Source organism: Gorilla gorilla, chromosome 20 (assembly GCF_029281585.2).
Source record: "Gorilla gorilla gorilla isolate KB3781 chromosome 20, NHGRI_mGorGor1-v2.1_pri, whole genome shotgun sequence".
NCBI lineage: Eukaryota > Metazoa > Chordata > Mammalia > Primates > Hominidae > Gorilla > Gorilla gorilla.
The window spans coordinates 49,230,736-49,374,396 of record NC_073244.2 but is presented as its reverse complement, the minus strand read 5'-3'; the positions used below and the strand labels follow the sequence as shown (position 1 = coordinate 49,374,396).

Here is a 143,661-nt window from a genome sequence, read left to right as displayed (position 1 = left end):
GCGTTATGGGTGTGTGTGTGTGTCTGCGTGAGTGTGTGTGGATCTGTGTGTGTGTGTGTGTGTTTGTGTCTGTGTGTGTGCTTGCGCGCGTGTGTGTCTGTGTGCCCACTTGTGTCTCTCTCTTACATCTCTCTCTCTCTCTCTCCCTTCCCCCTCTTTCCGTCGCCCTCTCGTTCTGTCTCTGTCCGTGTGTGTGTGTGCGTGTGCCTTGGGACACATGTGCCCTGTGCGCCGGAGGGTGGCTTTCTTGCACGTCGGCCTTTCTTCTGGTCAGCCTCTCCCCGCGTCTCTGCCTGGGTCGTGTGGCCGGTTGGCAGTCGTTTTCCCGGCGGTTCCAGTTTGGGGGTCTGTGAAGGCCTGGGCAACGTGGGCATCGGCGTCGGACCCGCAGGGGTTTTCATCCCCTCCCCATCCGGAGCAGCCTCTTTGCTAGGCTAGATCCAGACGACCGCTCCCCAACCAAGGACAACGGCCTCCCAGGCGCTCATTGTCCACCCGCAGGAGGGTGCCCGCAGACCTTCAAGAAGATGGTTCTCACGCCTCTCGCCCTCTGCCCTCATGGAGAGATGTAGCCGCAGCTCCACGCAGGGACGGAGAAGGAAGCCGGCAAGGGGATGGGGCAGGCATCTCTGTCACTCAAAGGCTGGCCTTCCTGGCCGAGTCACCCGTTTGACACTCCTCCCCGGATGCCCGTGGTGGTGGCATGGCCCCGTATCCTGCCTGGGCTCCGGCCTCTGCTCTGACCTCCCTCTTGCTGTGTCTGCCCCGTCTCTGACAAGCCTGGCGGCTTCTTAGTCTGGCTCAATGTCTTCAACAAAGAAGACTTCCCAGTCCATCAGGGAGAAACCTCGTGGGGGTCCGTGTCGTGATTGTTTCCCTCTCCACAGCCCTTTCTGCATGATTGGGCAGGTGTGGCGATCCTGGAGCTCTGGGCTTCCGTAGCTGTGTGGGATAGGGAAGCTCTCTTGGTCTCCATGGCCCAAGTGATGGCTGCACGCTGGGTCCAGGAAGAGGGGGAGGGAAGCCCACCGGTCCTGACCTTGGCCTTCTAGGAAAGGCGGCGTTGCGTCCCACCTGCACTTCCTGTCTGATTGTTGAGTGCCAACCGATTCCTCCGCTCCCGGGGAAAGTGCCTTGTAGCCCTGAATCTTTTGGCTGCCACGGATGTGAGGGAGCCAAGGGGACTGTGTTTTGGCTGGGTGCAGGGCAGGTTGCGTCGGGGGTACCGAGCCGGTGGCGGGCTGGGGGTGGGGTTTACTTTGTCCAAACCTCTCGGCTCCTCTGGCGGGCCTCCCTGAATGCGGCCTGGACTCGCGCACAGGCCCTGTCTGGCAGGTTTTCAGGTGCGCTTGGCTTTTCCTCCGCCTTGTGGGTCAGGTCTCCAGTGGCTCCCCGGGCGCACGCCCGGACATCACTGTCCGTCTCGTCGTCGCCGCCTACGGCCTCAAGGACAGACGCTCACTGCATGTGCTCTTGGGGGACGTGAGTGCCACGGGTGGTCACACTGGCTGCAGCTCGGACTCGCCTCTGTCTCTCTTTGCCCGTGTCACCGGAAGCCGCGTCGGGATGCCGGAGCCCCCCCCCCCGGGCCTTGGAGATGAAGGCAGGACCCTGCTCCACCCAGGAAGGAGGGAGGCAGTGGGCTCACGGGTCAGTGCCTTTGCAGCCGACAGCACGCCTTGCGGCCCTGGGGATCTTTCTGTGCCCCGGCGAGACCCTTTCCGCCTCACTGCATTGTAACCCCATTCCCGATCACCCGGTGGGATCCATCATCGGACCCCAAGACTAGTCCGCGCAGCCCAGCTGGCACCCCGAAGCTCCTCCTTCACCGGGAACCGAAGCAGAAGAGCGATCAAGGAGGTCCTGACGACAGGACTCCTATGGGTCCGACCCTGGGTCTCCCGCAGGCCCCTCTGGTAGTCCTCTTCCCACCCGCCTCCTCGCGCCGCCGCAACCTCCAGCACCGGCGCCCCAGGCCCCGCAGCCGCCGCGTCGCCGCCATGTTTTAAAGGGTCCGCAGCCTGACTCTTCCCAGTAAGGGGGGTGGGGCGGGAGAGTCGGCGTCGCCAGTGCGCATGCGCGAGGCCCGAGCGGCCGCTTTGGTCACAGTGACCGCCACCGTTGCCCGGGGATGGGTCCCTGAGGCTTGGGGAAGTAGGAGCCCTGTGTGATCGTGCGTCAGAGTCGGGGCTGAGACCAGTCCTAGCCAGGGCAGTTACCAGGACGGTCTCCGGAGGCCGGGATTCGCCGAGGGTCCACCAGCAGGAAGAAACCCCAGGAGGAAGAAACCTCAGACAGATCGCCGGGGAGGCAGCGCGGGATCCCAGCCTCAGGCGTGCGCGGACGGTGCGCGGGTGAGTCTCCCCAAAAGTGGCGCCCTTGTGCTGTCGAGGACAGGTCTGCCTGTGTGCCCGTGGGCTGCTCTCTCACCGGTGGCTCGTAGGCGCGGAGAGCGGAACCCGGCAGCTGCAGGGGCTGCCTGGGGGTGGGTGTTACCCGCTGTATGTCTGTGTGCGTTATGGGTGTGTGTGTGTGTCTGCGTGAGTGTGTGTGGATCTGTGTGTGTGTGTGTGTATTTGTGTCTGTGTGTGTGCTTGCGCGCGTGTGTGTCTGTGTGCCCACTTGTGTCTCTCTCTTACATCTCTCTCTCTCTCTCTCCCTTCTCCCTCTTTCCGTCGCCCTCTCGTTCTGTCTCTGTCCGTGTGTGTGTGTGCGTGTGCCTTGGGACACATGTGCCCTGTGCGCCGGAGGGTGGCTTTCTTGCACGTCGGCCTTTCTTCTGGTCAGCCTCTCCCCGCGTCTCTGCCTGGGTCGTGTGGCCGGTTGGCAGTCGTTTTCCCGGCGGTTCCAGTTTGGGGGTCTGTGAAGGCCTGGGCAACGTGGGCATCGGCGTCGGACCCGCAGGGGTTTTCATCCCCTCCCCATCCGGAGCAGCCTCTTTGCTAGGCTAGATCCAGACGACCGCTCCCCAACCAAGGACAACGGCCTCCCAGGCGCTCATTGTCCACCCGCAGGAGGGTGCCCGCAGACCTTCAAGAAGATGGTTCTCACGCCTCTCGCCCTCTGCCCTCATGGAGAGATGTAGCCGCAGCTCCACGCAGGGACGGAGAAGGAAGCCGGCAAGGGGATGGGGCAGGCATCTCTGTCACTCAAAGGCTGGCCTTCCTGGCCGAGTCACCCGTTTGACACTCCTCCCCGGATGCCCGTGGTGGTGGCATGGCCCCGTATCCTGCCTGGGCTCCGGCCTCTGCTCTGACCTCCCTCTTGCTGTGTCTGCCCCGTCTCTGACAAGCCTGGCGGCTTCTTAGTCTGGCTCAATGTCTTCAACAAAGAAGACTTCCCAGTCCATCAGGGAGAAACCTCGTGGGGGTCCGTGTCGTGATTGTTTCCCTCTCCACAGCCCTTTCTGCATGATTGGGCAGGTGTGGCGATCCTGGAGCTCTGGGCTTCCGTAGCTGTGAGGGATAGGGAAGCTCTCTTGGTCTCCATGGCCCAAGTGATGGCTGCACGCTCGGTCCAGGAAGAGGGGGAGGGAAGCCCACCGGTCCTGACCTTGGCCTTCTAGGAAAGGCGGCGTTGCATCCCACCTGCACTTCCTGTCTGATTGTTGAGTGCCAACCGATTCCTCCGCTCCCGGGGAAAGTGCCTTGTAGCCCTGAATCTTTTGGCTGCCACGGATGTGAGGGAGCCAAGGGGACTGGGTTTTGGCTGGGTGCAGGGCAGGTTGCGTCGGGGGTACCGAGCCGGTGGCGGGCTGGGGGTGGGGTTTACTTTGTCCAAACCTGTCGGCTCCTCTGCCGGGCCTCCCTGAATGAGGCCTGGACTCGCGCACAGGCCCTGTCTGGCAGGTTTTCAGGTGCGCTTGGCTTTTCCTCCGCCTTGTGGGTCAGGTCTCCAGTGGCTCCCCGGGCGCACGCCCGGACATCACTGTCCGTCTCGTCGTCGCCGCCTATGGCCTCAAGGACAGACGCTCACTGCATGTGCTCTTGGGGGACGTGAGTGCCACGGGTGGTCACACTGGCTGCAGCTCGGACTCGCCTCTGTCTCTCTTTGCCCGTGTCACCGGAAGCCGCGTCGGGATGCCGGAGCCCCCACCCCCGGGCCTTGGAGATGAAGGCAGGACCCTGCTCCACCCAGGAAGGAGGGAGGCAGTGGGCTCACGGGTCAGTGCCTTTGCAGCCGACAGCACGCCTTGCGGCCCTGGGGATCTTTCTGTGCCCCGGCGAGACCCTTTCCGCCTCACTGCATTGTAACCCCATTCCCGATCACCCGGTGGGATCCATCATCGGACCCCAAGACTAGTCCGCGCAGCCCAGCTGGCACCCCGAAGCTCCTCCTTCACCGGGAACCGAAGCAGAAGAGCGATCAAGGAGGTCCTGACGACAGGACTCCTATGGGTCCGACCCTGGGTCTCCCGCAGGCCCCTCTGGTAGTCCTCTTCCCACCCGCCTCCTCGCGCCGCCGCAACCTCCAGCACCGGCGCCCCAGGCCCCGCAGCCGCCGCGTCGCCGCCATGTTTTAAAGGGTCCGCAGCCTGACTCTTCCCAGTAAGGGGGGTGGGGCGGGAGAGTCGGCGTCGCCAGTGCGCATGCGCGAGGCCCGAGCGGCCGCTTTGGTCACAGTGACCGCCACCGTTGCCCGGGGATGGGTCCCTGAGGCTTGGGGAAGTAGGAGCCCTGTGTGATCGTGCGTCAGAGTCGGGGCTGAGACCAGTCCTAGCCAGGGCAGTTACCAGGACGGTCTCCGGAGGCCGGGATTCGCCGAGGGTCCACCAGCAGGAAGAAACCCCAGGAGGAAGAAACCTCAGACAGATCGCCGGGGAGGCAGCGCGGGATCCCAGCCTCAGGCGTGCGCGGACGGTGCGCGGGTGAGTCTCCCCAAAAGTGGCGCCCTTGTGCTGTCGAGGACAGGTCTGCCTGTGTGCCCGTGGGCTGCTCTCTCACCGGTGGCTCGTAGGCGCGGAGAGCGGAACCCGGCAGCTGCAGGGGCTGCCTGGGGGTGGGTGTTACCCGCTGTATGTCTGTGTGCGTTATGGGTGTGTGTGTGTGTCTGCGTGAGTGTGTGTGGATCTGTGTGTGTGTGTGTGTGTGTGTGTCTGTGTGTGTGCTTGCGCGCGTGTGTGTCTGTGTGCCCACTTGTGTCTCTCTCTTACATCTCTCTCTCTCTCTCTCCCTTCTCCCTCTTTCCGTCGCCCTCTCGTTCTGTCTCTGTCCGTGTGTGTGTGTGCGTGTGCCTTGGGACACATGTGCCCTGTGCGCCGGAGGGTGGCTTTCTTGCACGTCGGCCTTTCTTCTGGTCAGCCTCTCCCCGCGTCTCTGCCTGGGTCGTGTGGCCGGTTGGCAGTCGTTTTCCCGGCGGTTCCAGTTTGGGGGTCTGTGAAGGCCTGGGCAACGTGGGCATCGGCGTCGGACCCGCAGGGGTTTTCATCCCCTCCCCATCCGGAGCAGCCTCTTTGCTAGGCTAGATCCAGACGACCGCTCCCCAACCAAGGACAACGGCCTCCCAGGCGCTCATTGTCCACCCGCAGGAGGGTGCCCGCAGACCTTCAAGAAGATGGTTCTCACGCCTCTCGCCCTCTGCCCTCATGGAGAGATGTAGCCGCAGCTCCACGCAGGGACGGAGAAGGAAGCCGGCAAGGGGATGGGGCAGGCATCTCTGTCACTCAAAGGCTGGCCTTCCTGGCCGAGTCACCCGTTTGACACTCCTCCCCGGATGCCCGTGGTGGTGGCATGGCCCCGTATCCTGCCTGGGCTCCGGCCTCTGATCTGACCTCCCTCTTGCTGTGTCTGCCCCGTCTCTGACAAGCCTGGCGGCTTCTTAGTCTGGCTCAATGTCTTCAACAAAGAAGACTTCCCAGTCCATCAGGGAGAAACCTCGTGGGGGTCCGTGTCGTGATTGTTTCCCTCTCCACAGCCCTTTCTGCATGATTGGGCAGGTGTGGCGATCCTGGAGCTCTGGGCTTCCGTAGCTGTGTGCGATAGGGAAGCTCTCTTGGTCTCCATGGCCCAAGTGATGGCTGCACGCTGGGTCCAGGAAGAGGGGGAGGGAAGCCCACCGGTCCTGACCTTGGCCTTCTAGGAAAGGCGGCGTTGCATCCCACCTGCACTTCCTGTCTGATTGTTGAGTGCCAACCGATTGCTCCGCTCCCGGGGAAAGTGCCTTGTAGCCCTGAATCTTTTGGCTGCCACGGATGTGAGGGAGCCAAGGGGACTGGGTTTTGGCTGGGTGCAGGGCAGGTTGCGTCGGGGGTACCGAGCCGGTGGCGGGCTGGGGGTGGGGTTTACTTTGTCCAAACCTCTCGGCTCCTCTGGCGGGCCTCCCTGAATGCGGCCTGGACTCGCGCACAGGCCCTGTCTGGCAGGTTTTCAGGTGCGCTTGGCTTTTCCTCCGCCTTGTGGGTCAGGTCTCCAGTGGCTCCCCGGGCGCACGCCCGGACATCACTGTCCGTCTCGTCGTCGCCGCCTACGGCCTCAAGGACAGACGCTCACTGCATGTGCTCTTGGGGGACGTGAGTGCCACGGGTGGTCACACTGGCTGCAGCTCGGACTCGCCTCTGTCTCTCTTTGCCCGTGTCACCGGAAGCCGCGTCGGGATGCCGGAGCCCCCCCCCCCCAACCGGGCCTTGGAGATGAAGGCAGGACCCTGCTCCACCCAGGAAGGAGGGAGGCAGTGGACTCACGGGTCAGTGCCTTTGCAGCCGACAGCACGCCTTGCGGCCCTGGGGATCTTTCTGTGCCCCGGCGAGACCCTTTCCGCCTCACTGCATTGTAACCCCATTCCCGATCACCCGGTGGGATCCATCATCGGACCCCAAGAGGAGTCCGCGCATCCCAGCCGGCACCCCAAAGCTCCTCCTTCACCGGGAACCGAAGCAGAAGTGCGATCTAGGAGGTCCTGACGACAGGACTCCTATGGGTCCGACCCTGTGTCTCCCGCAGGCCCCTCTGGTAGTCCTCTTCCCACCCGCCTCCTCGCGCCGCGGCAACCTCCAGCACCGGCGCCCCAGGCCCTGCAGCCGCCGCGTCGCCGCCATGTTTTAAAGGGTCCGCAGCCTGACTCTTCCCAGTAAGGGGGGTGGGGCGGGAGAGTCGGCGTCGCCAGTGCGCATGCGCGAGGCCCGAGCGGCCGCTTTGGTCACAGTGACCGCCACCGTTGCCCGGGGATGGGTCCCTGAGGCTTGGGGAAGTAGGAGCCCTGTGTGATCGTGCGTCAGAGTCGGGGCTGAGACCAGTCCTAGCCAGGGCAGTTACCAGGACGGTCTCCGGAGGCCGGGATTCGCCGAGGGTCCACCAGCAGGAAGAAACCCCAGGAGGAAGAAACCTCAGACAGATCGCCGGGGAGGCAGCGCGGGATCCCAGCCTCAGGCGTGCGCGGACGGTGCGCGGGTGAGTCTCCCCAAAAGTGGCGCCCTTGTGCTGTCGAGGACAGGTCTGCCTGTGTGCCCGTGGGCTGCTCTCTCACCGGTGGCTCGTAGGCGCGGAGAGCGGAACCCGGCAGCTGCAGGGGCTGCCTGGGGGTGGGTGTTACCCGCTGTATGTCTGTGTGCGTTATGGGTGTGTGTGTGTGTCTGCGTGAGTGTGTGTGGATCTGTGTGTGTGTGTGTGTTTGTGTCTGTGTGTGTGCTTGCGCGCGTGTGTGTCTGTGTGCCCACTTGGGTCTCTCTCTTACATCTCTCTCTCTCTCTCTCCCTTCTCCCTCTTTCCGTCGCCCTCTCGTTCTGTCTCTGTCCGTGTGTGTGTGTGCGTGTGCCTTGGGACACATGTGCCCTGTGCGCCGGAGGGTGGCTTTCTTGCACGTCGGCCTTTCTTCTGGTCAGCCTCTCCCCGCGTCTCTGCCTGGGTCGTGTGGCCGGTTGGCAGTCGTTTTCCCAGCGGTTCCAGTTTGGGGGTCTGTGAAGGCCTGGGCAACGTGGGCATCGGCGTCGGACCCGCAGGGGTTTTCATCCCCTCCCCATCCGGAGCAGCCTCTTTGCTAGGCTAGATCCAGACGACCGCTCCCCAACCAAGGACAACGGCCTCCCAGGCGCTCATTGTCCACCCGCAGGAGGGTGCCCGCAGACCTTCAAGAAGATGGTTCTCACGCCTCTCGCCCTCTGCCCTCATGGAGAGATGTAGCCGCAGCTCCACGCAGGGACGGAGAAGGAAGCCGGCAAGGGGATGGGTCAGGCATCTCTGTCACTCAAAGGCTGGCCTTCCTGGCCGAGTCACCCGTTTGACACTCCTCCCCGGATGCCCGTGGTGGTGGCATGGCCCCGTATCCTGCCTGGGCTCCGGCCTCTGCTCTGACCTCCCTCTTGCTGTGTCTGCCCCGTCTCTGACAAGCCTGGCGGCTTCTTAGTCTGGCTCAATGTCTTCAACAAAGAAGACTTCCCAGTCCATCAGGGAGAAACCTCGTGGGGGTCCGTGTCGTGATTGTTTCCCTCTCCACAGCCCTTTCTGCATGATTGGGCAGGTGTGGCGATCCTGGAGCTCTGGGCTTCCGTAGCTGTGTGGGATAGGGAAGCTCTCTTGGTCTCCATGGCCCAAGTGATGGCTGCACGCTGGGTCCAGGAAGAGGGGGAGGGAAGCCCACCGGTCCTGACCTTGGCCTTCTAGGAAAGGCGGCGTTGCATCCCACCTGCACTTCCTGTCTGATTGTTGAGTGCCAACCGATTGCTCCGCTCCCGGGGAAAGTGCCTTGTAGCCCTGAATCTTTTGGCTGCCACGGATGTGAGGGAGCCAAGGGGACTGGGTTTTGGCTGGGTGCAGGGCAGGTTGCGTCGGGGGTACCGAGCCGGTGGCGGGCTGGGGGTGGGGTTTACTTTGTCCAAACCTCTCGGCTCCTCTGGCGGGCCTCCCTGAATGCGGCCTGGACTCGCGCACAGGCCCTGTCTGGCAGGTTTTCAGGTGCGCTTGGCTTTTCCTCCGCCTTGTGGGTCAGGTCTCCAGTGGCTCCCCGGGCGCACGCCCGGACATCACTGTCCGTCTCGTCGTCGCCGCCTACGGCCTCAAGGACAGACGCTCACTGCATGTGCTCTTGGGGGACGTGAGTGCCACGGGTGGTCACACTGGCTGCAGCTCGGACTCGCCTCTGTCTCTCTTTGCCCGTGTCACCGGAAGCCGCGTCGGGATGCCGGAGACCCCCCCCCCCCGGGCCTTGGAGATGAAGGCAGGACCCTGCTCCACCCAGGAAGGAGGGAGGCAGTGGGCTCACGGGTCAGTGCCTTTGCAGCCGACAGCACGCCTTGCGGCCCTGGGGATCTTTCTGTGCCCCGGCGAGACCCTTTCCGCCTCACTGCATTGTAACCCCATTCCCGATCACCCGGTGGGATCCATCATCGGACCCGAAGAGGAGTCCGCGCAGCGCAGCCGGCACCCCGAAGCTCCTCCTTCACCCGGAACCGAAGCAGAAGAGCGATCAAGGAGGTCCTGACGACAGGACTCCTATGGGTCCGACCCTGTGTCTCCCGCAGGCCCCTCTGGTAGTCCTCTTCCCACCCGCCTCCTCGCGCCGCCGCAACCTCCAGCACCGGCGCCCCAGGCCCCGCAGCCGCCGCGTCGCCGCCATGTTTTAAAGGGTCCGCAGCCTGACTCTTCCCAGTAAGGGGGGTGGGGCGGGAGAGTCGGCGTCGCCAGTGCGCATGCGCGAGGCCCGAGCGGCCGCTTTGGTCACAGTGACCGCCACCGTTGCCCGGGGATGGGTCCCTGAGGCTTGGGGAAGTAGGAGCCCTGTGTGATCGTGCGTCAGAGTCGGGGCTGAGACCAGTCCTAGCCAGGGCAGTTACCAGGACGGTCTCCGGAGGCCGGGATTCGCCGAGGGTCCACCAGCAGGAAGAAACCCCAGGAGGAAGAAACCTCAGACAGATCGCCGGGGAGGCAGCGCGGGATCCCAGCCTCAGGCGTGCGCGGACGGTGCGCGGGTGAGTCTCCCCAAAAGTGGCGCCCTTGTGCTGTCGAGGACAGGTCTGCCTGTGTGCCCGTGGGCTGCTCTCTCACCGGTGGCTCGTAGGCGCGGAGAGCGGAACCCGGCAGCTGCAGGGGCTGCCTGGGGGTGGGTGTTACCCGCTGTATGTCTGTGTGCGTTATGGGTGTGTGTGTGTGTCTGCGTGAGTGTGTGTGGATCTGTGTGTGTGTGTGTGTGTTTGTGTCTGTGTGTGTGCTTGCGCGCGTGTGTGTCTGTGTGCCCACTTGTGTCTCTCTCTTACATCTCTCTCTCTCTCTCTCTCCCTTCCCCCTCTTTCCGTCGCCCTCTCGTTCTGTCTCTGTCCGTGTGTGTGTGTGCGTGTGCCTTGGGACACATGTGCCCTGTGCGCCGGAGGGTGGCTTTCTTGCACGTCGGCCTTTCTTCTGGTCAGCCTCTCCCCGCGTCTCTGCCTGGGTCGTGTGGCCGGTTGGCAGTCGTTTTCCCGGCGGTTCCAGTTTGGGGGTCTGTGAAGGCCTGGGCAACGTGGGCATCGGCGTCGGACCCGCAGGGGTTTTCATCCCCTCCCCATCCGGAGCAGCCTCTTTGCTAGGCTAGATCCAGACGACCGCTCCCCAACCAAGGACAACGGCCTCCCAGGCGCTCATTGTCCACCCGCAGGAGGGTGCCCGCAGACCTTCAAGAAGATGGTTCTCACGCCTCTCGCCCTCTGCCCTCATGGAGAGATGTAGCCGCAGCTCCACGCAGGGACGGAGAAGGAAGCCGGCAAGGGGATGGGGCAGGCATCTCTGTCACTCAAAGGCTGGCCTTCCTGGCCGAGTCACCCGTTTGACACTCCTCCCCGGATGCCCGTGGTGGTGGCATGGCCCCGTATCCTGCCTGGGCTCCGGCCTCTGATCTGACCTCCCTCTTGCTGTGTCTGCCCCGTCTCTGACAAGCCTGGCGGCTTCTTAGTCTGGCTCAATGTCTTCAACAAAGAAGACTTCCCAGTCCATCAGGGAGAAACCTCGTGGGGGTCCGTGTCGTGATTGTTTCCCTCTCCACAGCCCTTTCTGCATGATTGGGCAGGTGTGGCGATCCTGGAGCTCTGGGCTTCCGTAGCTGTGTGCGATAGGGAAGCTCTCTTGGTCTCCATGGCCCAAGTGATGGCTGCACGCTGGGTCCAGGAAGAGGGGGAGGGAAGCCCACCGGTCCTGACCTTGGCCTTCTAGGAAAGGCGGCGTTGCATCCCACCTGCACTTCCTGTCTGATTGTTGAGTGCCAACCGATTGCTCCGCTCCCGGGGAAAGTGCCTTGTAGCCCTGAATCTTTTGGCTGCCACGGATGTGAGGGAGCCAAGGGGACTGGGTTTTGGCTGGGTGCAGGGCAGGTTGCGTCGGGGGTACCGAGCCGGTGGCGGGCTGGGGGTGGGGTTTACTTTGTCCAAACCTCTCGGCTCCTCTGGCGGGCCTCCCTGAATGCGGCCTGGACTCGCGCACAGGCCCTGTCTGGCAGGTTTTCAGGTGCGCTTGGCTTTTCCTCCGCCTTGTGGGTCAGGTCTCCAGTGGCTCCCCAGGCGCACGCCCGGACATCACTGTCCGTCTCGTCGTCGCCGCCTACGGCCTCAAGGACAGACGCTCACTGCATGTGCTCTTGGGGGACGTGAGTGCCACGGGTGGTCACACTGGCTGCAGCTCGGACTCGCCTCTGTCTCTCTTTGCCCGTGTCACCGGAAGCCGCGTCGGGATGCCGGAGCCCCCCCCCCCCAACCGGGCCTTGGAGATGAAGGCAGGACCCTGCTCCACCCAGGAAGGAGGGAGGCAGTGGACTCACGGGTCAGTGCCTTTGCAGCCGACAGCACGCCTTGCGGCCCTGGGGATCTTTCTGTGCCCCGGCGAGACCCTTTCCGCCTCACTGCATTGTAACCCCATTCCCGATCACCCGGTGGGATCCATCATCGGACCCCAAGAGGAGTCCGCGCATCCCAGCCGGCACCCCGAAGCTCCTCCTTCACCGGGAACCGAAGCAGAAGTGCGATCTAGGAGGTCCTGACGACAGGACTCCTATGGGTCCGACCCTGTGTCTCCCGCAGGCCCCTCTGGTAGTCCTCTTCCCACCCGCCTCCTCGCGCCGCGGCAACCTCCAGCACCGGCGCCCCAGGCCCTGCAGCCGCCGCGTCGCCGCCATGTTTTAAAGGGTCCGCAGCCTGACTTCCCAGTAAGGGGGGTGGGGCGGGAGAGTCGGCGTCGCCAGTGCGCATGCGCGAGGCCCGAGCGGCCGCTTTGGTCACAGTGACCGCCACCGTTGCCCGGGGATGGGTCCCTGAGGCTTGGGGAAGTAGGAGCCCTGTGTGATCGTGCGTCAGAGTCGGGGCTGAGACCAGTCCTAGCCAGGGCAGTTACCAGGACGGTCTCCGGAGGCCGGGATTCGCCGAGGGTCCACCAGCAGGAAGAAACCCCAGGAGGAAGAAACCTCAGACAGATCGCCGGGGAGGCAGCGCGGGATCCCAGCCTCAGGCGTGCGCGGACGGTGCGCGGGTGAGTCTCCCCAAAAGTGGCGCCCTTGTGCTGTCGAGGACAGGTCTGCCTGTGTGCCCGTGGGCTGCTCTCTCACCGGTGGCTCGTAGGCGCGGAGAGCGGAACCCGGCAGCTGCAGGGGCTGCCTGGGGGTGGGTGTTACCCGCTGTATGTCTGTGTGCGTTATGGGTGTGTGTGTGTGTCTGCGTGAGTGTGTGTGGATCTGTGTGTGTGTGTGTTTGTGTCTGTGTGTGTGCTTGCGCGCGTGTGTGTCTGTGTGCCCACTTGTGTCTCTCTCTTACATCTCTCTCTCTCTCTCTCCCTTCTCCCTCTTTCCGTCGCCCTCTCGTTCTGTCTCTGTCCGTGTGTGTGTGTGCGTGTGCCTTGGGACACATGTGCCCTGTGCGCCGGAGGGTGGCTTTCTTGCACGTCGGCCTTTCTTCTGGTCAGCCTCTCCCCGCGTCTCTGCCTGGGTCGTGTGGCCGGTTGGCAGTCGTTTTCCCAGCGGTTCCAGTTTGGGGGTCTGTGAAGGCCTGGGCAACGTGGGCATCGGCGTCGGACCCGCAGGGGTTTTCATCCCCTCCCCATCCGGAGCAGCCTCTTTGCTAGGCTAGATCCAGACGACCGCTCCCCAACCAAGGACAACGGCCTCCCAGGCGCTCATTGTCCACCCGCAGGAGGGTGCCCGCAGACCTTCAAGAAGATGGTTCTCACGCCTCTCGCCCTCTGCCCTCATGGAGAGATGTAGCCGCAGCTCCACGCAGGGACGGAGAAGGAAGCCGGCAAGGGGATGGGTCAGGCATCTCTGTCACTCAAAGGCTGGCCTTCCTGGCCGAGTCACCCGTTTGACACTCCTCCCCGGATGCCCGTGGTGGTGGCATGGCCCCGTATCCTGCCTGGGCTCCGGCCTCTGCTCTGACCTCCCTCTTGCTGTGTCTGCCCCGTCTCTGACAAGCCTGGCGGCTTCTTAGTCTGGCTCAATGTCTTCAACAAAGAAGACTTCCCAGTCCATCAGGGAGAAACCTCGTGGGGGTCCGTGTCGTGATTGTTTCCCTCTCCACAGCCCTTTCTGCATGATTGGGCAGGTGTGGCGATCCTGGAGCTCTGGGCTTCCGTAGCTGTGTGGGATAGGGAAGCTCTCTTGGTCTCCATGGCCCAAGTGATGGCTGCACGCTGGGTCCAGGAAGAGGGGGAGGGAAGCCCACCGGTCCTGACCTTGGCCTTCTAGGAAAGGCGGCGTTGCATCCCACCTGCACTTCCTGTCTGATTGTTGAGTGCCAACCGATTGCTCCGCTCCCGGGGAAAGTGCCTTGTAGCCCTGAATCTTTTGGCTGCCACGGATGTGAGGGAGCCAAGGGGACTGGGTTTTGGCTGGGTGCAGGGCAGGTTGCGTCGGGGGTACCGAGCCGGTGGCGGGCTGGGGGTGGGGTTTACTTTGTCCAAACCTCTCGGCTCCTCTGGCGGGCCTCCCTGAATGCGGCCTGGACTCGCGCACAGGCCCTGTCTGGCAGGTTTTCAGGTGCGCTTGGCTTTTCCTCCGCCTTGTGGGTCAGGTCTCCAGTGGCTCCCCGGGCGCACGCCCGGACATCACTGTCCGTCTCCTCGTCGCCGCCTACGGCCTCAAGGACAGACGCTCACTGCATGTGCTCTTGGGGGACGTGAGTGCCACGGGTGGTCACACTGGCTGCAGCTCGGACTCGCCTCTGTCTCTCTTTGCCCGTGTCACCGGAAGCCGCGTCGGGATGCCGGAGCCCCCCCCCCCACCGGGCCTTGGAGATGAAGGCAGGACCCTGCTCCACCCAGGAAGGAGGGAGGCAGTGGGCTCACGGGTCAGTGCCTTTGCAGCCGACAGCACGCCTTGCGGCCCTGGGGATCTTTCTGTGCCCCGGCGAGACCCTTTCCGCCTCACTGCATTGTAACCCCATTCCCGATCACCCGGTGGGATCCATCATCGGACCCCAAGAGGAGTCCGCGCAGCCCAGCCGGCACCCCGAAGCTCCTCCTTCACCGGGAACCGAAGCAGAAGAGCGATCAAGGAGGTCCTGACGACAGGACTCCTATGGGTCCGACCCTGTGTCTCCCGCAGGCCCCTCTGGTAGTCCTCTTCCCACCCGCCTCCTCGCGCCGCCGCAACCTCCAGCACCGGCGCCCCAGGCCCCGCAGCCGCCGCGTCGCCGCCATGTTTTAAAGGGTCCGCAGCCTGACTCTTCCCAGTAAGGGGGGTGGGGCGGGAGAGTCGGCGTCGCCAGTGCGCATGCGCGAGGCCCGAGCGGCCGCTTTGGTCACAGTGACCGCCACCGTTGCCCGGGGATGGGTCCCTGAGGCTTGGGGAAGTAGGAGCCCTGTGTGATCGTGCGTCAGAGTCGGGGCTGAGACCAGTCCTAGCCAGGGCAGTTACCAGGACGGTCTCCGGAGGCCGGGATTCGCCGAGGGTCCACCAGCAGGAAGAAACCCCAGGAGGAAGAAACCTCAGACAGATCGCCGGGGAGGCAGCGCGGGATCCCAGCCTCAGGCGTGCGCGGACGGTGCGCGGGTGAGTCTCCCCAAAAGTGGCGCCCTTGTGCTGTCGAGGACAGGTCTGCCTGTGTGCCCGTGGGCTGCTCTCTCACCGGTGGCTCGTAGGCGCGGAGAGCGGAACCCGGCAGCTGCAGGGGCTGCCTGGGGGTGGGTGTTACCCGCTGTATGTCTGTGTGCGTTATGGGTGTGTGTGTGTGTCTGCGTGAGTGTGTGTGGATCTGTGTGTGTGTGTGTGTGTTTGTGTCTGTGTGTGTGCTTGCGCGCGTGTGTGTCTGTGTGCCCACTTGTGTCTCTCTCTTACATCTCTCTCTCTCTCTCTCCCTTCTCCCTCTTTCCGTCGCCCTCTCGTTCTGTCTCTGTCCGTGTGTGTGTGTGCGTGTGCCTTGGGACACATGTGCCCTGTGCGCCGGAGGGTGGCTTTCTTGCACGTCGGCCTTTCTTCTGGTCAGCCTCTCCCCGCGTCTCTGCCTGGGTCGTGTGGCCGGTTGGCAGTCGTTTTCCCGGCGGTTCCAGTTTGGGGGTCTGTGAAGGCCTGGGCAACGTGGGCATCGGCGTCGGACCCGCAGGGGTTTTCATCCCCTCCCCATCCGGAGCAGCCTCTTTGCTAGGCTAGATCCAGACGACCGCTCCCCAACCAAGGACAACGGCCTCCCAGGCGCTCATTGTCCACCCGCAGGAGGGTGCCCGCAGACCTTCAAGAAGATGGTTCTCACGCCTCTCGCCCTCTGCCCTCATGGAGAGATGTAGCCGCAGCTCCACGCAGGGACGGAGAAGGAAGCCGGCAAGGGGATGGGGCAGGCATCTCTGTCACTCAAAGGCTGGCCTTCCTGGCCGAGTCACCCGTTTGACACTCCTCCCCGGATGCCCGTGGTGGTGGCATGGCCCCGTATCCTGCCTGGGCTCCGGCCTCTGCTCTGACCTCCCTCTTGCTGTGTCTGCCCCGTCTCTGACAAGCCTGGCGGCTTCTTAGTCTGGCTCAATGTCTTCAACAAAGAAGACTTCCCAGTCCATCAGGGAGAAACCTCGTGGGGGTCCGTGTCGTGATTGTTTCCCTCTCCACAGCCCTTTCTGCATGATTGGGCAGGTGTGGCGATCCTGGAGCTCTGGGCTTCCGTAGCTGTGTGGGATAGGGAAGCTCTCTTGGTCTCCATGGCCCAAGTGATGGCTGCACGCTGGGTCCAGGAAGAGGGGGAGGGAAGCCCACCGGTCCTGACCTTGGCCTTCTAGGAAAGGCGGCGTTGCATCCCACCTGCACTTCCTGTCTGATTGTTGAGTGCCAACCGATTGCTCCGCTCCCGGGGAAAGTGCCTTGTAGCCCTGAATCTTTTGGCTGCCACGGATGTGAGGGAGCCAAGGGGACTGTGTTTTGGCTGGGTGCAGGGCAGGTTGCGTCGGGGGTACCGAGCCGGTGGCGGGCTGGGGGTGGGGTTTACTTTGTCCAAACCTCTCGGCTCCTCTGGCGGGCCTCCCTGAATGCGGCCTGGACTCGCGCACAGGCCCTGTCTGGCAGGTTTTCAGGTGCGCTTGGCTTTTCCTCCGCCTTATGGGTCAGGTCTCCAGTGGCTCCCCGGGCGCACGCCCGGACATCACTGTCCGTCTCGTCGTCGCCGCCTACGGCCTCAAGGACAGACGCTCACTGCATGTGCTCTTGGGGGACGTGAGTGCCACGGGTGGTCACACTGGCTGCAGCTCGGACTCGCCTCTGTCTCTCTTTGCCCGTGTCACCGGAAGCCGCGTCGGGATGCCGGAACCCCCCCCCCCCACCGGGCCTTGGAGATGAAGGCAGGACCCTGCTCCACCCAGGAAGGAGGGAGGCAGTGGGCTCACGGGTCAGTGCCTTTGCAGCCGACAGCACGCCTTGCGGCCCTGGGGATCTTTCTGTGCCCCGGCGAGACCCTTTCCGCCTCACTGCATTGTAACCCCATTCCCGATCACCCGGTGGGATCCATCATCGGACCCCAAGAGGAGTCCGCGCAGCCCAGCCGGCACCCCGAAGCTCCTCCTTCACCGGGAACCGAAGCAGAAGAGCGATCAAGGAGGTCCTGACGACAGGACTCCTATGGGTCCGACCCTGGGTCTCCCGCAGGCCCCTCTGGTAGTCCTCTTCCCACCCGCCTCCTCGCGCCGCCGCAACCTCCAGCACCGGCGCCCCAGGCCCCGCAGCCGCCGCGTCGCCGCCATGTTTTAAAGGGTCCGCAGCCTGACTCTTCCCAGTAAGGGGGGTGGGGCGGGAGAGTCGGCGTCGCCAGTGCGCATGCGCGAGGCCCGAGCGGCCGCTTTGGTCACAGTGACCGCCACCGTTGCCCGGGGATGGGTCCCTGAGGCTTGGGGAAGTAGGAGCCCTGTGTGATCGTGCGTCAGAGTCGGGGCTGAGACCAGTCCTAGCCAGGGCAGTTACCAGGACGGTCTCCGGAGGCCGGGATTCGCCGAGGGTCCACCAGCAGGAAGAAACCCCAGGAGGAAGAAACCTCAGACAGATCGCCGGGGAGGCAGCGCGGGATCCCAGCCTCAGGCGTGCGCGGACGGTGCGCGGGTGAGTCTCCCCAAAAGTGGCGCCCTTGTGCTGTCGAGGACAGGTCTGCCTGTGTGCCCGTGGGCTGCTCTCTCACCGGTGGCTCGTAGGCGCGGAGAGCGGAACCCGGCAGCTGCAGGGGCTGCCTGGGGGTGGGTGTTACCCGCTGTATGTCTGTGTGCGTTATGGGTGTGTGTGTGTGTCTGCGTGAGTGTGTGTGGATCTGTGTGTGTGTGTGTGTGTTTGTGTCTGTGTGTGTGCTTGCGCGCGTGTGTGTCTGTGTGCCCACTTGTGTCTCTCTCTTACATCTCTCTCTCTCTCTCTCCCTTCTCCCTCTTTCCGTCGCCCTCTCGTTCTGTCTCTGTCCGTGTGTGTGTGTGCGTGTGCCTTGGGACACATGTGCCCTGTGCGCCGGAGGGTGGCTTTCTTGCACGTCGGCCTTTCTTCTGGTCAGCCTCTCCCCGCGTCTCTGCCTGGGTCGTGTGGCCGGTTGGCAGTCGTTTTCCCGGCGGTTCCAGTTTGGGGGTCTGTGAAGGCCTGGGCAACGTGGGCATCGGCGTCGGACCCGCAGGGGTTTTCATCCCCTCCCCATCCGGAGCAGCCTCTTTGCTAGGCTAGATCCAGACGACCGCTCCCCAACCAAGGACAACGGCCTCCCAGGCGCTCATTGTCCACCCGCAGGAGGGTGCCCGCAGACCTTCAAGAAGATGGTTCTCACGCCTCTCGCCCTCTGCCCTCATGGAGAGATGTAGCCGCAGCTCCACGCAGGGACGGAGAAGGAAGCCGGCAAGGGGATGGGGCAGGCATCTCTGTCACTCAAAGGCTGGCCTTCCTGGCCGAGTCACCCGTTTGACACTCCTCCCCGGATGCCCGTGGTGGTGGCATGGCCCCGTATCCTGCCTGGGCTCCGGCCTCTGCTCTGACCTCCCTCTTGCTGTGTCTGCCCCGTCTCTGACAAGCCTGGCGGCTTCTTAGTCTGGCTCAATGTCTTCAACAAAGAAGACTTCCCAGTCCATCAGGGAGAAACCTCGTGGGGGTCCGTGTCGTGATTGTTTCCCTCTCCACAGCCCTTTCTGCATGATTGGGCAGGTGTGGCGATCCTGGAGCTCTGGGCTTCCGTAGCTGTGTGGGATAGGGAAGCTCTCTTGGTCTCCATGGCCCAAGTGATGGCTGCACGCTGGGTCCAGGAAGAGGGGGAGGGAAGCCCACCGGTCCTGACCTTGGCCTTCTAGGAAAGGCGGCGTTGCATCCCACCTGCACTTCCTGTCTGATTGTTGAGTGCCAACCGATTGCTCCGCTCCCGGGGAAAGTGCCTTGTAGCCCTGAATCTTTTGGCTGCCACGGATGTGAGGGAGCCAAGGGGACTGGGTTTTGGCTGGGTGCAGGGCAGGTTGCGTCGGGGGTACCGAGCCGGTGGCGGGCTGGGGGTGGGGTTTACTTTGTCCAAACCTCTCGGCTCCTCTGGCGGGCCTCCCTGAATGCGGCCTGGACTCGCGCACAGGCCCTGTCTGGCAGGTTTTCAGGTGCGCTTGGCTTTTCCTCCGCCTTGTGGGTCAGGTCTCCAGTGGCTCCCCGGGCGCACGCCCGGACATCACTGTCCGTCTCGTCGTCGCCGCCTACGGCCTCAAGGACAGACGCTCACTGCATGTGCTCTTGGGGGACGTGAGTGCCACGGGTGGTCACACTGGCTGCAGCTCGGACTCGCCTCTGTCTCTCTTTGCCCGTGTCACCGGAAGCCGCGTCGGGATGCCGGAGCCCCCCCCCCACCCCCCGGGCCTTGGAGATGAAGGCAGGACCCTGCTCCACCCAGGAAGGAGGGAGGCAGTGGGCTCACGGGTCAGTGCCTTTGCAGCCGACAGCACGCCTTGCGGCCCTGGGGATCTTTCTGTGCCCCGGCGAGACCCTTTCCGCCTCACTGCATTGTACCCCATTCCCGATCACCCGGTGGGATCCATCATCGGACCCCAAGAGGAGTCCGCGCAGCCCAGCCGGCACCCCGAAGCTCCTCCTTCACCGGGAACCGAAGCAGAAGAGCGATCAAGGAGGTCCTGACGACAGGACTCCTATGGGTCCGACCCTGGGTCTCCCGCAGGCCCGTCTGGTAGTCCTCTTCCCACCCGCCTCCTCGCGCCGCCGCAACCTCCAGCACCGGCGCCCCAGGCCCCGCAGCCGCCGCGTCGCCGCCATGTTTTAAAGGGTCCGCAGCCTGACTCTGCCCAGTAAGGGGCGTGGGGAGGGAGAGTCGGCCTCGCCAGTGCGCATGCGCGAGGTCCGAGCGGCCGCTTTGGTCACAGTGACCGCCACCGTTGCCCGGGGATGGGTCCCTGAGGCTTGGGGAAGTAGGAGCCCTGTGTGATCGTGCGTCAGAGTCGGGGCTGAGACCAGTCCTAGCCAGGGCAGTTACCACGACGGTCTCCGGAGGCCGGGATTCGCCGAGGGTCCACCAGCAGGAAGAAACCCCAGGAGGAAGAAACCTCAGACAGATCGCCGGGGAGGCAGCGCGGGATCCCAGCCTCAGGCGTGCGCGCACGGTGCGCGGGTGAGTCTCCCCAAAAGTGGCGCCCTTGTGCTGTCGAGGACAGGTCTGCCTGTGTGCCCGTGGGCTGCTCTCTCACCGGTGGCTCGTAGGCGCGGAGAGCGGAACCCGGCAGCTGCAGGGGCTGCCTGGCGGTGGGTGTTACCCGCTGTATGTCTGTGTGTGCTATGGGTGTGTGTGTGTGTCTGCGTGAGTGTGTGTGGATCTGTGTGTGTGTGTTTGTGTCTGTGTGTGTGCTTGCGCGCGTGTGTGTCTGTGTGCCCACTTGTGTCTCTCTCTTACATCTCTCTCTCTCTCCCTTCTCCCTCTTTCCGTCGCCCTCTCGTTCTGTGTCTGTCCGTGTGTGTGTGCGTGTGCCTTGGGACACATGTGCCCTGTGCGCCGGAGGGTGGCTTTCTTGCACGTCGGCCTTTCTTCTGGTCAGCCTCTCCCCGCGTCTCTGCCTGGGTCGTGTGGCCGGTGGGCAGTGGTTTTCCCGGCGGTTCCAGTTTGGGGGTCTGTGAAGGCCTGGGCAACGTGGGCATCGGCGTCGGACCCGCAGGGGTTTTCATCCCCTCCCCATCCGGAGCAGCCTCTTTGCTAGGCTAGATCCAGACGACCGCTCCCCAACCAAGGACAACGGCCTCCCAGGCGCTCATTGTCCACCCGCAGGAGGGTGCCCGCAGACCTTCAAGAAGATGGTTCTCACGCCTCTCGCCCTCTGCCCTCATGGAGAGATGTAGCCACTGCTCCACGCAGGGACGGAGAAGGAAGCCGGCAAGGGGATGGGGCAGGCATCTCTGTCACTCAAAGGCTGGCCTTCCTGGCCGAGTCACCCGTTTGACACTCCTCCCCGGATGCCCGTGGTGGTGGCATGGCCCCGTATCCTGCCTGGGCTCCGGCCTCTGCTCTGACCTCCCTCTTGCTGTGTCTGCCCCGTCTCTGACAAGCCTGGCGGCTTCTTAGTCTGGCTCAATGTCTTCAACAAAGAAGACTTCCCAGTCCATCAGGGAGAAACCTCGTGGGGGTCCGTGTCGTGATTGTTTCCCTCTCCACAGCCCTTTCAGCATGATTGGGCAGGTGTGGCGATCCTGGAGCTCTGGGCTTCCGTAGCTGTGTGGGATAGGGAAGCTCTCTTGGTCTCCATGGCCCAAGTGATGGCTGCACGCTGGGTCCAGGAAGAGGGGGAGGGAAGCCCACCGGTCCTGACCTTGGCCTTCTAGGAAAGGCGGCGTTGCATCCCACCTGCACTTCCTGTCTGATTGTTGAGTGCCAACCGATTGCTCCGCTCCCGGGGAAAGTGCCTTGTAGCCCTGCATCTTTTGGCTGCCACGGATGTCAGGGAGCCAAGGGGACTGTGTTTTGGCTGGGTGCAGGGCAGGTTGCGTCGGGGGTACCGAGCCGGTGGAGGGCTGTGGGTGGGGTTTACTTTGTCCAAACCTCTCGGCTCCTCTGGCGGGCCTCCCTGAATGCGGCCTGGACTCGCGCACAGGCCCTGTCTGGCAGGTTTTCAGGTGCGCTTGGCTTTTCCTCCGCCTTGTGGGGCAGGTCTCCAGTGGTTCCCCGGGCGCACGCCCGGACATCACTGTCCGTCTCGTCGTCGCCGCCTACGGCCTCAAGGACAGACGCTCACTGCATGTGCTCTTGGGGGACGTGAGTGCCACGGGTGGTCACACTGGCTGCAGCTCGGACTCGCCTCTGTCTCTCTTTGCCCGTGTCACCGGAAGCCGCGTCGGGATGCCGGAGCCCCCGGGCCTTGGAGATGAAGGCAGGACCCTGCTCCACCCAGGAAGGAGGGAGGCAGTGGGCTCACGGGTCAGTGCCTTTGCAGCCGACAGCACGCCTTGCGGCCCTGGGGATCTTTCTGTGCCCCGGCGAGACCCTTTCCGCCTCACTGCATTGTACCCCATTCCCGATCACCCGGTGGGATCCATCATCGGACCCCAAGAGGAGTCCGCGCAGCCCAGCCGGCACCCCGAAGCTCCTCCTTCACCGGGAACCGAAGCAGAAGAGCGATCAAGGAGGTCCTGACGACAGGACTCCTATGGGTCCGACCCTGGGTCTCCCGCAGGCCCGTCTGGTAGTCCTCTTCCCACCCGCCTCCTCGCGCCGCCGCAACCTCCAGCACCGGCGCCCCAGGCCCCGCAGCCGCCGCGTCGCCGCCATGTTTTAAAGGGTCCGCATCCTGACTCTGCCCAGTAAGGGGCGTGGGGCGGGAGAGTCGGCCTCGCCAGTGCGCATGCGCGAGGTCCGAGCGGCCGCTTTGGTCACAGTGACCGCCACCGTTGCCCGGGGATGGGTCCCTGAGGCTTGGGGAAGTAGGAGCCCTGTGTGATCGTGCGTCAGAGTCGGGGCTGAGACCAGTCCTAGCCAGGGCAGTTACCAGGACGGTCTCCGGAGGCCGGGATTCGCCGAGGGTCCACCAGCAGGAAGAAACCCCAGGAGGAAGAAACCTCAGACAGATCGCCGGGGAGGCAGCGCGGGATCCCAGCCTCAGGCGTGCGCGCACGGTGCGCGGGTGAGTCTCCCCAAAAGTGGCGCCCTTGTGCTGTCGAGGACAGGTCTGCCTGTGTGCCCGTGGGCTGCTCTCTCACCGGTGGCTCGTAGGCGCGGAGAGCGGAACCCGGCAGCTGCAGGGGCTGCCTGGCGGTGGGTGTTACCCGCTGTATGTCTGTGTGTGCTATGGGTGTGTGTGTGTGTCTGCGTGAGTGTGTGTGGATCTGTGTGTGTGTGTTTGTGTCTGTGTGTGTGCTTGCGCGCGTGTGTGTCTGTGTGCCCACTTGTGTCTCTCTCTTACATCTCTCTCTCTCTCTCTCTCCCTTCTCCCTCTTTCCGTCGCCCTCCCGTTCTGTCTCTGTCCGTGTGTGTGTGCGTGTGCCTTGGGACAGATGTGCCCTGTGCGCCGGAGGGTGGCTTTCTTGCACGTCGGCCTTTCTTCTGGTCAGCCTCTCCCCGCGTCTCTGCCTGGGTCGTGTGGCCGGTGGGCAGTGGTTTTCCCGGCGGTTCCAGTTTGGGGGTCTGTGAAGGCCTGGGCAACGTGGGCATCGGCGTCGGACCCGCAGGGGTTTTCATCCCCTCCCCATCCGGAGCAGCCTCTTTGCTAGGCTAGATCCAGACGACCGCTCCCCAACCAAGGACAACGGCCTCCCAGGCGCTCATTGTCCACCCGCAGGAGGGTGCCCGCAGACCTTCAAGAAGATGGTTCTCACGCCTCTCGCCCTCTGCCCTCATGGAGAGATGTAGCCACAGCTCCACGCAGGGACGGAGAAGGAAGCCGGCAAGGGGATGGGGCAGGCATCTCTGTCACTCAAAGGCTGGCCTTCCTGGCCGAGTCACCCGTTTGACACTCCTCCCCGGATGCCCGTGGTGGTGGCATGGCCCCGTATCCTGCCTGGGCTCCGGCCTCTGCTCTGACCTCCCTCTTGCTGTGTCTGCCCCGTCTCTGAGAAGCCTGGCGGCTTCTTAGTCTGGCTCAATGTCTTCAACAAAGAAGACTTCCCAGTCCATCAGGGAGAAACCTCGTGGGGGTCCGTGTCGTGATTGTTTCCCTCTCCACAGCCCTTTCAGCATGATTGGGCAGGTGTGGCGATCCTGGAGCTCTGGGCTTCCGTAGCTGTGTGGGATAGGGAAGCTCTCTTGGTCTCCATGGCCCAAGTGATGGCTGCACGCTCGGTCCAGGAAGAGGGGGAGGGAAGCCCACCGGTCCTGACCTTGGCCTTCTAGGAAAGGCGGCGTTGCATCCCACCTGCACTTCCTGTCTGATTGTTGAGTGCCAACCGATTGCTCCGCTCCCGGGGAAAGTGCCTTGTAGCCCTGCATCTTTTGGCTGCCACGGATGTCAGGGAGCCAAGGGGACTGTGTTTTGGCTGGGTGCAGGGCAGGTTGCGTCGGGGGTACCGAGCCGGTGGAGGGCTGTGGGTGGGGTTTACTTTGTCCAAACCTCTCGGCTCCTCTGGCGGGCCTCCCTGAATGCGGCCTGGACTCGCGCACAGGCCCTGTCTGGCAGGTTTTCAGGTGCGCTTGGCTTTTCCTCCGCCTTGTGGGGCAGGTCTCCAGTGGTTCCCCGGGCGCACGCCCGGACATCACTGTCCGTCTCGTCGTCGCCGCCTACGGCCTCAAGGACAGACGCTCACTGCATGTGCTCTTGGGGGACGTGAGTGCCACGGGTGGTCACACTGGCTGCAGCTCGGACTCGCCTCTGTCTCTCTTTGCCCGTGTCACCGGAAGCCGCGTCGGGATGCCGGAGCCCCCGGGCCTTGGAGATGAAGGCAGGACCCTGCTCCACCCAGGAAGGAGGGAGGCAGTGGGCTCACGGGTCAGTGCCTTTGCAGCCGACAGCACGCCTTGCGGCCCTGGGGATCTTTCTGTGCCCCGGCGAGACCCTTTCCGCCTCACTGCATTGTACCCCATTCCCGATCACCCGGTGGGATCCATCATCGGACCCCAAGAGGAGTCCGCGCAGCCCAGCCGGCACCCCGAAGCTCCTCCTTCACCGGGAACCGAAGCAGAAGAGCGATCAAGGAGGTCCTGACGACAGGACTCCTATGGGTCCGACCCTGGGTCTCCCGCAGGCCCGTCTGGTAGTCCTCTTCCCACCCGCCTCCTCGCGCCGCCGCAACCTCCAGCACCGGCGCCCCAGGCCCCGCAGCCGCCGCGTCGCCGCCATGTTTTAAAGGGTCCGCATCCTGACTCTGCCCAGTAAGGGGCGTGGGGCGGGAGAGTCGGCCTCGCCAGTGCGCATGCGCGAGGTCCGAGCGGCCGCTTTGGTCACAGTGACCGCCACCGTTGCCCGGGGATGGGTCCCTGAGGCTTGGGGAAGTAGGAGCCCTGTGTGATCGTGCGTCAGAGTCGGGGCTGAGACCAGTCCTAGCCAGGGCAGTTACCAGGACGGTCTCCGGAGGCCGGGATTCGCCGAGGGTCCACCAGCAGGAAGAAACCCCAGGAGGAAGAAACCTCAGACAGATCGCCGGGGAGGCAGCGCGGGATCCCAGCCTCAGGCGTGCGCGCACGGTGCGCGGGTGAGTCTCCCCAAAAGTGGCGCCCTTGTGCTGTCGAGGACAGGTCTGCCTGTGTGCCCGTGGGCTGCTCTCTCATCGGTGGCTCGTAGGCGCGGAGAGCGCACCCCGGCAGCTGCAGGGGCTGCCTGGCGGTGGGTGTTACCCGCTGTATGTCTGTGTGCGTTATGGGTGTGTGTGTGTGTCTGCGTGAGTGTGTGTGGATCTGTGTGTGTGTGTGTTTGTGTCTGTGTGTGTGCTTGCGCGCGTGTGTGTCTGTGTGCCCACTTGTGTCTCTCTCTTACATCTCTCTCTCTCTCTCTCTCCCTTCTCCCTCTTTCCGTCGCCCTCCCGTTCTGTCTCTGTCCGTGTGTGTGTGCGTGTGCCTTGGGACACATGTGCCCTGTGCGCCGGAGGGTGGCTTTCTTGCACGTCGGCCTTTCTTCTGGTCAGCCTCTCCCCGCGTCTCTGCCTGGGTCGTGTGGCCGGTGGGCAGTGGTTTTCCCGGCGGTTCCAGTTTGGGGGTCTGTGAAGGCCTGGGCAACGTGGGCATCGGCGTCGGACCCGCAGGGGTTTTCATCCCCTCCCCATCCGGAGCAGCCTCTTTGCTAGGCTAGATCCAGACGACCGCTCCCCAACCAAGGACAACGGCCTCCCAGGCGCTCATTGTCCACCCGCAGGAGGGTGCCCGCAGACCTTCAAGAAGATGGTTCTCACGCCTCTCGCCCTCTGCCCTCATGGAGAGATGTAGCCACAGCTCCACGCAGGGACGGAGAAGGAAGCCGGCAAGGGGATGGGGCAGGCATCTCTGTCACTCAAAGGCTGGCCTTCCTGGCCGAGTCACCCGTTTGACACTCCTCCCCGGATGCCCGTGGTGGTGGCATGGCCCCGTATCCTGCCTGGGCTCCGGCCTCTGCTCTGACCTCCCTCTTGCTGTGTCTGCCCCGTCTCTGAGAAGCCTGGCGGCTTCTTAGTCTGGCTCAATGTCTTCAACAAAGAAGACTTCCCAGTCCATCAGGGAGATACCTCGTGGGGGTCCGTGTCATGATTGTTTCCCTCTCCACAGCCCTTTCTGCATGATTGGGCAGGTGTGGCGATCCTGGAGCTCTGGGCTTCCGTAGCTGTGTGGGATAGGGAAGCTCTCTTGGTCTCCATGGCCCAAGTGATGGCTGCACGCTCGGTCCAGGAAGAGGGGGAGGGAAGCCCACCGGTCCTGACCTTGGCCTTCTAGGAAAGGCGGCGTTGCATCCCACCTGCACTTCCTGTCTGATTGTTGAGTGCCAACCGATTGCTCCGCTCCCGGGGAAAGTGCCTTGTAGCCCTGAATCTTTTGGCTGCCACGGATGTCAGGGAGCCAAGGGGACTGTGTTTTGGCTGGGTGCAGGGCAGGTTGCGTCGGGGGTACCGAGCCGGTGGAGGGCTGTGGGTGGGGTTTACTTTGTCCAAACCTCTCGGCTCCTCTGGCGGACCTCCCTGAATGCGGCCTGGACTCGCGCACAGGCCCTGTCTGGCAGGTTTTCAGGTGCGCTTGGCTTTTCCTCCGCCTTGTGGGGCAGGTCTCCAGTGGCTCCCCGGGCGCACGCCCGGACATCACTGTCCGTCTCGTCGTCGCCGCCTACGGCCTCAAGAACACACGCTCACTGCATGTGCTCTTGGGGGACGTGAGTGCCACGGGTGGTCACACTGGCTGCAGCTCGGACTCGCCTCTGTCTCTCTTTGCCCCTGTCACCGGAAGCCGCGTCGGAATGCCGGAGCCCGCGGGCCTTGGAGATGAAGGCAGGACCCTGCTCCACCCAGGAAGGAGGGAGGCAGTGGGCTCACGGGTCAGTGCCTTTGCAGCCGACAGCACGCCTTGCGGCCCTGGAGATCTTTCTGTGCCCCGGCGAGACCCTTTCCGCCTCACTGCATTGTAACCCCATTCCCGATCACCCGGTGGGATCCATCATCGGACCCCAAGAGGAGTCCGCGCAGCCCAGCCGGCACCCCGAAGCTCCTCCTTCACCGGGAACCGAAGCAGAAGAGCGATCAAGGAGGTCCTGACGACAGGACTCCTATGGGTCCGACCCTGGGTCTCCCGCAGGCCCCTCTGGTAGTCCTCTTCCCACCCGCCTCCTCGCGCCGCCGCAACCTCCAGCACCGGCGCCCCAGGCCCCGCAGCCGCCGCGTCGCCGCCATGTTTTAAAGGGTCCGCAGCCTGACTCTGCCCAGTAAGGGGCGTGGGGAGGGAGAGTCGGCCTCGCCAGTGCGCATGTGCGAGGTCCCAGCGGCAGCTTTGGTCACAGTGACCGCAACCGTTGCCCGGGGATGGGTCCCTGAGGCTTGGGGAAGTAGGAGCCCTGTGTGATCTTTCGTCAGAGTCGGGCCTGAGACCAGTCCTAGCCAGGGCAGTTACCACGACGGTCTCCGGAGGCCAGGATTCGCCGAGGGTCCACCAGCAGGAAGAAACCCCAGGAGGAAGAAACCTCAGACAGATCGCCGGGGAGGCAGCGCGGGATCCCAGCCTCAGGCGTGCGCGCACGGTGCGCGGGTGAGTCTCCCCAAAAGTGGCGCCCTTGTGCTGTCGAGGACAGGTCTGCCTGTGTGCCCGTGGGCTGCTCTCTCACTGGTGGCTCGTAGGCGCGGAGAGCAGAACCCGGCCTCTTCAGGGGCTTATAGTGTATCTTCCCCTGACTGATGTCAACTAAAAATGCTTAACAAAATGCTAAAATCAAGTAGCCAAAGTCAGTGAGTAAGACTAAACAAAACAGGGCGTTGTGGAGTTAGAACTTTAAAAAAAAGTGCCAGGTGCGGTGGCTCATGCCTGCATTCCCTGTGCTTTCGGAAGCCAAGGTTGGTGGATCACCTGAGGGCAGGAGTTTGAGACAGGCCTGGCCAACATGGCGAAACCGCGTCTCTACTAAAAACACAAAAATGAGCCGGTTGTGGTGGCAGGCACCTGTAATCCCCGCTGCTCGGGAGGCTGAGGTAGGACAATCGCTTAAACCCGGGAGGCAGAAGTTGCAGTGAGCTGAGAGCAGGCTATTTCACTACAGCCTGGGCGACAGAGCAATACTCCACCTCAAAAAACAAAACAGACTTTCAAAAAGTGACCCGCATTGGTCTGAGTCTCCTGCTATTTTGTGTATCACTTGTGGCCTTGTTGCAAGGGTGGGCGCCAATCACAGTGTAGCAAGGATGGGCAATGGAAATCCCAAAATATTTTATGCTACAGAAATTAAGGGAAGGATCACTACTAAATTGGAAAGTGAGGAGGAGTCATGGAGGAGAAATGTGCCATAGATTTCGTAATTTTAGGTACGAACTAGTAGAAGTCTTAGCCTAATGCTAAATCACACATGCATAAGGACACAAGCCAGTGTAGCAAAGCCTTAGAGAAGAAAACAGAGAGTTAAACACTGCACACAAACAGCATTACACTCTCAATTTTATTGCTTTGATTACTTGCTGAAATAAAAAATACCAACATATGACAGATCAACATAGGAAATGATTTGGAAAAGAATAAAACTAAAAAAATTTAAAAGTATAGGCAAAAAAAAAACCAGATCAACATTCTCCAGAGAAATGAACAGAACTCAAAATTGACACAACATAGTACTCATAATGTGCAAGACACATTTCAAAATTATTCAGCATAGAAAGTACAAAAAACTGTGACTCATTCTGTTTTTGTTTTTTTTTTTTTGAGATGGTCTTGCTCTGTCACCCAGACTGGAATGCAGTGGCACCATCACGGCTCACTGCAACCTCTGCCTCCCCGGTTCAAGTGATTCTCATGCCTCAGCCTTCTGAGCAGCTGGGATTATAGGCGTGCGCCACCAAACCTGGCTAATTTTTGTATTTTTAGTAGAGATGGGGTTTCACCACGTTGGCCAGGCTGGTCTCGAACTCCTGGCCTCAAGTGATTCGTCCACCTTGGCCTCCCAAAGTGGTGGGATTACAGGTGTGGGCCACCACACCCGACCAAGTGTGGCTTACTCTTGAGGGAAAAGACAGACTATAGATGGTAACTCCAAGATTACTGAGACATTGAAATTGTTAGATATCAACTTAAAAGCTGTTTTAACTATAGTCTATGAAATTAAAATCTAAATATCCCATAGGAAATATAATCGGAGAAAAAGAAACCACATAAAGAACAAAATGACAGTTGTAAAAGTGAAGAATACAATTTCTTAAATTGCTGGCTGAGCTTATAGCAGAATGAAAATGACAGAGGACAGAGTCAGTTAACTTGAGAAATCTACATATATTATTTAAGCTGAAATTGACACATAATAGAGGTTAAAAAATTTAATGAAAGACAGCTTCAGGGACCCTGTGTGAAATAAATTAAAATATATGACTGGAATCTGAAAAGAAAATGAGAAACGGAAGCAGAAAAACACCTAAGGAAATAATGCTGAAAACACCCCAAATTTGGTGAAAGACACAATCTGGTATATTTTAAAGAAGCCCCGTGAATGTCAAATAAGATAGATGAAAGGAAAACCATGCCTAGAAACATAATCAAGTTACTGAAAAATAAACATGCAACACTCTTGATAGCAGAGAAAAATGAAACATGACCAGATGCGGTGGCTCATTCCTATAATCCCAAGATTTTAGGAGGCCGAGGTGGGCAGATTGCTTGAGGCCAGGAGCTTAAGACCAGCTGGGGCAACATGGAGAAATCCTGTCTCTACAAAAAATTAGCCAGGCGTGGTGGTGTGTGCCTGTAGTCCCAGATACTCAAGAGGCTGAGACAGAAGGATTGCTTGAGCCCTGGAGGTGGAGCTGTAGTGAGCCATGCTCACACCCCTGCACTCCAGCCTGGTGACGCAGTGAGAGCCTGTCTCAAAAAAAAAGAAAGAAAAAGAAAAATGACATATTATATTCAGAAGAACAGTGATTCAAATGATTACATATTGCTCAGCAGAAACTGTGGAGGCCAGAATAAAGTGAACAAGACATTTAGTGGGCTAAAAAGTAAAAAAAAGACAGTCAAACTTGAATTTCATCTTCACTGAAAATGTCATTTGGGAATGAAGGTGAAATAAAGACATTTTCAGATAAAGGAAAATTAAGATGATTTGTTATCAGTGAAACTGTTCAGAAATAAATACTTAAGGAAGTTATTCTCTTCAAGAATAAAAAACATCAGAAAAGGTAAATGTCTACCTGAAAAGTAAGAACATTTTTCCCCTCTTAAATTCAGTTCCTTGAGGTACAAAGTTGTTGATCTGAAATCTATTTTCCTTTATAATGTAAGCATTTATAGCTATAAACTTCCCTCAGCATTCCTTTTGCTGCACCCCATTAAGTCTTGGTTTGTAACAAGTGTTAAAATTAGAATATTTAAGTATTACTTTCCTGAAGATTTTTAAAAAGCTATTCTGTATCTCATATTTCCATATGGATTTCATGATGAGGACATCAATTTTTGTAAACAAGCCAGTGAGATTCTGCGTGGTACTGCCATTGTAACAATATCCATTTTTCTGATATATGTATCTGTGATCTTTCAATTTATTAAGATCTGCTTTAATTTCATAATTTCATTATCAAAATACATGAAAAAATTTCATCATTTTTTTTGAGACAGGGTCTGGGTCTGTTGCCCAGGCTGGAGTACAGTAGTGCAATCAGAGCTCACTGCAGTCTCAACCTACTGGGCTCAAGTGATCCTCCCACCTCAGCATCCCAAGCAGCTGGGACTACAGGTGCTCGCTATGCTCGGCAAATTATTGTTTAAAAAATTTGTTTTTGTAGAGACAGGGTCTTCCTATGTTGCCTAGGCTGTTCTCAAACTCCAGGGCTCAAGAGTTCCTCCCTCCTCTGCCTCCCAAAGTGCTGGGATTACAGGTGTAAGCCACCATGTCTGACCTCTTTTATGATGCCTTTCAGTGTGTAAGCCTTGCCTTTCTTGTTTCTTTTTTTTGAGACAGGACCTCACCCTGTCTCCCAGGCTAGAATGCAGTGACATGATCATAGCTCACTATAACCCTGAATTCCTGGGCTCAAGTGATCCTCCCACCTCAGCCTCCCGAGCAGCTTGGACCACAAGTGGGTGTCACCCCGCCCAGTTGATTTGTGTATTTTTTTGTAGAGAAGGGGTTTCACCATGTTGCCCAGGCTAGTCTTGAACTCCTGTGCTGAAGCAATCCACCTGCCTTGGTCTCCCAAAGTGCTAGGATTACAGACATGACCCACCACGCCTGGCCCTTGTATTTTCTTATTAAATGTATTCCTAGGCCAGATGCGTTTGCTCATGTCTGTAATTCCAACACTTTGGGAGGCAGAGGTGGGTGGATCATTTGAGGTCAGGAGTTTGAGACCAGCCTGGCCAACATGGTGAAACCCCATTTCTACTAAAAATACAAAAATTTGCTGGGCGTGGTGGCAGGCGCCTGTAATCCCAGCAATTTGGGAGGCTGAGGCAGGAGAATCACTTGAACCCAGGAGGCAGAGGTTGCAGTAAGCTGAAATTGCACCACTGCACTCCAGCCTGGGTGACAGAGAGAGAGACTTGGTCTCCAAATAAATAAATAAATAAATAAAGTTATTCCTATTCTTTTTGATGTTACTGTAAATAGAATTTTCTTAATTTTTTTCATATTTTTCACTGCAAATACATATAGAACCAATTTTTGTATATTGATCTGATACCCTGCCACCTGATAAAGTTGTTTATTAGCTCTGATTTTTTGTATGTGGATTTCTTAGTTTCTCCTATATGCAAAATTATGTCATCTGCAACAGAAATGGTTGACTTCCTCCTTGTAATTCAGTTCCTTGAGGCACAAAGTTAAGTTGTTGATTTGAGATCTATCTTCCTTTATAATGTAAGCATTTATAGCTACAAACTTCAGGCCAGGGCCTGTAGCAAGATGTTGAATAGAAGTGGTGAGAGTGGACATCCTTGTCTTATTCCTGATCTTAGCTGAAAAGCTTTCAGTCTTTCGGCATTAATGATGATATTAACTATGTTTCTTTCAAAGATATCCTTTGCCAGGTTGAGGAAGTTCCTTCTTTTCCCTGTTTGTTGTTGAGTGTTATCATGAGGAGTTGTTGGATTTAATAAAATGCTTTTTCTGTATCTATTGAGAAGATCATGTGATTTGTGTCCTCTGTTCTAGCCTTAAGATGTGTTACATTAATTGATTTTCATATGTTGAACCGATCTTGCATTCCTGTGATAAATCCCACTTGGTTATGGTATATATTCTACTTTATATGTTGCTGCATTTGATCTGCTAATATTTTGTTGAGGATTTTTGCATATATACTCATGAGAAATATTGGCCTGTAGTTTTCATTCATTGTGATGTTTTTGTTTGGTTTTGGTATCAGAATATGGGCCTCACAGATTGAGTTGGGAAGTGATCCTTTCTCATATTTGTGGAAGAGTTTGTAAAGAACTGATGTTCTTTTAACATTTGGTAGAATTTACCAGTGAAGCCATTTGGACTTTGGTTTTTCTTTATAATTTTTTTTTACCACTAATACAATCTCTTACTTTTTTAAAGATCTATTCAGATTTTCTATTTCTTCTTGATCCACAGTGGGTAGTTCATGTCTTCCTAGGAATTTCCTTATCTCATCTAGGCAAATTTGTTGGCATTTAATTCACAATATTCCTTAATTATCCTCATTTCTGTAAGGTCAATAATAATGACTCTCTCATTCTTTTAATTTTTTTATAGTTTTTTTTTGTTGTTGTTGTTGTTGTTTGTTTGTTTGTTTTTGAGACAGGGTCTCACTCTGTTACCCAGGCTAGAATGCAGTGGGGCAATCATAGTTCACTGTAATCTCAAACTCCTTGGCTCAAGTGATCCTTCTGCCTCAGCCTCCCAGGTAGCTGGGACTATAGGCATGCAACATCATGCCCAGCTAACTTTTTAAATTTGCTTTTTGAGACAGGGTCTTGTCACCCAGGCTGGAGTGCAGCAGTAGCATAATCCTAGCTCACAGCAGCCTAATCTCTTAGGCTCAAGCCATCCTCCCACCTCAACCTCCTGAGTAGCTGGGACTACAGGCGCAGGTCATCATGCCCAGCCAATTTTTAAATTTGTATTTTTAGTAGAGACAAGGTCTTGCTATGTTTCCCAGGCTGATCTTGACCTCCTGAGCCCAAGTGATCCTCCTGCCTCAGCCTCCTAAAGCATTGGGATTAAAGGAATGAATCACTGCCCCCAGCCTTATGTCATTTTTTAATTTTAGATTCAGGGGGACATGTGCATGTTTGTTACATGAGTATATTGTGTAATGATGAGGTCTGGGCTTCTAACGATCCTGTTGCCCAAACAGTGAAGATAGTATCCGATTGGTAGTTTTTAACCCCTTGCTGCACTGCCTTCCTCCCTGCTTTTGGAATCCCCAGTGTCTGTTCTTCCCTTCTTGTGTCCTGAGTATCTAATGTTTAGCTCCCACTTATAAGTGAGAACATGCAGTGTTTGGTTTTCTTTTTCTGTGTTAATCTGCCTAGGATAATGGTCTTCAGCTGCATCCATGTTGCTGTAAAAGGACGTGATTTCATTCTTTTTTACGGCTGTGTTGTTTTTCTTTAGAGATAGGTCTCACTATGCCGCACAGGCTGGCCCCAAACTCCTGGGCTCAAGCGATCCTCCTGCTTCAGCCTCCTGAGTCCCAAGTAGCCGGTATTTCAGGCATGCACCACCACATCTGGTTTGTTTGCACTCTGAATGTTAGTAACTTGAGTGTTCTCTCTTTTTTCTTGGCCAGTCTAGCAAAAAGTTTAATTTTGTTGATTTTTTTTTTTAAAGCAACTGTTGGTTTTCTCCATTTACTCTATTGTTCTTCCATCATCTGTTTATTTCTGTACTAATCTTTATTATTTCTTTCCTCATGCATGGTTTGAGTTGTTTGCTCTTCTTTTTCTTGCTTCTTAATGTGGAATGTTAGGTTACTGATTTGAGGTCTTTCTTCATTTTTAATATATATTTGCATCTGTAAATTTCCCTCTTAGCACAGCTTCAGCTGCATCCCATAAATTTTGGTATGCTGTGTTCTCATTCTCATTCCTCTGAATGTATTTGCTTTTTCTTTTTCTTTTCTTTCTTTTTTTTTTTTTTTTTTTGAGACAAGTCTCGCTCTGTCGCTCTGTCGCCCAGGCTGGAGTGCAGTGGCGCAATCTCAGGTCACTGCAACCGCCGCCTCCGGGATTCAAGGGATTCTCCTGTCTCAGCCTCCCGAGTAGCTGGGATTACAGGCACACCACCACCATGCCCAGCTAAGTTTTGCATTTTTAGGAGGGACGGGGTTTCACCATATTGGTCAGGCTGGTCTCAAACTCCTGACCTCAGGTGATCCACTCGCCTTGGCCTCCCAAAGTGCTGGGATTACAGGCATGAGCCACCATGCCCAGCCTCCTCTGAATGTATTTTCTAATTTCTCTTTGGATTTGTGTTTTGACCAACTGATATTTAGAAGTATGTTGTTTATCAAATATTTATGAATTCCCCTTTCTCATTTCATTCCATTGTGGCTGGAAAGTATACTTTGTATGATTTCAATCCTTTTACATTCATTAAGACTTGTTTTATGGCCTAACATATGATCTATCCTGGGGAATATCACCTGTGCAAGTGAGATAAGTGTATATTCTGCTACTGCAGAGTGGAATACTCCATAGGTCTACACTTGAGAGTGTTAGTCATAATGTCTATTTTCTTTTTCATTTTTTGCATAGTAGCTTTATCCATATGAAGAAGGTTAAGTTACTGTTCAATTGTCTATCTCTTCAACTGTCAGGTTTTGCTTCATATATCTGGGTCTCTACTAACAGATGATATAGATATATATAGATATATATAGATATATTTTGTTGTTTTGTTGTTGTTTTGAGACGGAGTGTTGCTCCGTCACCCAGGCTGGAGTGCAGTGGTGCAATCTTGGCTCACTGAAACCTCCGCCTCCTGATTCAAGCAATTCTCCTGCCTCAGCCTCCAGAGTAGCTGGGACTACACAGGTGTGCACTACCACGCCCAGCTAAGTTTTGTATTTTTAGTAGAGACAGGGTTTCACCGTGTTGGCCAGGATGGTCTCCACCTCTTGACCTCGTGATCCGCCCGCCTCAGCCTCCCAAAGTGCTGGGATTACAGGCGTGATGATATATGTTCTTAATTGTTATATCTTCTTAATGGATAGATCATTTATTTTTTTTCATTTTATTTTTTGAGACAGAGTCTCACTCTGGTGCCCAGGCTGGAGTGCAGTGGCCCGATCTGGGCTCTCTCTAACCTCTGCCTCCTGGGTTCAAGCAATTCTTCTGCCTCAGCCTTCCAAGTAGCTGGGACTACAGGCATGTGCCACTATGCCCAGCTAATTTTTGTTGTATTTTAGTAGACTCAGGGTTTTGCCATGTTGCCCAGGATAGTCTCGAACTCTTGAGCTCAGGCAATCCACCCACCTCAGACTCCCAAAGTGCTAGGATTATAGGAGTGAGGCACCGCACCCAGCTTTTTTTTTTTTTTTAATTAATTTATTTTAGAGATAGGGTTTGCTCTGTCACCCAGGCTGAAATACAATGGCACGATCATAGTTCATTATAACTTCGAATTCCTAGGCTCCTGCCTCAGACTCCCAAATAGCTGGCACTACAAGAATGCATCACCACACCTGGCTGACTGTAAAAATTTTTTGTATAGATAGGGTCTCACTATGTTGCCAGGCTGGTCTCAAACTCTTGGCCTCAAGTGATCTTCCTGCCTCAGCCTCCCAAAATGGTGAGATTACAGGCATGAGCCATTGGGCCCATCCTAATCATTTATTGTTATAAAATGTACTTCTTTTCTCTAATAACAGCTTTTGTCTGGAAGTTACTTTTTTATTTCTTTTTTTGAGACAAGGTCTCACTCTGTCTCTCAGGCTGGAGCACAGTGGTGCAATCACAGCTCACTAAAGCCTCGACCTCTCAGGCCCAAGCAATTCTACTCAGCCTCTCAAGTAGTTGGGATCACAGGTATGTTCCACCATGCCCGGCTAAATTTTTGTATACTTTTGTAGAGATGGGGTTTTGTCACATTGCCCAAGCTGGTCTCAAACTCCTGGACTCAAGTGATCCAACTGCGTTGGCCTCCCAAAGTGTTGGGATTACAGGTGTAAGCCACTGTGCCTGGCCTGGAAGTTACTATAAAAATAAGATTTACATCTCACCTTTTTTTTTCTTTTTCTTTTTTTGGAGACAGAGTCTCCTCTATCGCCCAGGCTGGAATGCAGTGTCATGATCTTGGATCACTGCAACCTCCCCCTCCAAGGTTCAAGGGATTCTTGTGCCCCAGCCTCCCAAGTAGCTGGGATTACAGGTGTGCGCCACCATGCCTGGCTAATTTTTGTATTTTTAGTAGAGACAGGGTTTCATCATGTTGGCCGGGCTGGTCTCGAACTCCTGACCTCAAGTGATCCGTCCACCTTGGCCTCCCAAAGTGCTGAGATTACAGGTGTGAGCCACCACGCCCAGCCACTTTTTGTTTTATAGACAGAGTCTCACTATGTTTCCCAGGCTGGTCTCAAACTCCTAGGATCAAGTGATCCTCCAGCCTTGGCCTCCCAGAGTGCTGATATTGTAGGTATGAGCTACCACACCTGGCCTCTGACATTTTTCTGTTCATTTTTCTATATGTCCTTTTTTCACCTCTATGCTTCCATTCTTGCTTTTATTTGCATTTAAATACATATTTCCTAGTGTACCCAATTTAATTTCTTTTTTTTTTTTTTTTTTTTTTTTTTTTTGAGATGGAGTCTCGCTCTGTCACCTAGGCTGGAGTGCAATGGCGCGATCTTGGCTCACTGCACCTTCTGCCTCCTGGGTACAAGTGATTCTCCTGGCTCCGCCTCCCAAGTAGCTGGGACTACAGGCATGCGCCACCATACCCAGCTAATTTTTTTGTATTTTTATTAGAGACGGGGTTTCACCATCTTGGCCAGGCTGGTCTCCAACTCCTGACCTCAAATGATCTGCCCACCTCAGCCTCCGAAAGTGCTGGGATTACAGGCATAAGCCACTGTGCCCAGTCCCCAATTTAATTTCCTTGTTTTTTTAACTATATACTTCTTGAGTTACTTTCCTAATGGTTTTCCTGAGGATTAAATTTAACACCTAAATTTGTACCAATCTAGATTAGATTAATACCACCTTAATAGTCATATAGCCAATGAAAACAAACAAATCTTCCATTACCAAAACAGGAAAACTATATACTATTTAAAATCAAAAGATTTAAAAAAATACTATAAGAAATGAAAGAACAACATACATCAGAATTAGAAAAACTCAAAAAGGAAGTGACAGAACTCAGAAATATGGGAGAGGTAAAAGAAGTAATTTCAGAATATTAACCTAAAAAAACAAGAAAACAAATCCAACACACTCATATTGGACAAAAAATGTTTTAAATGAAAATGAATAAATATATGACAAGTATCTGGGAGAAAATAAATAACTCACCAAACCTATGTTTGTTATTATTTAGAGTTTTATGTAAGTCTTATAATTGGCTGGGTGCAATGGCTCAAGCCTGTAATCTCAGCACTTTGGGAGGCTGACCAGCTTGGGCAAAATGGGGAGACCATGTCTCTACAAAAATAAAAAAATTATCCAGGTATGGTGGCACAAACCTGTGGCCCTAGCTACTTGGGAGACTGAAGCAAGAGAATTGCTTGGGTCTAGGAGCTGTGATCGCACCACTGCACGCCCTCCTGGATGACGGAGTGAGACCCTGCCTCAAAAAGTCTTATAATTAATCAAAAGTTTTAACTTTCACAAAATTAAAAACAGACAAAGTTAAATCAGATCACGGATCCTAATTAATCTTAGAATACAATTGTAGTTCTTAATGAATGGCACCTTATGTGATCAGATTCCTCATAACATACTGACTGCATATCTTGTGACCTACCTGCTGCTCTTGAAACACACAACACTCACAACCCCTTCAGGGCCTTTGCATATGCTGTTTATTCTTCTTGCTATGCTCTTCCTCATACAAGTTGACCCTCAAACAATACAGGTTAGGGGTGCCAACGCCCTGTGCAGTCAAAAATCCATTTTTAGCCTTTTTTTTTTTTTTTTTTTTTTTTTGAGACAGAGTGTTGCTTTGTTACGTAGGCTGGAGTGCAGTGGCACGATCTCGGCTCACTGCAACCTCCACCTCCCAGGTTCAAGCCATTCTTGTGCCTCAGCCTCCCGAGTAGCTGGGATTACAAGCGTGCACCAGCACGCCCAGCTAATTTTTGTTTTTTTTCAGTAGAGATGAGGTTTTGCCAAGTTGGCCAGGCTGGTCTTGAAATCCTGGCCTCAAGTGATCTGTCTGCCTCAGCCTCCCAAAGTGTTGGAATAACAGGCACAAGCCACTGTACTCAGCCTCATTTATAGCTTTTAAGTTCCATAAAACCTAACTACTAATAGGCTACTGCTGACCAGAAGCCTTACTGATGATATAAGCAGTCGATTAACACATATTTTATATGTTACATGTAATTTACACTCTACTTTTACAATAAAGTAAGGGAGAGAAAACGTTAGAACGTTAGTAAGGAAACTGTCAGAGGCTGTGCACAGTGGTTCATGCCTGTAATCCCAGCACTTTGGAAGTCCGAGGTGGGAGGATCACTTGAGCTCAGAGTTTGATCTCGGAGTTTGAGATTAGTCTGGGCAACATAGTGAGACCGTACTTCTACTAAAAAGAGAAAAAAAAATCAGAGAAAATATATTTATTATTCATTAAGTGGAAGTAGTTCATCACAAAGGTCTTCATCCTGACATCTTCATGTTGAGTAGGCTGAGAAAGAGGAGGAAGGTGAGAGGTTGGTTTTGCTGTCTCGGGGTGGCAGAGGCAAAAGAAAATCCACAAATAAGTGAACCCACACAGTTCAAATCTGTGTTGTTCAAGGGTCAACTGTATACTCAAATGGCCTAAGCCCTTACAATTCACCTCTCTGATCAAATGCCTCCTCAGAAAAACAGTTCTTGACTTTACACCTAAATTTGCCCTGTTATTGGTTAGTTTCCTTCACAGTATATTTGACTACGTGATATTATTTATCTATTTGTTTACATGTTTATTTTATATCTTATCTAGTATACTATTAACTTCCATTTTATTTGCTGGATACAGGAATGAGTATATTTTAAGGCAGTGGAGCCACATATATAAATACAAGTGAACAAGAAGATCTGGAAATCAGTAGGGTCCAAAATACAGGTAAAATGATCCACCAGGAGGGATCATTCCCATCACTGAAATTGGGAGGAAATATGAGAAGAATAAAAAGTGAATGGTTAACAAAGAGATACTATCTCACACCAGTTAGAATGGTGATCATTAAAAAGTCAGGAAACAACAGGTCCTGGAGAGGATGTGGAAAAATAGGAATGCTTTTACACTGTTGGTGGGACTGTAAACTAGTTCAACCATTGTGGAAGACTGTGGCAATTCCTCAAGGATCTAGAACAAGAAATACCATTTCACCCAGCCATCCCATTACTGGGCATATACCCAAAAGATTATAAATCATGCTGCTATAAAGACACACGCCCACGTATGTTTACTGCAGCACTATTCACAATAGCAAGGACTTGGAACCAACCCAAATGTCCAACAATGATAGACTGGATTAAGAAAATGTGGCACATATATACCATGGAATACTATGCAGTCATAAAAAAGGATGAGTTCATGTCCTTTGTAGGGACATGGATGAAGCTAGAAACCATCATTCTGAGCAAACTATTGCAATGACAGAAAACCAAACACTGCATGTTCTCACTCACAGGTGGGAACTGAACAATGAGAACACTTGGACACAGAGTGGGGAACATCACACAGCAGGGCCTGTCATGGAGTGGGGGTAGGGGAAGGGGTAGCATTAGGAGATATATCTAATGTAAATGACAAGTTAACAGGTGCGGCACACCAACATGGCACATGTATACATATGTAACAAACCTACACGTTGTGCACACGTACCCTAGAACTTAAAGGATAATTTAAAAAAAAAAGTGAGTGGTTAACTAAGGTGAAGGTGAAGGTGAAGCTCACTGGGTAGCTTATGCAGAGTATTTATCTTCCTTATAAATCACACGCCTTTTCTCTGCTGTGAATGGAGATTTCCAACTAACATCCCAAGTGTATGTCTCTTCCCTGACCACACAGGTTGTTATTTACACAGATGGCTTCCCACAGTCAGACTTATTTTTACCTGTACACCATCTTCCTTTTTCTTCCCTTAAAATCATCCAGGGCTCTTTTCCTTGCTCCAATGATGTAATTACATCTGGCTTAGAAAAGTCATGTCCTGCTTACAAAGAAAAAAAGGCCACTTGATATAGAAACATACTTTGCTGTCAAAATTACAATTGTAATAAATCAAGGATCAAAATGAAACTGAATAGGTTTTTGAGAGGATGAGAAAATTAAAGAACAAGAAATCAGTTAGGTTGGGTAAGGTTTTTAAATATAACCTACACATCCATATCTTTTTTTTTTTTTTTCCTGAGAGTACACATAATACCATGGTTGAAAATACAGACTCTAGAGCCTGGTATCAATTCCTGCCTTTACCACTTCCCAGCTGTGCATGACCTTCAGCAAGTCATTTAAATCCACTGGGCTTTAATATTCTCAACTGGAAAATGAGGATATAATAAGATTGTTGAATTTAATAAGGATTAAATTGGTTGAGACATATATGTGAAATGCTTAGAACACTACCTTTAATAGACACAGTGTTCACTACTAAGGTTATTATTGATATTGTTGTTTTGTTAAGAGTATACAAGAAAAGATATTTATAGGATATTCATTCCATTTAAAATGTAATGTTTATAGATGACAACTTTAAACCACAACTTTCAACCATGAATAAGTTAAAATTTGCTTAGGAAATAGAATGTGTTTGCTTCAGTTTTAAATGAATTCAATTTATCTAATCCAAAGCTATATACATTATAAAGGTTCTTTTGATAATTAGAGCAATTCAGGATCCTATGTCAAGGTAATCTGCAAGTGGATCAGATGCTATAATGGAGTATCCACAGTAATTCGGAGCATAAATAAATAGGAAACCTGGATCCTTTTACAGTGGTTATATAATATAGGCTGCTGAATCCTAATCTAGCCCTTCCTTATAAAAGAAGAAAGACAACTGTAACTGTGACCAGAGAAAAGTTTGAACATCACTGAGGGACAGGGAAGATGAGTATGTCTAGTGAAGCTGTCACTTCCTACCCAACAAAGCCCAAACCACTTCTTTGGGGAAAAGGGAAAAGAAATTTAACTAGTCTCTTGAAAGACAGCCCTAAAAATCACAATGAAAAATCATCCTAGAGAGCAGATTCAAAGTTATCCTAAATTGTCTGAGGCAGAAAACATACCAAGTTACTACAGTTCTCCATCATCACATCCCAATACAAGGTCTTCTGAACACGGTCGAGACATTCCCACTCCTGCTGCGAGAAGTCTATGGCCACATCCCTGAATGTCATTGATGCCCGAAACGGCAAACCCATACTGTTACTGGAGAAATTAAAGGAATACTTTCAAGATGGATGGAGGGGAAATAAGGACTGTATTGCAGGAAGAGAGCAATGTAACAAGCATGTTGTCTACAAATTTACAGTATGAGGGGGACTGAAGTGGAATGTATACATATTTTTGAAAAAGACTGCTGGCATATAGAAAACTATGTGGCATACTCTAAAATACTTGCACCATTTGGGAATAAATAAAATAATAATGTTTGCCTATGAAAGTAAACAGTGAATATAAGCATAATGTCTGATTGGTATCTGCCATATAAATTTTTAAATACATATGAGTTGCTGGGGAAAATTTTTGCTTTTAAGAGGAGCAAAAAATTTAATCAGATATTTTCCCCAAATGAAGTATAAAGTCTCATTTGATTATTATTATTTTTAATAGAGACAGGGTCTTGCTGTGTTGGCCAGGCTGGTCTTGAACTCCTGGTCTCAAGCAATCCTCCCATATCAGCCTTCCTAAGTGGTGAGATTACAGGTGTGAACACCTGGGATTACAGGGATTACAGCACCTGGCCTTGATTTTAGAAAACAGGGTTTACATAAAATTAAGAATTCTCTCAAGCATTAAATACTTCATTACATCGGATCTCACCATAAGCATTTTTCTCTTGTTTTGACAAATCCATGTATTTTGGGGGCACATGAGAACTATATCTTAGGGCAATATCAGACTTAGTTGTTTACAATGCAGTTAGGATACACAACATTTTTAAGATCTTCCCCAGTTCTAGGATTCTGTGTTCACTTGCTACTTATAATGACATTCTCTTTTGTGGCTCTCTACCATCTCTCACTGAGCACCTGGCTTGCTATATAGGTTACCAAATATCCCCATCCCCTAGTATTACGTGCTTGTGTAATCTCCTTCCCTTGCACGTGGGCTGAACCAAGTGACTTGCTCTTAATAAGCAGAATAGCTACAGTGCTGAAATGTTACTTCAGCACTTTTTCTGTATTTCTCTCCCTCTCTTGATGTCTCATTTGCTCACTGATTAAAACACAGCTACCATGTTTTAAGCTATTCTATGGACAGACCCACATGACAATAAACCAAGAGCAGCTTCCAGGCAACAGCGAATGAGGAACTAAGACTGTCAGTCTGAAGCCTGTGAGAAACTGGATCCGGTTAACAACTAGTTGAGTGAGCTTAGAAAAAGATCCACCCCAAGTTAAGCCTTAAGATGACTGTAGTCCTGACCAAAACCTGGATCTCCTTGTAGGAGATCGAGAGCCAGAGAGGCAAGCTAAGCCATGTCTGGATTTCTGATCCAAAGAAACTGTGAGATAAATGTTTGCTGTCTTAAGCCATTAAGTTTTGGTCTAATTTGTTATGTAATAATAGATAAATGCATTGAGTTAAAGAATACTAAGGAAGGATAATGAATTATATACATGTCATCTAAATTTAGTAGGTTCCATCCAACATCAGAATAGTCCTGATATTTATTCCTGAGGGGTTTCTTGCCAAAATCCATAACCTCCAAGTTTGCAAGTCCCCAGTCATTTACTGAACCACACAAAGCATGAGATTTCACCCAATGAATGACTGAGTTTGATCATTCAATACCAAATTTCCATCTTCACTTCCTGGAAATCTCCAGTCGGTGATAATTTAAGTTTGTTATGGATGGTCAAATACAACCATTGACTCTATCTTACCAAACTAGACTTGACCCAAAAAGCACAAATCTTTACTTAAAAGGACTTAACTCCACCACTGCCCTTGAGAGAGGGCTCTTAAGACATGCTGAATAATTTGCTCAGTAATTACATGAACAAAGGAAGTTTATAATGGGACATATTGGGTGGATGCTGGGAACTGGAAGAATAAGAGCTGGAAGCATGTTATTTGATGAACCTCTCCTGGTAGGAAATTTCAGGAAAATTAATAAAAATACCTTCATGACCTAAAAACACACACATATTTCTTTTTTTTTTTTTTTTTTGAGACCAAGTTTCACTCTTGTCCAGGCTGGAGTGTAGTGGCACAATCTTGGCTCACTACAACCTCTGCCTCCCAGGTTCAAACGATTCTCCTGCCTCAGCCTCCTGAGTAGCTGGGATTACAGGCATCTGCCATCATGCTGGGCTGTTTTTGTATTTTTAGTAGAGACAGGGTTTCACCATGTTGGTCAGGCTGGTGTCAAACTCCTGACCTCAGGTGATCCACCCGCCTTGGCCTCCCAAAGTGTTGGGATGACAGGCCTGAGCCACCGTGCCTGGCCAACACACACATATTTCAACAAGGAGAAAAACGTGAACTTACATGGGCCATGGTTTTAGAACTGCAAGAGTAGATCAGTCCTCAGGGTTCCTCTACCAGAGAAGCACAGATCCAGAAAGCCAGAGCTGGAGGAAGAAGAAAGACCTTGAGACCAGTTTTGCATTAGTGTTCCTGACAGACCTTAAGTTACTTAATATTGCTGTGATGCTCTTCCATTCCAGGTCTCAAACTATTTCCCATCATACATAATTCGGGCAAATTGGGGTTCTGGATAAATCTATTTCCTCCCCCAAATCACAGAGGTCTCCACTGGACAAAGTCATAGAAGAGAAGCATTTCTGGGGCCAGGCATGATGGCTCACGCCTGTAATCCCAGCAACTGGGGAGGCTGAGGCAGGAAGATCGCTTGAGGTCAAGAGTTCAAGGCCAGCCTGGGCAACATAGTGAGACCCAGTCTCTACAAAATAAAAATCAGCTGGGCATGATGGCACATGCCTATAATCCCAGCTACTTGGGAGGCTGAGGCGGTAGGATCGCTTGAGTCCAGGAGTTCAAGGCTGCAGTGAACTATGATTGTGCCAGTGCACTCCAACCTAGGTGACAGAGCAAGACCCTGTCTCTACAAAAACAAAACAACAACAAAACAGAGGCATTTCTGCATCACAGACAAACTATGATGTTAGCAGGGAGGTTTCTGGCCACTGTATTATTTTGGTGAGGCAGATGTAGACCTGAGATTGGGCAGCAGGGTCCTGGTCTGAGTAGATCCTCTTCTTTCTATTCCCATCTTACAAGATTGAAGGCCCACATCGTCCAGAACTTCTTCTGTGGCTTTTGAACTGAGCAAAGACACTGGAGACAGAAAGGCAGCATTTAGTATTTTGGATCTGACAAAGCTTACTAGATATGGCAGACCATCGTACATGTAAAATGGGAAGCTGTGAAAAATACTTAAGGACACAGGAAATATTTCAGATATTACTGTCAATAGAAAAATCAGGTTGGCCAATATAATCATTATTATAAAACATATGACTATCAATACAGAGAAGCAGACGATTACTGAAATCAGTAAACAAAAATTTGGAAGGTTATATGGCCACCTATTAACACTATTTTTCTTTTTGTTTGACCTTGATTTTAATTTTTAAAGCCTTGTTCATAATTATTCCAATAATAACAATAGGTTAACTTGAAATACATCTGGGCTTTTTTAGTTTTTGTTGTTGTTGTTAACAGGAAGATGTTCCCCCAAAAGAAAGGGACTTGAGACAATGTCTTTGTCCTCTACATTTACGTTGTTATACTAAATGTCTTATCTTTTGTTTCCTTTGGATCCTATTATCTGAACTTACTTGATCATTTCTTCTCAGGTATGACAGAATTCTGTCTTGAAAAAATGGGGAGTAGTCCCTGAGTAATCTTTTGAATAAACTGATGGCCGTCACCACACAGCTTTATTTCAGATCTTCTGGACAAAAAGGTTTATTTTGTTTCTAAGCCTGTCAGATAAGTCATGTCCCCTCAGACAGCTTCTGAATTATTATTATTTTGTTTTATTTTTATTTTTGAGATGGAGTCTCGATCTGTCGCCAGGCTGGAGTGCAGTAGCGGGATCTCGGCTCACTGCAAACTCCACCTCCTGGGTTCAAGCGATTCTCCTGCCTCAGCCTCCCGAGTAGTCCCAGCTACTCGGACTGGGCCCACGCCACCACGCCCAGCTAATTTTTGTATCTTTAGTACAGATGGGGTTTCACCATGTTGGCCAGGATGGTCTCGATCTCTTGACCTCGTGATCCGCCCGCCTCCGCCTCCCAAAGTCCTGGGATTACAGGTGTGAGCCACCACGCCCGGCCGAATTACTTTATTCTATTATAATACTTTCATTTTGCATCTAACCTAATTAGAAGGAAACTGTGAGCCACGAAAGTTACAGCACAAATCTATTTATTGCCATAGGTTCAACAGGATTGGTATAATTTGTTCATATCCTGTTGTAATAGACTGAAGTGTATTTCCAGCGAATTCACGAGGTAGGATCACACACTGCCTAACACATATTAATCCTATTCAGATATTACCTTCACTGACAGATAATAAACATTTTAAAGGACGCAATCATGTCTTTTTAGTAACTGTATTGTCCCAAATACTGCAAATTCCAGAGTCACCACAATGTAGAACATTTATGATCTTACCCTTCAAGGCTCCACTTGCAAGTACACTCTGCCGCAATCCCCAGGAGGGAATCCTATCCTAGAGTCTATTTGTTACCAGGACCCCATCTCAGGGCAATTCCTGATCCATAATTCCTAACCTAACAGCAAGTCCGTACCTTCTTGCTGGAAACTCAGGTAGGACTCAATATCTGATTTCCTGGATGGGACCATTTCTCTGTGGCAGTCATACTTGACTGAGAGGAGGACAAAGGAAACAGCAGGGAAGGGTTGCTGACGCCACGGAGTCACAGCAACGCACGCTTTGCAAAGGACACGCACTGCACATCCAGGTTACACAAGGTCGACCACGCACCCCTCACAGTCCCACAGCTGCACCCACGTCACACAGGCACGCCCGGCCCTGTCGCCGCTGCGCGGTCTCTCACACTCCCCACCTGTCTCCCAAAGATGAGCCCCCACCTCGGCAGTTCCAGCACCCCCGGGCCTGAGGAGGCGGGAGAGAGCCCGGCCCGCGCCCGGGGCCTCCGCGCTCTGAACGCCTCCAGCAGCCCCACTCTCACAGCCATGTAGGGTGCCACGTGGGCTGCGGGCTGGGGCTGTAGGGGCTCCCGCAGCGACCCACGCCGCCTTCTTGCTCAGGTGACTGCAGGTCACACGCAGTGCGGAGCCAAAGGTCCAAGTTTTCTCCGTCGTCAGTGGGAAACGTAGTCCACGACGGAATATCCAGACCCGCAGTCCCTGTCGGGAAATGAAGTCTAGGGGCGTTAAAACCTCTGAGAAAAGCGGTGGTGACCACGGCGACCGCCCGCCACGCCCACCGCCGAGTCCCGGAGGCTTCTGGGAGTTGCAGCCTGGGCTAGGGGTGCGCATGCGCAGAGCGGCCAACCCTTGAGGGAGCGTTTCTGACGCTAGGTCAAGGGCGGTGTTCCTGTGTTCTTAGGGCCTCAGGAGGCGAGTCTGAGTGGAACCTGGCTGGGGTAGGCTGAAAGGTGACTTCGACGCTCTTCTGAGGCCTCAGACGTGTGTGATGACTGCCCTGTAGAATCAGTGCTGTGACCCCGAGTAACAACGCGCGCTTGAGTTGGTATAAACTCCTGAAGGTAGGTTTATAATGTACAATTCTGTACGCTTGTGTAATACTTTTTGTATTTTGCATGGATGGGCTTTGCTGCATTTTAAAGCCCATAGACTGGAGAAACATCTTTCATTGGTAATGCCTGGTCATGAGATCCCAAGACAGTGAAGATAAATTGTGGCCAAACACCCAAAATCTGGGTAGAAGGTGCTGTCAGAAGAATTGAGCCAGGCGTGGTGGCTCATGCCTGTAATGCCAGCACTTTGGGAGGCGGAGGTGGGAGGATTGCTTGAGCCTGGGAGTTCGCCACCAGCATGGGCAACATAGCAAGACCCTGACTCTGCAAAAAATAAAAAGATTCGAACCTGTGGTCCCAGCTACTCAGGAGGCTGAGGTGGGAGGACGGCTTGAGCCTGGGAAGTCGAGGCTGCAGTGCCACTCTAACCTTGGTGACAGAGGGAGACCTTGTCTTAAAAAAAAAAAGGAACCAAGGTTGTGTTTATATGTATTTATGTTCATGAGGACATTGAGCAAATGGGAAACGTACTCATCAAAGGATGCCTATGTTTTAGTCATCAGCATTATTACATATTTTAAATATGTAATGCATACATAGAATAACAGTTCAATAGGTATGAAAACGTTTAAGTAAAAAGATAAGCAGCCTTTCCTTCCACATGTTCCAGTCATACAGTAGCTAACCTTAGAGTCAACATTTTTATTTTGGTATATATCCTTCCAGAGAAGGTATTTTTATATAAAAATATGCACATATACACACACATACAAATGTATTTATATCCATATATAATTCCAAATATACATATATGTAACATGCATATATTTCGGGGGAACCAGCCCCCAATATTTCAACGTAGGTTCTTTTCTATTTTCCCTAAGTGTTGGCCGGTGTGAGAAATAAAGAGAAAGAGTACAAAGAGAGAAATTTTACAGCTAGGCCTCTAGGGGTGACATCACATATCGGCAGGTTCCGTGATGCCCCTGAGCCGCAAAACCAGCAAGTTTTTATTAGGGATTCTGGAAGGGGAGCGGATGTACGAACAGGAAGTAAGTCACAAAGATCACATGCTTCAAAGGGCAATAAAAGATCACAAGGCAAGGACAAAATTAGAATTACTGATGAGGGTCCGTGTCCCACTATGCACGCATTGTCTTGATAAACATCTTAACAGGAAACAGGGTTCGAGAGCAGACAACCAGTCTGACTAGAATTTACTAGGCTGGAATTTCCCAATCCTAGTAAGCCTTAGGGTACTGTAGGAGACCAGGGCATATTTCAGACCTTATCTCAACCACATAAGACAGACATTCCCAGAGCGGCCGTCTATAGACCTACCCCCGGGAATGCATTCCTTCCCCAGGGTATCAATTATTAATATTCCCTGCTGGGAAAAGAATTCAGCGATATTTCTCCTACTCAAACGTCCATTTATAGGCTCCCTGCAAGAAGAAAAATATGGCTCTATTCTGCCTGACCCTGCAGGCAGTCAGACCTTATGGTTATCTCCCTTGTTCCCTGAAAATCGCTGTTATTCTGTTCTTTTTCAGGGTGCACTGATTTCATATTGTTCAAACACCCATGTTTTACAATCAGATTTCATATTGTTGAAACACACGTTTTACAATTTGTACAGTTAACACAATCGTCACAGGGTCCTGAGGTGTCATACATCCTCAGCTTACAAAGATGACGGGATTAAGAGATTAAAGTAAGACGGCATAAGAAATTATAAAAGCATTAATTTGGGAACTAATAAATGTCCATGAAATCTTCACAATTTATGTTCAGAGATTGCAGTAAAGACAGGCGTAAGAAATTATAAAAGTATTAATTTTGGGAACTGATAAATGTCCATGAAATCTTCACAATTTATGTTCTTCTGCTGTGGCTTCAGCTGGTCCCTCCGTTCAGGGTCCCAGACTTTCCACAACACATATATAAGTACATATTTCGTTTTCTTCATGTAAACGTAGTTCCAAATCAGTACTTAAGGAATGTCATTTTCAACAATGCCAAAGGCCCCAGTACGGCTGCATCCTAGTTTAAGAAACATGCCTTCTCCTACTGTATATTAAGGAATTTCCTATGTTTTCTTTCTTTCTTTCTTTCTTTCTTTCTTTCTTTCTTTCTTTCTTTCTTTCTTTCTTTCTTTCTTTCTTTTCTTTTCTTTTCTTTTCTTTCTTTCTTTTTGAAACAGAGTCTTGCTCTGTCTCCTAGGCTGGCACTGTTGCAATCCCAGCTCACTGCAACCTCTGCCTCCTGGGTTCAAGCTATTCTCCTGACTCAGCCCCCCAGTAGCTGGGATTACAGGCATGCACCACCACACTTCGCTAATTTTTTTGTATTTTTTAGTAGAGACGGGGTTTCACCATGTTGGCCGGGCTGGTCTCAAACTCCTGACCTCAAGTGATCTGCCCATCTTGGCCTCTCAAAGTGCTGGGATTATAGGCAGGAGCCACTGCACCTAGCCCCTAGGTTTTCTTAAAAGCAATGCTCCAAGCAATATACTTGCGTAAACATTAGTTTACATATTTGTACGTTTTTATATTAATTCTCAAAAGTAGATTTGCTATGTGCATTTTAACTTGTGACACTGACAAATTTCTCATCATGATTGTACCATTTTACATTTTCACACCAGTGTGTATCTGTTTCCTGAACCAACAAAATTCATTTTAACTCAAATTCTTTTTACTCTAATAGTCCATTTTCTCTTAACCTGAAAAGTCATCTCAAACAGTCCTTTTCCCTGTAAATCAAGGCTCAATAGAGATTCCACACCTTTAATTTTTTTGCCTGATCTCCCTTACAAATAGGACAACACTAAAATAATATTCAATTTAGGTTTGTATGCTTAGCAAAATGAAATTTCAGCCACAGACACTTTTCCAAAATTATTTTGAGTAGCTCAACTTCAGACCATGCATTAAACTAGACTGAGAACATGATTTAGTGCCTTATTTGAAGTTTGAGTTTTATAAAACCATGCATGATGGATACTGAAAGCTCTGAAATGGAACTAAAAATGAGTTGGAGCCAGGCATGGTGGCTCATGCCTGTAATCCCAGCATTTTGGGAGGCCGAGGTGGGTGGATCAATTGAGGTCAGGAGTTCGAGACCAGCCTGGCCAACATGGTGAAACCCCAACTACTGAAAATACAAAAATTAGCCGGGCGTGGTGGCAAGCACCTGTAATCCTATATACTTGGGAGGCTGAGTCGGGAGAATCAGTTGAACCCAGGAGGCAGAGGTTGCAGTGAGCCAAGATCGTGCCACTGCACTCCAGCCTGGGTAACAGAGTGGCGCTCCAGCCTGAGCAACAGAGTGAAACTCCATCTCAAAAAAAAAAAAAAGAGTTGGAAAGTGTTTTGCCCACCTCTTTTCTCTTGTGGTGACAGAGTCTTGCCCTATGGTTCTGGAGGTGTCTGACACATGACACCTGGAAACTGGACAGATGAGATTGACAGCAGCTTATTAATCACATAAAAATGCATATCCCAAAGAAAGAAAGTTACCACATCTGCAGGAAGATTGCACTTGGAAGTAGACTACCTCAGCAGGGGCTGTGAGAGGCAGGTTTTGTAATAGTAAGAGGATGAGGTGCCCCCTGGTTTCCATGGGAGAATGAGATTATCTTCCTTCATTGGTTTCATGGGCTGGCAGGGAGGTGAACTCCATTAGCTTGAGGACCAGGTGGGATATAGCTGGTCTGGCCTTCGAAGGAACTAACTGGCTGGGAGCCTTTCTTGCTGGGTAGGGGGCATATCTGATGAGAGCAGGGAAACTCATGGTTAGGCCTTTGGGACCCGGTGAGGCTCAAAGGTGTTAGGTTAGGCCTTTGGGACCCGGTGAGGCTCAAAGGTGTTAAGATAACAGATGAAATTTTAGGTCTTACAATATAAGAGAAAAACAGGACCTGACAAGAAATCCTTGTTCTTTAGTAATTTCCTTATAAAAATTAATAATATCTGAGAAAAATTGGAAATAAACATAAAGGAGAGACATCATCCATAATACCTTTGTACAGTAAAAACCAATGTGAATATTTTGGCTGGGTGTGGTGGCTCACACCTATAATCCCAGCACTTTGGGAGGCTGAGGCAGGTGGATCACTTGAGGTCAGGAGTTCAAGACCAGCCTGGCCAACATGGCAAAACCCTGTCTCTACTAAAAATACAAAAATTAGCTGGACGTGGTGGTAGGTGCCTGTAGTCCCATCTACTCAGAAGGCTGAGGCAGGAGAATAACTTGAACCCGGGAGGCGGAGGTTGCGGTGAGCCGAGATTGCGCCATTGCACTCCAGCCTGGGAATGGGCAACAAGAGTGAAACTCCGTCTCAAAAAAACAACAACAGAAAAAGTGCCAGGTGGCACCACGGGCGTGGTGGCTCATGCCTGTATTCCCAGCACTTTGGGTGGCCGAGGTGGGTGGATCACGAGGTCAGGAAATGGAGACCATCCTGGCTAACACAGTGAAACCCTGTCTCTACTAAAAATACAAAAAAGTTAGCTGGGCGTGGTGGGAGGCGCCTGTAGTCCCAGCTACTTGGGAGGCTGAGGCAGGAGAATCGCTTGAACTTGGGAGGCAGAGGTTGCAGTGAGCCGAGATGGCGCCACTGCACTCCAGCCTGGGTGATAGAGCAAGACTCCGTCTCAAAAAAAAAAAAAAAAAGTAGGAGTCTCCGGCTGCCCCCACTTTCTTTGCTCTGACCAAGAAACAGAATGCTTTGACCACTATGACCTGACCAGCTGCATGTTTTCAGCTCGAGCCTAAACCCAAACCAGGGCCTTGCACATTCCTAAGAACTGATTTAGTTTTAGGTTGTTGCTTGATGCACTGAAAGATTAACCATGTTGCTAAACACGTATACTAGATCCTGGGCCAAATATTTTAACTGTCATGTGAACTCCATGACCCAATCCCTTCATTAAGGACATTACATGGATGGCACATCTCTCTTCTCGTTATCCCTCTCAGGCCGCGGCCCTGTGTATTTAAATTCCCCTAGTAAACACTTTGCTCTGATTGCCCGGACTTTCAGTGCTTCTGTCTTTAGGATCCCAGCTGGCTCCATCTTGGGATGGAATTCCTTCTGAGAACTTCCCTGCTGCCACTTTTGGGGTGACTCCAGCCCTGCTTAGGACAGAACAGATGTCATGAACTCTATGAGCTCTGTGACAATCAACCCGATTATTCTGAATTTGAACAGCATAAAATTTTCAAATTATGGAAATATATTTTGTCATTATTTCTATTTTTATTTTTCTGAGACAAGGTCTTGCTTGGTCACTCAGGCTGGATGGAGTTCAGTGGCACGGTCACGGCTCACTGCAGTCTCTATCTCCTGGGCTCAATCAGTCCTCCCACCTCAGCCTCCTGAGTAGCCGGGATCATAAGCATGCACCACCACATCTGGCTAATTTTTTCATTTTTTGTAGAGACAGGGTCTCACTAAATTGCCTCGGCTGGTGTTGAACCCCTGAGCTCAAGCAGACCTCCCACCTTGGCCTCACAAAGTGGCAGGATTACAGATGTCAGTCACCCTGCCCAGCTGGAAATTTATTATTTTAAACCTGCCTTCCTCGGTGATTCTTCTTGCATATGTTTCTTTGTTAGTCTAGGTTAAAATCAATATGATTAACAATGTTGAGCCAGACACAGTGGCTCACGCCTGTAATCCCAGCACTTTGGGAGGCCAAGGCAGATGGATCACTGGAGCTCAGGAGTTCAAGACCACCCAGGGCAACATGGTAAAACCCCGTCTCTACTAAAAATACAAAAAAAATTAACCGGGTATGGTGGCATGCACCTGTAGTCCCAGCTACTTGGGAGGCTAAGGCAGGAGAATCACTTGAGCCCCAGAGGCACAGGTTGCAGTGAGCCGAGATCATGCCACTGCACTCGAGCTTGGGCTACAGAGTGAGACTCCATCTAAAAAAAACAAAAAACAAAACAAAAAAATATTGTATTTGTTGTCATATAGCAGAGCCGAAGTAATTAATGTGTTGCTGTTAGATTTTTGTTTTAAATGTTTGGTTATCAAAAATACCTTTTGAACGTCATTGTACATGCATTTTATGTATTTTTACTAATGCAGTCATAGGCTATAATGTTTCAATGAACAACAGATCACATATGTGGCAGTGGTCCCATAAGATTATAATGGACCTGAAAAATTCCTGTTGCGTAGTGATGTGGTAGCTGTTATAACATCATAGCACAATGCATTCATCACATTTGTGGTGATGCTGGTGTAAAACACACTGTGCTGCCAGTTGTATAAAAGTATATAGTTACTTTGATAATATGTACTGTACATATATAATACTTTGATAATAAATAACTATGTTACTGGCTTATGTGTTTACTATACTCTTTATCATTATTTTAGAGTGTAGTCCTACAATTTACAAGAAAAAGTTAAGTGTAAAATAGCCTCAGGCATGTCCTTCAGGAGGGATTCCAGAGGCATTGTTATAGACGATGACAGCTCTGTGTGTGTTATTGCCACTGAAGACCTTCCATGGGACGCGATGTGGAGCTGGAAGTCAGTGATATTGATGATCCTGACACAGTCCTAGGATAAGGTGTGTGTTTGTGTCTCAGCTTTTACCAAAAAAGTTCAAAAAGCAAAAAAGATTTGAAAATAGAAAAAGGTATATGAATAAGGACTTAAAAGAAAATATTTTTATACAGCTGTATAATGTGTGTTTTAAGCTGTCTTATTACAAAAGTCAAAAAGTAAAAATTAAGTTGCAAGTTATAGTAGGCTAAGATTGTTATTGGAGAAAAACATTATTGTATAAATTTAGTGTAGCCCAAGTGTACAGTGTTTACATGAAGTCTGCAGTAGTGTATAGAAATATTTTAGGTCTTCACATTCACTCACCACTGAATGGCTCACTTAGAGCAACTTCCAGTCCTGTAAGCTTCATTCATGATAAGTGCCCTACATAGGTGTACCATTTTTTATCTTTTATACTATCTTTTTTTTTTTTTTTCTCTTGAGACAGAGTCTCGCTCTGTTGCCCAGGCTGGAGTGCAGGGGCACGATCTCGGCCCACTGCAGCCTCTGCCTCCCGGGCTCAAGCGACCCTCCCACCTCAGCCTCCTGAGTAGCTGGGACCATGGGCGCCTGCCACCAGGCCCAGTTAATTTTTCTGTTTTTTGTAGAAATGGGGTTTTGCCGTGTCACCTAGGCTGGTCCTGAACTCCCGCACTCAAGCAACCCCCCTGCCTCATCTTCCCAAAGTGCTGGGATTACAGGCATGAGCCACCACACCCAGGCTGTGTTTTTCTGTTTTGTTTTTTGAGATGGGATCTCATTATGTTGCCCAGCCTGAACTTGAACTCCTGGCTCAAGCAATCCTCCAGAGTGGCTGGGATTGCAGGTGTGCACCAGCACACTCGGCTATATACTATATTTCTACTGATCCTTTTCTCTGTTTAGATATGTTTAGATACACAAATACCATTGTGTTACAGTTGGCTACAGTATTCACTACAGTAACATGCCGTATAGGTTTGTAGCCTAGGAGCAATAGGCTATACCATGTAGCCTGGATGTGTGTGTAATCGGCTATACCAACGGTTTAAGTACATTCTGTGATGTCTGCACAGTGACAAAATTGCCTAACCACACATTTCTCAGAGTGTATCCCTGTTGCTAAGTGAGGCATAATTGCATTTCCTTAAGCGAATTCCTAGAAGTATAATTTGCCTACAGGTATAAGTGCTTATAGTGTAACAGACCTTGCAATCATAGCATTTGAGGTGGTAGACTAAAATGACGTAGTTGCTAAGGTGTCTTATATTCTAGTAAAATAAACTCTGACTAGGAATCAATGTATTAAGGACCACTATCCAGATTCAGGTGATGTGACAGAAATCTCAGAGGAGGTTCAGCTATGAGGAAACTGAAGGAAACACAAGTAATTCAGCAAAAACAATCCAAATTTATTGTTTTTCTGTAAGATCAAGTAGAGATGGTTTTATTTTTTATTTTTTATTTTTTTATTTTTATTTTATTTTATTTTTTTTGAGATGGAGTCTCGCTCTGTTGCCCAGGCTGGAGTGCAGTGACGCGATCTCGGCTCACTGCAAGCTCCGCTCCCCAGGGTTCACGCCATTTTCCTGCCTCAGCCTCCCGAGTAGCTGGGACTACAGGCGCCTGCCACCTCGCCCGGCTAATTTTTTGTATTTTTAGTGGAGACGGGGTTTCACCGTGTTAGCCAGGATGGTCTCGATCTCCTGACCTCGTGATCCGCCCGCCTCGGCCTCCCAAAGTGCTGGGATTACAGGCGTGAGCCACCGCGCCCAGCCGACATGGTTTTAAAAAGTGAACGTTCTGCTTTTGAGAGTGTAGGTTTCCGCTTAAAACACACACACAAAAGTTTACATACATATATTTCAAGTAAGGCACGGCAACTGACCAAAAATTATGATATATTTAACCAAAATACCCCAAGATCAAAACAAAAAGATAAACACTGTTAATATACGGGTGTATGATATTCTAGACTTTTTCATTCTAGTTATATATAATGGCCTGAATCGTATATTGAAATATGTGTATGTTTTACAAATAATATCATGTTCTACATGTGGCTTGTAACCTGATTTTTTTCAAAAATAATATTTCTGAAATATTTTTTATATCCTCAAGATTTTTCCCTATCTATCATTTATTACATGGGTACTTTAGTAATCAGGTTCTCTGGAATAAGAATGCCCAAAACTGCCTGACTGTGCAGGAAAGGGTTACCTCAGCAGGCCTGTGGTGTTCAACCCTTATACATTCCAATGAAAAGCCTGTGTTCAGGAGGACTGGCCCTTCACTGGCCCCTGGGAGATAATCTCGGAGTACTTGGACTATCGTGCTTCCTATGCTGTATCACTGTCACCACAAAGTTTATGCAAAAAATGTGACTTATGATGAATGGCTATTTTGTGTGCCCAAGGCCCATGCTATATAAGCTTGACTTCTGGAAGGCTGGAGACTGAGTAAATTCAGGAGTTAAGTTCAGTCACCCAGGCACCACGGACACCAACATTCAGACGAGATTCCCTGTTTGGCACTACTTTGCACATGCTGGCACACACCATGGTGGGAAGAATTAAGTGCTGTTGCCATGCAATTCTAATGGAAGGGGAAAACTGGAAGCTTGTGCCTCGTCTCTCCTGGACTTTGTCCAGTGCCTTCTCCCATTGTTCATTGTTGCCTGCATCCTTCGCCTTGAGTTTGAGTATGGCAGCTCTTCTGGATCCCAGGAGTCCTTCCAGCAAATCATTGAGCCTGAGTGGTCCTGGAGACCAGTGGCACACCTTTGTTCAAGATAATGGTTCACTTCTCAATCAATAAAAATGTACTTGTAGACGCATTCATTGCTTTTCATTGATGGGAACAAAACTGTTTGAAACGGTACTATTTTGTTTACTAATCACTAGGCTCTAATTCTTCTGTTGTATTGACTGTTGCTTTGTATTGGCTTTGGGTTTATTTTGCTATCTTTATAACTTTGTGTATTGAATGCTTATTCATTGTTTTATCAAGTTTATCAACGCCAGCTCATTAACAGGTATTGAATGGGTTCTGGGGATAGAGTGGTGAACACAAATTCTGGCCTTTACTCTTTGTTTCCTGTGTGCATTGAAGGGTATTAAATTCCCAAAAAGGTCTGGCAGTATCCCCATGTTCTAATATACAGGCCTTTAATTATTATTACTTTCTGAAGAGGCCCTGATTTCCATTTTTAATTCCATATTTAATTAAGGATTTACACAAGATTATAGATTTCTAAAAGGACGTGACACAATATCCCTGAGATTAATAACTGTAAAATGGCTCTTTATAATGGGGCTCTATTCTGGAGAGATCAGGCAATCACCACTATAACCAAGTGATGACACTTAGCATCCTTAGTCCTGGAAAAAATCAAACATTATAGGCTTTTTAGTGTGCACATCATCTGTGACATATTCTTGCTGAAAATTCTTAATCATAACCTAGTAAACCTCTTGGTTTAACTTTAAATATACTAGAACTATGAGGACTAAGATAAAGAAAAATAAGACTTCACAATGAAACAATTTTTAAAATCCACAGTTGGGTGTGATGGCTCATGCCTGTAATCCACTTTGGGAGGCTGAGGTGGGAAGATCCCCTGAGCCCAGTAGTTCCAGACCAGCATGGGCAACATAGAGAGACCCCGTCTCCACAAAAAAATAAAGTTAGCCAGGTATAGTGGCACACACCTGTGGTCCCAGTTATTTGGGAGGCTGAGGTGGGAGGATTGCTTAAGTCCAGGAGGTCAAGGCTGCAGTTAGCTGTGATTGCACCATGGCGCTCCATCCTGGGTGACAGAGCGAGACCCTGTCTCAAACGAAAAAACAAAACCACAAACACACAAAACAACCCAGAATGTTCAGCATTCTATTAGACAACTTTCCTGTGGTCTTCAAAAAGCCAAACTCATGAAAAAAAAAAACAGTAGAGATATTGTTTTAAATGAGTTGGCAAATGTTCTCTAGAAAGGTCATGATATTATATATAGTAGGTTTTGTGACCATTGCAAATGGTCTCATTGCAATGACTTATCTCTGACATGGTAGTAAGAAGAAAACATGTAAACAAGTGAATGTGGTAGTGTTGCAGTAAAACTACAAAATCCACTGGCAGGTTGCAATTAGCCTATAGGCCATAGTTTTCCAGCCACTATTCTAAATTAAAAGTGAGTAATGCTTTATCATAAAGGCATAAACTAGAGCAAATACCAGTTTGAAAATGACCAAAAAGATATAACTTGGATAAATTTTCAAAATTTGAATACAGGTTAGGCATTAGAATATGAAAATATTATTATTATTATTTTTGAGACAGAGTCTCGCTCTGTTGCCCAGGCTGGAGTGCAGTGGCACAATCTCGGCTCACTGCGAGCTCTGCCTCCCGGGTTCATGCCATTCTCCTGCCTCAGCCTCCCAAGTAGCTGGGACTACAGGTGCCCGCCACCATGCCCAGCTAATTTTTTGTATTTTTAGTAGAGACGGGGTTTCACTGTTTTAGCCAGGATGGTCTCTATCTCCTGACCTCGTGATCTGCCCACCTTGGCATCCCAAAGTGCTGGGATTACAGGCTTGAGCCACCGCACCTGGCCAAAATTATTATTTTTCTTATGTAATTAGAAATCTGTCTCTTGGCCGGGCACGGTGGCTCATACCTGTAATCCCAGCACTTCGGGAGGCCGAGGCAGGTGGATCACCTAAAGTCGGGGGGAGTTCAAGACCACCCTGACCAACATGGCAAAACCCCGTCTCTACTAAAAATACAAATTTAGCCAGGCATGGTGGCTCATGCCTGTAATCTCAGCTACTCAGGAGGCTGAGGCAGGAGAATCACTTGAACCCGGGAGGCAGAGGTTGCCGTGAGCCGAGATCGTGCCATTGCACTCCAACCTGGGCAACAAGAGCAAAACTCCGCCTAAAAAAAAAAAAACAAAAAAAAAGAAATCTGTCTCTTTGGGGGATTCATTTTGATATATTGAAAAGTGAAGCATCATGATGTTTACAACTGTCCAATGATGCAGCAAAATATACAAAACAGAAAAGTCATATGACATAATATTAACATATATTTGCTGTACTGTTATTTCAGCTTTTCTTTATGTTTCTAATTTTTCATAAATTTGGGGGAAATGGCAAAATAGATATCCTTTGGCTAATTTCTAATCAATTTTGAAATGTGGAAGTGGAATGTAAATCATTGGCTAATTTAACATTTTTTTACACTTTCTAAAAGTATAAATATAAATTTCATTCAAGGATTAAGTGTTTGATTCACCTTAAGACCTCAGAATGAAGATGCTCTCAGGTTTTTTACATTTTATTAGAGTAGTTCAGAAAGAAAAAATTCACATTAAAAAAGGGGTAAGCAGTTACATGAAACGTTCCTAAATTCATTAGACCCATAAGAGTTTCATCTCAAAACACAAATGGTATTAGAAACAGTCGCTAATGTTTATCGAACATGAACTATTATGTCGAAAACTTTCCTATGTTTTCCACATAAATGAACTGATTTAGTTCTAACAGCCACTATAATGTAGATATTATTAGTATCGCCATATACAAATGAGAAAAAACAAGGAGTAGAAAGACAATTAGAATGGGTAAGATCGTACAAAGGCTAAACGCTTTCCTACGTCTGTCAGTTACATTAGCAGAGGTTTTCTGTGATATGAATTTACTCAAGTTTAATAATGATTTGTGCTGGAAAGCTTTTATACATAAAACAAATAAACAAGGTTTTGTGTGTTCTCTTAATATTCCTTTAGTATAAATATTCTGAGAATCCATAAATAGTGTTGGGAAAGGCCGTCATGCAGTCTTTCAGCCCTCACATGGCCACATAAGACTGAGCCTTGGGCCTGGAACACTTCCCTACCATGAGATTCAAAAGCCCTCATAGCCTGTGCTGGGATTATTGACTTGTGTGGGACTGTATTTCCCTGTTTTGGACTTATTGTATACTCTTTTGTTCTGCTTAAGCACATCTGTCAGTGGCCTTGAAGCACATTCCCAGCATTATGTATTTCAGACCCCAGGGGGTCAAGGGATGAAGTCCTGTCACTGCAGCACAAAGTGGGGTGTGTGCAGTTGCTAGTGTCTTCCATATCAGCTGCACAGTGGAACTGCCGGCTAGGGGGACTGACACATTGCAAGCGGCACAATCTTATGCACTCTTTCTCCTCTCTAGCTTTAAGTAAATGCTGAACCACTTGAGCCTGGTGTGCTTGTAGTCTGTCTTCCACAACCTCAAACCATGTACCAGTCTCTTCCCTGGGTGGCACTTACCTGCCTTTTTAACCTTGGCTGCACAGTCTGGCCACACAGTGAACAGTGAAACATAGAGGAATGCCATAAAATACTTTCTTTTATAAAATACAACATAAATACTCTGAACACTTGAGTCATAAATTAAAAACTTCAAACATTTATATTCCAAAAGAGTTCATACCAGTATAGATTATTTTATGTCCTGTAAAAACTGATCCATGCATAAAAGCCTTCTCACATTTTCTTCATTCAACTGTTTCTCAGTGGTATAATTCATTCATATACTGTACATTGTCTATTATATGTATATATGCCATAAAGTATTTCACTGGTATGAATTCTCTGATATACTTGAAGGATTGAACTAAGCCTAAAGGACTTCCCACATTTGTCACATTCAAAGGGTTTCTCACCAGTATGCATGCTCTGATGTACTTTGAGACTTGAACTGAGCCTAAAGGACTTCCCATATTTGTTACATTGAAAGGGTCTCTCACCACTGTGAATACTCTCATGCTGACTCAGTCGTCCATACACACTAAAAGCCTTCCCACACTCCTTACATTCATAGGGTTTCTCACCAGTATGAAATCTATGATGTATAGTAAGTTGATGGTTACTCCTAAAAGCTTTCCCACACTCTTTACATTCACGGGGTTTCTCACCAGTATGAATTCTTTCACGTCTAACAAGATGTGACGTGTGACTAAAGGCCTTCCCACATTCTTTACATTTGTAGGGTTTTTCACCAGTATGAATTCTGTCATGTTGTGCCAGGTTTGAGGCTTGACTGAAGGCCTTCCCACATTCCTTACATTCATAGGGTTTCTCACCAGTATGAATTCTCTGATGTTTCCTAAGTCTTCCAACTTCACTAAAGGCCTTCCCACATTCATGACACACATAGGATTTCTCACCGGTATGAACTCTTCCATGTTGAGCAAGGTTTGTGGCATGACTGAAGGCCTTCCCACATTCTTCACATTCATAGGGTTTCTTACCAGTATGAATTCTCTGATGTACTCTAAGGTCTGTAAGACGACTAAAGGTTGTCCCACAGTCTTCACATTGATAGGGTTTCTCACCAGTGTGAATTCTTTTGTGTATTCTAAGGTCTGTATGATGACTTCCCACATTCCTGGCAATCACAGGCCTTCCCACATTCCTGGCAATCACAGGGTTTCTCACCAGTGTGAATTACTTGATGTACTCTAAGGTCTGTATGACGACCAAAGGCCTTTCCTCATTCCTTACATTCATAGGGTTTCTCTCCATATTGAATTCTCTGATGGAGAGTAAGAAATGAATGTTTTCTATAAATGTACATGTTCCCGTAGTTGATTATTTCATACCTCGAATCCAAATCTGAAAGAAGAAAAACACTTTGTTTCCTTGACCAGAAAAAGTAAATGTTGTATGGTAGAATTAAGAGAAAATTGATAATCTCATCTATTAGATATGATATAAAGAACTCTAAAATACAGTTATATGGACAGAGGGTTCTAGAAGATGGCAGAGCAGGAAGCACTAGGAATGTGTCATCCCACCTAGACAACAATTGTACTGGCAGAATCTACCTTATGTGACCATTTTGGAACCTGAATATATTCAAAGCTTGTAACTTCCAGGGAAAGGCATGGATGGCAAACTGTGGTTAATTTCTGCTAATTTCAGCTCCAGGCAGCAACTCATCCCCCAGCCATGGGGCAAGCAGCCATGCATATCTGGCAGCTTAAGGGAGCCAGGGTGGGCAGCAAGGAACCTGTCCTCCAAAACTTGGGTATCTGATTTCTCATTGCTATTTCTGATCTTGGCAGTGCAGACAGATTAGCAGTCTGCCATTGCTGCACCCTTCCGCTCCAGTATTCCAAGCCCCTCTTGCTCCAGCTGAAGCTACTTTCAGGTGATTTAAAGGTCCAATTCCCTTCTTTCCTCTTTGTTTTTCTCTTTTTTCCCTTCTGGGGGCCAGACATTCAAACTCTAGGATGGGGTCCCCAACCCATAGTACTGGTCTGTGGCCTGTTGGGAACTGGGCCACACAGCAGGAGGTGAGCAGCGGGCGAGCAAGTGAAGCTTCATCTGTATTTCCAGCTGCTCTCCATTGTTCACATGACTGCCTGAGCTCTGCTTCCTGTCTGATCAGCGGTGGCATTAGATTCTCATAGGAGCATGAACCCTACTGTGAACTGTGCATGTGGGGGGTCTAGGTTATGCACTCCTTATGAGAATCTAATGCCTGATGATCTGTCACTGTTTCCCATCGCCCCCAGATGGGACCATCTAGTTATGGGAAAACAAGCTCAGGGTGCCCACTGATTCTAAATTATGGTGAGTTTAATAATTATTTCATTATATATTACTATGTAATAATAATAGAAATAAAGTACACAATAAATGTGACACACTTGACTCATCCTGATATCACCCCACCCCCTCCCCGGGCCCATGGAAAAACTATCTTCCACAAACCAGTCCCTGGTGCCAAAAAGATTGGGGACTGCTGATCTAGGAGATTTTATTAAAAACCAGACACACCGGGGAATTTAGAGAGTCACGGTGCATGCCCAGAGAAGGATGCAGGCTTCAAGAAGATCTGAGAAGACTTTAAGCTTACATCTCTGGGTAATCCATGACACAGGGAGCCTACAATGATCAAAAAACAAAAAAATTCACAAACACCAAAAAAGGAAGAACCTGATTTCCAGAGTTACTATATTATTGGAGTCAAATATCTAGCTTTCAACAACAACAACAATCACAAGGCACACAAATAAATAAGAAAGGCTCATTCAAAGTACAAAAACAGAAAGTGTCCCTGAGGAAGGGACACCATCAAGCAGACCAGCATATGCTCTGTAGAAATTGCAGTAGGAAAAGAGAAAGGACCAGAGAGATTATTTCAAAAATTAATGCCTAAAATTAATGCCTAAAACTTCCCAAATTTGATGAAAGATATGAATGTAAACATCCAAGATGCTTAATGAACTCCAATTAAGCTGAACTCAAAGACATCCATTCCAAGACACATCAAATTGTTGAAAGCCAAGGCAGAGAGATTCCTGAAAGCAGCAAGAGAGAAGAAACCAACTCATCACATTCAAGGGATCCTCAATAAGATGATCAGTAGATTTCTCATAAAAAAACTTTGGGCCACACAGCATTGGTGGGGACATGGCTGGTTTGGAGCAGGAGCAGCTTGGCAGGCTGGCTTGACAGGGCGGCTGGAACTGCAGCCTCTGGGTACAGGGTCTTAGAGCACGTCTCCTGCAGATAAGGGAGGCCTACTATATAACGTTTCTTTCTTTTTTCTTTAATTATAAAGCATTCTCCTTTTGAAATATAACAATTTGCCACAAATATCACTTCAGGTATAAAGATATTAAGATACCTTTATAGTAGATAAAAAGTTAACTCATTCTTTGTTAAGAGTTATCTTCCATTATATAAGCATTTAAGATATTAAAGTACTTTTGCAACCAAAAATAATGCTTCTGTAAATATTCTTTTACTTCTATCTTTATGAGATTTTACTTCTGCTGAAACAGATTGCACAAGGAAACAAACGTATGCGTATATAATGTAATATATGTATATATTTAATATGTGTATATACAATTTAATATATACACATACATACAATAACATATACAATTTTTTGTTGTTGTTTTTTGAGATGGAGTTTCGCTCTGTCTCCCAGGCTGAAGTGCAGTGGTGCTATCTCGGCTCACTGCAACCCCTGCCTCTCGGGTTCATGTGATTCTCCTGCCTCAGCCTCCCGAGTAGCTGGGATTACAGGCATCTGCCACCATGTCCAGCTAACTTTGCCTTTTTAGTGGAGATGGGTTTTCACCATGTTGGCCAGGCTGGTCGCGAACTCCTGACCTCAAGTGATTCACCCACCTTGGCCTCCAAAAGTGCTAGAATTACAGGCGTGAGCCACCGTGCCGAGCCTAACATATACCATTTAATTTATACAAAAAAAATAACAGGTTGGGCGCAGTGGCTCACTCCTGTATTCCTAGCACTTTGGGGAGCTGAGGTGGGGGATTCCTTGAACCCAGGAGTTTGAGACCAGCCTGGGCAACACGATGAAACCCCCTCTGTATAAAAAACACAAAAATTAGCTGGGTGTGGTGGCACGTGCCTGTGGACCCAGCTACTCAGGATACTGAGGTGGGGGGATAGCTGGAACCTGGGAGGTCAAGGCTGCAGTGAGTTGTGATCACGCCAGTGCACTCCAGCTCAGGTGACAGAGTGAGACCTGTCTCAGACAAAAACAAAAACAAACCAAATAAAATGTCTATGCACTACACACTCGATTTCTTTCCGGAGGTTTATATAACACTATACTTTCACCAGCAATATGTGAGACTACTCATTTCCTACATACTCACTATCACTTGTTTGCAGTCAAGGAAACTTAGTGGGCCTGAATTGTCCAAACCCCGCACACTCCAAAGAAAGGTTTGACTCTAGCCCAGCTCCTGGAAAATAACCTCTAACTCCTTGGAATATCCTGCCTATATAGTCCATGTTAACAATGTGATTTATTGTGGGGACCTTGGACCACGCAACGTCAGCTTGACCTTGGGAAGGGTGGAGACAGAGAAACTAAGGTCATCCAAATGGGTGCTCTTGTCCATGTGACCAACCTCCAGTAAAACCCTCAACACCAAGGCTCAGGTAAGCTTTTTGTTGGGGAGTATTTTCTGTACTTTCTGCCACATATCGCTGGGTGAATTAAGCACCGTCCACATGATGCCGCTGGGAGAGGACAACTGGAAGCTTGCGCTTGGTCTCTCCTGGTCTCTGCCCTACGCACCTTTTTCTGCTGCTGATTTTAATCTGTACCTTTTTTTTGTAATAAACTATAACCATGAGTATAACAGCTTGACTCAGTTTTGTGAGTTCTTCTAATTAATCACTGAACCTTTGGGACCCCAGAACACAACTTTGTTTCTTCTTTAATTGAATTTTACATGTTATGTAAGAAACCTATGTGCATAATTGAAAAATCACACACTAAGAAAGAGCTTTCCATGCAGTCTACTCCCCCACCTTATTTCTCCAATGCTCCCAGGTCTACTCCCTGAATAATAGAATGTTTAAATTTTCTAAACTATTTCTAATATATATATGTGAGTGATTATCTCTGTATTATATAATAGGTAGATCCTGCTCCTTCTAAATATATCAACTTGATATATTACCTGATGACTTCCTGTTCTCACAGGTGGTGACTTGGCTGACACTCACCCCAGTGCCTGGACCACTTTCCAAATACGGTACTCTCACTCTTTTCTTTCTTTCCTTCCTTTCCTTTCCTTTCCTTTCTTTTTCTTTCTCTCTCTCTCTCTTTCTTTCTTTCTTTTGACAGAGTCTTGCTCTGTCACCGAGGCTAGAGTGCGATCTTGGCTCACTGTAACCTCCACCTTCCGGGTTCAAGTGATTCTCCTGCCTCAGCCTCCCGAGTAGCTGGGATTACGGCTGCCTGCCACCATGCCTGCTAATTTTTGTATTTTTAGTAGAGATGGGGTTTCACCATCTTGGCCAGGCTGGTCTTGAATTCCTGGCCTCGTGATCCACCCACCTCGGCCTCCCAAAGTGCTGGGATTACATTCATAAACCACCATGCCTGGCCACTCTATTTTCAATGGCTCTGTTGGTTACCTTTCACAACGTTCAGCAATTAGACTTATACCTCATTTATTTATTTATTTTTAATTTTTTCTATTTTTAGGTTTAACGGATACATGTGCAGGCTTGTTACATGGGTAAATTGCATATCACTGGGGTTTGGTGTACAAATGATATCATCACCCAGGTAGTGACCACAGTACCCAATAGTTTTTTGATCCGTAGCCTCATGCCACCCTCCCCACTCAAGCAGGCCTCAGTGTCTGTGGTTCCCATCTCTGTGTCCATGTGTACTCAATGTTTAACTCCCACTTATAAGTGAGAACATAGGGTATTTGGTTTCCTGATGCTGCATTAATTCGTTTAGGATAATGGCCTCCAGCTGCATTCATGTTGATGCAAAGGACATGGTTTTTTTTACACCTGTGTAGTATTCCGTGATGTATATGTACCACATTTTCTTTATTCAGTCCACTGCTGATAGGCATCACATATGCAGCTTCAAACTATACTACAAGGCTACAGTAACCAAAACAGCATGGTACTGGTACAAAAACAGACACATAGACCAAAGGAACAGGTTAGAGAACCCAGAAATAAAGCCACACACCTACAACCATCTGGTCTTCGACAAAGTCAACAAAAATGAGCAATGGGGAAAGGACTCCCTATTCAATAAATGGTGCTGGGATAACTGGCTAGCCATATGCAGAAGATTCAAGCTGGGCCCCTTACCTTTCACCATATACAAAAATTAACTCAAAATGGATTAAAGATTTAAATACAAGACATCAAACTATAAAAATCCTGGAAGACAACCTAGGAATACTCTTCTCAACATGGGCCTTGGCAAGGAATTTTTGGCTGAGTTTCCAAAAAAGCAGCAAAGACAAAAATAGACAAGTGATACCTAATTAAACTAAAAGCTTTAACACAACAAGACAAACTACCAACAGAGCAAACAGACAACCTACAGAATGGGAGAAGATACTCACAAACTATGTATCCAACAAAGGCCTAATATCCACAATCTACAGAGAACATAAACAAATGGAACTTAAATGTAAACAGAACTCTTACTACGTAGCAAGTTCTATATGCATAAGCCTGTCTTTATTCTTTTTTTTTTTTTTTTTTGAGACGGAGTCTCAATCTGTGGCCCAGGCTAGAGCGCAGTGACATGATCTAGGCTCACTGCAACCTCCATCTCCCAGGTTCAAACGATTCTCCTTCTGCCCTAGCCTTCCAAGTAGTTGGGATTATAGGCATACACTTTCATGCACGGCTAATTTTTGTATTTTTAGTACAGATAGGGTTTCACCATGTTGGCCAGGCTGATCTTGAACTCCTGACCTCAGGTGATCCACCCGCCTCGGCCTCCCGAAGTGCTGGGATTACAGGCGTGAGCCACCATGCCCAGCCTCTTTGTTCTTATTTGGTTGGCCTTTGTTTATTTATACAAAGAGCAATAACTAATATTCCCCATAAATCGTGGCTTTGAAAATGGTCACAGGAACTTATGACACTTGGAAGAACTTTGCATTTATGTTAGTGGAGTAGTGGCAGTACATGGGGCAGGAACATTTTGTTGTAGGTGATGATGCTAAATTTAATTGTGGAAGAAAGGTGTATGTTAATGATGAGATGTCAAAAGATACAAGATAAGGGCTGGGCGCAATGGCTCATGCCTGTAATGCCAGCATTTTGGGAGGCCGAGGTGGGCAGATCATGAGGTCAGAAATTCGAGACCAGCCTGACCAACATGGTGAAACCCCGTCTCCACTACAAATACAATGATTAGCTGGGCGTGGTGGAGCACACCTGTAATCCAAGCTACTCGAGAGGCTGAGGCAGGAGAATCGCTTGAACCTGGGAGGCAGAAGTTGCAGTGAGCCGAGATCATGCCATGGAACTCCAGAATGGGCGACAGAGCAAGACTCTATCTCAAAAAACAAAACAAAAAGATACAAGATAGGAGGCATTTATTCTGTTTTTCTGGCCACTCAGTACCTTTTGAACATTTTTAACTTTTTTTTTTTTTGAGACAGGGGCTCACTCTGTTGCCCAGGCTTGAGTGCAGTGGTGCTGTCGCAGCTCACTGCAGCCTGAGACTCCTGGGCTCAAGTGAGTCCAGTCCCACAGTTGCCTGAGAAACTAGTCCCTGAGGCTTGGCAATGCAGGAGCCCTCCGTTCCGGTGCTTGGGTGTCAGGACCCTGAGGCTCTGGCTTGACCTCTCCAGGGTGTTGATGGGATGGTCTCCGGATGCCATGAGTGGCGGAGTTCCGACCAGGATGATGCAACCACAGGCAGAATCCGGGAGAAGCAGCGTGGCATCCCAACCTCAGGCCTGCCCGGACGGTGTTCGGGTGAGTCTCCCCAAAAGTCATGCCCTCCGTGACCTCGAGGACAGGTCTGCCTGTGTGCCTGTGGGCTGCTCTCTCACCCGAGAGTCGTTCTCCTGGAGAGCGGAACCCCGCAGCCTATAGAGGCAAGTGCTCCCATGCCCAGTTAATTTTTGTATTTTTCGTAGAGACAGGGTTTCGCCATGTTGCCCAGGCTGGTCTCAAACTCCTGGGCTCAAGCGATCTACCCACCTCAGCCTCCCAAAGTGCTGGGATTTTACAGACATGAGCCCAGCATAAATTATTAATTCTGAGAGGATGTCTTACTTCATAATTTGTGACGTCTTGAGTGTTAAATGATGTTTTTAGTATCTAAAAGGCGTAAATACGTAGTTGTTTTTCACCTCAGGTGGTCCCTGGTACTTCCCTCTCCTCCTAAGATACACAGATATATGGAAACCCATGTCAAAAGACAAAGTTACAATAAATTGACTTTAGATCTCATGGGCTTTTATTTGGGATTCACAAACGGGGCAGCCTCCATTGTATAAAATAGAATGAGAGCCCTTGCCCAATGCAGTGGGTTTTGTGTAAGGTGGGAACAAATAACAGAACTAGAGAAAAAAGAACTGAGGCCTGGTGATGGATGTCTGTAGTCCCAGCTACTTGGGAGGCTGAGGCAGGAGGAATGCTTGAGCCCAGGAGTTTGAAGCTGCAGTGAGCCATAATCACTCCACTGCATTCTAACCTGGGTGACAGAGTGAGACCCTGTCTTTAAAAAAAAGTTTTTTAAATTAAAAATAAGAAAGGAGTGGTGAACATCAATTATTTAGACTGGAATCTCTTGTTTTCAGGAAAAACAGGTGTTTTTTTTTTTTTGAGATTTATCTGCTCCCTTAAAGTTTCAGTTTGATAATGTGGCATTTAGCATGAGTGACTTCATTTTGGTTTGGTGTGGTCTGTTGGAGCCTAGTGCAGAAGCTCAGTCTAAAGCAATACCGTACCATAATTTTGGTTTAACAGCAACAATTGAGGTAGATTCCATTTTCAAACTAACAGTTGGAGTCTTTGTGTCTCTATTAATTCTCTTCTGCAATGACAAAACTACACACAAATGTTCATACATGAAAATTAGAAACACATACACCAAAATATGTAAAATGATTTTCTCTGGGCAGGGGGGATTTGGGGTTATTCTTTCTTCTTCATAACTTCCTTAGGTAATGAAATTTTTGCAATAAGCCTGCCTTAATTCCATCATTACAAATAGAACATCAATACATTCCAAAGCATTAAACTTTTTAGAAGAGGGTACATTTTTGTCATGAAAAGAAACCTAAGTACTAGGACTAGAATTAAAAAATATCAACGTGTCATGTAACATGTGTCCTCTTGAATAGCCTTTAGCTGTGCCACTTCTACATAATTAGAAACATTTCACTATTAACATTCTTCCCTTAATGAACAGGGAAATGGTCTTTGCGCATTAAATGAGAAAAGATACAGAAAACAGACCACATGATTTGGGTACACATTAGATGTTCAATAAATGTGGCCTCTCCCCTTCTATTCTTCTCTGAAAAACCAATTGAATGGTCATATTAGATACAATCCTTGCAAAAGGTTTTGGAAACTTCCATTTTTAAAAAATGGGATGCATATACAGTTTTTGAGAACTGTGATCTACAACTGTGAATGCTGTTTAAGGTTAGATCATAGTCATTTTTCCGTTAATGACAAATTCTTATTATTTTTTGTTTTCCTGATATCTGGTATGCAGCTATTCACAAATTCTTTATAAACATAAATTTTATTATCAGTATAATGTCCAATCCCATGGATGTTGTATGATTTTCTTAACCATTCTCATAATCTTGATCATTAGTTTTCTGCAAAACCATTCAAAGGTATAACACTCTGATTCCAGGTCTAAAGCTCAAGTCTAAATAATTTGGAAGATGGAACCCTGGAAAAATGCAAATTAACAAACATGTATATAAAGTTTCAGGGGGATTGTGGTGCCCTGTATGCCCGTAAAAACAGACAACGGACCCAATGACTAAGAATTCCTATTTTGGGACACTTAAATTTCCGGCTCACTTCCTTCATTTGCACGAACACATCACAACTGAGTTCATATTCCTATTGCTTTTGATCTACAGAAATCCAAAATGGAACGATCCAAAAACTCCTCGAAATAGTGTTTCTGTTTCCCCCTCCAAGGCCACAGGTGCATAATTTCATACACATAACCAGAAGGAAGTATGGTAGGTGAAATCTCCAGTCATCCTTCACTGCAGGTTCTTAGAGTCAGAATTCAAGAAGGCCGTGATTCTTTTTTTTTTTTTTTCCAGGATCTTTAACTTTATTAGCAGCTACTGAGCTACAGAATACAAACCAACTGAAAACATTAAAGAAAGGCTTCCTGAAACAAGTATGTACAGGTATACTACACAGAAGCAAAAGCTGTATCATCCAATCCCAAAACCACCCCTGTGGGGAAGGATGACCTTAGCTATGGGCCAAAGGAGTATAGAAGTTATGACATAAGAGTCCCATCCATCCAGGAAAGCAGTGGACAACTACAGCCACATTTGCACCAAAAGTTTATCTGAGATTAGTTTTAAAGTTTCCATGAATCAAAGTTTTCAAATGAAAACAGGTACCCCTTTTTTCCTGTAGGCTTTCCAGCTCACTACCCAAAAGACTTGAATACTTCTATTAAGGCAGCTGGAAGCCCACCCTAGACTTCAATGGCAACTTGTCCTTTCTCTGCCAGTAAGGTAATCCAACACAATATGCTACAGGGAAAACAATTTCCACGGTGCTGCCCTCTGGTACAAGGGAAACAGCACTCAGAGCAAAAGGCCACAGAGGACTCCCTGAGAATCCAGTACAACTAAGCGAGGCCTTCAGCTGTCGAGACAAACTTTGCAACTGGATCCCGGTGGGACAGTGCCCTGCAGCGAGGAGTAGTGTATACGCCAATGAGAGGGCCCAGCTTCCAGGAACCATTACAATGGCGTCCTGAGTCATTTTCTCTCTCCCACTTGCATTCGAGTGCGAAAACACACACCGTGGCCTTGATTCTCACTCACCACAATCCCCCTGTACAGAGGGGTTTGTTTCTAAGTCTGGAACCTCAACACGAGGCTGGGATGCTTCACGACGTGCTCTCTCCCACTGTCCAGCCATCTTTGGTGGTCTCCCCATAGTGCTTTCCCATCCTCTCATGCTCCTGTGGAGGGACCATGGGATGGGCCAGGAGGAAACCTGGGATCACTCTGACAGGAAAGGGACAAGCACAGCTGCCAGGAGCCAGTTGCTCCAGCCTCAGTCTCCGGTTGTTAGTCTCAGGATCAACAGAGAACTGGAAAGCAGCAGAATCTGGAGGAGCAGGCAGAGAGCCCAGAGGAGGAGTGTTGTGCTCAGTGATGGTTAACAGATGAAAAGGAATTTCATGGAGATTCTTTGTTACAAGGAGAAATTGCTCAGTCTCAACTCCCAGAACATGAAAGTTGCCTGGTTTAAGAGACCTATATTTTCTTTTTCAGCTCTTCAAACCTCTGGGAAAGATCATCAAAGTCAATGTCTTCAGATGCTGAGGTGCTGGCACCAGCAAATGCAGTTGGTAGTGTGTCTGGCACAGATGGCAACTCTGCTAGGACAAAGTTGTCATAGTTATCCGCAGGTCAGGAAGGAAGCTTTGCAGAGGCTTCTGGCTTGGGTCCAGGACCAACAATCTGTGCAGAAGAGATATTCTTATCAGCATTAATGTCATCTACAGATTCATATGATGGGGGAGTTGCTGGTATCTGAGATGGATAAATATTGGGAAAGGCCTGATAAGTCCCCATTGGCAGTCCACTGAAATCTGATGGTCCCTTTGGCAGCGGATATGAGAAAGGAGTATTTGCAGATGGCATGGGCATAGGCATGGGCATGGGCATTGGCACCATTCCATCAGGTCTACCAACTGGTGCTGTGAACCCACCACCCCCTCCTCTTCCAGGGCCTCCTTTCTTCACATCATCTGTGAATCCAACATCAATAAGATCTGTCTCTACCCCAGAAGGAGCTTCTGCCATGACCACAGAGTCAGGTTCATAGAGTACATTGTAATTCTTCGCAATTTCAATCAGGTATCTCTCCACCAGGATTTTGGATGGGGCTTCCACACTCAGATTGTGCATTAGCCTGTCATTCACAGTTCCAATCTGGTTGGTCCTACATAGCTTGCCATATTACTTGCTATACTTGGCACAGAGCTGATCAGCAACTATTTTCAACTCAGCCACTTCTGACTAGAGTCGAGGAGCAGCCCAGATCAATGTAGACACAGATTCAGCCAGACCAGAATCTAGTTCCTTCATAGACTGGATAAGGCCAAACTGAGCCAGCAGCAGATCACAGTAGAGCTCCAGGATCTCCATGGCCTCTACGAGGTAGTCTTCCCGGATAATGTGCTCCACACGGATCCGAGCTCGTTCATCTTTCCCAGCAGCCAGATAGTCAGCAATCTCCTTCCTTGCTTTCTGGGCCAGTTCTGTTTTTTTTTTTTTTTCTCCAATAGTTCAAGGCGATTTATGACTAATCTCAAATTCACTCTTAAGTGCTCAGCTTTAAATCCAGAGCCCAGCATGCTGTGCTGTTCCTCCTAACCGAATCCTGCCATGAACACAGCAGACACCGACTTCAGAATCAGGGTTCACCATCCACGTGATTCTTAAACACGTAAATGAAACTCCAAGAACCGGGAGATGGGGGCGGAGTGTATAACCCTTCCAGGAAGGAATCCTACACAAACCCTGCGTGACCAAACTTTACTCAGGCTCTTACACCTTGTCCTGGGCCCATCTGTACACTTCATTATAAAATCCAACAATAACAAAGGCCCCTTCTAAGTCAGTTTAGCAAGAACCCTCTGCCCCACTATCTTCATCCTCCACCATCCCCCAGGCGATGATGTCTTATCACCCAGGTCTCTCTCTTCAAAAAGAATCCCAACAGGTGCGTTTAGCCAGAATCCTACTTATCCCAGACATTTCCTCTTAGTATTTTGTCATCCAGTGATCCCTAACCTGCTCCTTGACTATAAATTCCTACTTGTTCATGCTGAATTTGGAGTTGAACCCAATCTATTGTACCCATTGCAAAATCTCACTGCTGTGCTTCCAATACCTATCACGATGATCCTGAATAAAGTCTTCCTTTGCATGCTTTAACGAGTGCTAAAGACTGAATATTTTTTCTTTAAAAGAGTCTATCACACCGTCTTAAGGGAATTCCTGCTCTAAGCTTCCCATCCTATCCGTTTCTTCTCACTGGAAAACTTCATCTAAGGCTCAGTATCTGATTTCGCGCTTAGATATTTCTCTGTGGCAGTCATACGAGGCTGAGAGGAGACAGGGAAACTGAGACCCTGACCCACGGGTCAGTGACACCACAGAGTTATAGCAAAGCACGCTTTCAAAGGACACTCACTCTATGTCCCCGTCACACAACACATTCACGCACCCTTCTCAGTCTCCACGTCACAAAGGAGACGTTCTCCACCTGTCTCCCTAGAGATGAGCCCCTTCCTTCGCAGCTCCAGCACCCCAAGGCCTGAGTAGGTGGGAGACAAGTCCGGCCCGCGCCCGAGGCCTCCGCGCTCTGAGTGCCTCCTGCAGCTCCACTCTCACCGCCACGCAGGGTCCCGCGCGGGCTGCGGACTGCGGGCTGGGGCTGCAGAAGCTCCGGCAGCGACCCGCGCCGCCTTCTTCCTCAGGTGGGACCAGGTCACGGGCAGCGCAGAGGTCCAGGAGACGGAGCCAGAGGTACAAGATTTCTCCGTCGCCCGTGGAATATGTAGTCCAAGACGGAACAGTCAGGACCGCAGGCAACCCTGAGAAGTGGAGTCCAGAGTCCTAAAAACCTACAGGAAATACGGATGTGACCACGAGGACCGCGCGCCCCGCCCACCGCGCGAGCCCGGGACACCTCTGGGAATGGCCACCTGGCCTAGGAGTACGCAAGCGCAGATCAGACAAATGCTGGGGCCCCCGGCCTGAGGCTAAGGGTGGAGTCGCTGCGTTCTCAGCGCCAGTAGGAGGCGAGTCTGGGTGGAACCTGACTCGGGTAAAAGAAAAGGGTTAGGTAAATGGACTCAGGTCCTATAGGAGTGACTTAAGTCCCATCACATTCTTCAATACATTATGTTCTTCACCTTTGGACACGAATACATATGATTAAAAATTTTATTTAAAAACATCCGAAGAAATAAATACTTTCATTATTTTTGTTTTGGAATAGGCTTGTTTGCTTGTTTGTTTGTTTTAGGGACGGAGTCTCACTCTATTCCACAGGCTGGAGTGCAATGGCGCGATCTCGGCTCACTGCAACCTCTGCCTCTCGAGTTCAAGTGATTCTCGTGCTTCAGCCTTCCAAGTAGCCGGGATTACAGGCATCCGCCACCACACCCGGCTAATTTTTGTATTTTTAGTAGAGATGGGGTTTCACCATGTTGGCCAGGCTGGTCTCGAACTCCTGACCTCAGGTGATCCGCCCACCTCGGCCTCCCAAAGTGTTGGGATTACAGGCGTGAGCCACCGTGCCCGGCTGGCCTGGAATAGAATTTTTTTTTTTTTTTTTTTTTTGATGGAGTCTCGCTTTGTTGCCCAGGCTGGAGTGCAGTGGCGCGATCTCAGCTCACTGCAACCTCTGCCTCCCGGGTTCTGCCTCCCGGGTTCACGCCATTCTTCTGCCTCAGCCTCCCGAGTAGCTGGGATTACAGGCGCCCGCCACCACGCCTGGCTAATTTTTTTTTTTTTTTTTTTTTTTGTATTTTTAGTAGAGACAGGGTTTCATCATGTTAGGCAGGATGGTCTCGATCTCCTGACCTCATGATCCGCCCACCTCGGCCTCCCAAAGTGCTAGGATTACAGGCGTGAACCACCGCACCCGGCCTTCTTCTTCTTCTTCTTTTTTTTTTTTTTTTTTTTTTGACACGGAGTCTCGCTCTGTCGCCAGGCTAGGGTGCAGTGGCATGATCTCGGCTCACTGCAACCTGCGACTCCCTGGTTCAAGCCATTCTCCAGCCTCAGCCTCCCGAGTAGCTAGCTGGGACTACAGGCGCGCGCCACCACGCCCAGCTAATTTTTGTATTTTTAGTAGAGATGGGGTTTCACCATGTTGACCACGATAGTCTTGATCTCTTGATCTCATCATCCCCGGGCCTCAGCCTCCCAAAATGCGGGTATTGTAGGCGTGAGCCACAGCCCCCAGCCTGGAATAGGCTTCCTAAACGTAACAAAGGGAAAAAATATTTTTTAAAATTTAGAACGTTGATATGGTAATTATTTATCTTGGTAGATATCTATAAACATTCCATACATCTGAATGGTAAAAAAAAAAACAAAACAAAAAAACAGTTTAAACAAAACAAAACGAAAAAAACCTTTTTACTTCCCAGGCTGAAGTGCAGTGGCGCGATCTCAGCTCATGCAACCTCCGCCTCCTGGGCTCAAGGGATTCTCCTGCCTCAGCCTCCGAGTAGCTGGGACTACAGGCATGCGCCACCATGCCCGGCTTTTTTTTTTTTTTTTTTTTTTGTCAATCGATTTTTTGTTGTTGTTGTTCCTTTTTTTTTTTTTTTTTTTTTATTGATCATTCTTGGGTGTTTCTCGCAGAGGGGGATTTGGCAGGGTTACAGGACAATAGTGGAGGGAAGGTCAGCAGATAAACAAGTGAACAAAGTTCTCTGGTTTTCCTAGGCAGAGGACCCTGCAGCCTTCCGCAGTGTTTGTGTCCCTGGGTACTTGAGATTAGGGAGTGGTGATGGCTCTTAACGAGCATGCTGCCTTCAAGCACCTGTTTAACAAAGCACATCTTGCAACGCTCTTAATCCATTCAACCCTGAGTGGATACAGCACATGTTTCAGAGAGCACAGGGTTGGGGGTAGGGTCACAGATCAACAGGATCCCAAGGCAGAAGAATTTTTTCTTAGTACAGATCAAAATGAAAAGTCTCCCATTGTCTACCTCTTTCTACACAGACACGGCAACCATCCGATTTCTCAATCTTTTCCCCACCTTTCCCCCCTTTCTATTCCACAAAACCGCCATTGTCATCATGGCCCGTTCTCAATGAGCTGTTGGGTACACCTCCCAGACTGGGTGGTGGCCGGGCAGAGGGGCTCCTCACTTCCCAGTAGGGGCGGCCGGGCAGAGGCGCCCCTCACCTCCCGGATGGGGCGGCTGGCCAGGCGGGGGGCTGACCCCCCACCTCCCTCCCGGACAGGGCGGCAGGCTGGGCGGTGGGCTGACCCCCCCACCTCCCTCGTGGACGGGGCAGCTGGCCGGGCTGAGGGGCTCCTCACTTCCCAGCAGGGGCGGCCGGGCAGAGGCGCCCCTCACCTCCCGGACGGGGCGGCTGGCCGGGCGGGGGGCTGACCCCCCCACCTCCCTCCCGGACGGGGCGGCTGGCCGGGCGGGGGGCTGACCCCCCCACCTCCCTCCCGGACGGGGCGGCTGGCCGGGCGGGGGGCTAACCCCCCACCTCCCTCCCGGACAGGGTGGCTGGCCGGGCGGGGGGGTTCCTCACTTCCCAGTAGGGGCGGCCGGGCAGAGGCGCTCCTCACCTCCCGGACAGGGCGGCTGGCCGGGCGGGGGGCTGACCCCCCCACCTCCCTCCCGGACGGGGCGGCTGGCTGGGCAAGGGGGCTCCTCACTTCCCAGTAGGGGCGGCCGGGCAGAGGCGCCCCTCACCTCCCGGACGGGGCGGCCGGCCAGGCGGGGGGCCAACCCCCCCACCTCCCTCCCGGATGGAGTGGCTGGCCGGGCGGGGGGTTGACCCCCCCACCTCCCTTCCGGACGGGGCGGCTGGCCGGGCCGGGGGCTGACCCCCCCACCTCCCTCCCGGGCGGAGCGGCTGGCCGGGCAGAGGAGCTCCTCACTTCCCAGTAGGGGCGGCCGGGCAGAGGCGCCCCTCACCTCTCGGACCGGGTGGCCGGCCAGGCGGGGGGCTAATCCCCCCACCTCCCTCCCGGACGGGGCGGCTGGCCGGGCGAGGGGCTGACCCCCCCACCTCCCTCCCGGACGAGGTGGCTGCCGGGCGGAGACGCTCCTCACTTCCCAGACGGGGTGGCTGCTGGGCGGAGGGGCTCCTCACTTCTCGGGCGGGGCGGCTGCCGGGCGGAGGGGCTCCTCACTTCTCAGACGGGGCGGTTGCCAGGCAGAGGGTCTCCTCCCTTCTCAGACGGGGCGGCCGGGCAGAGACGCTCCTCACATCCCGGACGGGGTGGCAGGGCAGAGGTGCTCCCCACATCTCAGACGATGGGCGGCCGGGCAGAGAGGCTCCTCACTTCCCAGATGTGACGGCGGCCGGGAAGAGGCACTCCTCACTTCCTAGATGGGATGGCGGCCGGGCAGAGACGCTCCTCACTTTCCAGACTGGGCAGCCAGGCAGAGGGGCTCCTCACATCCCGGACGATGGGCGGCCAGGCGGAGACGCTCCTCACTTCCCAGACGGGGCGGCAGCCGGGCAGAGGCTGCAATCTCGGCATTTTGGGAGGCCAAGGCAGGCGGCTGGGAGGTGGTTGTAGCGGGCCGAGATCACGCCACTGCACTCCAGCCTGGGCACCATTGAGCACCGAGTGAACGAGACTCCGTCTGCAATCCCGGCACCTCGGGAGGCCGAGGCTGGCCGATCACTCGCGGTTAGGCGCTGGAGACCAGCCCGGCCAACACAGCGAAACCCCGTCTCCACCAAAAAAATACGAAAACCAGTCAGGCGTGGCGGCGCGCGCCTGCAATCGCAGGCACTCCGCAGGCTGAGGCAGGAGAATCAGGCAGGGAGGTTGCAGTGAGCTGAGATGGCAGCAGTACCATCCAGCTTCGGCTCGGCATCAGAGGGAGACCGTGGAAAGAGCGGGAGAGGGAGACCGTGGGGAGAGGGAGGGGGAGGGGGAGGGGGAGGGGGAGGGGGCTTTTTTTTTTTTTTTTTTTTTTGAGACAGAGTTGCCCTCTTGCTGCCCAGGCTGGAGTGCAATGGCGCAATCTCAGCTTACCGCAACCTCTGCCTCCGGGGTTCAAGCTATTCTCCTGCCTCTGCCTCCCAAGTAGCTGGGATTACAGGCATGCGCCACCACACCTGGATAATTTTGGTGTTTTTTTTTGTTTGTTTGTTTTTTTGTTTTTTTTGAGACCGAGTCTCGCTCTGTAGCCCAGGCTGGAGTGCAGTGGCGCAATCTCCGCTAACTGCAAGCTCCGCCTCCCATGTTCAGGCCATTCTCCTGCCTCAGCCTCCCGAGTAGCTGGAACTACAGGTGCCCGCCATCATGCCCAGCTAATTTTTTGTATTTTTAGTATAGACGGGGTTTCACTGTGTTAGCCAGGATGGTCTTGATCTCCTCACCTCGTGATCCGCCCGCCTCGGCCTCCCAAAGTGCTGGGATCACAGGCGTGAGCCACCGCGCCCGGCCAAAAATTTTGTATTTTTAGCAGAGACCAGGTTGCTCCATGTTGGTCAGGCTGGTCTCTAACTCCCGACCTCAGGTGATCTGCCTGCCTCGGACTCCCAAAGTGCTGGGATTACAGGTATGAGCCACTGTGCCTGGCAGCCCGGCTAATTTTTGTGTGTTTAGTAGGTACAGAGTTTTTCCATGTTGCCCAGGCTGGTCTTGAATTGCTGATCTCAAGCGATCCTCCTGCCTCAGCCTCCTAAAGTGCTGGGATTACAGGCATGAGCCACTGCGCCCGGCTAAAAAAACCAAAAACTTTAGATAAGTGAGTTTGGAAGAAATATTTATAACAGATAAAATGGACAAATAGGTAATAATTCTATTTACTGTCTCTCTGGCTTAATAAAATTATTAGTCAATACCCTAAGAAGAAAGAAACAAAATCTAAACTTCGCCATTCACAAATACAAATAGTCAACAAATAAAGTCAAAACCTAAGAACTTGTTGTTGACCACTTATTTCTTCTCTGAAATTGGCTCTTGAATTTGTTGAACATGCATTGACATGGGATTAGGACATTTTAAAAATATTTTTTAAAGTTCTGCTTCTCGGAATTTAAAATTAATCCAAATTATTTAATATTCAACATTTGGAATTTATCAATCAATATTCTATCATTTTATTTTTCACTCTTCAAATAATTCCTTGTTCAAGAGTTTAAAACGTTTTTAAAATTAATAGATTCTGCAGGCTGGGCAACATAGGGAGACCCTGTCTCTACAAAAAATTTAAAACAATTATTTTTAAAATATATATTTCTTTATATATTGTTAAGTATATAAAACATATTTTAATTTTTTTTTTTTTTTGCCGGATAGTATGGTAAGCTTATGTTTAGTCTGGCAGGAACTTGCAAAACTGCCTTCCACAGTGGCTGTACCATTTTGCATTCCCAGCAGCAATAGATGAGAATTCCTGTCGCTCCGTATGTTCACCAGCATTTGGTGTTGTTGGTGTTTGGATTCAAGCCAGTCTAATAGATGTGTAATGGTATCTCATCATACATTTAATTTGAATTCCCTAGTGACATATGGTGTTGAGCATCTTTTCAGATGCCTATGAAATGTGCTGGGCATGGTGGCACAAGCTGGTGGTCCCAGCTACTCAGGAGGCTGAGGTGGGGAGGATTGCTTGAGCCCTGGAGGTTGGGGCTGCAGTGAGCCGTGATTGTACCACTGCACTCCAGCCTGAGTGACAGAGCGAGACCTTGTCTCCAAAAGATAGATAAATAATTGACTTAATTTTTAGAACAGTTGTAGGCGTACAGAAAACAGAGCAGAGGGCATATTGAGCTCTAATATCCCCCTCACACCATAGTACACACACTTCCTCTATTATCATCTTGTTAGTATGGTACATTTGTTATGCTTGATGAGCCAATATGGATATTATTAAGTTCATGGCTTATATTAAGATTCACTCTTTGTGTTGTACCATTTATGGGCTTTGACAAATGCATAAGGACATATGTCCACCATCATAGGGTCACACAGAAAAGTTTCAGAACCCTAAAAATCTTCTGTGCTCCACCTATTCATCCTTCCCTCTGCTCAAGCCTCTGGCAACCACTGAACTTTTTATAATACCATCTGCCTAGTTTTGCCTTTTCTAGTATTCCATATAATTGGAACTCTACACTATGTGGCCTTTTTGCATTGGCTTCTTTCATTTAGAAATACGTGTTTAAGATTCCTCCATGTCTTTCCATGCCTTGGCAGTTCATTTTTTTTCATTCCTGAATAATATTCCATTGTATGATTGTTTCAGAGTTAGTTTATGCATTTCCCTATTGTAGGATATCTTGGTTACTTCCAATATTTGTTGGTTATGTATAAGCTGCTGTAAACATTCATGTGGAGGATTTGAGTGGATATAAGTTTTCAAGTCATTTGGGCATATACCAAAGAATGCAATTGCCAGATCGTATGGTAAGCGTATGTTTAGTTTTGCAGGAATTTGCAAAACTGCCTTCCACAGTGACTGTACCATTTTGCATTCCCAGCAGCAATCATTGAGAGTTCCTGTTGCTCCGTATCCTCACCAGCATTTGGTGGTGTCAGTGTTTGGATTTGAGCCAGTCTAACAGATGTGTAGTGGTATCTCATCTTTGTTTTAATTTGAATTCCCTAGTGACATATGGTGTTGAGCATCTTTTCAGATGCCTATTTTTGCTACCTATGTAGCAAAGGACAGACACAGATGATGGACTGCAGGAAAAGAGCTTGCTGTGATGATAGGAAGCTGCAGGCAGAGATGATCTCAGGGTTAATTGGGCATCAACTGTGCCTTCTCCTGTCACATAAAATGTGGTCTACCTGAGTTTTGACTGGAAACACAGAATAATACCTAGTTGTCCATAAATATTTCTGACTGAGGCTTCAGGTTTATGTATGTTTTAACTGAAAGGTGATATAAACCCAATATATAAACGGGTTGGGGTACAACAGGCAATGACTGTCAGATATGTTGAGAGTCTACGCTGAATGGATGGTATCATTGGCTGCCCATGTCTTTCTCATTATGGACTTTCACTTTTCATTTGCCACATGAAAGGCCACTGAGATAGGCTACATCTGATTTTTCTCTTGAGGGTCTCTATTACTGAGAAATTTCTGTATTCTGGGCTACGCTGGGTTCATAATCTGACTATCTATATCATGTGTGTTTGTTCCTTCCCTAAAATGCTCAGTTTAGCTGCAGTTCTAGAGGTAGATACTACTATGTTTGTATTTCAGAGAGTTGAAGATCTGAGGTCTGGAGAGGTTAGTGTGTAGAAAGTTATGGTGAGTAAGTGGCAAGGCCATGTGGCCAGGTCAGATAAGCTGCCTTCAGATTTTACTCTTGAACTTCTACTGGATAATGTCTTTTCATTATAGAAAAGAGGAGAGTGAACTTAGGTGTTTTGTTCAAAATCAATGACTGTAGGAGTTCTTTCAGGATATGATGAAAAGCAATAATTGTCTCATTTTACATTACCTGTAATTATTGCTCACCAGAAATTGATTATTGATGCAGCAACCTTTTACATTCCTCTCTGCTTTATTATGCATGGCCGGGCTTCACTGTACCTAAGAGGGTCCAAGATTCAGAAATATCTTTAACTTGCAATGCTTGGTCACAGGTATCCAACCGAAAAATATTTTGCTCATTAGCCATAGGGACACATATGGCAAACTACAGCCAGACACGCAAAATGTGGAAAGAAGAAAGGGCTATCAGAAGTCCTGTGTCTCCTTAAATTTTGTATTTCTATTCATATGCATCTACAATCATAAGGAAGTTGAGCAAATAGGAAATGCAAAGTCCTAATCAAAGCATACCCACATTTCAGTTATCTGCATTATTGCACATTTACATTTATAATGCATACATAGGATTCAATCCAATAGGTATAAAAATGTTAAGTAACCTTTTCTCTCATGCACCCCCGTCATTCAGTAGCTCTTTAGAGTCAACATTTTAATTTTGTTGTGCATCCTTTCATAATTTTGTTTTCTTTTTCTTTTTTCTTTTTTTGAGACGGAGTCTTGCCCTGTTGCCCAGGCTGGGGTGCAATGACGCAATCTCGGCTCACTGCAACCACCGCTTCCTGGGTTCAAGCAGTTCTCCTGCCTCAGCCTCCCGAATAGCTGGTATTACAGATGCGCGCCACCATCCCTGGCTAATTTTTTGTATCTTCAGTAAAGATGAGGTTTCACCATGTTGGCCAGGCTGGTCTCAAACACCTGACCTCGTGATCTGCCTGCCTCGGCCTCTCAAAGTGCTGGGATTATAGGCATGAGCCATCACGCCTGGCCTCTTTTTCTTTTTTGATAGCGACGGGGTCTCACTATGTTGCCCAGGCTGTTCTTGAACTCCTGGGCTCAACCAATCCTCATGCCTCAGCCTCCCAAAGTGCTGGGATTACAGGCATGGGCCACCACACCCAGCCAAAACTTTTTCTTTTTTTAAATGTATTTTATTCTATATATTTAAGGTACACAACATGATGTTATAGGATACATATACATAGTATAAAGGGGTTACTATAGTGAAGCAAATTAACATCTCTATCATCTCACAGATACCCACATTGTTTGCATGTGGCAAGGGAAGCTAAAATCTACTCATTTAGCATGAATCCCAGCCTTATTATGTATTTTTTATATGCCTAAAGTATAGTCTGATTTTGCCTGGTTTCTCTCTTACATAATTGGAGTAATAGTTTGTATCCTGCTGCATCTGGCTTCTATTACTCAATATTAAGCATTTAATATTCACATTTAGCATCGATTCTGCATTCTATTAAAACAGTACACCAGCTAGGTGTGGTGGCTCATGCCTGTAATCCCAGCACTTTGGGAGGCTGAGGCAGGTGGATCATGAGGTCAGGAGATCGAGACCATCCTGGCGAACACAGTGAAACCCTGTCTCTATTAAAAATACAAAAAATTAGCTGGGTGTGGTGGCACGCACCTATAGTCCCAGCTACTCGGGAGGCTGAGGCAGGAGAATCACTTGAACCCGGGAGGCAGAGGTTGCAGCGAGCCAAGATCACACCACTGCACTCCAGCCTGGGCGACACAGTGAGACTCCGTCTCAAAGCAAACAAAGAAACAAAAAACCAAAAGTTAGCCGAAAGTGGTGGTGCACACCTGTAATCCCAGCTACTCGGGAGGCTGAGGCAGGAGAATCACTTGAACCTGGGAGGTGGAGGTTGCAGTGAGCCCAGATCGCACCACTGCACTCCAGCCTGGGCAACAGAGTGAGACTGTGTCTCAAAAAACAAACAAACAAACAAAAAACAGTACACCAGTGTGTATCCCTTCATGGTTGGTGGACATGTGGGTTGTGTTCATTTTTTCAGTTACAAATGATGCCGTTGTGAACATTTTTGTATTTCTATTTGGTTACCATTAGTGTGTATTTATGTACAGTATAAAGCAAGAGGTAAAACCATAGGTTACATGGTAAACATATCTTCAGTTTTACTAGGTATTATTGGCTTCATCCCAATGTTAACACACCAACTGACAGTCTTACAATGTCTGATAATTCCCAAATCTTTGCATTCTTGCTGACACTTAATTTTGTCAAAATTTTAATTTGAGTTTTTTGGTGGGTATGTGTCAATGATTGTAGTATTAATTTACTGGACCTTTTCTTCTCTGTAACAGGCCCTGTCAAGATATATGTGTGGTATGGCAGGGGTAGGATGGCAGCGGTAGGAGCCCCTAGAGGTAGCAGGGGCTCTGGAATCCTTCATCATCCTATGTGAAAAAGTTTGTGGCAGTGATTTTTTTTTTTTTTTTTTTTGAGACAGAGTTTCACTCTTGTTGCCCAGGCTGGAGTGCAATGGTGCCATCTCAGCTCACTGGAACCTCTGCCTCCCAGGTTCAAGCGATTCTCCTGCCTCAGCCTCCCGAGTAGCTGGAGTTACAGGCGTGTGCCAACACACCCGGCTATTTTTTTGTATTTAGTAGAGATGGGGTTTCACCATGTTAGTCAGGCTGGTCTTAAACTCCTGACCTCAGGTGATCCACCTGCCTCAGCCTCCCAAAGTGCTGGGATTACAGGCGTGCGCCACGGTGCCCTGATATTTCCTGTGTACAGTGGTGTAGCCAGGGTGCAAAGCCACTTCCTAATGATTCTGTGATCTAAATATTATATCTTCGTGCTTCCCTTTAAGATATGTTCATTCCTCCATACAATTAAACAATCTCAATTACTCTTGAGGGAGCATAAAATCCTCATTGTCTAATCATGGGTCCTTCCAAATTATTTGTTGGCTTGTGTTTAAAATATGAAAAAGATAATGTAGATTTTGTTTTATTCTTACTGCTTAACCTGAACAAAATGTCATAGATACCTCCTGGCCTGTTGCTCAGCCAAGGAGAGTCACTTGAATGATGAACAAGACTGGAGGGAAACCACATTGATAATTTATCATTACACTGTCATCACATACATGGAACTCATCAATGATGCTTACAAAAAAATTGGGTCATTTGTGGAAAAGTGTAAAGAGAATATAGGAGATGTCTCAACTGAAGACAAAAAGCTACAGAAAATAATTGCAAAAAAAAAGTGTTAAGATGTGAACACAAATTCAGAGATTCAGAAGCACAAAGTGCTAAGTTAAGGGGAAAAAAGAGTTATCAATACTTTCTTCCTTATGGAGAACAGGATGAATTCTTAAAAGGGCAAGTAATTGTGAGTCTGATATATCTGATGATAATTAGTATTTCTAATGTTGTAAATGGTTGTGAATTTATAGTCACTATTCCTATTTCCTTTAGACTAGTGACCGTGACTTTGATCAACAGAAACACACTGGGTTAGTACTGTTATCTATGTCTCTTCATCATACTATGTGTTAAAATAAGTCGATCAATTTTTGTCTTGTATTTGTTTTCATTTCACTTTATTTTAGTTTCTCTGGAACAGGGTCTCACTCTGTCGCCCAGGCTAGAAGTGCAGTGACACGATCACAGCTCACTGCAGCCTCGACTTCTCCAGGCTCAGGTGATCCTCCTGCCTCAGCCTCCCAAGTAGTGGGGACTACAGGCATGAGCCACCCCGCCTGGCTAATTTTTGTATTTTTTGTAGAGACAGCGTTTTGACGTGTTGCTCAGGCTGGGCTCAAACTCCTGGACTCAAGTGATCTCTGTCTTGGCCTCACAAAGTACTGGGATGACAGGCATGCACCATGGCCCGAGGTCTGTTTTAATTTTATTAATTGGCTGATTCATTCAGACACATAATTATCAAGTAAAATCTCACTATTTCCTTAGCATTTCCCTTCAATTTAGCTTAGAAAATCTATTCCTAAGTTAATATTTTAAAACACATACAATTAGCCAGGTGTGGTGGTGCATGCCTGTAATCCCAGCTACTTGGGAGGCTGAGGCAGGAGAAGCACTTGAACCTGGGAGACAGAGATTGCAGTGACCGAGATCGCGCCACTGCACTCCAGCCTGGGCAACAGAGCGAGACTCCATCTCAAAAAACAAAAAAGGTTTTCTCCAGATCATTTTTACATTTAATTATTCAGTCTGTTTTGACTATACCTTTAAGAATTAAGTAAATATAACTTCACTTCTACACACTATTAGTCAATGTACCTAACACAATTTATTGAATAAACCAGTCCATTCACAACAACATCAAAAGTAAGTACATTTCCCAATGTAAATTAATACAGCCATGATGGAAAATAATATGGAGATTCATCAGAAACTAAAAATAGAATTACTATATGTTCCAGCAACCCCACCGGTGGGTGTATAGCTAAAGGAATTGAAATCAGCATGCTGAAGAGATAACTGCACTACCATTCACTGCAGCATTATTCTGCATTGGATACGGAAGCAACGTAGGTGTCCAGCATGTTATAAATGGATAAAGAAAATGTTACATATTATATATATTATGTATATAACCTTATACACATATATATATGTATATATAAAGGAATACTATTCACTTTTTAAGAAGAGGAAAATCGGCCGGGCACAGTGGCTTGCGCCTGTAAATGCAGCACTTTGAGAAGCCAAGGTGGGTGGATCACCTGAGGTCAGGAGTTCGAGACCAGCCAGATCAACATGGTGAAACCCTGTCACTGCTAAAAATACAAAAATTAGCCGACGTGGTGGCGCATGCCTATAATCCCAGCTACTTGGGAGGCTGAGACACAAAAATCTCTTGAACATGGGAGGCAGAGGTTGCAGTGAGCTGAGACTGTGCCACTGCACTCCAGCCTGGGTGACAAGAGCGAAACTCCGTTTCAAATAATAATAATAATAAGTAAATAGATTTTTAAAAAATAAATAAAAAATAAAAATAAAACAAGGAAAATTCTGTCATCTGTGACAACATGGATAAACCAGGAGGACATTATGCTAAGTGAGAGAAGCCAGTAACAGAAAGATAAATACCAAATACCACATAAGTGGTATTTGTGGAATCTAAAAAAGTCTAACTCTTAAGAGGCAAAGAATGGTGTTTATCGGAGACTGAAAAATGGGGAAAAGGGAGATGTTAATTAAAACAGTACAAAATTTCAGTTAGTCAGGAGAAATAAACTTTAGTAATCGATTGCATAGAATAGCAACTACATAATGTGTTGCATGTTTCAAAATTGCTAAAAGTAGATTTTAAATGTTTTCACCACAAAAAAGTGAGGCGATGGATTTAATTAGCTTGATTTAATCATTTCACATTGTAAACATAGATCAAAACAGCATATTGTACCCTATCATTATATAAAACATACAATTATTATTTGTCCATTTTTAAAAAGTTACTTTTCTCATACCTTATAACAAGACTGGACTTCCTCAGGGGACACAGAGCAGAGTCCCCGCCCTCGGGAGCTCATACCCGATGCCCCACGCTCGCCCTCGCCGCCACACTTTGAACGCCCTCCCCCACCGGCTCTACACTCAAAACAGCCCAAGGCTTCGGGCAGCCTCGAGTTCGGATTCCCCTTCTCAGCCTTCTGGGGTCACTGAAACCCTCAGAACTCCGAGGACAAGTCGGACACGCCTTCGCCTCAGCCATCTTCGCCAGCGCAATAAGTCTCTGTGTCTTCACACTCCTGGTAGAGGGAAAACTAAAACCTCCGGGAGCCAGCGTCCTGCGGTGCCTGCAATCTAACCGGGATTTGGGGTTCCGAGCCACTTTTCCCACAAGCCACCGCGGTCATGGAGCTTTAGGCTTAAACTACATTTCCCAGAGGGCAACGGGAACACCCAATCTATGGCTTCCGTTCCGTTTTCGCGTGGTTCTTTTGCAAGGTGGGTTGAACTCATTTCAGGATATAACAGGCACAGAGTACTCGCAGGGAGGGATCTGGGCAATCAAGTTACATTGGAGCCCAACCTAAACCAGCCGGGGTGGTGGAGGAAGCCCTTAAACCGTGGAAGCCTGTAGTATGGATGGCCAGTTGTTATCGGAATCTCAGGCCCGTGGGTGCATGAACAGCAGAGGAGGGTATTTGAGTGCGCACGTGAGAGAATGTTGTATATGTCAGATGGGGAATGTTTGAGAGTGTGTGACAGAGAAACTGCGTGTGAGAGGCTGGGATGTGCCTCCTTGACGGTGGGTGCGGTTGTGAGGCTCTGACAGGTGAGTGAGTGGCTGTGCTTGCGTGACGGGGATATGAGGTGCTTGTCCTTTTCATGTACGTTGACTGCGGTGGCACTGCGGTGTCACTTTGAGTCTTGGCTGTAGGTTCCCGGCTGCTTCTTCTCTCCTCCCTCCTCACAGCTGCTTGCGGCTGACACACACAAAAAATGTCTGCAAGAGGGAAGTTGGATACTGAACTCTACATCAAGTTTTCCAGCTAGAAGGCATTGACTTGCTGTGAGATTGGAAACGCCTGGGAGGTTATTTCTTTGTGATCTCTGAGAGCGAGCTACCTGTCTCAGAACCTCGTCTTTCCCAGAGCTCTGACCCCAGGAACCTGCTGTGAACTCATACCCAGATTCCAGCCTCTCTCCTACCTCCATGTGTTAAAGTGTGTGAACAGGGAAGGCGTGGAGGGTATTGTGTAAGGAGGCATTCCGTGCTTCAAGGAGAGGCCTGATAACTCATGATTTTTTTCTCCCTCCCTGGTCCTGCTATTCCTCAAAAGGACTCTAATGAGGAGGAAAAAAATTCTTTCACATCTAAAACTCAATGTTTAGGCTAGTTGGCTTTTTTCTTTCCTAAGGTTACTGGTTTTAGAGTATGCTTTACTTCATCTGAAATGTGTCTGAATGTCCTAATACCAATCTGCTTTCTTTCCAGTAGATGTTGGGAGCCATTGAGCTGAATCTCATTAATGTTCTCATATTTGGCCGGGTGTGGTGGCTCACGCCTGTAATCGCACCATTTTGGGAGGCCAAGGCGGACGGATCACTTGAGGTCAGGAGTTCGAGACCAGCCTGGCCAACATGACGAAACCCCATCACTACTAAAAATACAAAAATTAGTCTGGCGTGATGGTGCATGCTTGTAATCCCACCATCTTGGCCAGGCTGGTCTCGAACTCCTGACCTCATGATCCACCCGCCTCGGCCTCCCAAAGTGCTGGGATTACAGGCATGAGCCACCGCACCCAGCCTTATGTGGATTATTTTACTTCATCTTCAGACTATTTTATATGCTAAATGACATTTTCTCCCAATTTACCAATGAGACTTTAAGACACATTTTATTAAGTATCAGAGCTTAAATCTGAAAGTCATATCCTAAAAGACTAACAACAGAATTTGTATTAGTTACTTCAAGAGACCACCTCTTAAATATTACTTTTTTTTTTTTTTTTTTTTTTTTGAGACAGAGTCTCACTCTGTTGCCCAGGCTGGAGTGCAGTGGTGCGATCTCGGCTCACTGCAAGCTCTGCCTCCCGGGTTCACGCCATTCTCCTGCCTCAGCCTCTCCGAGGAGCTGGGACTACTGGCGCCCGCCACCACGCCCGGCTAATTTTTTGTATTTTTAGTAGAGACTGGGTTTCACCGTGGTCTCGATCTCCTGACCTCGTGATCTGCCCGCCTCGGCCTCCCAAAGTGCTGGGATTACAAGCGTGAGCCACCACGACCGGCTTTTTTTTTTTTTTTTTATGACAAAGGCTTGCTCTATGGCCAGGCTGGAGTGCAGTGGCGCAGTCTCGGTTCACTGCAACCTCTGCCTCCTGAGTTCAAGCAATTCCCCTGCCTCAGCCTCCTGAGGTCCATTATATCACTATTATGTCTTTGCATCCTCATAGCTTAGCTTCCACTCATAAATGAGAACATGTAATGTTGGGTTTTCCATTCCTGAGTTACTTCTCTTAGAATAATGGTCTCCAACTCTATTCAGGTTGCATCCAATGCCGTTATTTCATTCCTTTTTATGGCTGAGTAGTATTCCATAGTGTATATATATGTGTACGTACACCAAATTTTCTTTATCCACTTGTTGATGGGCATTTAGGCTGTTTCCATATTTTTGCAATTGTGCTGCTATAAACGTGTGTGCAAGTGTCTTTTTCATATAATTACTTCTGTCTGGGTGCAGTGGCTCACACCTGTAATCCCAGCATTTTGGGAGGCTGAGGCCAGCAGATCACTTAAGGCCAGGAGTTCGAGACCAGCCTGGCCAACATGGTGAGACTCCTATCTCTATCACTGAAAAAAAAAAAATAATTTTATATAATGACTTCTTTTCCTCTGGGTAGATACCCATTAGTGGGATTGCTGGATCAAATGGTAGTTCTACTTTTAGTTTTTTAAGGAATCTTCATACTGTTTGTCATAGTGGTTGTACTAGTTTTCGTTCCCACCAGTAGTGTAGAAGTGTTCTCTCTTCACCACAACCATGGCAACATCTATTATCTTTTGATTTTTAAAAATTATGGTCATTCTTAGAGGAGCAAATTGGTATCACATTGTGATTTTTATTGGCATTTTCCTGATCATTAGTGATGTTGAGCATTTTTTCATATGTTTGTTGGCCATTTGTATACTTCTTTTGAGAATTGTCTATTCATATCCTTAGCCTACTTTTTGATGGGATTATTTGTTTTTTTCTTTCTGATTTGTTTGAGTTCCTTGTAGATTCTGGATGTCAGTCCTCTGTTGGATGTACAGTTTGTGAATACTTTTTCCTATCCTGTGGGTTGTCTGTTTACTCTGCTGATTATTTCTTTTGCTGTGCAGAAGCTTTTTAGTTTAATTAAGTCCCATCTATTTATCTTTGCTTGTGCTGCATTTGCTTTTGGGTTTTTGGTCATGAACTCTTTGCCTAAGCCAATGTGTAGAAGAGTTTTTCCAATGTTATCTTCTAGAATTTTTATGGTTTCAGGTCTTAGATTTAAGTCTTTGATCCATCTTGAGTTGATTTTTCTCTAAGGTGAGAGATGAAGCTCCAGTTTCATTCTTCTACACGTGGCTTGCCAATTATCCCAGTACCATTTTTTGAATAGTGTGTCCTTTCCCCACTTTATGTTTTTGTTTACTTTGTCGAAGATCAGTTGGCTGTAAGTATTTGGCTTTATTCTGGGTTCTCTATTCTCTTCCATTGGTCTACATGCCTGTTTTTATACCAGTCCCATGCTGTTTTGGTAACGATTGTCTTGTAGTATAGTTTGAAGTCAGGGAATGTTATGTCTCCAGATTTGTTCTTTTTGCTTAGTCTTGCTTTGACTATGCGGGCTCTTTTTTTGTTCCATATGCATTTTAGGATTGTTTTTTCTAATTCTGTGAAGAATGGTGATGGTATTTTGATGGAAATTGCATTGAATTTATAGACCGCTTTTGGCAGTATGGTCACTTTCGCCATACTGATTCTACCTATCCATGAGCGGGGGATGTGCTTCCATCTGTTTGTGTCATCTGTGATTTCTTTCAGCAGTGTTTTGTAGTTTTCATTGTAGAGATCTTTCACCTCCTTGATTAGGTATATTCCTAAGTTTGTTTGTTTTTGTTTTGTTTTGTTTTTGTTTGTTTTCTTTTGTGTGTGTGTTTTTTTTTTGCAGCTGTTGTAAAAGAAGTTGAGTTCTTGATTTGATTCTCAGCTTAGCCGATGTTGGTATATAGCAATGCTACTGATTTGTGTACATTAATTTTGTATCTTGAAACTTTACTGAATTTATTTATCAGATCTAGGGGCTTTTTGGATAAGTCTTTAGGGTTTTCTAGGTATATGATTATATCATCGGCGAACAGCAAGTTTGACTTCCTCTTAATCAATTTGGATGCCTTTTTTTCTTTCTCTTGTCTGGTTGCTGTGGCTAGGACTAGTCACTACTTTAAAATGCCAATAATTCAGCAAGGACCATAAGTTGTAAATAGGAACGGGTAAGTCAGTGTATAATGAAGACCACTAGAGAGATTCAGGTGATGTGCCTTGGGAATTCATGTGGAGGTGGCATTGATTAGATTCTGGTCATCATTGTAACTAAGCCCATGGAATCTATATGGAAGTTAGTGAATATATTCTGTAAGCTTTTACTGTCTAATTTTTTCTTCAAGTGATGTTAGATAAAAAGCGAAACTAGGCCAGGCGTGGTAGCTCATGCCTGTAATCCCAACACTTTGGGAGGCCTAGGAGGGAGGATCTCTTGAGCCCAGGAGTTTGAAACAAGCCTAGGTAACATAGTAAGACCCTGCCTCTAAAAAAATTTTTTTTAATTAGCCAGGCATGGTGGTGCACACCTTTAGTGCCAGCCACTCAGGAGGCTGAGGCAGTAGGATTACTTGAACCCAGAAGCCTGAGTTTGCAGTGAGCTATGATCACACCACTGTACTCCAGCCTGGGTGACAGAGCAAGACCCTCTGCCCCTTAAAAAAAAAAAAAAAGAGAGAGTTTAGCAGTAGTCTGGATGACACTGTGGCTAAGTGGCAAAATAAACCCACCTTTTAATATATAAATTTGTGTGTGAGTGTATGTATGTGTGTACACATGTATTTTTTAAGTTAATGTATGAACAATGTTAAAATGATTATGAAATATATTCAAAAAAGAAAATCAAGATAGCAACTAAAAGAAAAGTAATGGTAACATATTATCATGTTGTAATGTAACAGAATAAATTACCAGACTTTCTCAATGTGTTGATGTCCTATAGCCTGTGCCTCAATGCTTGTCTGTCTTTTTAATGATCCAATGATATTGTACATTCTGTTTTTTCATCTTAATTTTCCGTTGACAGTATATCTGAAATTTTTAAATTTTATTAGATACGTTTCCCTACTTAGCATCTGATAGCTTCTTGGTATTCTATTACATGTATATTTTGTATTTAGCAAGGCAGTTTGTGCTCAACACAGAACCAGGCCTAAACATTTCCTCCTGTGCTGTGTTCTCTCTCATATTTTGACCAATTTCAACTGATTCTGATGCCATAGAAGAGGTTCTAGTTTGAGGCCAGGCGCGGTAGCACATGCCTGTAATCTGACTAGTTTGGGAGGCCAAGGCGGGTGAATCACCTGAGGCCAGGAGTTCAAGACCAGCCCCGCCAACATAGTGAAACCCCGTCTCTACTAAAAATACAAAAAAAATTAGCTAGCTGTGGTGGTGTGCACCTGTAGTCCCAGCTACTTGGGTGGCTGAGGCAGGAGAATCGCTTGAACCTGGGAGGCAGAGGTTGCAGTGAGCCGAGATCTCACCACTGCACTCCAGCCTGGGCAACAGAGCGAGTCTCCATCTCAGAAAAAAAAAAAAAAAAAAAAAAGAAGCTTCTAGTCTGAACGATAAGTCCTCTCTCAGCCTTGGAAGGTGGGAATGAAGGCAAGTGAATCTTCTCATGGAGAAACTGAGCAGCCTAATCTCAAGTCTAGATCAGCCTTCCCAAATTGGAGCCTTGTCCAGAAAACCTCTTGCTATCTTGTCTGGATCTGGCTTTAGTGAGCCATTGACTTACTCTAAAACTACCTTTGTATAGCTGGGTTTCCTGGGGTGTGAAGGAGTGCTTAGATTCATTGTCTGTTTTTCCCTAAGTTATATGTTCAGTTGTGAGGGATTAATTTGGAAGGAGAAATAGAGGAGCAGAAAGATTTTATTAAATTAAGTCATATTGGGAACACTAACATCTCTTTTCTTCTCTCAGCTCTGGATTCTCTGGAGTTTGAATGTTTCCAGTATTGGAACCCCACCAAGTAGGACTGATCAGGTCTTACAATTCTAAAACCATGACCTGTGTAAGTTGATTAATTCTGTTTCCTTGCAATATCATGATCATAGGTTATGTGGATGTTTTCATTAACCTAAGGCTTCCTATTTAAGAAGGCCTCCTTCAGTTATCTGTCCCCACTTTCTTCTAATATAGTGATAGCAAATAACTCAGTTTTCTCCCTATGAGTATTTTCTGTCCACTTTTATATTTATTGTCAAATGTATTGAGTACTCATGTGCTTATTCCTCAACCAAAGTCTATGATAGAGCAGTAAAGGAGTGAAGTCTCAACAGGGAACTATTTGAGCTTCCTTTATAGGTCCTTAGTTTGGTGAATTAGAGATGTTGGTCCTATTTGGATACCATAGGTAGGCTTTGACATTCTCCACAGACCTGAGTTTTCTAGGCAAATAAGATGGGATTTGGTTATCAATTGGTCTGTCTTAGTATGTGATGAGATCTCATATTCTTTGAGAATTTTAGAATTGTTGGAGATATACCATGGATCTTGTCAAAGAATTACTAAGAGACAAGTTTTTATTTTGTGGTTGAATGTGTTCTGCTGAACTTGGGTGACATCTTTTTGATTATGAGTCATCCTATATTAGTATCCATTCTGGAACAAGAAAAGTATTAAGTGATGGAAAATGGTGATGAATGAGAATATTATCCTAAGGAGTAAATATGTTGATTTCCAGAACTGGGAAAGACCTTTGAAGTTTTGTCCAACAAAGTATATGAAGGTAGGCTAGCTACGGTGGCTCATACCTGTAATCCCAGCACTGTGGAAGGCCAAGGCGGGAGGATCACTTGAGGCCAGGAGTTTGAGACCCCTTGCAAAAAAAGTGAGACCCCCATCTCTACAAAAAAAGTACAAAAATCAGCTGGGCGTGGTGACTTGCCCCTGTAGTCCCAGTTACTCAGGAGGCTATGGCAGGAGGATTGCTTAAGCATGGGAGGTCAAGGCTGCAGTGAGCAGTGATTGTGTCACTGCACTCCAGCCTGGGCAACAGAGTGAGCCTGTCTCAAAAAAAAAAAAAAAAAAAAAAAAGATTTAAAAAATGTACACGAGGTAAAAGATGGATTAACGACGGAGTAAGTCTGAAATATTCATTATAAAATTGTTGCACAGTCAATAAAAAATATATTTGTCAAAATAAAGAAAAATGCTTATGTGCTCTGACATAGTGATGTAACTCGAGACTTGTGGAAATGTCTAAATGTTCTGCAAAAGCTTTTTTTTTTAAATATGGAAATCGGCCAGGTGCAGTGGCTCACGCCTGTAATCCCAACACTTTGGGAGGCTGAGGCAGGCGGATTGCTTGAGCCCAGGAGTTTGAGACCAGCCTGGGCAACATGGTGAAGCCCTGTCTCTACAAAAAATACAAAAATTAGCTGGGCAGGTCCTGCACACCTGTAGTACCAACTACTTGAAAGGCTGAGATGGGAAAATCACCTGGGCCTGGGAGGTCAAGGATACAATGAGCCATGTTTGAGTCACTGCACTCCAGCCTGGGCAGGAGTGAGACCCTGTCCCCAAAAAAATAAATAAATAGCACAAAACAATAAAATATTGGAGATTATTAAATTTGGCAAGGACATCTCATTTTTCTAACTTACAGGAAAAAAAGTTTAGAAACTCATGTTTATTGGGAATTTATGCATCACATGACTAGCAGACTATGTAGTTGTGTCTTTAATACTTTATTGAATTTTATTTTATCCATTCCTCAGCAGGTCTGAATTATTGTGGTAACCTCCAACATGCAGAAACATTTGTCTGTGGCAATAGGATCCTTTACGAATAGGATCCTTTAGGAATAGGATCCTGTGGCAATAGGATCCTTTAGGAATATGTAGACACGTTGCTTTAGTCTGCTACCAGTCATTAGCCACATATACTATATCACTCCTTTTCTCTAATGTGCTCTTGTAATCTCCTATCTTTCCATCTTTAAAATGTTTTTTAAATTTTGTAACGCATGGGTTTGCAGTTTCAGGAATTAGTGACATTCAGGGATGTGGCCATAGACTTCTCTCGGCAGGAGTGGGAATACCTGGACCCTAATCAGAGGGACTTATACAGGGATGTGATGTTGGAGAACTATAGAAACCTGGTATCACTGGGTAAGTTTATTTGCCTCAAGTAATTTAAAATGTGATCTGTGATATGTTACCTTTCAACACAATGAATTTCAAGGCCGTATTTCAAGACATAGTTGAATTTCTCCTTCCTGTTCTTAGAGGAATATTTCAGCTCTGCCTGTTTGACAATGGCTGTGCCACCAAGTACCATCATTTTCTTCATCCTTTAGAGATAGTCACATATTCTCCTGCCCCTTATGATTGCCTCCTTTCCTTAATATCCAAGGGGCTGGGTTAAAATTATATATTATTATTATTAAATTATATATTATTAGTCCATGAATAACCATTGTCCAGGAATCCTGGTTTCCCATTGTGCATATTTCCAGAATTCCTATAGATATGCTGTGTCATCATCTGATCCACCTGCAGGGACAAAAGATGCAGATTCATGATTTACTCTGAGTATAAGAAGAACCCCTGTGACTTATATAGTGCTGGATTAGATGAACAATATTTATTGGAAACTGAAGAGTCCACATTTCATTTCCTGTAGCCAATTTGTATGATTTATTGTTGAAAGTTATAATTCATGAGCTTTGCATTGAGTTTGAATGAAGATTTTATATATCAGTCGGGATGCTTTTTTTTCTCTCATACAGAAATAATAAAATAATTATAATTGGTACAGTTGTGCTCATTATGTCCCCAGCCACTCTTCGGAAGGGAGGGGGAATATGTATACATTATATATATATATATATATATATATATAAATAATCCTGAAAGAACTGTGTGATAGTATTATTGTTATTATCTTATTTATTTATTTATTTTTTTCGAGACTGGATCTTGCTCTGTTGCCTAGGCTGGAGTGCAGTCATAGCTCACTGTAGCCTCGACCTCCTGGGCTCAAGTGATCCTCCCGCCTCAGCCTCCTTACTAGTTGGGACTATAGATGCACCACCATGCCTAATTTTTTTTTTTGTAGAGATGAGGTCTCGCTGTGTTGCCCGGGCTGGTCTCAAACTCCTGGTCTCAAGTGATCCTCCCACCTTGACCTTCCAAAATGCTGGGATTATAGGCGTGAGCCACCGTGCCTAGCCAATAGTAGTATTATTATGTCCAGTTTATTTGCCAAATTGGAATAATGAGTTGAAGTCACATGGCCAAAGTCACAAGGTTGGTAGATTTAAGAGGAATAATTTGTGCCCCAGCCTTCTGGCTCCAGAGAACTTCACAGCTACTTTGGGGTGGTAATATTTGGAAAGAGACATTTTATAAGGTCACAGGTTAAACTTTCTCCTAAGAGACCACGCGTGTATGAGTTTACATTAAAAGAAGGTTTTACTGTACCTGTTTCATTTCTTCAGTCATCTCACCCTCTTTTATTTGAAGTCCTTAGTTCATTGTAAATTTAATCAAAGCTCAAAGGTTTCTGTTACTTTTGTTTTTATTTTTATACCATGTGGCATTTCTTTTCTTATAAGGAGGACGTTCCATTTCTAAACCAGTTGTGGTTGATTTACTGGAGCGAGGAAAAGAGCCCTGGATGATTTTGAGGGAAGAAACACAGTTCACAGGTAAGGAAGGCAGGGGACACCATCAGGGCCGGCCACAGCCCATGTGGTAAGAGAAAGGAGACATTTTTGTGTTGTTTGTGAAACCTTCCTCCAAGGCACCCAGACTTGTGGAGCAAAGGCCTACAACCTGGTTGGGAATAAAGATCGTAGCATAAGCTATGGAAGAAGCTTCAACTTTACCCCATTTACCAATCACCTTATTTCTTCTATATTTCAAACCTGTTTTCAGTGATAGGGGCTTTCTTTTTTCTTTTTTTTTTTTTTTTTCCGAGACAGAGTCTTGCTCTGTCGCCCGGGCCAGAGTGCAGTGGCTTGATCTCCGCTTATTGCAACCTCCACCTCCTGGGTTCAAGTGATTCTCCTGCCTCAGCCTCCCGAGTAGCTGGAATTAGAGGCGTGTGCCACCATGCCCGGCTAATTTTTGTATTTTTAGTAGAGACACGGTTTCACCATGTTGGCCAGGCTGGTCTCGAACTCCTGACCTTGTGATCTGCCTGCCTCAGCCTCCCAAAATGCTGGGATTACAGTTGTGAGCCACTACACCCAGCCTTTTTTTTCTTTAGTGCAATATTTTACCTGTATTTTGGACTCAGCTGTTTTTCCAGCTCCCCTTTTGCACACACACACAACACACATATCAATGTAGTGATCATGAGGAAGACATGTAAGGTCCTTATCCTTATGGAAATTTACATTGTACTAAAGAACACATAAAAATAAACAGGTAGGCTGGGCGCAGTGGCTCACGCCTGTAATCCCAACACTTTGAGAGGCCGAGGTGGGTGGCTCAGGAGGTCAGGAGTTCAAGACCAGCCTGGCCGGTCTTGAATGGTGAAACCCCGTCTCTACTAAAAATACAAAAATTAGCCAGGCATGGTGGCAGGTGCCTGTAATCCCAGCTATTTGGGAGGCTGAGGCAGGAGAATCGCTTGAACCCAGGCGGCAGAGGTTGCAGTGAGCCGAGATCACGCCATTGCACTCCAGCCTGGGCGACAGAGTAAGACTCTATCTCAAAAATAAAATAGGCCCGGCGCGGTGGCTCACGCCTGTAATCCCAGCACTTTGGGAGGCCGAGATGGGCGGATCACGAGGTCAGGAGATCGAGACCGTCCTGGCTAACACGGTGAAACCCCGTCTCTACTAAAAATACAAAAAAATTAACAGGGCATGGTGGCGGGCGCCTGTAGTCCCAGCTACTCAGGAGGCTGAGGCAGGAGAATGGCATGAACCCAGGAGGCGGAGCTTGCCGTGAGCTGAGATCGCTTCACTGCACTCCAGCCTGGGCGACTGAGAGAGACTCCATCTCAAAAAATAAATAAATAAATAAAATAAAATAAGCAGGCAAACAACTACTATTAGGCAGTGGAATAAGCAATGGTAGAAAGTAAGCAGAGATTAGGCCATTTTGGATGAAATGGCCGGGGACAGCTTCTTTGGGGCAGTAGTATTTGGAAAGAGACATGGTATAAGGTCACAAGCCATGTGTTTATCTCGGGAAGAATATTCCAAGCTGAATAAAGAGCTTAGAAGGCTAAGGAGATGGCTGAGGCATTGGAGGGAAGGAGTATGGATAGTCAAGGGAGGGTAATAGAGAGAGCTATGTGAATTTGAGGAGCACCAAAGTAGACCAGAATAGAGATCCTAAGAGGAGAGTGACAAGAAATGAGGTCACATTGTTAGGAGTAGTCAGATCACATGAGGTATTGTTGAATTTGAATTGTTGGGAATAAGAAGGATTAGAACCAATGATGTAACTGTTTTCAAGGCATTTTTAAAAACATTAGACAGATTCAGAGAACAACATATAACACATGAGTAGCTTACTGAGTCTTGCAAGTTAAACAATCATGTCACCACAGCCGTCTCAGGAATTAAAACTTAAAATTTTTTTTTATTTTAATATAATTTTAGAGTTACAGAAAGGTTATAATAATGACATACAAGATTATTTTATACCCTCCAAGCAGTATTTCTAAACAAGGAGAGAGTTTCTAGTTAATTCTGAAGTCCTCCACATGTCTGCAACCAGTCACAATCTTCTTCCTCCTGCTAAGTGTAACCACTATTCTGATTTTAATGGTAATAAGTTCCTTCCTTTTATTTTTTCTCCAATTTCAAGTCTTTTTAAGTTTTCGCAAGTCTCTAAGTTTTGTCTTCATCTTTCTTTGTGTTCTTAACCCCTTATTTGCTGAAGAAACATCTTCCATTCTATTTTTTGCTGATGCCATCCCTGAGATTTGCTTAAATATGTTCTCTGATCCCTCTGTATCCTCTAAATAAGTAGAGGGGTCAAGAGGCTTATGTATCTGAGTCCAGAGCTTATACTGCTCACTGCACAACAGCCAGTAAGTTAAGAGGTAAGGTGTTAGGGCAAGGAACTTTATTTCAGAGAGCCAGCAAACCGAGAAGATGGCAGGCTAATGTCCTAAAGAACCATCTTAAAAGGCATGAATCTCGGCCGGGCGCGGTGGCTCACGCCTGTAATCCCAGCACTTTGGGAGGCCGAGGCGGGCAGATCACAAAGTCAGGAGATGGAGACCATCCTGGCTAAAACGGCGAAACCCCGTCTCTACTAAAAAAAAAAATACAAAAAATTAGGTGGGCGTGGTGACGGGCGCCTGTAGTCTCAGCTACTCAGGAGGCTGAGGCAGGAGAATAGCGTGAACCCGAGAGGCGTAGCTTGCAGTTTGCCGAGATCGCGCCACTGCACTCCAGCCTGGGCGACAGAGCAAGACTCCGTCTCAAAAAAAAAAAAAAAAAAAGGAATGAACCTCATGCCGTTTTTTATGTTGGCGAAGGGGGAACTCGGAGGAGGTTGAGGTCAGGAGGTGACTGGCGACTACAGATATCTGGGTGTCAGCAGGGGTCCGAGAAGGTTGCACAACGTTGTCCTCGGTCAGGTCACAATGCTCCTATAAATCTTTAACATAACGTTGTTACTTGTATGTACACCCTCCCTATCTCCTTGGGAATTATTAATAGTTTTGGAAAGGGATTATTATCCTTGCTTTAAAGTTATAGTATAAATTAAATCCTCCCATAGTTAACTTGGCCAGCGTGCAGTTATGAGCAAACGCCATTAGCTTGTGAGGTTAGAAGTAAGGTGGAGTCAGCTATGCTAGATTTATTTCACTGTTACACTTAATCGATTTTGATTCAGTTTATTTTATTTATTTTTTTGCAAGACAACTTCCTGGGCAGTATTGTATGCATCATATGTTGGCACTTTTCCTGCTCCCCTCATACCAGACACAGCTGGGCTTATGGTTTACTGTGTTAAAGGAAAACACCACCTCTGAAGAGCTTTATATAGTATCTCAGAGGCAGAAGGGCAAGGATGGCTTTTACTGAGAATTAAAAGTTTGGTTTAAGGCTGGTCTTCATGCGGGGACTTGATTAGGATTAGGTAAAGATGAAGACACCACAGTGGAGAATTAGTGGAAACAGCTAGGTTAGAATTTTGAGGTTAGGAATTGAATATTTTCTAGAGTACAAACTGTTGATGTTTGCCATTTAAGAGTTGACGGATCTTTCAGGAACTTCCAGTAATGAACAATGAAGCCATTTGCCTGTGCAAGAAACTTCCAGAACAGTAAAATTGTGCTGAGGAAAACAGTGGGATGTGTTTATGTAGAGAGTAAGCTACCTGTAGGGGGATTGGTAGGTCCACTTCTCTGTTTCAAGGCTGAGTGTGGGAGTGAATGGTTTAGGTTCTCAGCATAAACCTTCTGGTTGTCTCTCTGTGATTTTTAGCAGTCATTTATGCTCAGTGCCTGAATGTATTAATTCATCAGACATTCCAAAATGGTCATAATCTAATTCTAACATTTATTTTTCATTTATTATGTACAAATATAAACAATTTTTTGCATCACCTACTATTTGGTAACTACTGATACCATTTGGAAAATAAAGGCTGATCAATATTTGGTCTTTTCTCTTTTCTTTTTTTTTTTGAGATGGAGTTTTGCTCTTGTCGCCCAGGCTGAAATGCAATGGTGTGATCTTGGCTCATTGCAACCTCCACCTCCCAGGTTCAAGCCATTCTCCTGCCTCAGCCTCCCAAGTAGCTGGGATTACAGGCATGCGCCACCATGCTCGGCTAATTTTTATATTTTTAGTAGAGAGGGGGGTTTTGCCATGTTGGCCAGGCTGGTCTCAAACTCCTGACCTCAGATGATCTACCGGACTCGGCTTCCCAAAATGTTAGGGTTACAGACATGAGCCACCGTGCCTGGCCCCTAGGATCCTTCACAGGTAACTAGACAGTTTTTGTTTTTGTTTTTGAGACGGAGTTTTGCTCTTGTTGCCCAGGCTGGAGTGCAATGGCACAATCTCAGCTCACTGCAACCTCCGTCTCCCAGGTTCAAGCGATTCTCCTGCTTCAGCCTCCCGAGTAGCTGGGATTACAGGCACGTGCCACCACACCCAGCTAATTTTGTGCTTTTAGTAGAGATGGGGTTTCTTCATGTTGGTCAGGCTGGTCTCGAACTCCCGACCTCCGGTGATCCACCTGCCTCGGCCTCCCAAAGTGCTGGGATTACAGTCATGAGCCACCACTCCCAGATTTAGACAGTTATTTTATTGCCAGTCTTCTCCCATCTGATATGACAAAGTGTTGCAGGCTTATCTTGTACGTTTCCTGTACCAAGCCTTTAGTCAGCCATAAGTTTGTGAACTATTGGGTTCTTTTAGTGGGAAATGGTATTTTAAGGCCACAGTCTAGCCTCTAGAAGTGCCCATTTTTCTGGGTTGAAGATTGTTATAGGCTTTTTACAAGCTAAAGATAGAAAAATCTGTAAGTGACTGGGTGTGGTGGCTCACGCCTGTAATCCCAGCACTTTGGGAGGCCAACCTGAGGTCAGGAGTCCAAGACCAGCCTGGCCAACATGGTGAAACGCCATCTCTACTAAAAATACAAAAATTAGCCGGGCATTGTGGCGGCTACCTGTAATTCCAGCTACTGGGGAGGCTGATGCAGGAGAATCACTTGAATCCAGGAGGCAGAGGTTGCAGTGAACAGAGATCATGCCACTGCACTCCAGCCTAGGCGACAAGAGTGAAACTCCGTCTCAAAAAAAAAAAAAAAAGGCCGGGCACGGTGGCTCATGCCTGTAATCTGAGCACTTTCAGAGGCCGAGGCGGACGGGTCACAAGGTCAGGAGATCGAGACCATCCTGGCTAACACAGTGAAACCCCGTCTCTACAAAAAATACAAAAAATTTGTCGGGCGTGGTGGCGGGCACCTGTAGTCCCAGCTACTCGGGAGGCTGAGGCAGGAGAATGGTGTGAACCCAGGAGGTGGAGCTTGCAGTGAGCCAAGATAGCACCACTGCAGTCCAGCCTGGGTGAAAGAGCGAGACTCCGTCTCAAAAAAAAAAAAAAGTGACTCATGCCTGTAATGCCAGCACTTTGGGAGGCCAAGGCGGGCAGATCACGAGGTCAAGAGATCGAGACCATTCTGGCCAACATGGTGAAACCCCGTCTCTATTAAAAGTACAAAAATTAGCTGGGCGTGGTGGCACTGGTCTGTAGTCCCAGCTACCAGGGAGGCTGAGGCAGGAAAATTGCTTGAATCCAGGAGATGGAGGTTGCAGTGAGCTGAGATCGGGCCACTGCTCTCCAGCCTGGTGACAGAGTGACACTCCGTCTTAAGAAAAAAAAACAACAACAAAAAAAACAAAAAAACTCTAAGTATACATATATATATATGTGTTTACATATTTACATAAAAATAAATTACCTAATGAGTTTATATGGCAACTTCCTGGCCAAACTTAGAACTAAATGGTGTTTAATTGAAATTTTCTGTCTTTGATCTGTATCTCTTATTCCTCAGTACCAATTCTCCAATACTCCAGTGATGATAAAATTAAAATACCATGCAAGTATTCATTTCCTTTATTCTATTTTTTTTTTTTTTTTTTGAGACAGAGTTTCGCTCTTGTCGCCCTGGCTGGAGTGAAAAGGTGCGATCTTGGCTCATCGCAACCTCTGCCTCCTGGGTTCAAGCGAGTCTCCTGCCTCAGCCTCCAGAGTATCTGAGATTACAGGCATGCGGTACCATGCCCAGCTAATTTTGTATTTTTAGTAGAGATGGGGTTTCTCCATGTTGGTCAGGCTTGTCTTGAACTCCCGAACTCAGGTGACCTGCCCACCTTGGCCTCCCAAAGTGTTGGGATTACAGGCATGAGCCACCATGCCCAGTCATTTCCTTTATTCTTTATGACACATACAACATTCTTAGAACATTAATAACAGCTTTACTACCTAAATGTTACTGAAAACAGTTTTTTAGTATGCCCAGTCTCCTCCCAATTTTTAGTTTTACTGTAATCATATTATGAAATATATAGTCATTGCATCATATGCTTTCTCCCTTATGGCTGATATTTACTCTGTTTTTTTTTGTTTTTGTTTTTGTTTTTTTTAAGACAGTCTCACTCTGTCGCCCAGGCTGGAGTACAGTGATGGATCTTGGCTCACTGCAACCTCTGCCTTCTGGTTTCAAGCGATCTTCCTGCCTCAGCCTCCCAAGTAGCTGGGATTACAAGTGTGTGCCACCATGCCTGGCTAATTTTTGTATTTTTACAAAATACAAAGGGTGGTCTCGAACTCCTGACCTCAAGTGATCTGCCCACACTCCCAAAGTGCTGGGATTACACTCTTGAGCCCCGGTAACTGGCCCTGATATTTACTCTTAACCTAAGTATATATTTATAATATATATATATAACTATAGTTGTTCTTGGGTATTTGGTGCTCAGCACCCTGTGGCATGGCTGCAGTGATTCATGCATATGAGACAGCCTTCCAGGAGCTCTCTTTTCCACAGGTGCTAGAGCTCAAGTGCTAGGAAATGAGATCCACAGGGCAGGAGTGTGGGCCTCCCCTGACTTAAGAAGACTGGTTTGGCTGGGCGCGGTGGCTCATGCCTGTAATCCCAGCACTTTGGGAGGCCAAGGCAGGTGGATCGCTTGAGGTCAGGAGTTCGAGACCAGCCTGTTCAACATGGTGAAACCCTGTCTCTACCAAAAACATAAAAAATTAGCCGGGTGTGGTGGTGCATGCCTGTAATCCCAGCTACTCAGGAGGCTGAGGCAGGAGAATCACTTGAACCAGGGAGTCGGAGGTTGCAGTGAGCTGAGATCGCACCACTGCACTCCAGCCTTGGTGACAGAATGAGACTCCATCTCAAAAAAAAAAAAAAAAAAAAAAAAAGACTGGCTCCAAAGGTTGATACAATATCTGGTGTGAGGATTCTTTAGTCATCGTTTCCAGGGTCTTTCAAGGACATGCTCTTTTAAAAAGAAATGTAGTCAAAGAAACCCTAAATATGGTGTTCTCTTCATCTAGCCCCTAGTCCACACTCCGAGGTGCAACTTGCCAATCAGGGTCATTGTTACCATAAATAATGAAACTTATTAACATAGTTGACACATTCTGTTTTTAGGGAAGCAGCGTTGGAGAGTTAGCCTAAGAGTACATCCTCATGCAGAATGGGATTCCCATTCTGTTTAATGTTTAATTACAGAACATTAGAAAATGTTTTGTTAACCCTTTGCCCACATTACCCAAGTGATTTCACAATACTCTAAGAATATTATCAAATATACAGTCCACATCCAAATTTCTCCCAATTATCCCAATAATGTCCTTTTATAAATTTTAAAATCTAGGATCAACTGAAGGAATATCTGTCATACTTACTCACCAAATCTATTTAATATCCTTTAATTCAGAGCATCTTCCTTCATGAAATTGACATCTTTGCAAAGTCCAGTCCACTTGATTTCTTTTTAGAATGTCTACAATCTGCAATGTATTATCACTTCCTTATGATTAAATTCAAGCCAAACATATTTTGAAAAATTGCCCCCAGGTGATGTTCTGTTCTTCCCATTGTATCACATGAGGAGACAATAATAGTTTGTTCCACTGGCAATGCTAATATTATAATTTGGTGAAATAAGAATTTGTGCCTTAGGCAATGCTAATATGATGTAACTTGTTTGAGATGCTTTCCATAATTGTATCTGTCCGGGCCGAGGAAAAACTTCTTTTTCACTCTCTGAAGTTTCACTGAAAATCACTGACAAAAGGCAGATTGAGGAGAAAAGGCATACAAATTGATCTAATCATACTTTTTCATGACACAAGAGCCTTTAGAAAGAAGATCCAAAGGTACAGGGGAAATTACCTATTTTTATGCTTAGGTTTAACAAAGTATGGACAGCTATGTAGAAACAGGATTGGGCAAAAAGGGTGTGATCTAATGCTAATAGCCTGAGTAGGGAAACCCAGCAAGGCCTGTCTGTCTAGGTTCTTCTTGGCCTCTCAGAACACGTATTCCTTCCTTCCAGAATGGGGGACTCTCTGGAATGGGGGTCTTATGACCAACAGTCAAACAAAGTAGGCCAGGGAATTTTTTATGGCCAGTTTTTACCCAAAAAGGCAGGGGAAAGTTAGAGTAATATTTTTAGGTTTTATGAGTAGCTCTGGGGACAAGGGGTTCTGGTTTCCATGACTTGCCTTGGGGAAGAGGGCTTCTAGTCTTTATGGTTAGCCTAGGGGGAGAATGGGACTGAGAGACAGGAGGGCAAGAGAAGGTCCGAGAAAAAACTTTTGCTTCTGAGGATGCTTTGCGAACTTCATTTTGTGGTATTATTTTGTGAGTCCCAGGCAAACAATACAGATATCCTATTTCTCCTCCAACTTTTACACCCCCCGATCCCCGCCACAGATTTTAGCTTCCAACAGTAGATTTTGCTTATACCAGTTCTTTTTTTTTTCTTTTTGAGAGCCTCACTTTGTCACCCAGGCTAGAGTGCAGGTGCAGTGGTGCTGTCTTGGCTCACTGCCACCTCCGCCTCCCAGGCTCAGGCTGGGATTACAGGTGCTGTAGCTGGGATTACAGGCTTGTGCCACCACCCCCAGCTAATTTTTGTAGTTTTTGTAGAGATGGGTTTTCACCATGTTGACCAGGCTGGTCTTGAGCCCCTGACCTCAGGTCATCTACCTGCCTCAGCCTCCCAAAGTGCTGGGATTACAGGCGTGAGCCACTGCGCCCGGCCTGCTTGTACCCATCTTTAATGCAACATTTGCCTACTGATGATTTTGCATTAACCTCCTACATTTATTAGCTGGAAACTTTTTTTTTTTTCTTCAGACAGACTCTCACTCTGTTGCCCAGGCTGGAGTGCAATGGCGCGATCTCAGCTCACTACAACCTCCGCCTCCCAGGTTCAAGTGATTCTTCTGCCTCAGCCTCCTGAGTAGCTGGAATTACGGGCATGCACCACCACGCCTGGCTAATTTTTGTGTTTTTAGTAGAGACGGGGTTTCACCATGTTGATCAGGCTGGTCTCGAACTCCTGACCTTTTGATCTGCCTGCCGCGGCCTCCCAAAGTGCTGGGATTACAGGCTTGAGCCACCGCACCCGGCCCATTAGCTGGAATTCTTCTGTAAGAAGGAATACTCCCTTTTTCCTCTATTTATTGAATTATTTATATCAATATGGACTCATAGATGTTTATTTTATTCCATGAGTTATAATCCAATACTATCCTTAGTTATTTTTCTTCTGCTTTGGCCATTGGGAACTCTTTCAAGTTGGCGTCTGTGCCTTTTCAACCTGCTCACCTTTGGTGAGCATTTCTTATTTTCTGGCACTACAAGTTGTTAATCTAGGATTATCTTATATTTTCATTGCCATAGCCCTGGAATCAGCCACTTCTGTAAGGAGCACCAGTTCCTTTTATTGGGAACGCCATTTAGAAATCCAGATCTAGGCTTAGGTATGCTAATTGCTCCTGGACCCTTTTAGTGCTAGGCCCTCTTAACTCATTGAACTGGCAGCTATGTACGTATGTGTGGCAATGTGGCCAATCACTCTGGAGTATTTTCCTGTTCTTCTGAAGCTGCAACAGCAGAACATGCTTTATACAAATCTTAAAACTCCAAATCATGTGTGTGAACAATGTCAGTCTTTATCGTTTGCATTTCTTATCGCTGAAGCTGAGAAAAATAATTTTCTCCATTTCATCTTGTCCAAATTTTACATATACTAAAGGAATTGCCACACTGGCAGTAATATCTAATCATTTATCCAGTTGCAGTGAAAATGAACAAAGACCAGTGAAGGTTGATACGCCATTATTAAATTAGGATAAAGAAACCAACAACGTAAGTTTTACACTCTAACTTAAACTATAATTTTTATTTTTATTTTTTTTTATTTATTTATTTATTTATTTATTTATTTATTTATTTTCTGAGACGGAGTCTCGCTGTGTTGCCCAGGCTGGAGTGCAGTGGCGCGATCTTGGCTCACTGCAAGCTCCGCCTCCTGGGTTCACGCCATTTTCCTGCCTCAGCCTCCCGAGTAGCTGGGACTACAGGTGCCCACCATCATGCCTGGCTAATTTTTTTGTATTTTTAGTAGAAACAGGGTTTCACTGTGTTAGCTAGGATGGTCTCAATCTCCTGACCTCGTGATCCACCTGCCTCGGCCTCCCAAAGTTCTGGGATTACAGGCGTGAGCCACCACGCCTGGTCTAAACTATAATTTTTAAAAAGAAATTTGAAAAATGATAGTTTTTAAAAACCCTTAAAACTAAATCTATGTTTATATTTTATTAAATGTTTATAAACTTTTGAGTTACAGTTAAACTTCAGGTCAATTAAAATAGAGTTCTTTTACTTGATGTAAAAGAAATTGTTCTCTGATATTGCTATAAATTTCTAATGGTGCTATGTTCTTGTCAGAGATTAAGAACTTGTATAACATATAATTCTATAATATGTAATTGTATACTTCTATATTGTGTGATTCGTTATTTTGTTTGTTTGTTTTGTTTATTAGAGATGGGGGTCTCACTGGGTTGCTCAGCTGGTCTCTAACTCCTGGGCTCAAGCAGTCCTCCTGCATTGGCTTCCCAAAGTGCTGAAAATACAGGTGTGAGCCTATAATTAGTTATTATTGATATATTAGATATATTGCTATATCAGCCTATAATTAGTTATTATTGATATATTAGAAAGCAACTGATTTTTGTCTGAAAATAGCAGCCTTCCTGATATATCTTCATTATTCTGGTACTTTGTATTATTTTGAGTTGGACTTACTTGTTATATGTTTATGATATTTCAAAATATTTATTTTTCTATATTTAACGATATTTCTCATATATTTCCTAGGGTGTCTATATACTGTTGACTTCCAAGAATTACCAGACATTTCTGTTCATCTAGCAAAGCTAAGCTTATTAGATTTATTGCAAAAATGGGAGAACAACCTCTTGAAAGAGTAACAGTAGTATCTTAAAATAAGAAACCAGGAAACTTACTTATCAGGTTTTAGAACCAGACTGGGTAATTTTTTTTTTCCTTTTTTTTTTTTTTTTTTTTTTTTAGATGGAGTCTTGCTCTGTCGCACAGGCTGGAGTGCAGTGGCCCGATCTCAGCTCACTGCAACCTCCGCCTCCCAGGTTCAAGCAATTCTCCTGCCACAGCCTCCAAGTAGCTGGGATTACAGGTGTGTGCCACCACGCCTGGCTAATTTTTGTATTTTTAATAGAGACGGAGTTTCACCATGTTGGCCACGCTGGTCTGGAACACCTGACCTCAGGTGATCCACCCACCCCTGCCTCCCAAAGTGCTGGGATTACAGGCGTGAGCCACTGCGTCCAGCCTCTTTCTTTTTTTAAAAACGTGCTCCACAGAAAAGTAGCAACTGGGTAATTTTATATATATATATATATATTTTTTTTTATTATTATACTTTAAGTTCTAGGGTACATGTGCACAACATGGAGGTTTGTTACATATGTATACATGTGCCATGTTGGTGTGCTGCACCCATTAACTCATCGTTTACATTAGATATATCTCCTAATGCTATCCCTCCCCCCTACCCCCACCCCACAACAGGCCCCGGTGTGTGGTGTGTGATGTTCCCCTTCCTGTGTCCAAGTGTTCTCATTGTTTAATTCCCACCTATGAGTGAGAATATGCAGTGTTTGGTTTTTTGTCCTTGCGATAGTTTGCTGAGAATGATGATTTCCAGCTTCATCCATGTGCCTACAACGGACATGAACTCATCATTTTTTATGACTGCATAGTATTCCATGGTGTATATGTGCCACATTTTCTTAATCCAGTTTATCATTGTTGGACATTTGGGTTGGTTCCACCAAGTCTTTGCTATTGTGAGTAGTGCCGCAATAAACATACATGTGCATGTGTCTTTATAGCAGCATGATTTATATTCCTTTGGGTATATACCCAGTAATGGGATAGCTGGGTCAAATGGTATTTCTAGTTTTAGATCCCTGAGGAATCGCCACACTGTCTTCCACAGTGGTTGAACTAGTTTACAGTCCCACCAACAGTGTAAAAGTAATTTTTAAGGCAGGTTTTGCAAAACAGAGCGAACTAATTGGGATGGGGCTGAGTCTATGACATCATAATTTTAGTGTGGGCCGGGCGCTGTAGCTCACGCCTGTAATCCCAGCACTTTGGGAGGCTGAGGCAGGCAGATCATGAGGTTGGGAGATCCAGACCATCATGGCTAACACGGTGAAACCCCGTCTCTCCAAAATATATAAAAAATTAGCGGGGCGTGGTGGCGGGCGCCTGTAGTCTCAGCTACTCGGGAGGCTGAGGCAGGAGAATTGCTTGAACCCGGAAGGTGGAGGTCGCAGTGAGCCAAGATCACGCCACTGTACTCTAGCCTGGGCGACAGAGTGAGACTCCGTCTCAAAAATAATAACTATAATAATAATAATAATAACAATAATAATTTTAGTGTGGTAGGCAGTGAGAGGTGAGATACTTGGAGCCTTGATGAGTAAGCAATTGGCCTTAAGAGGGGATTGTGTTGGTTTCACTTCTCAGTAACCCCCATTTTTCCATTTTTGGTCATGCTTCTGCTTGAGATGGAAGATAAACTTATGTGGGAACACTAGTTCAGATGTACAGTGCTGTTTGATGTATCATTGTGTTTTTAAAAGTTTTCCCTCATGGTTATTCTAATCTCCATACATTTCATATTTTTGTATTCCTTTTGTTGGAAGATAATTTGTTGGCTCATTCGATGGAACATATATAGTAGCATTGCTATATATATGACTATATAGTAGCATTTTATTATTTTATCATAATATGAGATTATATATTGTATATATATATAAAAAGTGATATAGTAGCATTTTATTATTCTGGAGATCACACTTTTGAACAAACGTATTTAGGGAAGAATTGCAATCACAGTTTATAGTCTCCTAAATCAGGAGCCAACAGAGGCCAAATTAAAACAAAAGAACAGATTCCTTACCGAATGCAAAGAGCCATTATAACTAGGTAAGTGGGAGCATTCTGCCCGTTTCCTAATGTTATTGCGACTCTGTTTTTTGAGTCATTAATATTAGTAATATTAAAGATTCCACAGAGGCCTCTAGTGATATAACATTCTTCCCATAAGACAGCACATAAGCCTGCCCCCTTAGACCAGCATTGCATCTAAAGCAGCTCTCTTTTGAGTGACCATGCCTGCGATTTTATGCACCTCCGTTGAGGAGTTCTGTGCTTTAATCCCATGATCTTCATCTACTATTTCTGAAACTGTATGTACAATTCTTAACATTTTTCAGGCCTCATAAAGCATAACATGAAGAGGTTTGGGGGAAAAAGGAGATGGCAGAATTTCCCTTCAACAGTAAAGTTCTTTAAGTGGCATCAGGCCCACGAAATCTCCTTGAATTAAGTGATCTAAAGATCTCTTATTCTGAGAAAGGAAGTTGGTAGGCCAACATCGATCCTAGGTAAAATAAGGATCAGTTTACTGAGATATAACAACTCTGTGCCCACTTCGCCGATAGGAGCCAACAGCCTTTTCACAGTATCAGTCATTAGGAGACAGCCAGACATCTGTTTTCCCTGCAGGCTTCCCTGAAGGGTCAGTGGTGGGATAATATAGGTTAGTGTGTTAACCTAAGCGAAAGAGCATAGGGTTGAGCCCAAGTAGTGGGCCTTTCTTACAAGGTTTATAAAAGTGATTAATTTTCTCATGTTATTCTTTATTTCATGTATTAGGAAATTTGCCTTTTATTCTTACTGCATTGCCTCATTTAACTTTTTTTTTTTTGCAAAGAACCATTTTGCAGTTGTTTCATATTTTTCTAAATACAGTAAATCATTTTTGCTCTGATTTTACCAATGCCTCTTCTGTTGCATCAATATATTTTCTTCCTGATTTTGAAATTTGTGAGTCATAATTACTCACTTATTTTCATTCTTTTTTGATCTCTTCAGTATTTAAGGCCATAGATTTTGCTTTGAGCACAGATTTTGCTGTTCTATCTAGTTATATAATGTTTACACAGTTATAATTTTAGTTTATTTTGGCCCCTTGCTTCAGGTCAATTGAAATAGCGTTATTTTACTTCATGTAATAGAAATTGTTCTCTGATACTGCTATAAATTTCCAGTGGTACTATGTTCTTGTTAGAGATTAAAGTCTGTGTTCCTAATTCTTCAAGAACTTGTTGAAATGTCAACTCAACAAATTGTTGGCGCTCTATGTGGTTAGATTTCCATGAATGCTCTGAGGTCAATGTTTTAAGTATTCTTTGTCCACTTGAAATAAAGTTTATTATCAGAGATAAGCATTGTAATTGGATTTCATCAGTGCTTATTTAGATTTATTCCATTGGGCCGGGTGTGGTGGCTCACGCCTGTAATCCCAGCACTTTGGGAGGCCGAGGCGGGCGGATCACGAGGTCAGGAGATTGAGACCATCCTGGCTAACACAGTGAAACCCTGTCTCTACTAAAAATACAAAAATTATCCGGGTGTGGTGGCAGGGGCCTGTAGTCCCAGCTACTCGGGAAGCTGAGGCAGGAGAATGGTGTGAACCCGGGAGGCGGAGCTTGCAGTGAGCTGAGATGGAGCCACTGCACTCCAGCCTGGGAGACAGAGCGAGACTCTGTCTCAAAAAAAATAAATAAAATAGATTTATTCTATTGATTTGAGACTGTTATTCTTTACCTCTAATTCGTTACTTTTTATTTTTAGAAATCTTTTAGTTCTTTTTCTTTGAAAATTGATTTGATAGTAGGTGTTATGTTGTGTGGCTGTTCCTAACTTTTAAATTCATTGTTATTTCATTGTTTAATATTATGGAGTGCCGTTTGGTCTATTTTGTAATTTGTACACTTAATTCCAAATTTTTTGATATCAAGATTAAGATACCTTTTTTTAACCTTTGCCTTCTATACCCTTTCTCATCATTCTATTTTAGAGTCTTTTTTTTTAATGAAATCTAGAAATGGATTTTTTTTCTGGAATGCAAGCAAAAGCCATTTAATAGAGACTTTCACATTTTTACATTTATTGTATGACAATTTTTGGTTCTTTTTGTATTATGCTTTCTGGTTTCATCTTTTTTTTTTTGAGGTGGAGTCTCACTTTATCACCCAGGCTGGAGTGCAGTGGCATGATCTTGGCTCACTGCAACCTCTGCCCCCCCGGGTTCAAGCGATTCTCCTGCCTCAGCCTCTGAAGTAGCTGGGATTATAGGCACCTGCCACCGCACCCAGCTAATTTTTGTATTTTTAGTAGAGACAGAGTTTTACCATCTTGGCCAGGCTGGTCTTAAATTCCTGACCTCGTGATCCACCGACCTCGGCCTCCCAAAGTGCTGGGATTACAGGCGTGAGGCACCGTGCCCGGCCATTCTTTTCAATTATTTGATATGCTAGCTTTAAATGACAGTCTTTTCCATGGAATATTATACAAATTGACCATACAACATTCATGGATGTTTGTCCCCAAATCAGCATTTTTACATGAATTACTTCTTTAGACATTCTCCTAACTTTTCTAGGAACATGACTTTTATCTTTTACTCCATTTTACGTATCTGACATTGTAGTCGCTGTATGTTCCCAGTTCTCCATTTCCCGGCTGTTGATAATGACCAAAGAGCCTGCCAAGATGAGATCATGAGAAATATATTGTGAGAGTTCTTGTATATTTAAACTATTGGCTATTTTTGTAGTTGAAAGATACTTTGGATATCAAATTCTTAATTCATCTTACTTTTCTTGAGAACTTCATACCTATTGCTCCTTTACTTTCTGAGTTTAAATAACACTAAGTGTAACTCTAATGCCCACTGGATATTTCCTCCCTTCAAAGTGACTTGATCTTTTTGCCTGGCAACTATAAAAATTTTTTTGTTTTTTGAAGTCATAGAACTCTAATAGTATGAGCTTTAAATGGACCATTCTAGTTAGTTTTCCTTGGTATACATAGTTGCTTTTTAATATATAATTCATGTGCTGATAATGTCCAGAAACTTTTCTGGAGTAATATCTTAAAATGTTAATAATCTCCAGTTCTTTCTGTTTTTATTTTGAATACCATATATTTCCATTTACAAATATACTTCTTCTGCCTGTCTTTTATAGCTACTGTTTTCTCTTTAAAAAAAAAATTTACTGTGATAAATAAGATCTAGTATTTGATAGCACAACAAAGTGACTATAGTCAATAATAATTTAATTCTATATTTTAAAATAACTAAAAGAATATAATTGGATTTTTTGTAGCACAAAGGATAAATACTTGAGGTGATGGATGTTCCATTTACCCTGAAGTGATTATTACACATTGTATGCCTGTATCAAAATATCTCATATACCCCATAAATATATACACCTACATTGTACCCACAAAAATTAAAATAATAATAAAATTTTACTGTGAAATATAACAATTTTGCATGAATAGATGTACACTAATATATAACTAAAATATATACTACAGGTGTGTGCCACACCCCCTGCCCCAACCCCGGCTGATTTTTTAAAAATTTTTTTGTAGAGACAGGGTCTTGCTTTTTGGCACAAGCTGATCTTGAACTCCTGGGCTCAAGCAATCCTCCCACCTCAGTGTCCCAAAGTGTTAGGATTACAGACATGAGTTACCACACCCAGCCTGAAATAATGTTAGACAAAAGTTACAAAAATTATACAGTTCAAATGCCATGGCTCATACTTGTAATCCCAGCATTTTGGAATGCTGAGACAGGAGAATTGCTTGAGCCCAGGGGTTTGAGACCAGCTTGGGCAACACAGTGGGATCCTGTCTCTACAAAAAGTACAAAAATTAGCCAGGCATGGTGGCATGTGCCTGTTGTCCCAGCTACTCAAGAGGCTGAGATGGGAGGATGGCTTGAGCCCTGAAGGTTGAGGCTGCAGTGAGCCATGATCATGCCACTGTACTCCAGCCTAGGGAACAGAGCAAAATCCCCATCTCTGAAAAAAAGGGAGAAGAAACCTCATACACATTGCCAGTCATTCCCTATCCTCTCACTCTCAGCCTCTGGCAACCATTAATCTCCTTTGATATCTATAGATTTGCTTATTTTGCATATAAAAAAGGAATCAAGCAACATGTGGCCTTTTGCGAATGACTTTCTTTCACTTAGCATAATGTTTTTGAGTTTCATCCATATAATAGGAGGTATCAATACTCATTCTTTTTTTATGGCTGAATAATATTCTATTCCATCCTATTATTTCTTTTGTTGCTGTGCTTTTGATATTATTGTCTAGGAAACTTTTGTAATCCAAGTTCATGACGATTTACTTCTATGTTATCCTCTAAGTTGGTAGTTTTAGCTCTTACATTTAGGTCTTTGATCCACATTGAGTTAATTTTCATATGTGATATAAAGGGTAGATGCCCAGCTTCATTCTTTTGCATGTGAATATCCAGTTGTGCTAGCACTATTGCTAAAGAGACTCCTTTGAATTTTGTTGGCACCCTTTTTGATAATGAATTAATCATAAATTTGAGATATATGTAAGTGTATGTGTATATATATACACACACACAGTCTTTCTGTCTATATACTGTACTATATACTATATACAGTATATATACTGTCTATACTGTGTATATATGCTGTCTATACTGTATATATATACAGTATGTATACCATACTATACTACTATAGACAGTATATATACTGTCTATATACAGTACTATATACTGCTTGATTTACTGTAGCATTATAAAAAGTTTTGAAGTCACAAAGTGTGAGTACTGATACTTGAATTCCTGTCTTTCAAGATTGTTTTGGCTATTCTGAGTCTTCTATATTCACATATGAATTTTAGTTCAGCTTGTCATTTTCCACAAGAAAAAGGCAGTTGACTTTTTTTTTTTTTTTTTTTGAGACTGGGTCTTGCTCTGTCATCTGGGGTTGGAGTACAGTAGTGTGATCTCGGCTCACTGCTGTAATTCTCCTGCCTCAGAGTCCCAAAGTGCTGGGATTACAGGTGTGAGCCTCCGTGTCTGGCTAAGGTATGTTTTTAAAAAATTTATATAAATACTCTTTCACATGGAGGAGGTTTGCTTTTTTATACAATTGCTAAAATTTTTCTTAGGAATCATTCTTTCTGCATGTATTAACATAATTCATACGATTTTTTTCCTCCATTATTCTGTACTATGTTGGATTCTAGTACTTGACTAACCTTGCATGCTGGACTCCAATTTGGTCATCATGTGTTGATATTTTCTCTCTTATCAATTATATCTGAACTTTTAATGTTTTCTTTAGGTTTCATGAGTGGGATTGGATTGCAATTTTTTTTTCATTATCCTTGCTAACGTTGGATGGCTGGGCGCAGTGGCTCATGCCTGTAATCCCAGCACTTTGGGAGGCCTAGGCCGGCAGATCACTTGCGATCAGGAGTTTGTGACCCAGTCTGGCTAACATGGTGAAACCCTGTCTCTACTAAAAGTACAAAAATTAGTAAGGCATGGTGGCGCAGGCCTGTAGCCTCAGCTACTCAGGAGATTGAGGCAGGAGAATTCCTTGAACCCAGGAGGCGGAGGTTGTGGTGAGCTGAGATCGTGCCACTGCACCCCAGCCTGGGCAACAAAGGGAGACTCCATCTCAAAAAAAAAAAAATTAAAAAAAAATAATGTTGGATGTAAGTGTTTCATTAGCTTCATACATGTGTTGAGGGAATGTACCCTTTTACCCCCTCTTAGAATGTCTGAAGAAACACTCCAGAAAAAAAACATCTGAAACTTCAGTTTCCACTGTGCTTTTTAAAAACTTATGCAAATTACATAATGCTTATAGAATTGTCCAAGTTTTCTGTGTGTTGATTTTGCAGTGGCTACTTTTTAGAGTTTTATGCATTTCAAGCAAGTTAGTAACATGTTTTTATCCTAATGCCATCTTATTGTGTTTGTGCAGTGTGGAGAGCTATAGCTGAGGTACCTGGTAGCACTCCTAGGTTGGATATTGTAGCATTTACCTTTTTCTTCATCAGTGTTGAGAGAATTGCATCAGTAACATTAGTTTGAAATAAAATATTTGCCATTTTGGCTCTTCTGTGGTATTTGTGAACTCCATTTTTTAAAATTACTGGACTTTTATCTTATTTTTATTTATTTTGTTGCATTTTCCAGCTTCTTGTGATGAATATATAGGTCACCAATTTTCAAGTTTTCTCCTTTTCTCATATGTATTTACATCTGCTTTATAAATTGTTTTTTCTTCTTTCATGCTATCAAATATAAATGGATATAAACATACTATTATTTGGTTCAAAATAATTTTATATGGGAATTTAGGTAATATCTCCTTAAATTCTGGGTTGCTGTTTCCTTTCCCCAGCTTTTTATTTTAAAAATCATCAAGCCAAGGGAGAATATCTTAAAAATATATATTTGCGTATATATGTATGTGTGTGTATGTGTATAATGTATAATATATAACATATATACAGTTAATTACCTTTCACATAGATTCATCTTTGGTTATTAACATTTTGCCTTACTTTTTCTCTGTATATATGCACCTTTCTTCTTGGCTCACTTGATGGTAAGTAGCAGTTGTCATTAAATTTCACCTCTTAACTATGTACATCTCCTAAGAATAAAGACATTCTTCTTCGAAGTCACGATATTATTATAATAGTAATGTAGTCTTATCTACTATAGAGTCTATACTTACATTTGTTATGCTGTTTCTAAAAATGTCATTTATAAAATGTTTCCAGGATCCATTGTGTATTCATACATTGCATTTAGGTCTTAGGCTTTTTTTTTTGTTTTTTTTTTGAGACCAAGTCTTGCTCTGTCGCCCAGGCTGGAATGCAGTGGTGCGATCTCAGCTCACTGCAACCTCCGCCTCCTGGGTTCAAGCGATTCTCCTGCCTCAGCCTCCGAGTTAGCTGGGACTACAGGCACCCGCCACCACACCTGGCTAATTTTTGTATTTTTAGTAGAGACGGGGTTTCACCATATTGGCCAGGCTGGTCTCGAATTCCTGACCCTGTGATCCGCCTGCCTTGGCCTCCCAAAGTGCTGGGGTTAAGGCATGAGCCACCATGCCCAGCCAGGTCTTAGGCTTTTTATCTTGGTGTTACCTTACTACATTTTCCCCTTTGGGTTTGGCTTTTTTGAAGTGTCTACTCCAGTTTTCTTGTGGAATGTCAGATTTATAGGTTTGATGGTTTCCCCTCATGATTAGAGTAAGATTAAACATTTTTTGCCAAGAATATTGCAGAAGTAGTGCGTAATGATCGTTTTTGTTTGTTTTCTTTTCTCCACCAACCAAACAAAGACCACTGGTAATTATCTTTTTTTAAAATAACTTTTTAATTTTAGAATAATTTTAGATTTACAAAATTTACAGATTTACAAAGATAATACAGAGATTTCCTATATACATCTCTCCCACTTTCCACCATTGTTAACATCTTACATAAAGTATGTTTGTCAAAACTAGGAAACTGACATGAGACTCTCCATTGGGATTTCACCAGTTTTTCCATATAGCTCATATTTCTGTTCCAAGATGCATCCAGTTAGGGGTACCACATTGTATATATTTGTCTTATCTTCCAGTCTCTTCTGTTCTGTGACAGCTTTTTCTGCTTTTCTTTGTTTTTCATGACTTTGACTGTCTTGACAGACCATGCCAGTAGTGTTCTCCCAATCCAAGTCTGCTGTTTTTTTGTAACTAGGCTGGAAGTAGTAGTTTTTAGAAAGACTGTAACAGCTGGGCGCGGTGGCTCATGCCTGTAATCCCAGCACTTTGGGAGGCCGAGGCGGGCGGATCACGAGGTCAGGAGATCGAGACCATCCTGGATAACACGGTGAAACCCCGTCTCTACTAAAAATACAAAAAAATAGCCGGGCGTGGTGTCAGGCGCCTGTAGTCCCAGCTACTCGGGAGGCTGAGGCAGGAGAATGGCGTGAATCTGGGAGGCAGAGTTTGCAGTGAGCCGACCAGCTTGGGCGACAGAGCGAGACTCCGTCTCAAAAAAAAAAAGAAAGACTGTAACAGAGGTGAAGTATGCTTTTCATCACATTACATCAGGGGTACATGACATCACTGGTGATATTAACCTTTATCATTTGGCTAAAGTAGTGTCTGCCAGGTTTCTTCACTCCAAATGTACTATTTTTTCCTTTTCCATTCTCTATTCTTTAGAAACAACTTGTTAAGTCTAGCCCACCCTGGGAGCAGGTACATAGAAGTGGAAATTAAGCTTTACATTCCATAGAGTTTAATATCTAGAATTCTTCTATAAGACATATTTGTTTCTTCTCATTTATATCAGTGTAGACTCATTTATATTTGTTTTATACTTCAAGGTAGAATCAAATATTACATTACTTCTTTTGCCACCCATACCGTTTCAACTTCAGACATTGATAGCTCTTTTAGGTTGGTTCCTATGTTCATTTAATACCCTGATCCTTCTGTTTTTTGAGGACTTCTTTCCTGGTGCTACCTTCAGGTTCATTTTGTTTTCTCCCTCCCGTGGTCCTGGAATCAGCTGTTTCTCCCAGGAGTGTGGTTCCTTTTAGTGGAGAATGGGATTTAAAAACCAAGGTCAGCTGGGCACAGTGGCTCACGCCTGTAATCCCAGCACTTTGGGAGGCCAAGGCGGGCGGATCGTGAGGTCAGGAGTTTTTAAGACCAGCCTGGCCAACATGGTGAAACCCCGTCTCTACTAAAAATACAAAAATTAGCTGGGCATGGAGGCGCGGGTCTGTCCGTAATGCCAGTTGCTTGGGAGGCTGAGGCAGGATAATCGCTTGAACTCAGGAGGCAGAGGTTGCAGTGAGCCAAGATCGCACCACTGCACTCCAGCCTGGGCGACAGAGCAAGACTCCGTCCCAAAAAAAAAAACAAGGTCTGGGTAATGGATATATGCACATTTGCCGATGTATGCTTACATATATTAATAATTGTCTTTCTGTCTGTCCATTTGTATGCATCTGAAGCTAAACATGAGTTCATACTAATGTCTCTGACTCTCATCTAGTACTACAAAATGTATTCTCATCTTCCTGTCTTGTTTATATGTAACTTTTTACCCTGACAGCAGGAAAACTGGCTCTCCCCGTCCACCATTTATTTCTGTATCTGTTCAACTCCAGTGTATGTGTAACACATTTCTGAGTTGTTAACCTGTACCCCCATGAGCATCAAGTTTACTCACTTGAGTAGTGTTTGTATATACTTCCTTTAGTGTATGGCCTTATAATTTTCAGTCAAAACATCATTTTCCAAAGTTTGTTATTTTATCATATCACAGTGCACTGTTTGTTCAGTATATTGATTACCTACAAGCAGTATATAATTACCAAATATATGTTGTCTAGTTATCTTTGCAGTATTGATTTCTAGCATAAAATTTTTCTTGTGGTCAGACTACATACTCTATACAATCTTGATCCTTTGAAATACATTGAAACTTGCTTTATAGCCCAGTATATGGTCAGTTTTTAGGAACAATCTGTGTGTGACTGGAAGGTAACTGAGCTCTGCAGTATTTGAATTGTATCTATGAAGTTCTGGATCTTTATTGATTAAATGTTCCACTCAGACTTTGGATTGTCTTTGGTTAATCAGACTTTGGATAATTTGCTTTCTTTATTTCATACCATGTTAATAGAGAAATACAGAATTATTTATAACCCTTATAAATAAATTATTTATAACATTAAGAAATCCTCTATGTACATTGTAGTTCATTAGAAAATAGAGATGGTTAAAACTGCTTTCAAAACATTACAATCTTGCCAAGTGTGGTGGCTCACGCCTGTAATCCCAGCACTTTGGGAGGCTGAGGCGGGCAGATCATTTGAGTTCAGGAGTTTGAGATAAGCCTGTCCAACATGGTGAAATCCTGTCTCTACTAAAAATACAAAAATTAGCTGGGCGTAGTGGCAAGCACCTATAATCCCAGCTACTCCAGAGGCTGAGGCAGTAGAATCCCTTGAACCCGGGAGGCAGAGGTTGCAGAGCTGAGATCGTGTCACTGCACTCCAGCCTTGGCAACAGAGCCAGACTCCATCCTACCACCCCCACCCCTCAAAAAAATTAAAGTCTTGGCTGGATGCAGTGGCTCACATCTGTAATCCTAACACTTTGGGAGGCTGAGGCAGACAGAAGCGAATCACTTGGCGCCAGGAGTTCGAGACCAGCCTGGCCAACATGGCGAAACCTCATCTCTACCAAAAATACAAAAAAATTAGCCAAGCATGGTGGTGGGCGCCTGTGGCCCCAGCTACTCGGGAAGCTGAGGCACAAGAATCACTTGAACCTGAGAGGCAAAGGTTGCAGTGAGCCAGTATCACACCACTGCACTCCAGCCTGAGTGACAGAGCGTTTTTTTTCTTTAAGTATTTCCTGGCCGGGCACGGTGGCTCACGCCTGTAATCCCAGCACTTTGGGAGGCCAAGGCGGGCACATCACGAGGTCAGGAGATCAAGACCATCCTGGCTAACATGGTGAAACCCTGTCTCTACTAAAAATACAAAAAAATTAGCAGGGCGTGGTGGCGGGTGCCTGTAGTCCCAGCTACTCGGGAGGCTGAGGCAGGAGAATGGCATGAACCTGGGAGGCGGAGCTTGGAGTGAGCCGAGATCGCGCCACTGCACTCCAGCCTAGGAGACAGAGCGAGACGCCATCTCAAAAAAAAAAGTGTTTTCTTTTTCTTTTTTCTTTTCTTTTTTCTTTTTTTTTTTTGAGATAGGGTCTTGCTCTGTTGCCTGGGCTGGAGTGCAGTGGTGTGAACACAGCTCACTGCAGCTTTGGCCGCCTGGGCTCTAGCAATTCTCCCCTCTTGCCCTCCCGAATATCTGGGACCACAAGTGCATGCCATCATGCCCAGCCAAGTTTTTAATTTTTTTTTTTGTAAAGAAGAGGTCTCATTGTGTTGCCCAGGCTGGTCTTGAACTCCTGGGCTTGAGTGATCCTCCTGCCTCGGCTTCCCAAAGTGCTGGGATTATAGGCGTGAGCCACCACTCCAGTCCCTGACTGTTTTTGATGTTTAACTGCTGATGACTCCTCTTTTTTTTCCCCCTTCTGTCTACTTCTGGGCCAGCTGGTAAAAAACCTAGGTGCTCCCTCCTTCGCATTCAAACCATGTGAACCCTATGCCATGAGCAGGAACACTCAGCCCAGCACCACGCCCTAACCACCATGCAAACTCCAAGCCAGCCTCCTATTCCTAATCTCTCAAGTTGTTTTATGACCTGCTTGGGAGCTGCTCTGCTCTCTAGAAAGCCTCATGATGAGAGTTATAAACCCTTTCATACCTTTTTGGTGTATCTGTGTGACATCAGTAGTCTTTTTTTTTTCCTTCTAAAAAAAAACACAGGATACATGGATACATGTGCAGAACATGCAGGTTTGTTACATAGGTATACGTGTGCCGTGGTAGTTTGCTGCATCTTTTGACCTGTCCTCTAAGTTCCCTCCCCTCACCTCCCAGCCCCCAACAGGCCCTGGTGTGTTATTCCCTTCTCTGTGTCCATTAGTTCTCATTGTTCAGCTCCCACGTATGAGTGAGAGCATGCGGTATTTGGTTTTCTGTTCCTGTGCTAGTTTGCTGAGAACGATGGCCTCCAGCTTCATGCATGTCCCTGCAAAGGACAAGATCTCATTTCTTTTTATGGCTGCATAGTATTCCATGGTGTATATGTACCACATTTTCTTTATCCAGTCTATCATCAATGGGCATTTGGATTGGCTCCAAGTCTTTGCTATTGTAAATAGTGCTGCAGTAAACGTACATGCACATGTGTCTTTCTAGTAGAATGATTTATATTTCTTTGGGTATATACCCAGTAGTGGGATTGCTGGGTCAAATGTATTTCTGGTTCTAGATCCTTGAGGAATTGCCATACTGTCTTCCACAGTAGTTGAACTAATTTACATTCCCACCAACATTATAAAAGTATTTCTGTTTCTCAACAGCCTCACCAGCATCTATTGTTTCCTGACTTTTTAATAATCGCCATTCTAACTGGTGTGAGATGGTATCTCATTGTGGTTTTGATTTGCATTTCTCTGATGATCTCTGATGATGATGTTGAGCTTTTCTTCATATGTTTGTTGGCCTCATAAATGTCTTCTTCTTCTTCTTCTTTTTTTTTTTTTTTTTTGAGATGGATTCTCACTCTGTCACCCAGGCTGGAGTGCAGTGGCTTGATCTCAGCTCACTGCAACCTCTACCTCCCGCATTCAAGTGATTCTCCTGCCTCAGCCTCCCGAGTAGCTGGGATTACAGGCACCTGCCACCAGGGCCTGGCTAATTTTTTTTGTGCTTTTAGTAGAGACGGGGTTTCACCATGTTGGCCAGGCTGGTCTTGAACTCCTGACCTCGTGATCCACCCACCTTGGCCTCCCAAAGTGCTGGGATTACAGGCGTGAGCCACCGCACCCAGCCAAATGTCTTCTTTTGAGTAGTGTCTGTTCATATCCCTTGCCCGCTTTTTGATGTGTTGTTTGGTTTTTACTTATAAATTTGTTTAAATTCCTTGTAAATTCTGGATGTTAGACCTTTGTCAGATGGGTAGGTTTCTCCCATTCTGTAGATTGCCTGTTTACTCTGATGATAGTTTATTTTCCTGTGCAGAAGGTCTTTGGTTTAATTAGATCCCATTTGTCAATTTTGGCTTTTGCTGTAATGGTTTTTGTCATTTTTGTCATGAAGTCTTTGCCCATGCCTATGTCCTGAATGGCATTGCCTAGGTTTTCTTCTAGGGTTTTTATGGTTTTGGGTTTTACAGTGAAGTCTTTAATCCATCTTGAGTTGATTGTTACATAAGGTGTAAGGAAGGGGTCTAGTTTTAGTTTTCTGCATATGGCTACCCAGTTTTCCCAGCACCATTTACTGAGTAGGAGATCCTTTCCCCATTGCTTGTTTGTGGCAGGTTTGTTGAAGATCAGATGGTTGTAGATGTGTGGTGTTATTTCTGAGGTCTCTTTTCTGCTCCATTGGTTTATATGTCTGTTTTGGTACCAGTACCATGCTGTTTTGGTTACTGTAGCCTTGTAGTATAGTTTGAAGTCAGGTAGCATGATGCCTCCAGCTTTGTTCTTTTTGCTTAGGATTGTCTTGGCTGTATGGGGTCTTCTTTGATTCCATATAAAATTTAAAACAGTTTTTTTCTAATTCTGTGAAGAATGTCAATGGTAATTTGATGGGAATAGCATTGAATCTATAATTTACTTTGGGTAGTATGGCCATTTTCATGATATTGATTCTTCCTATCCATCAGGATGGAATCTTTTTCCATTTATTTGTGTCCTCTCTTATTTCCTTGAGCAGTGGTTTATAGTTCTCCTTGAAGAGGTCCTTCACATGCCTTGTTAGCTGTATTCCTACGTATTTCGTTCTCTTTGTAGCGATTATGAATGGGAGTTCATTCATGATTTGGCTCTCTGCTTGTCTATTGTTGGTGTAAAGGAATGCTTGTGATTTTTTCACATTGATTTTGTACCCTCAGACTTGGCTGAAGTTGTTTATCAGTTTAAGGAGCTTTTGGCCTGAGATGATGGGGTTTTCTAAATATAAAATCATGTCATCTGCAAACAGAGACAACTTGACTTCCTCTCTTCCTGTTTGAATACCTTTATTTCTTTCTCTTGCCTGATTGCCCTGGCCAGAATTTCCAGTACTGTGTTGAATAAGAGTGGTGAGACAGGGCATCCTTTTCTTGTACTGGTTTTCAAAGGGAATGCTTCCAGCTTTTGCCCATTCAATATGATATCAGCTGTGGGTTTGTCATAAATAGCTCTTATTGAGATATGTTCCATCAATACCTAGTTTATTGAGAGTTTTTAACATGAAGGGATGTTGAATTTTATCAAAGGCCTTTTCTGTATCTATTGAGATAATCATGTGGTTTTTGTCTTTGGTTCGGTTTATGTGATAGATTATGTTTATCGATTTGCGTATGTTGAACCAGCCTCGCATCCCAGGGATGAAGCCAACTTGATCACGGTGGATAAGCAACACAGTGAGACCCTGTCTCTACACATAATTTTAAAGTTAGCCAGGTGTGGTGTTGTGCATCTGTAGTCCCAGTTACTTGAGAGGCTGAGGTGGGAAAATCGCTTGAGCTGGAAGAGTACAAGGCTGCAGTGAACTATGATTGGGCTATTGTACTTCAGCCTGAGTGACAGAGCAAGACTCTGTCTTGATGATTGATTGATAGCTAGATGGATGGATAGATAGATAGATAAACAGACAGATAAAGATAGAGAGACAGACAGAGTTAGCAGGTACTGCCTTTCTAAAGAAAGAACATTTACTCTGAAACATAAAGGATGAGAAGGATTCAGCCTACAAAATGTCTAAGTCCAAGGACTCTTGAGCAGTTAAACGGTCTGTGGAAAGCATTAAGCACTGGGGGAAGTTGTACAGTTGGCCCTTTGTATCTATGGGTTCTGCACTCATGGATTCAACCATCTTCAGATCAAACATATATTTTTAAATTGTGAGGGTACTGACCACGTACAGACTTTTTTCTTGTCATTATTTTCGAAGCAACAGTAGAACAGCTATTCACATAGCATTTACATTGTATTGGGTATTATAAGTAATCCAGAGATGATTTAAAGTATACAGGAAGATGTTTATAGGTTATGTGCAAATACTATGCCATTTTATATCGGGGACTTAAGGCGTCGGTATCTGGTTGGGTTTTTGTATCTGCAGGAGGTCCTGGAACTGATCCTCCACAGATATCAAGGGGCAATTGTACTATATTCCAGGTGTTGAAAAGAGGGACTATGATAGAGAATAGGAAGCAAAGAGCTGATGTTTTGACATGAGGCCTCCTAGGTAAGCAGCAGTCCTTGGAAAGGGATTTGTATTTTATTCTAAGAACAGTGAAAAATCACTCGAGGAACTTAAAGGATGTATTCTTAAACACTGACCTGCATCTGAATCAGTGATAGGTTCAAAATAAAGATGTCAAGGTTTTTCTCCTCTCAGTTTTAATTCACTTGGTCTTTGATGGTGCCAATATAGCAGATTTGGAACAAGCTTGTCAAAGATTCTGGCCCCACCTAAATGTTACCTATGTCCTCAATCAGTAATTTCACTATCTTACGTAAACTCTCATACATCTCTGAACTCTTCTTGGCCTTTTTCAAATTTCGTAACCATATTTTTGAATTCTGTATGCCATTCACTTATTATGAATGTTGGTTTTTCTTTGTTGCATAAAGTTTCTTGTTCTCTGGTATAGAAATACAAATTTTTTTTTTGTCCTCTTTTGTTTCAGATTTGGATTTACAGTGTGAGATAATCAGCTACATAGAAGTACCCACTTATGAAACAGATATATCCTCTACACAACTTCAGAGCATATATAAGAGAGAGAAACTCTATGAATGTAAGAAATGTCAGAAGAAATTTAGTAGTGGTTATCAACTTATTCTACATCACAGGTTTCATGTTATTGAGAGACCCTATGAATGCAAAGAGTGTGGGAAGAACTTTCGTAGTGGCTATCAACTTACTCTACATCAAAGATTTCATACTGGTGAGAAACCCTATGAATGTACAGAATGTGGGAAGAACTTTAGAAGTGGTTATCAGCTGACTGTGCATCAGAGATTTCATACTGGTGAGAAAACCTATGAATGTAGGCAGTGTGGGAAGGCCTTTATATATGCCTCACACATTGTTCAACATGAGAGAATTCACACTGGTGGGAAGCCGTATGAATGTCAGGAGTGTGGGAGGGCCTTTAGTCAAGGTGGACATCTTAGAATTCATCAGAGAGTTCATACTGGCGAAAAACCATATAAATGTAAGGAATGTGGGAAGACTTTTAGTAGGCGCTCAAATCTTGTTGAACATGGGCAGATTCATACTGATGAGAAGCCATACGTATGTGAGAAATGTGGAAAAGCCTTTAGAAGAGGTCACCAACTTACTGTACATCAGAGTGTTCACACTGGTAAAAAGCCATATGAGTGTAAAGAATGTGGGAAGGGCTATACCACTGCCTCATACTTTCTTCTACATCAGAGAATTCATAAAGGTGGAAAACCCTATGAATGTAAGGAGTGTAAGAAAACCTTTACTTTGTATAGAAATCTTACTCGGCATCAGAATATTCATACTGGTGAGAAACTTTTTGAATGCAAGCAATGTGGGAAGACCTATACTACTGGTTCAAAACTCTTTCAACATCAGAAAACTCATACTGGCGAGAAACCCTATGAATGCAAGGAATGCGGAAAGGCCTTTAGCTTGTATGGCTACCTTAAACAACATCAGAAAATTCATACTGGCATGAAACGCTTTGAATGTAAGGAGTGTAAAAAAACCTTTACTTTGTATAGAAATCTTACTCGACATCAGAATATTCACACTGGTAAGAAACTTTTTGAATGTCAGGAATGTGGGAAGGCCTATAGTACTGGCTCAAACCTTATTCAACATCGGAAAACTCATACTGGTGAGAAACCCTATAAATGTAAGGAATGTGGCAAGACCTTTAGCTTGCATGGATATCTTAATCAACATCAGAAAATTCATACTGGTGTGAAACCCTATGAATGTAAGGTATGTAGAAAAACCTTTACTTTCTATAGAAATCTTACTCTACATCAAAGTATTCATACTGATGAGAAACCTTTTGAATGTAAGGAATGTGGGAAGACCTTTAGACGTAGTTCACACCTTACTGCACATCAGAGCATTCATGCTGATAAAAAACCCTATGAATGTAAAGAATGTGGAAAGGCCTTTAAAATGTATGGCTACCTTACCCAACATCAGAAAATTCATACTGGTGGAAAACCTTATGAATGTAAAGAATGTGGGAAGGCCTTCAGTCGTGCTTCAAACCTTGTTCAACATGAGAGAATTCATACTGGTGAGAAACCCTATGTGTGTAAGCAGTGTGGGAAAACCTTCAGATATGGTTCAGCCCTTAAAGCCCATCAGAGAATTCATAGGAGCATAAAAGTGTAAGACCGTAAGGAGTATGAGCGTGCCATTCATCATCAGACAGTCCACACTGGTGAGAAATGATGGAATGTTAGTCTTATAGGTATGGCTTTAGCAATTGAGAGAGTTCAAAATGCAGATCTTGCCACATTAGAAAGCATTCAATGTCAGTCCTGTTTTAATGGAATATCTGACTATTCAATGGTAAATTAAGAAAAAAAAAAAAAACAGGAATCCCAGTTTCTTCATGCCTACAACATCCATGGCATGGATTTTTTTTAAAAAAATTTAATAATTAAGGCTGGGTGCGGTGGCTCGCCTGTAATCCCAGCACTTTGAGAGGCCAAGGTGGGCGGATCACGAGGTCAGGAGATAGAGACCATCCTGGCTAACACGATGAAACCCCGTCTCTACTAAAAATACAAAAAATTAGCTGGGCATGGTGGCAGGCGCCTGCAATCCCAGCTACTCGGGAGGCTGAGGCAGGAGAATAGTATGAACCCGGGAGGCAGAGCTTGCAGTGATCAGAGATCGCGCCACTGCACTCCAGCCTGGGCAACAGAGCGAGACTCCATCTCAAAAGAAAAAAAAAAACTTATTAATTAAAAGGATGATCAAAAGCCTTTCATACTAGATTTCAATGGCTGTGTTACAAATTACCACAAGCCTTAATGTCTTACCACAACAATAAACATCACTCATAGGTTCTGAGGGTCAGAAATTCGGAAGAGGCTTAACTGAGCGCTTTTAAATTGGTCTTTCCATGAGCTTGCAGTCTTCTGAAGGCTCGTTGGGGCTGAAGGATCTGTTTTCCAGGTGGCTCGCTCACACTGGCAGGCTGGCTTAGACAGTGAGAGTGCCAGGAGAAAGCTGTGACTTTGGAGCAGCTTTTTGTTTGTTTGTTTGTTTGTTTTTGTTTTTGTCTTTGTTTTTTGAGACAAGGTCTTGCTCTATCACCCAGGCTGGAGTGCAGAGGCATGCTCATAGCTCACTGCAGCTTTCAACTTCTGGGCTCAAGCAATTTGGGTGGCTTCTTGAGCATATTTTGCATGATGTAGAAATATAAGCAATTTGTACTCAGAATGCCAGTCGTGGTGTTTTAAAAATATGTCCTCAAATTCTTGAAACTCTACCCTTCAAACTTGAAGTCTGGCCAGGCACGGTGACTTACGCCTGTAATCCCAGCACTTTGGGAGACCGAGGCCTAGCCAGGCGTGATGGCACACGCCTGTAGTCCCAGCTACTAGGGAGGCTGAGGCAGGAGAATCGCTTGAACTTGGGAGGCGGAGGCTGCAGTGAGCTGAGATCGTGCCTCTGCACTCCAGCCTGGGCAACAGCATGAGACTCCGTCTCAAAAACAGAAACAGCAAATAAAAAAACCTGAAGTCCAATTCCCCTCCCTTTGCATGTGAGCTGAACCTAGTCACTTGCTTCTAATGAACAGAATCTTCAGGATCGCCTTTCCCTGGTGCTCATGCTCACTTGTTCATTCACTCTCGTGCAAATCCGGCCTCCTCTACCTAGGGCTTCTGCAGAGGCTGCTGACAGAACCTTTTATAGAAGTTTCATTGAATGGTGATTCTCATAATTGTCACATTAGATATTGCTGGAGTCTTAACCAAGGGTTTTTAACAGTCATACTCTATCTGTTCTTTGGAGAACAGATAACCTGCTGTGAAGTGCCCGCTCTGCTCCCTCTCTGAAATAATCATTGTGTTAATGTTGAGGCCATGCTTCCTATGGGCTGCCCCCAGCCCCTTTTCTGAGCATAACATAAGTATTCATGCTAGTCAATTCTTACGAAACCCAGACCCTTCAGCTGGGAAACTGTGAATCAGCCAGGCTTAAACTGTTTTCATACTGCCCCGCGTTTTCATAGCTTTTCTACCAATCTTGCTTCATCCCTCTCCTTCAGAGTCATCCATCTTGTACCATGGCCTGAAGGCTTTCACTGCCTTTCCTGGACCTCTTTTTCATTCATAGCCCCCTCCTTCCTTCTGATCTGATCTTGCTTTTTGCTTTTCAGAGGATCAAAATGAACACATACCCTAAGGTTACCTACATACTATGTTTCCCTAACAGCACTCTGGATTTTATCTTTGTCCAGAGACCATTTCTGAAGTTTAGCATCATTCGCTTTCTGGAGAGGCTGGGAGTTTCCAAAAGCAAGTCCTGGTTCACTTCTGTTTAACAATCTTTTTCTAGCTTATCTCACTTCTAGCACTTAAGCAACAAGAAGCAAGACACCTTCAACATTCTGCTTGGGAGTCTCCTAAGCTAAATTACCCACTTTTTTTGTTGCTGTTGTTTGTTTGTTTTTGTTTCTTAAAGACACAATCTTGCTTTGTCACCCAAGTTGGAGTGCAGTGGTGTGATCATAGCTCACTACAACCTTGAACTCCCGGGCTCAAGTGATCCGCCCATCTCAGCCTCAGGAGTAGCTAGGACTACAGGTATATGCACAACTACATCTAGCTAATTCTTTTTTTTTTTTTTTTTGGTAGAGATGAAGTCTCCCTATGTTGCCTGAGCTGGTCTCAAACTCTTGATCCTCCTACCTTGACCTCCCAAAGTGCTGGGATTATAGCACGAGCCTGGGCCAGTTACACAGTTCTGTAGGTATTATTTTGTACTTTTCACAGTTACCACATGCAGCCATATTGCTTTCTGCTGTTACATAACAAGAATCCCTTCCCCCAGTCTCCAGTAACATTTTTCAGTTTCTTTAAGCCCTCACTAGGAGCTCCTCAGAAATATCCAGGTTTCTGCTAATAATATTTTCCAGGCACTTCCAATTTCCACCCAGTTTGTGGTCCCAATGCCCCTCTGACATTTGTAGCTTTTTGTTTCAATAGCATCCCTTGTCTAGGTACCAAAATCTGTTATCTCATGCCACATTCCAAAGAACCTGAAGAATTAGTGGCTTAAAATGCCAATAAATGTGTGTTTTTCTCACAGTTTCTGTGAGCCAGAAATTTGGGAGCAGCTAAGCTAGGCAGTTCTAGCTCCAAGTGTCTCAAGAGGTTGTGCTTATCTAAAGGCTTGACTATAGCTGTAGGATATGCTTTCAAATGGCTTAGTTCTGTGGCTGATAAGTTTATACTGGCAAGTCGTTTCTTCTCCCAAGGGGCCTTGTCCATAAGCTGCTTGAGTGTGCTTGTGACGTGACAGTCAGATGTGATCCTTTTTATAATCTCTCTTTGGAAGTTAGTTCTGCCACGTTCTGTTTGTTCCCAGAAAATCACTAAGTCTGGCCTACATTCAGTAAGAGAGGAATTAAGTTTCACCTTTTTTTTTTTGAAGGCAGGATCTTTCACTGTCGTCCAGTGGAGTGCATATGGCTAACTTCAGCCTCAACCTCCTGGGCTTCAGTGATCCTCCTGCTTCAGCTTCCCGAGTAGCTGGGACTACAGGTGTGCGTCACCATGCCCAGCTAATTTTTAAATTTTGTAGAGATGGGGGTCTCACCAACTTGCCCAGGCTTGTCTCAAACTCCTAAGCTCAAGCAGTCTTCCCACAGTGTTCCCAAAGTGCTGAGATTATAGGCGTGAACCACTGTGCCCAGCCCACTTTCACTTTTTAAAGAGAGAAATGTCAGAACATTTGCAGACATATTTTTATTTTTAAATCACCACACCTGACACCACTCAATCATTGTTGAAGTCTCAAAAATTAGTACTAATAAACTAACTTGTTAATGTCACATATGCAATAGTGCTTTTAGCCATGGCACATGCCTTACCTGTCACCACTGCCACATAACTCCCTGTGTGTCATTGGCCAAGATATTTATCATCTATGGGAATTATTTGCAAAGTATAATCAAGAGCCTACATGAAACCCAGGCATGGTGGCGCACACCTGTAGTCCCAGCTACTCGGGAGACTGAGGCGGGAGGATCGCTTGAGGCAAGAGTGTAAGGCTGCAAGTGCTCTATGATGGTGCCTGTGAATAGCCACTGCACACCAGCCTGGCTTTTTTAGGCCCCATCTAAAAAGAAAAAAGGTACATAAGAGTCCTATTATGCGGATGTGGCCGAAATTATACTTGTCAAAACCTGGGAAGACTGTTTGGCATATAGCGTTATGCTCAATAAATATGAGCTATTGGCCGGGCGCAGTGGCTTACGCCTGTAATCTCAGCAGTTTGGGAGGCTGAGGAGGGTGGATCACATGTCAGGAGATCGAGACCATCCTGGCTAACATGGTGAAACCCCATCTCTACAAAAAATACAAAATATTAGCCGGGCGTGGTGACACGCACCTGTAGTCCCAGCTACTCAGAAAGGCCGAGGCAGGAGAATCACTTGAACCTGGGAGGCGGGATCATGCCACTGCACTCCAGCCTGGGTGACAGAGCGAGACTCCATCTTAAAATAAATAAATAAATAAATATGACCTATTATAGATATCATTATTATTTGTGTTGCTGATAATTAATTTTTATGAAAGATTCTAATAGCATAATTAATTTAGAACAGCTTCTGAAAGCCACTCATCTATTATTAAATTTTATATAATTTTGGAAATTAAGAATATGATTTTAGCATGTCTAAAGATTTTGACTAGGTGCAGTGGCTCACACCTCTAATCCCAGCAGTTGAGGAAGCCAAGGCTGGCAGATCACCTGAGGTCAGGAGTTCAAGAACATCCTGGGCAACATGGCAAAACCCCATCTCTACTAAAAATACAAAAATTATCTGGGCATGGTGGCACACACCTGTAATCCCAGCTACTCGGAGGGCTGAGACACGAGAATCGCTTGAACCCAGGAGGCGGAGGTTGCAGTGGGCCGAGATCACACCGCTACACTCCAGTTTGAGTGACAGAGTAAGACTCCGTCTCAAAAAAAAAAAAAAAAAAAGATTTTGCATATGTTGTTTTGTTTTGCTTTTGCTTTTTTAATTTTTTGTGGAGATGGGGTCTCACTATGTTGCCTAGGCTGGTCTCAAACCCCTGGCCTCAAGCAATCCTCCTGCCTTGGCTTCCCAAATTGCTGGGATTATAGGCATGAGCCACTGTGCCTGGCCAAGATTTTGATAATAGCCAACAGTTCATATTTTCTGTTAACAATTTAAGATAAAGTAGGAATTAATAATGGGCTATCAAGAAGTAAATTGTTGTCTTGGAGGTTTTCCCTAAATTTGAAATGTACATTTTAATTTAACATACAGAAAAATTGAAAGAATTGTTTAGTAACCCACCATATATGTTTACATTCATGTTATTTGCTTTATCTTATTTCAGCTCTTTTTATCTGCTTATGTATGGGTTATTTCTGTATCATTTGAGAGTAAGTTGTAGACATCATGGCCCTTTGCCTTTAAATATATGCAAATTTCCTGGATAACTGTGATACTATAATCATACTGGAAAAACGTAATAATTTATATAGTGTCTTCAAATATGTGCCCAAAGATTTTTTATAACTACTTATTTTCTAATCAGTATCCACTCTTGGTTAATTCATTGCATTTGGGATTTTTTTTTAATTTATTCTTTTTCTCTAGGATAATATCCCCACTTTTTCATGCTTTTGAATTTTTCTTTTCCTTTTTTTTTTTTTTTTTTTTTTTGAGACAGAGTCTCGCTCTGTCACCAGGCTGGAGTGCAGTGGTGCGATCTTGGCTTACTGCAACCTCTGCCTCCCGGGTTCAAGCAATTCTGCCTCAGCCTCCCAAGTAGCTGGGACTACAGGTGCATGCCACCACACCCAGCTAATTTTTGCATTTTTAGTAGAGATGGGACTTCATCATGTTGGCCAGGATGGTCTGGATCTCTTGACCTTGTGATCCACCCGCCTTGGCCTCCCAAAGTGCTGGGATTGCAGGCGTGAGCCACCACACCCAGCCTGAATTTTTCTTTTTTAAGTACCCAAAGAATGTCCCACATTCTTGATTTCTGCTTCACAGTATGATTTAACTTGTTGCTCTGTCCCTCGTTTTCCCATAAATTGGCAGTTATGTCTAGAAAATTCATTAGGTTGAGATTTTTGTCAAGAACATCTCATGAATGATGCTGCAGACTTCTGAAAGCATATCAGGTTTTTATATGATTATTTATGCTACACTGTAAAGCTTGCTTAAAGAGGCAACTGTCGGCTCTCCATTGAACAATTCCATTTTGCATTAGTAATCTGATGGGTGCTACATTGATCCGTTAATTTGAAAACATAATCCCTTTAATTCAGGAAACAAGGATTGAAACAAAAAGATGTCATTGTATTCATCTCTCTGTGTAGCACATATGAACTGCCTGTTAAAGGTTAGACTATAAATCTGTGGATAGAAACAATGTTAATATATGAGGCTAGAAGAAAGGAAAACAAATATACCAATATTAAGAAAAAATTAATAAAACTAGATAAAGAGATTAATGATTAGGAAATAAAACTAGTTTTTATTCAAATCTTACCCCCTCCCATTTTGTGGAACATGAGCTAAATCTCTAGATATAATCAAGAAAAATTTTAAAAGAGAGATATGAAGAAAATGTTTTAAATTAAAAGTTAATTTTTGCCGGGCACAGTGGCTCACGCCTGTAATCCCAGCACTTTGGGACGCCGAGGCAGGTGGATCATTTGAGGTCAGGAGTTCGAGACCAGCCTGGCCAGCATGATGAAACCTCATCTCTACTACAAATACAAAAATTAGCTAGGCATGGTGGCATGCGCCTGTAATCCTAGCTACTTGGGAGGCTGAGACAGGAGAATCGCATGAACCTGGGAGGCGGAGATTGCAGTGAGCCGAGATCATGCCATTGCACTCCAGCCTGGGCAATAGAGCGAGACCCAGTCTCAAAAGAAAGAGTTAATTTTTGATGTTTATATCAAAATATTTAGCAATCTCTAATGTATTTTGAGAAGGAATTATATTTGTGAAAGAATATAGTTTTTCAAAATGACATAGATATTGTAGGAAATCGGAATTTTTAAAACATGATTGAAAACAAGATGAGTTTCACTCATTAGGGTAAATGGAAAATTTCTGAGTATGATATCAGCAAACTCTAAGATTCTTTTAAAATAATTGTGCAATAGTCATTTTTCTGGCAGAGTCAATTCATTCTTCTGGTTCAATATATTCTAGACAAATGAAAGAAAAGGAATGTTGATCTGTGTTTATCCTTGTAATTTTTCTAAGCTTTATAAACAGTTTTGTAAATGGGATGAATTATGTGCACGATACCATCAATTCTAAAAACTACCTTTTTAAAAACCTTTTGGAAATCAGGATTGCAGTTGATAACTACCTAAACTCACTTCCAGCCCTATAAAAATTACTTTTCCAAACTAAGGAGCATCACGCATTATGCATTGTCAGCCAAAGTTCTGTAGTGTCAGCGTGATCATTCGTTGTGTCTGTGTCAGTGTGATCGTTCGTTGTGTCTGTAGTGTCAGCGCGATCATTCGTTGTGTCTGTAGTGTCAGCGTGATCATTCATTATGTCTGTAGTGTCAGCGTGATCATTGTGTCTGTAGTGTCAGCGTAATCATTTGTTGTGTCTTTAGTGTCAGCGTGATCATTCATTGTGTCTGTAGTGTCAGTGTGATCATTCGTTGTGATCTACATGCTCATATCCCTTTTGTCCACAAAGGAAATAATTCACCTTTAAATATTAACATCATTTCCCCTATGCAATTTTAAGTTTTGATAATGAAATAAAACACAATGCAGAATGATTTTGCTATAGGTTAGATGACCACTGTACTTGATAATTGAAAAATGGTTTATGTTCTTAGACAAGCCAATGAAGTAATCTCCTGCTCTTGGAACAAACAAAAACCACATGATTAGCCTCTCACAAGATTGGCGTGCACTGTGGTATAGAAAGTTTGTTTGCCTTTCCATAACCCAGTGTATCTAAGAATTACCTCGGAACTTCCATTTCTATTAATATTACCTACTAACACTTAAGTCTGAGTGTGGTGGCTCATGCTTGTAATCCCAGCACTTTGGGTAAGGCCGAGGTGGTCGGATCGCTTGAGGTCAGGAGTTGAAGACCAGCCTGGCCAACATGGTGAAACCCCATCTCTACTAAAAATACAAAAATGAGCCAGGTGTGGTGGCGCATGCCTGTAATCCCAGCTGCTCTGGAGCCTGAGGCAGGAGAATCACTTGAACCCGGAGGCGTAGGCTGCAGTGAGCCGAGATTGTGCCACTGCATTCCAGCCTGGGTGACAGAGTGAGACTCTGTCTCAAAAAAAAAAAAAAAAAAAAAAAAAAAATCGGGACATGAAACCATAAGCCGAAATGCTGCCAAGACCTAAAGGAATGACCCTCAAACTGGAATTTCAGCATTTTGTCATGTGATTAATCCCCGGGAGAATGCAGTCAGCTCGCATGATGATAGGCAAGTAACCACCTTTTTCTGTACTCGTACTACTGTTACTTTTCTACAAAATGAAAAACCTAAATTTTTTTTGTTTTGTTTTGTTTTTTGGGGTTTTTTTTTTTTTTTTTTTTTTTTGAGACGGAGTTTTGCTCTTGTTGCCCAGGTTGGAGTGCAATGGTCCGATCTTGACTCACTGCAACCTCTGCCTCCTAGGTTCAAGCGATTCTCCTGCCTCAGCCTCCTGAGTAGCTGGGATTACAGGCACGCATCACCACACCTGGCTAATTTTTCTTATATTTTTAGTAGAGACGGGGTTTCTCCATGTTGGTCAGGCTGGTCTCGAACTCTCGACCTCAGGTGATCCGCCCGCCTCGGCCTCCCAAAGTGTTGGGATTACAGGTGTGCGCCCCCACGCCCGGCCTAAATGTTTTTAAACTCTCATCCTGATCAGTATTTAGGTTATAGATAATTTTTTAAAACTCTACTTAGAATATTGTTTCAGAGGAGTCTGTAAATAACAAAACTCTATAATTGCAGTCATAGCTGATGTATATAAACTTGGATCTTTTCCAAATGCTCTTCTACTCTTGTAATTTCTAGTCTGGTCAGCTGGAAATAAGAGTATCCAGTAACTCCACTTGTCCACCTAAAAATATATTTATTTTTTTAACTAACCCATTAAGTATTTTTTATATGTATTTATTGGCCAATCATGTTATTTACTGTGACTTTCCTGTTTGTTTCTTTTGCTCATTTTCTCAACCTGCTGATTTATGAATACACACACATACTCTAGATCTTGATTCTTTTGTTATTTTATATATAATATCCTTTTCCTGGAGAGTAGCTTTTTAAAGTGCGTTCGTGATTTTTCTGATACTGATAGTTTTCCCACATACTATCATATTATATTTGGATGTTGCCATTATCACTCTAACCATAAACTGGTAATCTATTTATATTTTTAATAGTATGTGAGATTTCTATGTATTCAGTCAGATTATCTATGAATGGAAACGAATTTTCTTTTAAAATCATTATTATTTCTTTACTTTTATTAAAATAAATACGATTGTGTCAAGTATAGGGGTAATAGCCAGTGTCTTAGTTGTTTGACCAGTTTAATGGAAATCAGTACAATATTTTACCATTCAACTAATATTTACTTTGTTGTATGCAAGTATGCTCTATAATTAGGGCTAACTTCTTATATTTTTTCAAATCCTATCACTTCTTTTGCTTTGTTCATATATCATTCTCCTCTGCTATTTTAATGTTTTAATTCATACTGATTTCTTGTTTTAAACCATTTCTGAAATATAATATGCTTAGCTGTGGTATATTATTGTTTTGATAAGCTGCTTAATTTATCTTATGAATATTTTGTTTGGGATTTTTGTCCAAATATTCAAAATTGATATTAATATTATTAGCATTCATATATTAACATTCAAAATTAAGAATTTTTTAAATTTTTGTTATTGCCATTATTTGTTTATTAAAAGTTAGATAAAATTTGGCTTTAAACCCATATGGTCCTGTTTTTTCTTTATTTTGTTTTCCTTCTTACAGTTTTAATATTGGATTGTTAAACACTTCCAAAATCACCTGATACTCTATTTGAATTTCTACTTTATATGAAAGCAACAGATTAACTGAGCTGCATACCTGCCCGAGGCACAATGCCTTTGAGCACTGCACATTGTGGTATTACCACTGGGTTCCACATAAAAGACGCATCCCCACATGAACCCCTCAATGAAAATCAAGCATTATGTGTTCTTGGCAATACGATGCTAGGAGTTCAGAACTCTTTAGCAAGAATATAAGATGCGGGCCCCGCATGGTGGCTCACGCCTGTAATCCCAGCACTTTGGGAGGCCAAGGCAGGTGGATCACCTGAGGTCAGGAGTTTGAGACCAGCCTGACCAACATGGAGAAACCCCATCTCTACTTAAAAAAAAAATACAAAATTAGTGAGGTGGGGTGACGCATGCCTGTAATCCCAGCTACTCGGGAGGCTGAGGCAGGAGAATTGCTTGAATCCAGGAGACAGAGGTTGCAGTGAGCCAAGATGGGGCCATTGCACTCCAGCCTGGGCAACAAGAACGAAACTTCATCTCGAAAAAATATATATATAAAATGCATTGCTGCTTAGACATGTTTGGATACTTACCAGCAGCCCTCATGAGAATGAAAGATTCTTTAATGTGTGAAAAATTTTAATGCAGGGTGAGTAAATATCCACTAATAGTTTTATTTTATTGCCTCATGTTAAAGTTATAATTTGTCACATAATTAGCATTGATTGCATTAAATATTAAGCAATTGACATTCCTCTAGATCTGCACTGTCAGGTAGATACAGTAGCCACCAGCTGCACGTGGCCATTTTAAATTAATTTAAATTTAATAAGACATAAAATTGAGTTCACCAGTAGGACTAGTCACAGTTAGGTGTTCAATAGCCATGTGTATTGGACTTTACAGATACAGTAGTCCCCTCTTTATCTAATGTTTCCTTGTTGTTAATCTCTTGCTGTGCCTAATTTATAAATTAAACTTTATCATAAGTACATATGTTTAGTAAAAAAATAGGATGGTTTGGTGCCATCCTTGGTTTCAGGCTTCCCCTGGGGGTCTTGGAACATAACCCCTGCAGATAAGAGGGAGACTACTGTATACAATGTTTCCATTATTAGAAAACTTTCTATTAGATAGGAATATTCTGAATACTTACATTCTATTCAGATAAAAAATAATCTTACGGATTTAACAAATGAAATATTGCCAAGCACTTAATTATCATTTGCAAAATTAATTGAGCAATTTTAGGTATATATTAAAAATCATAGGCTGGGTGTGGTGGCTCACGCCTTTAATTCCAGCACTTTGGGAGGCCGAAGAGGGAGGATTACTTGAAGTCAGGAGTTCAAGAACAGCCCTGGCAACATAGTGAGACCCTGTGTCTACAAAAAAAAATTTTTTTTAATTAGGCGTACTGGCGCATGCCTGTAGTACCAACTACTCTGGAGGCCGAGGCAGGAGGATTGCTTGATCCTAGGAGTTTGAGATTGCAGTGAGCTATGATGGCACCACTGCACTCTATCCTGGGCAATAGAGTGAGACCCTGTCTCTAAAAAAGCAAAGAAAAGTCATTAATTTTTAGCAGATACTTGAAAGCATCTTTTTTTTTTCTTTGAGACGGAGTCTCGCTCTGTGGCCCAGGCTGGAGTGCAGTGGCATGATCTCGGCTCACTGCAAGCTCCATCTCCCAGGTTCACACCATTCTCCTGCCTCAGCCTCCCAAGTAGCTGGGACTACAGGCGCCCGCCACCTCGCCTGGCTAATTTTTTTGTATTTTTAGTAGAGACGGGGTTTCACCATGTTAGCCAGGATGGTCTCGATCTCCTGACTTCATGATCCGCCCGCCTCGGCCTCCCAAAGTGCTGGGATTACAGGCTTGAGCCACCGCGCCCGGTCTGAAAGCATCTTAAATATTTTAAAGTGGAAACAATATGCAAAAAAGTTGTAATATTGATTTATATTTTATTTTTTTGAGACAGAGTCTTACTCTGTTGCCCAGGCTGGAGTGCAGTGGTGCGATCTCGGCTCACTGCAACCTCCGCCTCCCGGGTTCAAGCAATTCTCTGCCTCAGCCTCCCGAATAGCTGAATTACAGCTGCCCGCCACCACACCTGGCTAATTTTTTGTATTTTTAGTAGAGACAGGGTTTCACCATCTTGGCCAGGCTTGTCTTGAACTCCTGGCATTGTGATCCACCCGCCTTGGCCTCCCAAAGTGCTGGGGTTACAGGCGTGAGCCACTGTGCCCGGCTATTCTTACTATTTTTATGCACTTATGTTCTTATTCCTTCCTATTTTTCTCTCTACAGTTAATGGTAATTGAGCAATTTTTAGATACTCCTCTAATTTCCATGGTCTTCACTGAGACACACGCATGCAAAGACGTAATCACAAAAAAAGAAAGCTTTACCATGTGGATTATCAACCACATATTTCTTGATCAGGGCCTTGGTCTTGGTGATCTTATGGAAGAGATCATTAAGTGTTTTTCTTTTAGCTTTTTCTTCTTAAATAAGCATTATTGAGATAAAGCAAGATATAATTTTAGGCTGAACACAGTGGCTCACTCCTGTAATCCCCACATTTTGGGAAGCCAAGGTGGGAGGATCCTTTGAGCCCAGGAGTTTGAGATCAGGCTGGATAACAAAACAAGACTCATCTCTACAAAAAGTAAAAAAAAAATTTGCCAGGCATGGTGGCATGCACCTGTAGTCCCAGTTACTCGGGAAGCTGAGGCAAGAGGATCGCTTGAGCCAGGAGTTTGAGGCTGCCATGAGGGCACCACTGCATGTTAGCCTGGACTACAAAGCAAGACCCTATCTCAAAAAAAAAAATTAAAATTTTGCTTACTTTTAAGATATAATAACAGGGTAGGATGTACCCTCCCATCTCAATAATTTTTAAAAATATATAGAATGACAGTTTTCAGACACTGAACAACAAGCAGACCACAATCCCCAATTGCAGAAACCACCAAGGTGAGCTCTATTATTTCTCCCAACTTAACATCTGGAGTATTTTCAGTCCATTGCTCAGGGAGAGTTAACAGAAGCAGAGCCCAGTGTTCTTCCCAAATTGAGACACAAACTTGAGGATTTGCAGAAGCCAGGGTATGTGGAACAAAGTACTAGACAGGAACAACCTCCATGAAGAGATCTCTGGAGAGCTGCCAGGGAGTTCCCTTGAATCTTCAGCTGAAAGTACTGACCAGTTAGCTATATGTGAAAACACCTGAAGCTGTGGAAAAACCCACTTGAAATGAATAGAGGGAATAATCCTCATAGCTCAAACAAGTCCAGGAATAGCAGGTGTTACCAATAGCCAAAGTGGAAAAACCCTCATAATTCACAAGACCTCGGGTACTCAGAAGTATACTGTCTTAAGAGAGAGGAAAAATCAGCTTTGGACTAATTAGTCTTGCTCTGGTCCTGCCTTATCAAAGCTGAAAAAGAACCCATGAAAAAGATCAAACTGTTTTCAAGTACGTGAACTATATTGCAAAACAAAGCTCAAAAATACTGAAAAATATACCAGAATACCTGGCAAGGTGAAACATTTCAATGTTTAGCATCCAATCAAAAGTTACAAGACGGGTGGGTGCAGTGGCTCACGCCTGTAATCCCAGCACTTTGGGAGGCTGAGGTGGGCAGATCATCTGAGGTTGGGAGTTCCAGACCAGCCTGACCAAAACGAAGAAACCCCGTTTCTACTAAAAATACAAAAAATTAGTCGGGCCTGGTGGTGCATGCCTGTAATCCCAGCTACTCGGGAGGCTGAGGCAGGAGAATCACTTGAACCCGGGGAGGTGGAAGTTGCAGTGAGCAGAGATCGCACCATTACAATCCAGCCTGGGCAACAAGATCGAGACTCTGTCTCAAAAAAAGAAAAAAAAAAAAAGGTTACAAGACATGCAAAGGACCAGGAAAACATGACACACAACGAGGAGCAAAATTGATTAATCAAAATTGTCTCACATATTAGAATTGATAGGTTATCAGAATAATTATAATGATATTTCATATGTTGACAAAGGTAGACCAAAATATAAGCACTTTTTTTTCTTTTTTTTTTTAAAGACAGGGTATCACTCTTTGGCCCAGACTGGAGTGCAGTGGCCCAGTCATGGCTCACTGCAGCCTCGACCTCTTGAGCTCAGTTGATCTTCCCACCTCAGCCTCCCTAGTAGCTGGGACTGCAGGCATGCACCACCATGCCCGGCTAATTTTTTGTATTTTCTAGTAGCGACAGGGTCTTGCTTTAGCCTCTCAAACTGCTGGGATTACATGTGTAAGCCACTGCACCTGGCTGAAATATAAGCACTTTTAGGAGAATCATGGGAGATGTTTTTTTAAACCACATTAAACATCCACAAATGAAAACTACAATGTATGAGATGTAAAATACTCTGGAGAAATGATTAGACATTGCAGGAAAAGGATTAGTAAGCTTAAAAATTTTCCCAATTGGTGAAAACTGTAGACTTACAAATTGAAGCAACTCAATGAATTCTAATCACAAGAAATGTAGAAATCTAAACAAAGACTGATCATAGTCTAATTGCTTTAAAATAGTGATAAAGAATAAGTCAGCAGAGAAAGGAGACCACATAGAGAGGAACAAATGCAAGAATAAAAGTATTTCTTGTTGAAACCAACATAACCTAGAAGACAGTTGAGCAAAATTCTTGTATAGCGCAGAAATGAAAAATGTTACCTTGAATTCTATACAATGTGAAAATACTTTTGTACGAAGGTGAAAATTTGTGGATGTCTGATTTTTTTTAGGCATCTAAAAGATGAGAGAATTGATTGATGCTTTCCTACACTCTAAGAAATGTTAAGGTTCTTCAGACAAATGGAAAGTGATATCAGATGGAAATTTGGACCTACATAGGAAATGGCTAATATGTGGGTAAATATATCTTATTATTTAAATTGCTTAAAAGATGATTGAGCTGGGCGTAATGGCTCACACCTGTAATCTCAACTGTTTGAGAGGCTCAGGTGGGAGGATCACTTGAGCCCCAGAGTTTGAGACCAACCTGGACAACATAGTGAGGCCCCGTCTCTGCAAAAAAATTTAAAAATTAGCCAGGTGTGGTGGTGCACACCTATAATCCCAGCTACTCAGGAGGCTGAGGTAGGAGGATTTCTTTAGCCTGGGAGGTCGAGGCTGCTGTAAGCTGTGATTGCACCAGTTGAGGCTGCTGTGAGCTGTGATTGCACCACTGCACTCCTGCCTGGGCAACGGAGCAAGACCCTGTCTTTAAAAAACAATAAGATAGTCTGGGCGCAGTGGCCCACACCTGTAATCCCAACACTTTGGGAAGCCAAGGTTGGTGGATCACTTGAAGTCAGGAGTTCAAGACCAGCCTGATCAACATGGTGAAACCCTGTCTCTACTAAAAATACAAAATTAGCCGGGCCTGGTGGCGCGTGCCTGTAATCCCAGCTACTTGGGAGACTGAGGCAGGAGAATTGCTTGAATCTGGGAGGTGGAGGTTGCAGTGAGCTGAGATCATGCCACTGCACTCCAGCCTGGGTGACAAAGCGAGACTGTATCTCAAAAAATTTTAAGAATCATAATAATAACATTATTACTATCTTTCAGAGAAACTAAATATGAGGAAAAAATGGTTTTACTTCCATTAACTTTAATTCTGACTCTTCATTTCTTGTTTAGATACAAATTTCTGATTCTGTCCTATTCTTTCTCTCTCTCAAGAATTTTCTTTAACATTTCTTATAAAGATCTGCTAACAACAAATGCTCTCAGTTTTTACTTGTTGAAAAGTCTGTATTTCTTTTTTATTTCTTTTGGTAACAACTTTGTATATAATTCACATTCCATCCAATTCACTCATTTAAAGTGTAAAATCCAGTAGTTTTTAATGTAGTCACAAAGTTGTGAAACCTTCAACACAGTTTTAGAACATTTTCATCACGCCAGCATGAAAGCCTTTAGCCACCATCTCAATTCCTTCTGCCACTCTTCAATTTAGGAAACAATTTACTTTCAGTCTCTATAAATTAGCCCACATTGGAAATTTTATATGAGAAGAAATTTCATATAGAAGGAATCATAAATATGTGGTCTTTTGTACCAGCTTCATTCACTTAGCATAGTGTTCAAGGTTGATCTATGTTGTAGCTTGTATCAGATCTTCATTTCCTTATATTACCAAATAATAGTCCATTGTGTAGATATGCCACATTTTACTTATCTACTTATAAAATGAAGAACAATTGGGTTTTCTTTCCAGTTTTGGCTATCATGAATCATGCTGCTGTAAATATCTGTGTACAAGCTTTGTGAGAACATATGGTTTTGTCTTGAGAATATACCTAGGACTAAAATTGCTGCATCGTATGGTAACTCTACATTCTTCTGAGGAACTGCCAGACTGTTTATACAGTAGTTCTACCATTTTCCAGTGACACCATCAATGTATATAGGGTTCTATTTATCCAAATCCTATCCAAAATTTGTTATTGTATATTTATTTGATTTTAGTCATCCTAAGTAGTATATCTCATTGGGGTTTTGGGGTTTTGATTTACATAGTCTTTTTCTTTGTTTCCCAGGCTGGTTTCGAATTCCTAGGCTCAAGCAATCCTCCTGCCTCGACCTCCCAAAGTGCTGAGATTACAGGCATGAGCCACTGCTCCTGGCTGATTTGCATATTCTTAATGATTAATATAGAACATGTTTTCAAGTATTTAGTAGCCATGTGTATACTTTTTTTTTGAGAAATACTTATTCAGTTACTTTGCCCATTTTTGTTGGGCTTTTTATTATTGAGTTGCAAGACTTCTTTATATATTCTAGATACAAATCCCTTATTGGATACATAGTTT

The 143,661-nt window shown here is 46.0% G+C and overlaps 1 protein-coding gene, 2 long non-coding RNA genes and 1 pseudogene across 12 annotated transcripts; 2 read left to right on the top strand and 2 right to left on the bottom strand.

Moving 5' to 3' along the window:
* Positions 1–28,346: 28,346 nt before the first annotated feature.
* LOC129528521 (uncharacterized) lies at positions 28,347–46,425 on the bottom strand. 6 transcript variants are annotated; one of them, XR_010132149.1, is made up of 6 exons: positions 46,337–46,425; positions 44,429–44,549; positions 43,740–43,822; positions 41,309–41,450; positions 40,135–40,230; positions 28,347–29,764 (listed from the first exon to the last, which is right to left on the bottom strand). It is a non-coding gene; the product is annotated as an uncharacterized lncRNA (long non-coding RNA). The 6 variants fall into 6 exon arrangements; XR_010132147.1 differs by lacking the exon at positions 41,309–41,450 and having other exon boundaries at positions 28,399–29,764; positions 46,312–46,381; XR_010132148.1 differs by lacking the exon at positions 28,347–29,764 and having other exon boundaries at positions 33,968–40,230.
* LOC129528522 (uncharacterized) lies at positions 45,142–61,432 on the top strand. 2 transcript variants are annotated; one of them, XR_008673798.2, is made up of 4 exons: positions 45,142–45,180; positions 46,818–46,977; positions 53,366–53,561; positions 55,935–61,432. It is a non-coding gene; the product is annotated as an uncharacterized lncRNA (long non-coding RNA). The 2 variants fall into 2 exon arrangements; XR_010132150.1 differs by lacking the exon at positions 45,142–45,180 and having other exon boundaries at positions 46,679–46,977.
* A 9,785-nt stretch (positions 61,433–71,217) lies between these two features.
* LOC109024265 (IST1 homolog) lies at positions 71,218–72,501 on the bottom strand (annotated as a pseudogene).
* Positions 72,502–86,880: 14,379 nt separating this feature from the next.
* Positions 86,881–135,117, top strand: ZNF573 (zinc finger protein 573). 4 transcript variants are annotated; one of them, XM_063701861.1, is made up of 5 exons: positions 86,881–87,065; positions 92,843–92,933; positions 94,902–95,034; positions 96,483–96,575; positions 125,209–135,117. In XM_063701861.1, the coding sequence occupies exons 2-5, from the start codon at positions 92,865–92,867 to the stop codon at positions 126,909–126,911; spliced, it is 1,998 nt and encodes a 665-aa protein (XP_063557931.1). In that variant the 5' UTR covers positions 86,881–87,065; positions 92,843–92,864; the 3' UTR covers positions 126,912–135,117. The 4 variants fall into 4 exon arrangements, with proteins under 4 accessions (XP_063557931.1, XP_063557932.1, XP_018872114.1 ...); XM_063701862.1 differs by lacking the exon at positions 92,843–92,933 and having other exon boundaries at positions 87,004–87,065; XM_019016569.3 differs by lacking the exon at positions 86,881–87,065 and having other exon boundaries at positions 90,861–92,933.
* Positions 135,118–143,661: the final 8,544 nt, after the last annotated feature.

What these genes read in the sequence shown, in the direction of transcription:
- ZNF573 (XM_063701861.1), top strand. Translation starts at nt 92,865, where the DNA reads ATGTTTCCAGTATTGGAACCCCACCAAGTAGGACTGATCAGGTCTTAC. An exon ending in ATTCTAAAACCATGACCTGT is followed by an intron (nt 92,934 to 94,901) that starts GTAAGTTGATTA and finishes ATGGGTTTGCAG; the next exon opens with TTTCAGGAATTAGTGACATT. An exon ending in GGAAGAAACACAGTTCACAG is followed by an intron (nt 96,576 to 125,208) that starts GTAAGGAAGGCA and finishes CTTTTGTTTCAG; the next exon opens with ATTTGGATTTACAGTGTGAG.